Source organism: Vulpes vulpes, chromosome 1 (assembly GCF_048418805.1).
Source record: "Vulpes vulpes isolate BD-2025 chromosome 1, VulVul3, whole genome shotgun sequence".
NCBI lineage: Eukaryota > Metazoa > Chordata > Mammalia > Carnivora > Canidae > Vulpes > Vulpes vulpes.
In genome coordinates this window covers 125897388-126019283 of record NC_132780.1, presented here as the reverse complement: position 1 = coordinate 126019283, position 121896 = coordinate 125897388, and the positions used below count along the sequence as shown (strand labels likewise).

The 121896-nt window shown below is 39.8% G+C and overlaps 2 protein-coding genes and 1 pseudogene across 3 annotated transcripts in view; 2 read left to right on the top strand and 1 right to left on the bottom strand.

Annotated features, from left to right (window-relative positions):
- Positions 1-1911: 1911 nt before the first annotated feature.
- OSBPL11 (oxysterol binding protein like 11) lies at positions 1912-90165 on the top strand. The gene is made up of 13 exons (XM_025990221.2): positions 1912-2506; positions 31651-31719; positions 39806-39981; positions 40825-40904; positions 42843-43019; positions 45760-45961; positions 50013-50158; positions 55011-55151; positions 62527-63025; positions 66132-66318; positions 76474-76656; positions 85543-85696; positions 88474-90165. Exons 1-13 carry the CDS (start codon positions 2328-2330, stop codon positions 88537-88539), a joined length of 2259 nt encoding a protein of 752 aa, XP_025846006.1. The 5' UTR covers positions 1912-2327; the 3' UTR covers positions 88540-90165.
- Positions 90166-101608: 11443 nt separating this feature from the next.
- On the bottom strand, positions 101609-108054 carry LOC112913710 (hydroxymethylglutaryl-CoA synthase, cytoplasmic pseudogene; annotated as a pseudogene).
- Positions 108055-112262: 4208 nt separating this feature from the next.
- SNX4 (sorting nexin 4) overlaps positions 112263-121896 on the top strand; it is a 70196-nt gene continuing 60562 nt past the window's right edge. The window contains exon 1 of one of the 2 annotated variants that reach the window (XM_072728748.1): positions 112263-112391. Coding sequence is in view for 1 of the 2 variants with exons in the window: in XM_072728671.1 (XP_072584772.1) it covers positions 112298-112438 (141 nt within the window). In the remaining variant the exon portion in view is untranslated. Of the gene's footprint in view, positions 112439-121896 lie in introns of both variants that reach the window. The other variant, XM_072728671.1, reaches the window with a different exon arrangement.

The following is a 121896-nucleotide window of genomic DNA, read 5'->3' as shown; positions in this document are numbered from 1 at the left end:
ATTGTGGTTTTGACCTGTGTTTTCTTGATGAATAATGATGTTGAGACTCTCTCAATAGACTTACTGAGTTTTGGTATATCATCTTTGAAGAAAGGTCTATTCAGCTCCATTGCCCATTTTTTTTTAAATTTTTTTTAAATTTTTTATTTATTTATGATAGTCACAGAGAGAGAGAGAGAGGCAGAGACACAGGCGGAGGGAGAAGCAGGCTCCATGCACCGGGAGCCTGATGTGGGATTCGATCCCGGGTCTCCAGGATCGCGCCCTGGGCCAAAGGCAGGCGCCAAACCGCTGCGCCACCCAGGGATCCCTCCAATGCCCATTTTTAAATAGGATTATTTATCTTCTTATTAATGAGGTGTTAAGAATGCTTTACATATTGTAAATATAAGTTCCTTATCAGATATATGGTTTACAAATATTCTTTTCCTATTTTTTGAGTTGTTTCTTTTTTCTCACTTTTTTAGTGGTATTGTTTGCAGCACCAAAAGCTGTAACTTTTATGAACCCTAATCTAGCTACTTTTTTCTTTTGTTTCTTATGGTTTGATGTCATATCTAAGAGACTTTGCTTAACTCTAGGTCATGGAGATTTCCTCCTCTGTTTTTCTTTTAAAAAATTTTTAAATTGGGATCCCTGGGTGGCGCAGCGGTTTGGCGCCTGCCTTTGGCCCAGGGCGCGATCCTGGAGACCCGGGATCGAATCCCACGTCAGGCTCCCGGTACATGGAGCCTGCTTCTCCCTCTGCCTGTGTCTCTGCGCCCCCCTCTCTCTGTGACTATCATAAATAAATAAAAATTAAAAACAAAAGTTGTCTGGGGTCAGAAAGAGTACCCAGCTTTGATTTTTGAGAGTTCTGATTTCCATACTGATTTGCCCCATTCCAATGTCATGTGTTTTGCAGAATTACTACAATGAAGAGGAGTTTTTGGGTAATTTCCTTTGGGGGGGGGGGGGGCTGTAATTTCTTATAGAAATTTATTTATTTATTTATTTATGACATTGTTTTTCTAAGGCTGCTTTCTAAAATGCCTGGAGGGGCCCTCAAATGGTTTTTTTTGGGGGGTTGTAATTTCTTATAGAAATTTATTTTTATTTATTTATTCATTTATTTATTTAATTTAGACATTGTTTTTCTAAGCCTGCTTTCTAAAGTGCCTGGAAGCAGCCCTCAAATGGTTTTTTTGGGGGGTCTGTAATTTCTTATAGAAATTTATTTTTATTTATTTATTTATTCATTTATTTATTTAATTTAGACATTGTTTTTCTAAGCCTGCATTCTAAAGTGCCTGGAAGGGGCCCTCAAATTTTTTTTTTGGGGGGGCTGTAATTTATTATATAATTTTTATTTATTTATTTATTTATTTATTTATTTATTATTATTATTTTTTAAATTTTTATTTATGATAGTCACAGAGAGAGAGAGAGAGAGAGGCAGAGACACAGGCAGAGGGAGAAGCAGGCTCCATGCACCGGGAGCCCGACGTGGGATTCGATCCCGGGTCTCCAGGATCGCGCCCTGGGCCAAAGGCAGGCACCAAACCGCTGCGCCACCCAGGGATCCCTATTTATTTATTATTTTATTTATTTATGACACTATTTTTCTAAGCCTGCTTTCTAAAATGCCTGGAAGGGGCCCTCAAACGCCCAGACAGGGCCCAGCCAGGAAGGCCGGAAGTGTCCCACCGCCTTGCCCTCTCTGCCCTTTCCCTTCTTCCGGGGCAACCGGGCCGGCACCGCCGCCCCGAGGCTCCGCCCCCTTCAGGGCCGCGTGCCCTGTGCCAAGATGGCGCGCGGCGCTTCTGCTCCGGGCGGAAGTGAGCTCACACTGCTCCGGAAGGGAAGGCAGGCGGGCGGGCTGGTGACCCGCCGCGGGGCCGTGGGTGGGGCGGCGGCCGCGGCTGTGGCGCCCACGCTCGGGGCCGGAGAGAGGGTAACGGACTCGCCGGCTCCTGGGAGCCCGGGTCGAGGTGCCGGGGCCGGGGGCGTCGGAGCACGTGGGCCCGAGAGGCGCGCCGCGGGCCGGGGCAGAGCGGCCCTGGGAGCCGGCGTCCCGCCCCCGGCGGCCTCCTTCCCGGGCCCTGCCCCGCGGCCGCCGCTCCGGGAACCGTGGAGCCGGCGGGACGGCCCCGCGGGGGAAGAGGTGAGGCCGCGCCCTCCGCCCGGGCCTCCCGGCTGCCCCCGCCGCCTCCCCCCTGTCCCTTGCTCCCCCTGCTGCTGCCGGGCCCCTCCGCTAACTCAGCCCCTGGACCCCTCCCCCCGGCGCGCAGACCCTAAACCCGCCCGCGTCCGGACGCCGCTCGGCGGGGTCGGCCCCGGGAGCGAAGATGCAGGGCGGCGAGCCCGTGTCGGCGCTCAAAGTCTCGGAGAGCGAGGGGAAGCTGGAGGGCCTGGCGGCGGCCGCGGCGGGAACCCCCAACAAGAACAGCAGCAACAGCAGCTGCGGGGCGGGCGGCAGCAGCAGCAGCAGCAGCCGCGGCGGCAGTGCCAAAGGCTGGCAGTACAGGTACGGCACCTTCTGCAGGGTGATGCTCCCCCCGCACCCCGGGAGGGTGCAGGCCTGCAGGTACCGGCCGGGGAAGCCGCCGCCGACTTCCAGGAGCTCCGCGTCTGCACCTCCCTGGGGCCCGGGATCTCTCCTCTCTCCTTAGCCAGGCTTTAGCTCATTCACTCCTGCGCCCATTCAACAGGTATTTCGTTGAAGGGCCTTTTGGACAACACACGAGCGGATCCTTGAACTTCCTTCCTCTGCATCCCTACAGTCAGTCCCTCCTCCGATTAAGATTTTATTTATTTATTCACGAGGGACACAGGGAGAGAAAGAAGCAAGAGGGAGAAGCAGGCTCCGTGCAAGGAGCCGGACATGGGATTCGATCCTGGGACTCGAGGATCACGCCCTGGGCTGAAGGCGGGCACCAACCCACTGAGCCACCCAGGGATCCCCCCCCCCCCTCCGATTTAATTTCTCCGTTCTCACTTCTGTTTTTTGTTTGTTTGTTTGTTTGTTTTGTTTGGTTTTTTTGCCTCTGTTGTAATTTGTCCCCAGGCCTGCCTGCCTGCCTCCTCCTGCTTGACCGTGAAGGGCGGGAGCTGCTTAACTCGGCTCTCCCCCGAGGCTAGCAAGTGCTAGGTGCGCCCAGCGTTCTTTGTCCAGCGATTGAACGGAGTCCTTCTTGAATAAGAAGAGATTCTTGCCCTCAGTTTCTGACTTAGAAGGGGAGACCAGACATAAATAATTTGAGTACAGGGCAAAGGTACAGATGCCAATGCCCTAATAATACCATACTCTTTTTTTTTTAAAGATTTATTTATTTATTTATTCATGATGGGGGGGCAGAGACACAGGCAGAGGGAGAAGCAGGCTCCACGCAAGGAGCCCGACGCGGGACTCCATCCGGAGACCCCAGGATCGCGCCCTGGGCTGCAGGCGGCGCTAAACCGCTGAGCCACCCAGGGGTCCCCCATAATACCATGCTCTAACCCAGCGATCCCCCATAATAGCATACTCTAACCCAGCCTGGAGATGTTTCAGTTTGAGTTGGTCAGGCCATTTGCAAACTGTGTCTTGAGAAATTATACATTTGTTGATTTGTTGTTGTTGTTAACATGAAAGAGAAGTGTTGGAAGGAATAGGCAAGAGAGTGTGGAGAAATAAAGGTGGTTTTATTTTTGTTTTTGATGCCTAAAGTATAGGGGGATGTAGCCATCCGGAATCTTTTTGAGATCTGTTTGACACGTGACTTAATAGATCCAGGCATACAAATAATGATTGCCTATTTGTATGTGTTTTTGGAAAGATCACAGTAAGTCTAGTGAGCATCCATCTGGCATGTATCATAACAATGTATTTTTTTTTTTTTTTATAAAATGTTGAGTTCCTTCAACATTTTTTTTTTTAAATTTATTTATGATAGTCACAGAGAGAGAGAGAGAGAGGCAGAGACATAGGCAGAGGGAGAAGCAGGCTCCATGCACCGGGAGCCTGATGTGGGATTCGATCCCGGGTCTCCAGGATCGTGCCCTGGGCCAAATGCAAGCGCCAAACCACTGCGCCACCCAGGGATCCCATAACAGTGTATTTTTAAAGGATTTATTTCTTTATTTTAGAGAGAGTGAGCGCACACACACTCACACACATATGCACGTGTAAGTGCACGAGCACCGGTGAGCAGAGGGACAGCAGGAGGGAGAGCAGGAGGGAGAGGGAGAAAAATCTCAGATAGACTTCTCCGCTGAGCTTGGAGTCCTTGGAGCCCATCACGAGGCTCAGTCTCACCACCCTGAGATCAGGACCAGAGCTGAAATCAAGAGTCGGTAACCTAATCAAGTGAGCCACCCAGGCACGCCGATAGTCACAATATTTTTTTTAATGTGATGAGAACTTCCAAGGTTTCTCTCTAAGAAACTTTTAAATATGCAATATAGTATCATTAATTACAGTCATTATGCTGTACATTATATCCTCGGAACTTACTTTGTAACTGGAAGCATGTACCTTTTGATCACCATCACCTAGTTCACCCTTCACCCCTCCACCCCCTCTGGCAACTACCAATCTGTCTATCTGTGGGTTCATTTTATTTATTTTTTTGTTTTCTTAGATTCCACAAATAAGTGAGACCACACAGTATTTGCATGCCTTTGTCTAACTTCATTTAGCATAATGCCCTCAAGGTCCATCCATGCTGTTGTAAACGGCAAGATTTCCTTTTTTGTGGCTGAGTAATATTCCATTTTATATACCACATTTTCTTTATTCGTCTGTCCCTTAATGGACACTTAGGTTACTTCTGTGTCTTAGCTGTCATAAATAATGCTGCACTGAACATGGGGGTGCAGATAATCTTTTCAAGTTAATGTTTTTGTTTTGTTTTGTTTTTGATTTTTTACCAGATAAATTCCTAGAAATAGAGTTGCTAGATCACAGAATCTTAAGAATGAATGAAATCAGTCTGTTTCATGGTTGAACCAAAGGAATGAATTCTTAAATTTTGGTTAACTGTGTACCTAATTCTGGTCCTTTTCAGGCCTGTGCTGTTTGTAGTTGTGAAATTTGCGTGAAATTTGGGATTAAAGCCAAGATTTTGTGAAGGATACACATTTATCATGAATCATATCCATATATGTGAAATATACATGCCTATATTAGCATACAGCAATGAAGCGTAGAAAATTATAACTTTTTGTGGTAATTATAGGGCAAGAGAGTATGTTTAGTTACTGTGAGATGTTGAGGCTCACTTTGGGAATCAGCCTGATCTTCTCTTTTTTTGATGGCTTAAGACTAATCATACAAAATTATCAATTACTTGGTAGGGATATTTTGATATGACTTTAGGAAGCACAATAAAGTAATATTCCAAGTCAAGTCTTCTGAAATCCTCAACTCTTTGAAACCTAGTCTCAATTGAATTGAAAAGTGAAACAGGTCTCTTAGTCCTGGAGAGAGTTGTACAAAGGCGTACTTTACTCCTGTACTTTGATTCAGAACATATCATCCCTTACTTAGGGTATTATTTAATGGTTATGTAATTTTGAAACTAGAATCTGTTGTAAGCACAAGGTTATCTCAGGAAGTGTACCAATGAAAATGGCAACTGGCATTGTAGGACAGTCCAAGAAGATTTGAAAAATTAACATGCAGAGTCAGCGATAGTACTTCCTAGTGCAGTAATCAGTCACAATGACCTAAGTCATTCAGGAGAGCACGTGTGTTTAAGAAGGCAGAGAACTGTATGATACAGTAGTGAACAATTTCAAAGGAAATAGCTGAAAGAAAAGATGCTTAAATATCTGGAAAATGCAGTTATATGAAGCTCTTCCCCATGGGGGCAGATATGTAATGCATTACCACATTTACATACATATTTTTATTTTAATGAGGCTTGTCCAAGGCTAATCCTTCAACCTAGCTCTCAGTCTCATTTGTCCCTTTGTCCTTTAGTACATTGATCAAGCCGTTTTCTCCATTGTCTTGTGTTGCTCTCTCTTTCCTGGCTTCTTCCCCTGAGACTCAGTCTCTAGACTTTAAATACAACAACAGTAATAAAACCTAGCCTAATCCTTTTCTCCTGAAGGACATTTACACTCAACTGCCTCCTTTTCCTCATTTATTGCTCAACTCAAGACAGTTGGCTCTGTCCTCACCAGGGATATGAGTGAAAAATGATGAATTTTTAAAGATATTTATTCCCATTTATTTCTCTGTAAGTGTATTTGTTCTGACTCTTTTCTTGAAATTTTTTTAAAAGATTTTTATTTTTAAGCAATCTCTACACTCAATGTTGGGCTAGAACTCAAAACCTGGAGATCAAGAGTTACATGCTCCACTGACTGAGCCAGCCAGCCGTCCCTCTTTTCTTGACTTTGTTATTCTCTCTTGGTTTCTCCTTAATCCCTCTGTACCTTTCTCAGTATCTTTGGTTGGCTCCTTTCCCTGAAAACCTGGTGTGATATTCCATCATCTTTCCTTAAGATGCATGTTTTCTGTCCGTATCTCATTCTCTTCCATAGCCTCAGCTATTTCTGGAATTTGGGAGTCAATACATCTACCTCTCTACCTATAGTTTGCTACTATCCTATTTTTTATTTATTTTATTTTATTTTATTTATTTATTTATTCATTTATTTATTTATTTATTTATTAATGAATGAATGAATGATAGTCACAGAGAGAGAAAGAGAGAGAGGCAGAGACCTAGGCAGAGGGAGAAGCAGGCTCCATGTACCGGGAGCCCGATGTGGGATTCGATCCTGGGTCTCCAGGATCGCGCCCTGGGCCAAAGGCAGGTGCCAAACTGCTGCGCCACCCAGGGATCCCTATCCTATTTTTTAAAATAGAGATTTTTCATCATGACTTATGGAGTAGTTGAAAGTAAAGACCTTATGATTCAGATCCTGGGCTTTGGCTTTGCAAACTTAGAAGATTAATTAGCATAATGTTTTCAAGGTTTATAAATTCTGTAACATGTATCATTACTTCATTTTTTTATAGCTGAATAATATTCTGTTATGAATATACCACATTTTGCTTATCCATTCATCAGTTGATGGACATTTGGGTTGTTTCTGTTTTGTGGCTTTGAACATTTGTGTTCAGGCTATGTGTGGATATGTTTTTTTTTTTTTTTTTGTGGATATGTTTATTAAGTCTCTTGGTATATATCTAGGATGGAATTGCTGCTATGGTAACTTTATGTTTAATTTCTTGAGGAACTGCTAGACTTGTCTAAAGCACCTGCACCATTTTACATTCTTGCCAGCAGCCTATTAGGGTTTTAATTTCTTCATATCTTTATCAGCACTTGTTGTCTGTCTTTTTTATTTTGACTGTCCTAGTGGTTGAGAAATGGTATCTCATTGTGGCTTTGAATTTTTTTTTTTTAAATTTTTTATTTATTTATGATAGTCACAGAGAGAGAGAGAGAGAGAGGCAGAGACACAGGCGGAGGGAGAAGCAGGCTCCATGCACCGGGAGCCTGATGTGGGATTCGATCCCGGGTCCCCAGGATCGCGCCCTGGGCCAAAGGCAGGCGCCAAACCGCTGCGCCACCCAGGGATCCCTCATTGTGGCTTTGAATTGCATTTTCTTGATGTCTCATAACATTGAGTATCTCTTTATGTACTTATTGGCCATTTGTATATCTTATTTGGAGAAATGTCTATTCAGATCCTTTGTCCATTTTTAAGTTGGATTCTTTGTCCTTTTATTATTGAGTTGTAAGAGCTTTTTTTAATGTATTTTGGATACATTTCCCTTATCAGATACATAATTAGCAAATATTTTCTCCTGTGGAGTATCTTTTCACTTTCTTAATATTGTTTACAGCACAAAAGCTTAATTTTCATGAACCCCATCAATTTTTTAGTTTTTTGCTTATGCTTGGTGTCACATCTAAGAAACCGGTGCCAAGTCCAGGATTGCAAAGATTTATGCAGATGATTTTGTCAAAGAGTTTATATCCTAGCACTTATATTTAGGGCTCTGATCCATTTTGAGGTTTTTTTAAATGATCAGTTATATCCTTTTGTGAATTATCTGCTTATGTGTTTTATTCATTTTTCTATTAGTTTTTTTCTCAGTATTTTTCTTAATATATACTTGAAGTATATTGAATATTACATATCAATGAATATTTTTAGTTTTTACTATCAATATTACTTTAAAGATATTTTGTTGCTTTTTTTTTTTTTTTTTTTTTTTTTTTTGAGCAGGTAAAAGAAATATATACAGTGAAGTGCTTACTTTACATACTTGTCCCACCCACCCAGTTTCCCTTCCTGGAGTCACTATGTATTACTGATTTTTTTCACTGTACTTCCAGAGAAATTTAGATTAGTTCTTTATGTAATAAATATGCACATACATATAACATATTTTAAATTTATGTAGTTAAACTATTTGTTAAACTTGGTACAAAGATTTTCCTGGCTGTGTTTTAATTTATTACATGTTTTCAGGCATATAAAAAACTTTTATAAGTCAGAACTCTTACACGTATTTTTAACTTTCACTTTGGATTATAGAAAGATGTTTATTTTTAAAGATTTTATTTATTTATTCATGAGAGAGACAGAGAGAGGCAGAGACATAGGCAGAAGGAGAAGCAAGCTCTTTGCAGGGAACCCGACATGGGACTTGATCCCAGGACCCCAGGATCATGCCCTGAGCCAAAAGCGGAGCTCAACCGCTGAGCCCCCCAGGTGTCCCTAGAGTGCAGTTCTTTGCCTGTTGGACAAAGACCTCAGTTTTTTATAAAGTGACGGCTGGTGGCTTCTTTTGGTTCCTGGCTGCATGGGCCTCTCCACAGAGCATCTTACTACTTGGCAGCTTGTTTCAGCAGAGTGGGGAAGTGAGAAAGCAAGAGAATGCTATCAGGATGGAAGTCACAGTCCTTTGTAACTTAAACATGGAAGAGAAATCCCGGCACTTTTTAGTATTCATTAGAAGTAAGTGAGGAGGGTCAGCCCAACAAGGTGTGAAAACCAGCAGCTGGGGATCACTGGGAGCCATGCAAGAAGGTGTCTATTACAGAGTTAGTATAAATAGACTCAAGATTGTCATCTTCTAAAAAAAAAAAAAAAAAAAAAAAAAAAGATTGTCATCTTCTGTTGGGATAGATTTGACAAGTAGGCAATTGGAAATTTGTTGTTAAAGCTGAGAGTTTGGGACTGAATCTGTCAGGGAGTAAGAGGAGCTATTAGAAGTTCAGTTGCAATGATCTAGACATGAGATAATACAGGGAACGGGCAGTAGGCTGGAAAAGAAGGAAACTGTTAGAGGAAGATTGACAGAACTTGGTGATTGATTGGATAGAGAGTTGTAGTGAGGGAAGGAAGTAAAAATTGACATCAGTCATCTAGATTTGAAGCTACTAACAGGCAGGTCTCTTCCTTGTTAGCAAATAGTTATGGGTTTCATTAAATGGATAGAAGTCTACAAATGTGTAATACAATTTTTATGATCAGACCTGGTGTTTACTGCTGTGAATACTCTTGTTACAAGGAAAAGTACTTATTTGCAAATGGAGAAAGATCTGCCTACATATAACCTAACATTTACTGTCTTCAGGGTGTGACCACTTCTTTGGAGTTTGATTTCAAGAAATCATGAGTGTTTGATTTTTTTCTCTGTTGGGGTTAAAAGTTGAATATATCTGTATCCTAGTTTTTGTTTTCCTCATCTGAAATTTGCTGTCAGTGCTAGTAAAAATAAGAGAAAGGCTGCTTAGAGGCATGTAACTAAAAACCATAAAATATTGTTCCAAAAATCTAGTGAGAGCTATACCAAATCTTGAGGAAAAAGGTTTGGTTTGTTATGGTATGCTCTGATTTCTTAGTGTTTTATATTTAGCTTTATAGGTCTAAATATACAGTGCATTTGAGTTCATATTTTATTTTTTATTTTATTATTTTTTAAGATTTTATTTATTTATTCATGAGAGACACAGAGAGAGGCAGAGACCTAGGGAGAGGAAGAAGCAAGCTCCATGCAGATGCAGGGAGCCTGATGCAGGACTGGATCCCGGAACTCCAGGATCACACCCTGAGCGGAAGGCAGATGCTTAAGGCAGATGCTCAACTGCTGAGCCACCCAGGAGTCCCTTGAGTTCATATTTTACATAGAAGTTATACTGTATCAAAACTATACAAACAGATTAATGTTAGAACATGCAAATTAGTATTTTTAGTTCTTTTTGAATAAATTCCATAGTGTAGGTTCCAGAAGAAATTGCTTGGCAAATAGATTTGTGGAAATTATGTCTTTTTAGACTCTTGTTTTTGAAAATAGTGGGGAGTATTCTTGATGTAATTGTACTGCTTTGCAGAGGGAACATTTTTGGTTCCCTTGTTTGAGGGAACATCTTCCCTAGCTGAGAATCTTCCCTTGTATTGATTGATTTTGTTTAATAAAATGATTTGTGTTCAGAATTATTCAGGTTAAAGTTAAAACTAAATGACATGATTAAATAGTTACATTACTGTTTTGGCATTACCATTTGAGTTTTAAAACAACTTAGTTTGGTGGTGAAAGAATTTTCTTTTGGGTTTACTAGATATTTTAACAAAGCATGATTTCCCACTCAGTATGTCCCTGTACTTGAGTTCTGGCTGCCTTTGCCATTTACCTCCATTGCTCTTTTTCTTCTTCTAAGATTTTATATATTTATTTGAGAGAGAGAGACAGAGAAAGCACGAGTGGAGGGGGGTTGCAGAGGGAGAGGCAGACTTCTTGCTGAGTGGGGAGCCTGATGCGGAACTTGATCCCAGGACCCTGGAATCATGGTCTGAGCCAAAGGCAGATGCTTAAGTGACTGAGCCACCCAGGCGCCCTCCATTGCTGATCTTGAGATTGGTCGGAAGGGCTCTGGAGGGGAGAAACTGAAGTCTGGATGCATCTGGAAGCTCTAGTCAAAAGGAAGGGAGAGAAAAAGAAAAGCAAGAGGGAAAATAGGGAAAGAAAAAAGGACAGAGCAAAGAGATAGAAACAGGGAGAGAAAGAAAAGGAGAGAGGGAGGGAATGACAATGGTGTAAGTAGTGAGATGAAATGCCCCCTGTAGTTGCTTCTGCAACAGCTTTCTTAACCTTGATAAAGGCCTTTTTATTTTTTTTTATTTTTTTATTTTTATTTTTTATTTTTTAAAATGTTTTATTTATTTATTCATAAGACACACAGAGAGAGAGGTAGAGACACAGGCAGAGGGAGAAGCAGGCTCCCTGCAGGGAGCCTGATGTGGGACTCGATCCTGGACCACGGATCATGTCCTGAGCCAAAGGCAGATGCTCAACCGCTGAGCCACCCAGATGTCCCGATAAAGGCCTTTTTAAAGTGCTGCCTGAGCTTGTAAACCCTCAATGCTACAAAGAAAACTTTATTATCAGTTTTGCAGATGTTTCACATTTTTAACATAAATGAAAAGCATATTTTTAAATGTAATTTTTTGGAATAGGTAATATGTTCACTTTATAAAAAAAAAATAATTAGAAGGTGTCCAATGAAAAATCTCTTCCCATCCTCTACGGGTTCAAGGCTCCTCCTAGGGATCCCTGGGTGGCGCAGCGGTTTGGCGCCTGCCTTTGGCCCAGGGCGCGATCCTGGAGGCCCAGGGCGCGATCCTGGAGACCCAGGATCGAATCCCACGTCGGGCTTCCGGTGCATGGAGCCTGCTTCTCCCTCTGCCTGTGTCTCTGCCTCTCTCTCTCTCTCTCTCTCTCTCTCTGTGACTATCATAAATAATAAATAAAAATTAAAACAAAGAAAATTATTTTAAAAAAAAAGGCTCCTCCTACCTAAAAATGGCTTCTTGTGTGTGCTTCCAGGGATTTTTTTTTTTTTTATGATTTATTTATTTATTTGAGGGAGAAAGGGTGGGGTAGGGGCAGGGGGAGAGAGAGTTTTTTATATATAAAGATTTTATTTGGGATCCCTGGGTGGTTCAGCGGTTTAGCACCTGCCGTCAGCCCAGGGTATGATCCTGGGGTCCTGGGATCGAGTCCTGCATCAAGCTCCCTGCATGGAGCCTGCTTCTCCCTCTGCTGTGTCTCTGCCTCTCTGTCTCTGTGTCTCTCATAAATAAATAATATAATCTTTAAAAAAAAAAAGATTTTGGGCAGCCCAGGTGGCTCAGCAGTTTAGCGCCGCCTTCAGCCTAGAGTGTGATCCTGGAGACCCGGGATTGAGTCCCTACATGGAGCCTGCTTCTCCCTCTGCCTGTGTCTCTGCCTCTCTCTCTCTCTCTCTCTGTTTCTCTCATGAATAAATAAATAAAAATCTTAAAGAAAAGATTTTATGTATTTATTCATGAGAGATACAGATAGAGGAAGGGACACAGCAGGCTACCTCCAGGAACCCAATGTGGGACTCGATCCCAGAACCCCAGGATCACGACCTGAGTGGAAGGCAGACACTCAATCACTGAGCCACCTAGGTAGGTACCCCAGGGAGAGAGTCTTAAACAGACTCCACCCTGGGCTCCATCTCATGACCCTGGGATCACAACTTGAGCTGAAACAAAGAATCAAACTTTTAATTGACTGCACCACCTGGGTGCCCCTCCAGAGATTTTTTTTTTTTAAAGAATTAAGCAAATAAAATATATGTTTTGCCGCACTTTTAGTTTTACCATAGAAGGTATCTTAATATGTGTTAGTTCAGGCTGCTCTAACAAAATACTGTGCACTGGCTGTTTCTGTTACCTTTTCTAAAGGCTGAAGCCTGAGATCAGGGAGCTGCCAGCGCTGTTGGGTTCTGGTGAGGTCTGTCTTCCAGGCCTGGCATATGGCCTCCTCCTTGTTCTGTCCTCACGTGGAGGGGAGGGAGGAAGGAAATGAGAGAAAGGGGCACTAATCCCCTCATAAAGGGCCCCGGGCTTATATGTAAGGTCATATTGCAAGCATATAAATGTATCTGTGAGGAAAATACCCAGTGGTGGTTATTACTGAGTTAGTTTGTGATTCAGATAGTTATTGTCAGATTTCTCCTTATTGGGGTGTACAGTGCCAGTGTCTGAGTGTTTACTTTTTATCAGCCTTACCGGTGTAATGGGTTAATTAGATTGGAGAAAATGTAAAAGTTTGTTAGGTTGAAAAACGGTGTTTCAAGTGTAGTTTTAATTTGCTTCTGTCTTATTATGAGTGAGGTTTTAGCATAAAATTTTGAGTGGGATTTTTTTTTTTTAAGATTTTATTTATTTATTCATAAGAGACAGAGAGAGACAGAGACACACAGGCAGAGGGAGACACAGGCTCCCCACTGAGCCTGATGCGGGACTGGATCGCAGGACCCTGGGATCATGCCCTGAGCCAAAGGCAGACGCTCAACCACGGAGCCCCTGGGCGCTCCTTGAATGGGATTTTATCCTGTTTTGCCATTATGGTAAATAGTGAATCAGGTTTAAAAATAAGCAGTTGTCTTGAACTTTTTGGTTATTGTTAGATTCTTGGTAATTCAGGGATATGCTTTCATCTTAGAGTGTACAATGTGTATTTTAAGGTAATATTTAAAAAATTTTATATAATTTTATAGATATACAAATTATGGAATCATTTGATTATATAGATATTTATAACTAGGAGGGGATCTACTTCCTGGTAATGGGGAGTTTGAAAGTCTGTGTGTGTATGTATTGCTACGAAAAATTAAAACTTATTTTAAAAAATCAAGAGATTTTTCTTTTACTGAAATAAAAGCTTATTTTCTGTATTTTTAAAAAATAATTGATATTTATAGGTACTGTGAGGGGAAAAATACTTGAGTATTTGAATTTGCTGTTACTTGGATCATAAATTTGAAATTTTCAAAGAAGAATGAACTTTTAGTCTGGTAATAAATGTATGAAAGCAAACATTGCTTGTTGTGTCTTGTGTGGTTGTCACCTTTTTTTTTCTTGTTTGTTCAAATATGAAGGAAGAAAAGTCCTTTTCTGCTTTTTCTTTCTACTTTCTATTTATTTATTTATTGATTGATTGATTGATAGTCACAGAGAGAGAGAGAGAGAGGCAGAGACACAGGCAGAGGGAGAAGCAGGCTCCATGCACCGGGAGCCCGATGTGGGATTCGATCCCGGGTCTCCAGGATCGCACCCTGGGCCAAAGGCAGGCGCCAAACCGCTGCGCCACCCAGGGATCCCTTTACTTTCAATTTAGAAAGAATTGGTCTGAAGGAAGAAAAACATTTCTTTATATTCATTTCTTGGATTATGCAGTTGTAGACAAAAATTAAATGTTATTCTAAGTGTATTTGGGAAAAGCCAGAGAGAGAGACATGGGAAAATAGAAGGAGAGAGTAGATGTAAATAGGGAGGAGGGCAGTGAGGCTTCTACGTCCTCTTGGTCTCTGGTGACTTGGTCTTATTGAAATGGCTGCTGTGAAGATCTTTTGAAGGTATCTGAGGGATAAGGAAACACTACTATGTAAATGAAATACTGTACCAGAAAAGCGCTTTTTTTTTTTTAAGATTTTATTTTTTATTCATTCAGAGAGAGAGAGAGAGGCAGAGTCACAGGCAGAAGGAAAAGCAGGCTCCATGCAGGGAGCCCGACGTGGGACTCGATCCCAGGACCCCGGGGTCATGCCCTGGACCGAAGGCAGATGCTAAAACCGCTGAGCCACTCAGGGGTCCCCCCCCCCCCCTTTTTTTTTTTTTAAGGATTTTATTTATTTACTCATGAGACACAGAGAGAGAGAGAGGCAGAGACACAGGCAGAGGGAGAAGCAGGCTCCATGCAGGGAGCCTGACGTGGGACTGGATCCTAGGTCTCCAGGATCACACTCCGGGCTGCAAGCGGCGCTAAACTGCGCCACCGGGGCTGCCCCAGAAAAGCTTTCTTTTCTTTCTTTCTTTCTTTCTTTCTTTCTTTCTTTCTTTCTTTCTTTCTTTCTTTCTTTCTTTCTTTTTTTTTTATTTCAGAAAAGCTTTCTATTTAAAAAGTTTTTAATGATAAATATAATGTGGCCTTTATTTGCAAACTTTTTTTTTTTAAGATTTTATTTATTTATTCATGAGAGACACAGAGAGAGAGAGGCAGAGACACAGGCAGAGGGAGAAGCAGGCTCCCCGCAGGGAGCTGGACATGGGACTCAATCCTGGGACTCCGGGGTCACACCCTGGGCCGAAGGCAGACAGAAGGCAGACAGACGCTCAACCACTGAGCCACCCAGGGATCTTGCAAAACTAACTTTTGAAATACGTTTTAGAAACTTAATTTTGAACATTAAGGGGTACTGAAAAACCTACCAGTAATGTCTGAAAGTCCTGTTGTAGTTAAAGCTACACCTTATTTTTGTTGGCAAGCAATTCTTGCCTTCAGCTGGGGTGAGCAAATAGGTCCTCTTTCTCCATTGAAAGATGGTAGTTCAATTGGTTGTAGCCCCTTTGGAGAGCAAGTTGGTGATATCTATAAAAACTAAAAACAGGGGCTCCTGGGTGGCTCAGCCAGTTAAGTGTCTGACTCTTGATTTCAGCTCAGGTCATCATCTCCGGTTTGTGAGATCAAGCCCTGTGTCAGGCTCTGCACTGGAGCCTGCTTAAGATTCTTTTCTCTCCCTCTGCTCCTCCTGCCTCTCTAACCACCCCCACCCCCCAAAAAACCCTACTAAAAACAAATAAACTTAGCAATTTCACTTTTAGCAAATGTATATAGAGATATGTACAACTGTGTTGCAGCATTATTGGTAATAATAAAAGCCTTGAAAGAAAACTATGTGAGTAGGGGGACTGGTTAACTCTATGATATGCCATAAAATGGATTACCATGCAGATGCTGGGAAGGAGTTAGAGCCATAGGTGTCAGTATGAAACCATCTCTAAGAAAACTGAGAAAAGTAAGGTTCAGAACTCTGTGTATAATTGCAGCCATTTGTTTAAAAAATAAAATGTGTGTGTGTGTGTGTGTGTGTGTGTCTGTGCGCACTTACAGGTGCATAGAATATCTCCGAAGAAGTACACAAGAAATTGAGAGAAGTCCTTATCTCTGAGGAGGGGAACTGGTGGTTGGGAGACAGTGTTGGATAATGTAATACACAGTAATACTTGTTGGGAGACAATTCTCCCTTTGTTCCTTACTCCCCCCCCCCCCCCCCCCAATTTATATAGCGAACAGCCTTGGAAGCTAGAGTATCTCCCTCGTAAACAGAAGTCAAATTTATTTACCATCCAGTATAATAAAGATAAGGTCTCCCTCCTGCAGAGGTCAGGCTGACTTACTGTCCAATAGAAGATCTAGGTTCCCTGTACACGAGGTTCCTCATCTTCCACAACCTCCTGCATGTGCAGGCATCTCTGGTCCTCTTTGTGTTGCCCTATGTGATGGGGGCTATTGCTGTGGCTACTGAAGTCTTTTGTCTCTAACTCAGGAGTCTCACACCTTCTGCCTGCATCCATGAAACTGGGCTAACTTGGTAGCTTGCAAGTAGGGTAACAGCTCAGACCCTTCATTATTCTTCACAAGATACGTACTGGAAAATACAGTAATTGTTTTTACATCCTGTCATTCTGAGTTGATAATGTCAGGTTTAAGAAGATAAGACAGATCTAGAAAACCAATCTAGAAAATGAGCCTAGATCAAAGGAATTTGCCTATGGAGGAATTGACTTCAGCAGTGGGAGAGAACCAGTATTTGTTGAGCATTAACCATATTGAAATACACTTCAGTAATAAAGGAGTTGAAATATATTATCTCTTTCCTCATTATAAATCTGCAAGATAGATGTTCTTATCCCCATTTACAGATGAGGAAACTCAAGACCAGAGGTCTTACCTGTTTAAGGTCACATTGGAGTTCATACCTGTAATGCTTGGTGCTAAGCCATATTTCTTCTGTTATAATAAACACCTTTCTAACTTTCTCAAAGTGTTAGAGGACTTTCTACTTTTCCATTTAGAAATTTTTTCTGTCCCATCTTCATTGAAGCTCTGTTGTCAAATGACCTGTTATCTGCATGAGGGATTTCTTAGTTGTCTATAGCAATCAAATTATGCATAGGATTTTTTTTTTTTTTGGTCTATATAGGCAAATATTTTATAGCTGTGTTTCTCAAACTTTCTTCCTGAGTAATCTTTTTTTGGGGGCGGGTGAGAGAGTGGGTGCACGCACAAGCGAGAGTTGAGATGGGGAGAGGGAGAGAATTTCAAGCAGATTTCTCCATTGAGCATGGAGCCCAAACCCTTGATTTCAACTCAAGTCATGATTTCAGGGTTGTGAGATCCTGAGATCATGACCTGAGTTGAAATCAAGAGTCAGATGCCAGGGTAGCCCAGGTGGCTCAGCGATTTAGCACTGCCTTCAGCCCAAGGCCTGATCCTGGAGACCTGGGATTGAGTCCCACGTCGGGCTCCCTGCATGGAGCCTGCTTCTCCCTCTGCCTGTGTCTCTGCCTCTCTCTCTCTCTTTCTCTCTCTGTGTCTCTCATGAATAAATGAATAAAATCTTTTTTTTTTTTTAAAGTCAGATGCTTAACCTACTCAGCCACCCAGTTGCCTCTAGTCCTGAACTCTCCTTTAACCATAGAAGATAGTGGGTACCTTACATGGATCTAGCATGTGTTTTAAAGCAGTCCTTGTCCGTTATAACTTTCATGAGAGTTTTCTGTATTCAGAATTCATGACGATTTTATATTCTGTATAATGTTGCTTTAAGAGGTCAGTAAATAATATCCCAAGTTCAGGACCACTTGAGAAAGAGGACACAAGAATCAGACAGGACACAATTGTCAGGTTTTTTCTTAAATTGTAATAGATGTAAGAATTACCATCTAAACTGTTTTTTAGGTGTACAGTTAGTATAGTCACATTGTTGTGCCATAGTCACTACTATACTTTAGAATTTTTCATCATCCCAAACTAAAACTCCATATCCGTTAACTAACAACTCCCCGTTCCCCCACCCCAGCCCTTACTTCCTGCCAACCACTATTCCATCTTCTGTTTCTATGATTTTGACTACTCTAGGTACCTCATATAAGTGAAATCATACAATATTTGTCACTTTGTGTGTTTGGCTTAATTCACTTAGCATAATGTCCTCAAGTTTCATCCATGTGGCAGCATGTGTCACAATTTCCTCCCTTTTAAAGACTAAATAACGTATTTGCCACATTTTGTTTATCCATTCGTCTGTTGATGTACTTTTGCGTTTCCATTTTCTGGCTATCATGAGTAATGTTACTGTGAACATTGGTATACAAATATCTGTTTGAGTCTCTGCTTTCATTCTATTGTGTATGTACTCAGAAGTGGAATTGCTGGGTCATATAGTAATTTGACATTTAATTTTTTGAGGAACCACCATTAGTGTTTTCCACAGCAGCAGTACCATTTTACATTCCCACCAGCAATGCAGAAGGGTTCCAATTTCTCCACCTCCTTGCCAACCCTTGTTATCTCTGTCTTTGGTTTGTTTTTGGTTTTGATAATAGACATCCTATGATGTGAAGAAATAGTTTATTACTGGAAAAAGCTCACTGAAGAAAACCCCAGCAGTTAACGTGGTCAAGTACGTGTGCTATTTCCATGCTGGAGTTGGGCACATTTATTTACCTTGTCACAGGCAGTTTGGAATACTCAGGTCTTACCTCTGTCAGAGCAGAGGATAATTTGTCTTTTTTGGGTAGGAGGCAGATCCAAGGAAAGAGCTCAGAAAGAGTGCGCTGTTCATGCCAAGCTGTGGAAGGTGTCAGGGTAAGAATGGGGAGGGGAGGACAGGAGCTCCCTGGAGAAGTTCTCCACATAAAAATATGTCAGGAGGGAGCAAGATTTTTCTTAACATACATGAGAATTTTCTTAAAAATGCTTTAACTTCTTATAGTTCCCTAAATTTGCCCTAGAATGTAGTCTGGTTTTACCCTGTTCTCCCAGGCACCCAGCCCCGTTTTGGGTATGTGTAACTTAATTTGGGAAGTAAGTACTTATAGGAAACACAGTTCTGTATCCCAAAAGAGCAGTGGTCATATGGTCATAGTGGAAAGTTTTAAAAAATGTAGTCTATATCTAATAATAGATGGAAATAGCTCTATGCCTGAACTATGCCACCTATTCAAGAGAATTGAACATTTAAAAATATTTTTATTATAAAAACAACAAGATATCAAAATTGGAAAATATGAAACCGTAAAGCAAGTAAAGTAAAATTATGGTTCTTCCCATCCAGTAATTGCCATAGTTTCTATTTTGTATAGTTTTATTCTGTGCAGATTTTTTATAGGCTATATAAAATTTGGTAGCCTGTAGTTTTAATGATCTTAAAGCACTTTCCCATGTTGTTAGAAACTCATAGACATTTTACTTGCTGAATACTCTTCTAGGATACTTCTTTTTGTTTTTTTAGAGTATTAAATTCCAGTGAGTTAACATATCATGTAATCTATGATACTTAATCATTCTCCTAATGTCATTCATTTAGCTTGTTTTCCTCTCCATTTCCTTTTTTTCTGTCTTTATTATTATTATTTTAATTATTGTAAATAGTGCTACAGTGGACACAGTTGCATATTATCTTTGTCTACATTTCTAATCGTTTTCTTAGACTAGATGGCTGAAAGTAAAATACTGGGCCCAAGAACGTTGACATTTTAAGAAAATTTAATTCCAGTATAATTAACATAAAGTGTTATGAGTTTTGGTGTATCATATAGTGATTCAGCAATTTTCTACATTACGCAGTGCAAAGAGCATTAATGTTTTTAAGGCTCTTAGCAGGAAGGGAGTACCTTTCAACTTGACTTTATACTTTCAGGTATAGACTAAAACACAGTTGGATTTAGAATTTGTTTTATATGAGATTGATTTGAGTATACAGGCTGTGAGTTGATTTTTTTTCCCCAGCTATTCAGAATTGTGTTGTGGTTTTATAGAAATATTCCGCTTCTATCTTCTCATTGCCTAAATCATTAAACAGAGATTTTTTGAACACTTGTTATATCCCAGGCTATACATTAGGTGCTGCAAGGAATATGAGGATGAGTAAGAAGCAGTCACTGCTCTGCAGAATATGTCTTTACAGCAGAAGGAGGTACATGCGTTGCAGTTGCTCCCATCTGTTGTCAGTTACTTTTTCTTTAGCTAAACAGGCTGCTGTCTCCCTTCATCATGCTATTTATGCTATCAAGGGGGTGAACCACAACTAAGCTAATTTTGGAGGACAGTTTTCGCTTAGCAGAAAGTAGGAATTTTGATCTGTGGCTTGACAGGCACCTGCTTTATACTGACTACAGCTTGAATAAATTCCTGCCTGCAGTGAAATGCGTTAAGGTGTCCAAGACTAATTTCTCTCCCTGGGCTCTGGAAGCCACCTCTCTCCCATTTCCCTCTTTCTCCTGAGTCTTAAGTGTTTCTGTCTCCTTCTTTTTGGGAACTTAGAACTACCCACATCCTTTGAATCAGTCATGTTTCTCCCAGTCTCTCTTAATTAATTGCCAGCTGGCTGTGCCTTCATCATTCCATTGATCTGTTGTTTCTTGGTTGTTGAATTTAATAGAAACTTCTCAGTCTTCATCTTATTTCACCCCTCGGTAGCTTTGAACATGCTTGACCACAAACTTATTTAAGTTTGATCCTGGGTTTCTTCCTGCTACTCAGCTACTTCTTATCACTTCTCTGCACTCCTCTAGCCTTTTTTTTTTTTTTTTTAAGATTTTTATTTATTCATGAGAGACACAGAGAGAGGCAGAGACATAGGCAGAGGAAGTAGAAGCAGGCTCCATGCAGGAGCCGGATTCAGGACTCAATCCTGGAACCCCAGGATCAGGTCCTAAGCCAAAGGCAGACCTCAACTGCTGAGCCACCCAGGTGTCCCTCCCTTGGCCTTTAAAACTTTTCCTTAGGATTCTTTCTTAGACTCTGTTCCATCTCTTGTCATTTTATAATCCTTTTTGGGTGATTTTATTTGCTCTAATCTTCAAAATCAGTTACATGCTTATATGCTGGTTACTACCAAATCTATACATCCCACCCTAATCATGCTACCTTATTGGATATTGACCTATGTATGTCCCACAGATCCCTGAAATTCAACATGTAAAACTGGAACAAACCCAAAACTTCCCAGTGAAGGTATTAGTATTTCTACAGTTGTTCCAGCTGGCTCTGTCCCTTCTGTCTTACCCTTATTCTCACTCTCCATTTCTTTCTCACTTCACATCTAGTCAGTCAAATCCGGTCATTTCAGCCTCAGTCACTATTGACTCCTGTGTCTTTGTTTAGTGAATTCTATGTCTTTAATGAAATAACTTTCCAATTTGTATGACAGCTAAAAACAGTCCCAGTGTGTCTCTCCTCCAATAGGAGATCTTGTCATTGTCTTTTTCTTCAAGGAGATATATTTCTCTTAGATTAGATTATGTTTTGGGGATGGAGAGAAATTGTCTTCTTTATTTTCCCATCCTTTTCAGTGGATTTTCAGAATGCATGACATTTAGAAGGTACTGAGTAATTGTGCTGAACTGAAATGAGGATTTCAGAAAGTCGCTTAATTCTAAAAGCTTTTTATGTACGATCAAGAAGGGGGAAGAAATAAGTGTATTATAGTAATGAAGACTTAGGAATTGAAATAATCATTATCGAGTTATTTCAGAGAAGATGGGACTCACATTAAATACAATAATGCCACTTGGCATAGTTCAGTTAATCAGTTTTTTAAAAAAATTTTTATTTATTTATGATAGTCACACAGAGAGAGAGAGAGAGAGGCAGAGACACAGGCAGAGGGAGAAGCAGGCTCCATGCACCGGGAGCCCGACGTGGGATTCGATCCCGGGTCTCCAGGATCGCGCCCTGGGCCAAAGGCAGGCGCCAAACTGCTGCACCACCCAGGGATCCCAATCAGTTGTTTTTATAGACTATCAGCCTCTAGTACTAATTGAAATGGAATGCTGACATGTTTAGAAGATCAGAATATACCCAGTTTGTTCAGTGGTATGGTTCCTGAAGGACTGAAAAAGAAATTAACCTTTTCACAGCTTGTTTTTCAGTGTATTAGTCTTTGGGACCATCATTTCTACTTCAAAGAACACAAAATAGTAATATGATCAGACATATGTGTTCCCACTTGAACTAGTTTTTATTCATGTTAACAGATACATTAAAAATATCTTGTAAAACATCACACATTTTATTTGTTTAAAGATTTAATTTATTTATTTTAGAGCGTGCATGAATGAGGGGTGGGGCAGAGGGGGAGAGAGAGAAAGAGGGAAAGAATCTCAAGCAGACTCCATGCTGAGTGTGAAGCCTCCTGTGGGGCTCAATTTCACAACTGTGAAATCATGACCTGAGCTGAAACTAAGATGCTTAACTGACTGAGCCACCCAGGTGCCCCTTATTCATTCATTCATTCATTCATTCATTCATTCATTCATTCATTCATTTGAGACCGAGCAAGAGAGCACAAGCAGGGGGAACTTTAGAGGGAGAGGGAGAAGCAGGCTCCCTGTGGGGCGTGATTGCAGGACTCTGGGATCATGATCTGAACTGAAGGCAGACAATTAACCAACTGAACCACCCAGGCACCCCCTTTTTTTAATTTAAATTTTACTTAGTTAACATATAGTGCAATATTTATTTCTGGGGTAGAATTGAGTCATTCATCACTTACATACAACACCCAATGCTCATTACAGCATCCATCACCCATCTACCTCCCTCCCTCCATCAGCCCTCAGTTTATTTTCAACCGTTGAAGTGTCTTCTGGTTTGTTTCCCTCTCTCTTTTTTCTCCTTCCCATATGTTTTATCTGTTTTCCTCCTTAAATTCCCCTCATGAGGGGCATCTGGGTTTCATTGGTTAAGCATCTGCCTTTGGCCCAGGGCATGATCCTGGGGTCCCAGGATCGAGAGTCCCACATCAGGCTCCCTGCAGGGAGTCTGCTTCTTCCTCGGCCTGTGTCTCTGCCTCTCTATGTCTCTCATGAATAAATCAATAAAATCTTTAAAAAAAAATTCACAGATGAGTGAGATCATGTGTTATTTGTCTTTCTTTGATGGACTTATTTAACTTAGCATAATATGCTCTAGCTCCATCCACATTTTTGTAAATGGCAAGATAACATTTTTTCTGATGACCAAGTAATATTCCATTGTGTATATATACTAAATCTTTTGTATCCATTTATCAGTGTCAGTTGATGGACATTTGGGCTGTCTCCATATTTTGGCTATTGTTGATAATGTTGCTATAAACATAGGGGTGCAAATCTATTCTTTAATCCTTTGGGTAAATATCTAGTAGTGTAATTGCTGGATCATAAAGTAATTTTATTTTTTTACTTTTTGAGGAACCTCCATACTCTTCTCTAGAGTGTCTGCACCAGTTTGCATTCCCACCAACAGTGCACGAGAGTTCCCCTTTCTCTGCATCCTCACCAAAACCTGTTATTTCTTGTATTGTTCATTGTAGCTATTCTGACAGGTGTGAGGTAGTATCTCATGGTTTTGACTTGTATTTCCCTGATTATAAGTGATGTATCTTTTCATGTGTCTAAGCCATCTCTATGTCTTCTTTAGAAAAGTGTTTATGTCTTTAGCCCGTTTTCTTAACTGGACTATTTGTTTTTTTGGGTGTTGAGTTTGATAAGTTCCTTATAGATTTTGGATACTAACCCTGTATCACATATGTCATTTGCAGGTATCTTCTCCCATTCTGTAGGTTGTCTTTTAGCTTTGTTGATTGTTTTCTGTATCCTGCAGAAATTTTTTTATCTCAAGTCCCAATAGTTAATTTTTGCTTTTGTTTTCCTTAAACCTCCAGCAATGTATCTAGTAAGAAGTTGTTATGGCCAATGTCACAGAGGTTGCTGCCCGTGTTCTCTTCTAGGATTTTGATGGTTTCTTATCTCGTATTTAGATCTTTCATCCATTTTGAAATTGTTTTTGTGTATGAAAGTGGTCCAGTTTCATTCTTCTGTATGTTGCTATTCAGTTTTCCCAACACCATTTGAAGAGACTGTCCTTTTTCCATTGGATATTCTTTCCTGCTTTGTCAAAGATTAGTTGACCATATAGTTTGGGTCCATTTCTAGGTTCTCTTAATCTGTTCCGTTGATCTATGTGTCTGTTTTGTGCTAGTACCATACTGTCTTGGTGACTACAGCTTTGTAATAACAGCTTGAAATCTGGAATCGTGATCCCCCTGGTTTTGTTTTTCTTTTTCAGGATTGCTTTGACTATTTAGGGTCCTTTGTGGTTCTATACAAATTTTAGGATTCTTTGTTCTAGCTCTGTGAAAAATGTTAGTGGTATTTTGATAGGGATTGCATTAAATGTGTGGACTGCTTTGTGTAGTTTAGACATTTTAACAATGTTTGTTCTTCCAATCCATGAGCGTGGAATGCTTTTCCATTTCTTTGTATCCTCTTCAATTTCTTTCATAAGTGTTCTATAGTTTTCAGAGAACAGATCTTTTATCTCTTTAGTTAGGTTTATTCCTAGGTATCTTACTGTTTTTGGTGCAATTGCAAATGGGATTGATTCCTTGATTTTTTTTTTTCTGCTGCTTCATTACTGATGTACAGAAATGCAACAGATTTCTGCGCATTGATTTTATATCCTGCAACTTTGCTGAATTCATGTATTAGTTCTAGCAATTCTTTAAATGTCTGTCAGAATTCCCCTGGGAAGCCATCCAGCCTAGGATGTATGTTTCTTTGGGAGATTTTTGATTGCTAATTTGATTTCTTTGCTGGTTATGAGTATGTTCAAATTTTCTCTTTTTTCCTATTTCAGTTTTGATAGTTGGTAAGTTTCTAGGAATTCAACCATTTTTTCCAGATTGCCCAGTTTGTTGGCGTATAATTTTTCATAATATTCTCTTACAATTGTAGTTCTGTGGTGTTGGTTTTGATCTCTCCTCTTTCATTCATGATTTTATCTGTTTGAGTCCTCTTTTGTTTTTGGTAAGTCTGGGTGGGAATTTGTTAATTTTATTAGTTGTTTCAAAGAACCAGTGATTGGTTTCATTGATCTATTCTACTGTGGGTTTTTTTGTTTCTTTATCGTTGATTTCTGCTCTATTTTTTATTTCTCTTCTTCTGCTGGCTTTAGGCTTTATTTGCTGTTCCATTTCTATTTCCTTTAGATGTAAGGAAAGGCTGTGTATTTGAGACATTTCTTGCTTCTTGAGGTAGACCAGTATTGCAATATAGTTTCCTCTTAGGACTGCCTTTGCTGCATCCGAAAGGTTTTAGACTGTTGTGTTTTCATTTTCATTTGCTTCCATATATTTCTTAAAATTTCTTCTTTGATTTCCTGGTTAACTCAGTCATTCTTTTGTAGCATGTTCTTTAACTTCCATGTATTTGAAGTCTTTCCAACTTTTTTCTTGTGTTTGACTTCATGTTTCTTAGTGTTGTGGTCTGAAAATATGCATGGTATGATCTTGATCTTTTTTATTTGTTGAAGGCTGGTTTGTGACCTGGTATGTGATCTCTTCTGGAGAATGTTCCATATGCACTTGAAAAGAATATGTATCTTCCTGCTTTAGGATGAGATGTTCTGAATATATCTGTTAAGGCCATCTGGTCCAGTATGTCTTTCAAAGCCTTTGCTTCCTTGTTAATTTTATACTTTGATGATCTGTCCGTTCTTGTAACTGGGATGTTGAAGTCCCCTACTATTGTTTTGTTATCAATGAAGTTTTTTTATGTTTAATATTAATTGATTTATACTGTTGGCTGCTTCCACATGGGGGGCATAAATATTTATAATTGCTAGATCTTCTTGAATGATAGACCCCTCATTTTTTCCCACTCACAGAGTCCTCCCTTAATATTTCTTGCAGGGCTGGTTTAGTGGTCACAAACTCCTTTAGTTTTGTTTGCTTGGGAAAGTCTTTGTCCCTGACCTTTCTCTTCTGAATGATAGCCTTGCTGGATGAAGAATTCTTGGCTGCATATTTTTCCCAGTTAGCCCGCTATTTCCTTCCACTCTCTTCTGACCTGTCACATTTCTGTGGACAGACATGCTGCAAACTGATCTGTCTTCTCTTGTAGGTTAAAGACTATTTCCCTTGCTGCTTTCAGGATTCTTTGCTTGTCTGTGTATTTTGTAAATTTGACTATGATATGCCTTGGCAATAAACTTTTGTTGAATTTAATGGGAGTTCTCTGTGCTTCCTGGATTTTGATGTCTGTGTCCTTCCCCAGATTTAGGAAAGTTTTCAATTATAATTTATCCGAATATACCTTCTGCCCCCATTTCTCTCCATCTTCTGGAATTCCTATGATATAAATGTTATTACACTTTAATAAGTCACTGAGTTCCCTAATTTTACCTTTGAAGTCCATTACCTTTCTTTCCCTCTTCTTTTCAGCTTCATTTTTTCCCCATAATTTTATCTTCTATATCACTGATTTGCTCCTCTGCTTCATCCATCCTAATTTTTATAGCCTCCATTTAGGATTGCATCTCAATTACAGCATTTTTAATTTTGGCCCGACTAGATTTTAGTTCTTCTATCTCTACCGTAAGGGATTCTGTAGTGTCTTTTATGTTTTTTTGAAACTCAGCTAGTACCTGTATAATTGTTGTTTTAAATTCTAGTCCAGACATCTTATGTCTACATTGATAAATCTCTGGTTATCATTTCTTCATGTTCTTTTGAGGTGAATTCCTCTGTGTTGTCATTTTGGAGAGAGAAGAAAAAGGAAAATAAAAATAAAAATTGAGTAATAAAGGAACCTAGGTCCTAGATATGTTTTGATCTACTTGTTATGAGAAGCTTGATAGAAAAAAGATGGCAAAAAAAATAAAAAATAAAAATAAAAAAAAAGAAAAAAAGAAAAAAGATGGCTTAGTTGATTGAATGGACAACTCTTGATTTCAGCTCAGGTCATGATCTCAGTCAGGGTCCTGGGATGGAGCCGAGCATCATGCTCCGTGCTCAGCAGAGAATCTATGTGAGGATTCTCTTTCGTTCTCCCTCTGCCCCTCCCTGTTCATGCTCTCTCTCTCTCTCTCTCTCTCTCTCCCTAATAAATAATAAATCTTTTTTTAAAAAGGTAGAAAGAAAAAAAATAAAAAAAATAAAAAAAATAAAAAGGTAGAAAGAGGGATGCCTGGGTGGCTCAGTGGTTGGGCGTCTGTCTTCGGCTCAGGTTGTGATCCCAGGATCCTGGGATCGAGTCCCGCATCCGGCTCCCCACAGGGAGCCTGTTCTCCCTCTGCCTAGGTCTCTGCCTGTCTTGTGTCTCTCGTGAATAAATAAAATATTTTAAAAAAATAAAAAGGTAGAAAGAAAGAAAGAAGAAAGAAAGAAAGAAAGAAAGAAAGAAAGAAAGAAAGAAAACAAAAAGATTAAAAATTTAAAAATATGTGTATAAAATTTAAAAAATGCTATTCCTGTATCTATAAAGCAAAACAAAAACAAGAAACAAAACCCAAAGGATGCTAGATCCTGTTTGCCTTAACACTGAAGCTTTGCAGCACTCTGTGATCAGTAGACTTGGTTTGTGAGGGGTGTTTGTGCTGGTCTTCTGGTGGAGGGGCCTGCTGCTCTGATTCTCAAGTGGAATTGCCGTAGTGGAGATGCTCCTGTAGGACAGAGGGGGCCAGGGTTTGGTGTAGTGGTTCAGTTCTCCACTCGGTGATGCTGTTCAGCTCACTGAGACGGATCAAGCTGGTGGGGGAAGGGGAGGAGGAAAATGACTTTAACCTGTTCTCTCCTCTTTCAGAGCCGGGGAATGCCTGCCACCCCTTCTCTTCAGTATGCCCTCACAGATGCCCAAACAGTGACCCTGACTGTGTTACTGGTTTCCCTCAGATTCCTGCCTTCACCCTGTATACTAGCTGTCTTCCTGCCAAACGGCTCAGCACTCCTGTGTTTTATCTCAGGCGTGGCTGTTTCAAAAACCCACCCTCCAGGGATCCCTGGGTGGCGCAGCGGTTTGGCGCCTGCCTTTGGCCTAGGGCGCGATCCTGGAGACCCGGGATCGAATCCCACATCAGGCTCCCGGTGCATGGAGCCTGCTTCTCCCTCTGCCTGTGTCTCTGCCTCTCTCTCTCTCTCTCTCTCTCTCTCTCTCTCTGTGACTATCAAAAGTAAATAAAAATTAAAAAAAAATTAAAAAAAAAAACAAAAACAAAAACCCACCCTCCAAAACAAAACAAAGCCCCACCCTTCAGAGACCCTCGGGGCACAGACCCACACTGATCCTCTGGGGGAGGATCTCCCTGCATTGTGGCCAGTGTCAGCTTGTTGCAAGAGATAGCTGTACAGTTTCCCAGCAGTTCAGTTTATGGTAGATCGGGACATACAGCTAGTGCCAGGCTCTGCAGCCCTCAGTTTGAGTCTTTGCTCTTGTACTAGTGAGTCAGACACCTTGATGGTGCCTGTAGGGTTCTTTGCCTGTGGAGACACCTTGTCACCTTTACCAAATGTACTCCAGGCAGGATTACCACTTCTTCCCATGTGACCCTGGGGATCCTCAGGCTGCCTGCTGCTGGGGCTCAGCACTGTTTTCCCACTGCAGCGCCACTCAGTTCCTTAGGGGCAAACCGGGCAATGTCTTAGACCCCTGAAACTTTGAAATGTGCATCAGTGTTTATAGAAAGCTGGCAGTATTGTAAACTTCTCCTTTTTCACTATCAGTGGTTTTGGAGAATAGTTTTCTTGTGCAATTCTCAGCACGTGTTTTTACTTTTTTTTTTTTTCTTCCTTTTCCAGGAGGCGCTTTCTTTCTCTTCCTCTTCTCTCACTGCTCCCCACCACTGTCAGGGCTCCCTCCACTAGGCGGTGCCCATGGCTCTTTTCTCTGACAAACTCCCTCCCTTATTTTTCTTGTTTGTAGAAGTGCAGCTTTATTCTTTAAGACTTCTGATCAATTTCTTGGGTGTTCAGAAAGATTTGATATTTATCTAGCTGTGTTGGGGGGAGGAGACAAGCTTGGGGTGACCTTACTCCTGCCATCTTACCTTTCTTAGATTCACATATTTTATTTTTTATTTATTTAAAAAAATTTTTTTTTTAGTTTTTAGATTTTATTTATTTATTCATGATGGACACACAGAGAGAAAGGCAGAGACACAGACAGAGGGAGAAGCAGGCTCCCAGCAAGGAGCCCCTTGCAGGACTCCATCCCATGACTCGGGGATCACACCCTGAGCCAAAGACAGACACTTAGCCACTGAGCCACCCGGGTGTCCCAGATTCACACATTTTAAATGGGAGCAATGCATGAGGGTTAGAGGTAATATATGAGGAATCAGTTATAAGGAGGGAGAGGAGAAACGGAATAGTGAACAAAAGATGTTTGCTCACACAACTCTTTATACTGACCACCAGATGGTACAGTTGTTCCACATCTGCTGGTTGTACTGACTGCGGAAAGGGAAGTATGACAGAAAGCAGGACAGTGCCAACCAGCTGTTTCAAAGAATAAGATGTTCCTTAAGTTGATTCTTTTTAGTCTTAGATGTCTGTTTTATGAAGTAAATGCAGGACAACAGTTTATAATTAATTGCATGTGAATTTCTAGTTCTTTTGGGGCTGCCTTTACTTTATGGTCAAATAAGGCATATCAGTATTGCCCTTGTAATTTCTGTGAGAAAGTTAACTCTTTAGATATAAGCATCAACAAAACATTAACATTTAAAAATTGAACACACAGCATTACTGTACTGAAGCCTGGGAAAGATGTGGGAGCTAGACAAGAAGAATATATTCGTGCTTTTTTAAGTACCAGTAGAACTGAAAGAAATAGCTTTACTGTGACCTGGGGCTGCTCCTAGAGGAACTCTAGCAAAAACCCAAGGGGCTGGGTTTCCAGAGAAGAATTCTTTCCTCTAGAGGTGGGCTTTAGAAAATACTGAAATGAGAACTCAACTGGTACAGTCAGTTTTAACATGACATAATATATAACTATCAGAAGTTGGAGTTGGCATTTTCGAAGTGGGCAGCCGTTGTCTTGAGATTAGTGACTTTAAATGGGACGCCTGGGTGGCCCAGAGGTTTGGTGCCTGCGTTCGTTCCAAGAAGTAATCCTGGAGTCCAGGGATCAAGTCCCACGTCGGCCTCCTGCGTGGAGCCTGATTCTCCCTCTGCCCGTGTCTCTCATGAATAAATAAATAAAATCTTTAGAAAAAAAAAAAGAAAAATATTAGTGGCCTTATGAAACCCAAAGGGCTTGTAGTTTCACTTAATAAACAGTATTGCTTGCTAGTTTTAGAATGAAAGATACAGAAAAAAAAATAACGTAGTTAAGGGATCAATTCTTTTTTTTTTTTTTTAATATGTGATACTTTAATGAAAGTTTATCTTAGGGGTGCCTGGATGGCTCAGTTGGTAGAACATGTGACTTTTAAAAAAAAATATTTTATTTATTTATTCATAGAGACACACATTGAGAGTGAGAGCGAGAGAGAGGCAGACACACAGGCAGAGGGAGAAGCAGGCACCATGCAGAGAGCCCGACGTGGGACTCGATCCCGGGTCCCCAGGATCATGCCCTGGGCTGCAGGCGGCGCTAAACCGCAGCACCACCGGGACTGCCCAAGGATCAATTCTTTATGTTTAGATTTGATCTTTTATTTTCAAGTACTTGGAAGAAATGATACGAGAAAGACACTTGACACAGTTTATTCCTAAGGTATCCCCCTTCCCCTCTCCCTAGTAATAACTGCTAGTCTTATAATCAGGTCATTTCATTTTCCTGACAGAATTGTTACCTTGAGCCCATTTTGTCATTGAGATAATCTGAATCTGTTTTGAACTTTGTTCTATTAGTGGTGTTAGCTCTTCCTTGCTCTTTGCCTTTAACATCCATGTTTTAAAGGTTGCCAGTTATTGTACACTTGGTTTCCTTCATGCTGTTCAGCTGAAATTTTGCCAAGTATGTTCTGTGACTTAGGGATAGCAAAGAAAATTAATGGTAACTATCCACTGCATTTTATAGTGTAAAGTGAAAACTTTAGATGAGTTTTAAAGGAATTCTAAAGTAAATTATAAAATTGAAAAATGAATATATCAACAAGATGTCAGTGTAGGTCTAACTTTAGATCTTTTCATAAGTATAAGGAACCTTAAAATATTGGAAAAGAGATATCAATGAGCCGTTGCATTTTCTATGACCTACTATAGTAGAACCTACGTGTAGTAAGTAAAAAAAGGGGAGTAGGAGGTAAAGAAACTCAACTGTAATAGAGGCAAATGATACAGGCCTCAAAATCTTTCCGGTGGCAAAACTTAAATCTCATCAAAAACAGGACCTTTATTTGGAAGCCCAAGGAATCAGAAACAGAACAGAATGACCTCTTGTGTGTCCCACCAGAGTGAGGAGGCACTATTCAATTTAGAGACCTTTTCTGGCTTTTTAGAACCATAAAACTTTTATTTCTTTAGTATTGAATTATAAAATATTTTTATTTATAATTGTAGTACATTTTATATTTATGTAGTTTTATATTTATATAATGATTTTATATTTGAAATATTGTGTATAACTTACAGGAGTTTATACTTGTTCTGAAGAACTCTGGTAGAATAAAGACCTATGGATAGCAAGTTTGGAGGATTAAATACCTCTTTGTTAACCTATAAATTTTACTTATGAAGAAAGTTTAAGGCATTTTTAGAACACATGTGTCTACAGCTATTTTTAAAACTGTTGAGTTAATTTCCTGATATTTCTAATTTCCATTGACCGGTGCATTCTGATCTTTTTCAGTGATCACATGGAAAATGTATATGGCTACCTAATGAAGTACACCAACCTTGTCACTGGGTGGCAGTACAGGTAAGTGATGATCTATGTCACATTCCTCTCCTAAGAGACCAGAAATACGGCTGATAATTTTATATTCTGGTATTACTTCTGTACAAACATGGATAGGAAGAATGATATACAGTTACTTAGAGTCTGATGAATTCTCCTTTTTAGAGGATGAGAAGAATTGCAGTCTGTTCAGATGGCATCCTCCAAATGCCTCAGAAGTTAATATTTTTTTTAATTAAAGAATAATTGACATACAGTTTTAGGTGTATAACACAGTGATTTGATATTTATGTATGTTATAAAATGGTCACTTCAGTGAGTCCAGTTACCATCTGTCACCATACCAAGTTGTTATAGTATTACTGATTATATTCCCTATGCCATATCCTTTTGTCTTATTTTATAATTGGAAGATTATACCTCTTAGTCCTCTTTATCTATATTGTTTATCCTCCCATCCCTCATTTCCTCTGACAACCATCAATTTTTTCTCTGTATCGATGATGAGTCTGTTTCTCTTTATGTGTTGGTTTTATTTTTTAGATTCTACACATAAATGAAGTCACAGTATTTATTTTTCTGTCTGACTTATTTCAGCTAACATAATACCCTCTAAATTCATCCATGTAGTCACCAATGGCAAGATCTCATTCTTTTTTTATGGCTTAGTAATACCCATTGTGTGTATATGCATTTATCTATATCTATACCACATCTTCTTTATCCGTTCATCAAGAAACGTTTAGCTACCTCTGAAACTAATAGTATAGTATATGTGAATTAAGTCGAATTTAGATAAATTTTTAAAAAGTTATAAATATGTATATTTAGGTTGCTTCCATATCTTGGCTATTGTAAATGCTGCAATGACCCTATATAGGGTACATGCGTCTTTTCAAATTAGTGTTTTAATTTTTTTCAGATAGAAACCTAGAAGTGGAATTTTTGGATCATATGGTAGTTCTATTTTTATTTAATTTTAATTTTAATTTTTTCCAATTTTACCCACCCTTACACCCACCTCTCCTCTGGTAACTATAGTTTGTTCTCTATAGTTAAGAGTCTGTTTCTTGGTTTGTCTCTCTCTTTTTTGTTTTATTTTGTTTGAATGAAGTCATAAGGTATTTTTCTTTTTCTGACCGACTTAGCATTATACTCTCTAGTTCCTTCCATGTTGTTGCTAATGCCAAGATTTCATTCTTTTTGATGGCCAAATAATATTCCAAAGTTGTGTGTGTGTGTGTGTGTGTGTGTGTATGCTGTATCTTTTTTTTTTTAAGATTTTATTTATTCATAGACACACAGAGAGAGAGAGAGAGAGAGAGAGAGGCAGAGACACAGGGAGAGGGAGAAGCAAGCTCCATGCAGGGAGCCCGATGTGGGACTTGATCCTGAGGTCTCCAGGACCTCAGTCTGCAGGTGGCGCCAAACTGCTGCGCCACCAGGGCTGCCCTCTTTTTTTTTTTTAATATTATTATTTGAGAGAAAGAGAGACAGCAGCATGAGTGGGGTGGGAGGGGGGAAGGAGAGAGAGAGAGAGAGAGAGAGAGACTGACTCCCTGCTGTGCAGGGGCTTCTTCCCAGGACTCTGGGATCATGACCTGAGCCAAAGGCAGACCCTTAATCAACTGAGCTACCCAGGTGCCCCTGTATCACATCTTCTTTATCCCTTCATTTGTTGATGGACACTTGGACTGCTGCCATAATTTGGTTATTGTAAAAAATGCTTCAGTAAGCGTATGGAGTGCATGTATCCCTTTGTATTTAGTGTTTTTATTCTGGTAATAACCGAGTAGTCTGATTACTGGATCATAGGGTAATTCTATTTTTAGTTTCCTGGGGAATTTCCATACTGTTCTCCACAGTGACTATAGCAGTTTTGCATTTCCACCAGCAATGCAAGAGAGTGCCTTTTTCTCCACATCCTCACCAACACTTGTTGTATCAGTTCTTTTTTTTTTTTTTTTAAAGATTTATTTATTTATTTATTCATGATAGACACAGAGATTGAGAGAGAGGCAGAGACACAGGAGGAGGGAGAAGCAGGCTCCATGCTGGGAGGCCGACGCGGGATTCGATCCCGGGACTCCAGGATCGCGCCCTGGGCCAAAGGCAGGCGCCAAACCTCTGAGCCACCCAGGGATCCCCTGTATCAGTTCTTTATATATTTTGGACACTAAACTTTCATTAGATATATCATTTGCAGATACCTTCTCCCATTCAGTAGGTTGCTTTTAGTTTTGTTGAAAGTTTACCTGGCTGTGCAGAAGGTTTTTATTTTGATGTGGTCCCAGTGATTTATTTTTGTTTATATTTTCCTTGCTTCAAGAGACATCTAGAAAAATGTTGCTGTGGCCAGTGTCAGAGAAATTACTGCCTATGCTCTTGTACGATGTCTATGGTTTCAAGTCTCATATTTAAATCTTTAATCCATTTTGAATTTATTTTTATAGATGATGTAAGAAAGTGGTCCAATAGCATTCTTTTTTTTTTTTTTTTAAAGATTTTATTTATTCATTCATGAGAGACACACAGAGAGAGAGAGGCAGAGACACCGGCAGAGGGAGAAACAGGCTCCATGCAGGGAGCCTGATGTGGGACTCGATCCTGGGACTCCAGGGTCACGCCCTGGGCAGAAGGCGGGCACTAACCCCCACTGAGCCACCCAGGGATCCCTCTAGTAACATTCTTTTGCATGTAGTTGTCCAGTCTCTCCAACACCATTTGTTGAAGAGACTGTCTTTTTCCCAGTGTGTGTGTGTGTGTGTGTGTGTGTATTATTTATATGTGTGTGTGTATATATAAATATAAATATAGGGCAGCCCCAGTGGCTCAGCGGTTTAGCGCTGCCTTCAGCCAGGGCCTGATCCTGGAGGCCTGGGATCGAGTCCCACATCGGGCTCCCTGCATGGAGCCTGCTTCTCCCTCTGCCTTTGTCTCTGCCTCTCTCTCTCTCTCTCTCTCTCTCTGTCATGAATAAATAAATAAAATCTTTAAAAATAAATAAATAAATAAATAAATATAAATATACATATATAAAATGGGAGGAGGAAAGAATATATATTCTTGGCATATATATTTTCTTTCATATATATTCTATTCATAGATATATATTCATATATATATTCTATTCATATATACTTTGCGCGCACGTGTGTGTGTGTATTCTTTCCTACTCCATTGAAGATTAATTGGCCATAAAATTGTGGGTTGATTTCTGGATTTTCTGTTCTGTTTCATTGATCCTGTGTGTCTGTTTTTGGGCCAGCACTATACTATTTTGGTTACTATAGCTTTGTAGTATAACTTGAAGTCTGGAATTATGATGCCTCCAGTTTTGTTTTCTTATTTTTAACCTTCATACTGTTTTTCATAGTCACTGTACCAATTTGCATTCCCATCAGTAGTGCACAAGTGTTCCCTCTTCTCCACATTTTTGCCAGCATGTGTTATTTCTGGTCTTTGTAATTCTAGTGATTCTGACGGGTGTGAAGTGATACTTCATTGCGGTTTTGATGTGCATTTCTCTGATTAGTGGTACTCTTTTCATGTGCCTGTTGGCCATCTATGTCTTTTTTGAAGAAATTTCATCCATTTTGAGTTTATTTTTGTGTTTTTTGTATATGGTGTAAGAAAGTGGTCTTAGTTTCATTCTTTTGTGTGTGGCTGTCCAGTTTCCCCAACACTTTCTGATGTGTTGACAATAGTCAAAAGTTACTATTAAGATTATAATTACTTGTTCACCTGCCCTGGGCTTTTAAAAATACTTGTAGTTATTAGGCTTTTACAGTTGTTTGGAGGCAGCAAACAAACTTGTGTTTAGGTGCCTATTTTATGCAGGATTCTGAAACTTCTCTGGGACTTTGGAGAGTTTGAATAACAGTCCAAGGTCACACAGGTAGTCAGTAAGGAGCAAAGTCAGGGTAGAATTGGTAGTTGTGAAGTAGGGAGATTCAACTTATTTTTTTTTTATAATGGTAAAATATACACAAAATAAAGTTTCTCATTTTAACCACATATGTGTGTTTGTTTCAGTGGCATTAAACGCATTCATTGTGCAATCATCACCATTATCTGTAGCATTATCTGTTGCACATTTTGCATCTTTTCAAACTGAAATTGTGTCCATTAAATAATAATTCCCTATTTCTCCTCTCCCTTGGCAATCACTATTCTACTTTCTCTGTGCTTTAACTCCTCTAGGTACCTCATATAAGTGAAATCATACAATACTTATTTTGTGCCTGGCTTATTTCACTGAGCATAGCATCTTCAGGGTCCATCCCATGTTGTAGCATGTGTCAGAATTTCCTTCCTTGTTCAGACTGAATAATACTCTCTCTCTTTTTTTTTTTTAAAGATTTTAATATTCTATTGCATGTGTGTACCACATATTCTTTATCTATTCATCTGTTAGTGGATGCTTGGGTTGCTTCACCTTTTGGCTGTTGTGAATAATGCTATGAATACTGCTGTACAATTATTTGTTCAAGTCTTAACTTTCCTGTCTTTTGTGTATATACCCAGAAGTGGAATTAACTGGATCATATGGTAATCCTATGTTTAATTTTGGGGGGAATTTCCGTACTGTTTTCCATAGCAGCTAAATAATTTTGCATTCTTACCAGCAGTATGCAAGTGTTCTAACTTCTCCATATCCTCACCAACTCTTGTTATTTTCTTTTTTTTTTTTTTTTTAAATAATAGCCTAATAGGTACGAAGTGGTATCTCACTGTTGGTTTAAAAAATAATAATACTGGAAATTGAATCTAGCCAGTTCTGACTCCAAAGGCTATATTTTTACATTATCATCATCCTGCTTCTAATTCACATATCATTTGGACATTTCTACTTTTGGCCACAACAAAATAACAGGAGCTGAATTTGCTTTCCTCCCTTAAACAATTTGAAAATGGGACATAATTTATTAAAAAAAGATTTAAAAGAATAGGTGAAGCACTGATAAAAATGTGATCGTTTAACAGAGAAGGCAGTTTGGTTTGTGTTTAGTTGAAAGTACATCAGGTAATCCAAATAAAAGTGATATACAGGAAGTTGGAGATTGTTTGACAGGTCAAAGCTGGGTATGAAAACTTAGAAGGAAATCATCCCTATTGAAGTAAAAAGGGCAGTTCTCCAGGGTTCCCATCTTTTATTAAAAAAAAAAAAAAGAAGTAAAGTCAAGGGAGTCTTTTCATGTTGTTTTTCACTTCAGGTTTTTGAAAGTTTTTGAAGGCTTATACATTCAGATGACATACAGAATATCAATTTTTTTAAAGATTTTATTTATTTATTCATGAGAGAGAGAGAGAGGCAGAAACATAGGCAGAGAGAGAAGCAGGCTCCTCACAGGGAGCCCAATGTGGGACTTGATCCTGGAACCCCAGGGTCACACCATGGGCTGAAGGCAGGTGCTCAACTGCTGAGCCACCCAGGCGTTCCCCAGAATATCAACTTTTAAAAAAGATTTTATATATTTATTTTAGAGAAAGAGTGAGCGGGAGGAGGGACAAAGGGAGAGAGAATCTCCAGCTAAATCCCTGCAGAACCTTTCATGAGGTTTGACCTCACAACCCCGAAATCATGACCCAAGCCAAAATCAAGAGTCCAAGTGCTTAAATGACTGAGCCACTTATCCAGGTGCCCCCAGAATATTAATTTTTAAAATTTTTATGTCACTTTGGGTTTAGCACTATATTTTGTTCTCTTTCTTAAAGGAAGATAGGTTAACTTTCTCCCCCAACACCCAACAACTGTCATTCATCTAAAACTGAATAATACCGAGAAACTCTCAGAAGGGGAACAGAGTAAGAGATTTGATATCTGTATATATTGTGAAGTGGTCACCACAATTTTAGCATCTGTCATCATACATAGTTTTCTATTGATTCAATTTTCTTTGATTACTTTTACAAGAAGAAACCGGTCATTTTCCTTTTCCTTTTTGTAATGTACTTAAAATTTAGAATGGTGGAAAGAGATTTCTTTCTTGCTTTCCTTCTATTTTTGTTTGTTCTTTTTGTTAACAGTTTTACTGAAATATACTGCACATTCCATACAGTTTGCCCACTTGAAGTGTACAACTCAGTGGTTTTCAGTATACTGATGAGATAGCTTTCTTACTAACCCACCCCTTCTGTTTATTTTTCTGTTTATTAGATGAATTTTTTTGTAGTAGACTCATTTCTTATTCCATTAGGGCTGCTATAGCAAAATACTACAGACTAAGTGGCTTATAAACCTTTCTCATAGTTCTGGAGCTTGGAAGTTTAAGATCATGGGGCCGGCATTGTGGGGTCAGGGCCCTCTTCCTGTCATAGACTTCTTACTGCATTCTCACATGGCAGAACAAGGGTCAAGGAAGAGGTCTTGGGTCTCTCTTAGAAGGGCAGTGACATCACTCCTTAGAGTTCTGCCCTCATGACCTGATCACCTCCCAAAGGCTCTGTTCCCTTAGGGGTTAGGATTTCAACATACGAATTTGCAGGGGACACATTTGGACCATAGCAGATTCATATATGTATTTTGTGCTTTATGCTTATGTTTTAGAAATTGACGATGATGTCGGTGACTATCTTGTGTTAATTCAAATAATCTCTTCAAATATTTTGGAAATAAAGATAAGCCTATTAATTAAAAATGTGCCAAATGTGATGAGCTGTTCACTAAATAGAATTATGGATGGTCAATAAACACGTGAAAAAGTATATGGTTCTTTTAGTAATGAATGAAATGGAAGTTTAAAGCTCTCCAAAATGCTGATTTTTTTTTTAAATCTAAATATGGGAACATAATCTTAAAAGTCAGAAGCATACTATAAGATGAACAAGAAAAACTATAGTTCTTTGCTTTCCCATCTGCCTTCTCAGGCAATCACTTTCAACTTTTGCTTGCTTCTTAGCAGTTTTTCTTTCCTTGAAGAGAAGGCTGATTTCATTTTCTCCCAGTTTGATAGGATATGGTTGCCTGTTGCTTAAGACAATATCTTCTAGGACTGTGAACTAGATCAAATGGTCTAGTGTTCTAGAACTCAGTAATATATAGAACGCCAAACTACTCCGAACCCAAACATTAATTTTTTTAACTTTTTAGAGTTTTTTAAAAGAACTATTAAACTACTTCACTTGGAATCTTAATAAAATAGTTAATCTGGAACCAAATCATTACATCAAATTCTTTTCCAAAGTGTATCAGTATTTCATCATTTAGTTTCAAGTTCCTTATGTTTCTCCATCTCCAGTTGCAGCTTTTACATTTTTAAACAGGATAAGTAATCTTTAGTTGTGACCTATTTAATGATACATGCACAAAATCTTTCTACCCTGACATTATTCTCATTGTATATTTCACTGATTCTTACCCAGCATTTAGTTATCCTCAGAGCTCATGTTTTGATTTGTTTCCAGTGAATTTTTTTTTAAGATTTTATTTATTTATTCATGAGAGACACGGGGAGAGAGGCAGAGACCCAGGCAGAGGGAGAAGCAGGCTGTGTGCAGGGAGCCTGATGTGGGACTTGATCCCTGGACTCCAGGATCATGCCCTGGGCCAAAGGCAGACACTCAACCGCTGAGCCACCCGGGCGTCCCTGTTTCCAATGAATTTTAAATAAAAATTCTCACTACAGTTTGTGTTTGGGTAATTTACCTTTCCTGTTAGTGAATTCTGGAGAGAAATCTTCCTCTGAAAGGATACTCTTTGTTTCCTTTTTGCATTATCTGGTATGCCTCTTCTGTATTAAGTGCCTGCCTCATTGAAGGTTTTATGTCATTATTAAATTCGTTCAATTTTTCAATAAGCTTTATTGCAAGGAAATTTGGCCCCGTGTTTCCAATTCTTGAATGCCTTTTGAATTTTATTTATTTGGTTTTTTTTTTTTAAGGGGAGGGGCAAAGGGAGAGAGAGAGGATCTCACCACTCTGAGATTATGACCTGCGCCAAAATCAACAGTCATGCACTTAACCAACTGAGCCACCCAGGCACCTCTTGAATTCAGTTTTTTAGTAGCAAAAACTCCAAAGTGTGATGATGATTGAAATTTAGTTTGCTTTAGTTTGACAAGGGGGAATGTTTAAAAATTATGACTTTCTTTTTGAATCATTACAGGTTTTTTGTTTTAAACAATGAAGCTGGGTTATTGGAGTACTTTGTGAATGAACAATCCAGAAATCAAAAACCCAGAGGTACTTTGCAGCTTGCAGGAGCTGTAATATCACCTAGTGATGAGGACTCCCACACCTTCACTGTAAATGCTGCCAGTGGGGAACAGTATAAACTTAGAGGTATGATCAAGATATGAGAATTAATAGTGTGATTTTATTCTTCCCTTGAGAAGTTGATGTACTTTTCTGCTTTCATTTGAGTTTTGGTAACATACTGTCATTGATGATGTAGATAAGATTCTAAATCGTAGAATTGCTTATGAGTTTATGAAATCTGTTTTAATAAATAAATTTTCTCAAGTGGCACAATAAACAAGTGTATTTACATTTGGCCCCTGCAAAATATTTGTGTAGACAAACCTGATTACTGAAAAATCTAAGAACATAGCTTCTTTAAATTGTGTTTTTTGTGTCTGCCACAGATTTGTATTTTACCTCCTTTCTTGATTTGTTTTGCATGCCCTCTTTTGAGGTTTCTAGTGACTAATTCACATCGTTGGGATTTATTAAAATCTGCATATTCATTTTTAAAATATAACTTCTGTTCAGGTAAATTTAACTTGTGTTTTTCATTTAATTAATGCATATAAAGTATAATGATAATCCTAACTGAGCATGTTGTAAGAGATCTGAAAATATTGAGTATACATCAAATGCTTAATAAAGATGATTTAAGTAACAGCATATTTTTATGAGAAACTTAGGACATGTTAAGTCTCATATCCCTGTCTAGCTATAAATAGAATTTATCCTCCTGAAATATCCATCCGTATCCAGCTACTGTGTTACCTAACAAAGTTGGTGTTTGGGCCTTTTTCCTCCCTCCCTCCCTCCAGGGGGGACATTTGCTCTAGGGAGAGTAGGAACAATCTCTGGTTTTCAATTATCTGTTCTTCATGCTGTATACAATTGTATTTCAAAAATAAATATAAAAGTGAATAACTTTTAGGTTCTTTTTATCAGCCACAGATGCTAAAGAGCGACAACATTGGGTTAGCAGACTTCAGATATGTACACAACATCACACTGAAGCTATCGGAAAGGTATGTGGATTCCTATATGATATTAATGCATAAAAATGAGAGAAAGACTACTTATTATCTTTTTATATTTTTAAATTGCAAGACTATTCACATACCATAAAATTTACCCTTTTAAAGTGTGCGGATCCATTCGCTTTATTTATTTATTTATTTATTTATTTATTTTTTCATTCGTTTTAATATATTTACAAGATTGTGCAACTATTGCAACTATCTAGTTCCAAAACATTTTCATCACCCTCCAGAAAACCCATATCTATGTGCAGTCACTTACTATTCTCCCCTTTCCAAGCCCCTGGCAAACACCAATCCATTTTCTATTTCTTTTTTTTTTTGTTTTTAAGGTTTTTTATTTATTTAATCGAGAGAGAGAGAGAGAGAGAGAGAGGCAGAGACACAGGCAGAGGGAGAAGCAGGCTCCATGCAGGGAGCCTGACGTGGGACTCGATCCCGGGTCTCCAGGATCACGCCCTGGGCTACAGGCGGCGCTAAACCGCTGAGCCCCCCGAGCTGCCCCATTTTCTATTTCTATAGGTTGGTCCACTCTCAGCCTTTTATTTTTTATTAATTTTTTTTTTAAAAAGATTTTATTTATTTATTTATTTATTTATTTATTCATTCATTCATTCATTCACACTCTCAGCCTTTTATATAAATAGAATCATACAAAATGAGGTTTTATTTCTGGCTTCTTAGACTCCACATGATGTTTTTTCAGAGTTAGAAGCAAATTTTATTATATGTCCAATTTTACTCATTCTTTAGTCTTTTATGTACACATAGTATTTTCAGGGTTCATTCATGTCATTGCATGGATCATTTTATTCTTTCTTATGGCTAAATAATATTATATTGTATGAATACACCACATGTTTATTCATTTATCAGTCAGACATTTGAGTTGTTTCCATTTTGTGGCTATTATGAATAACATTTATGTCTAGGTTTTTGTGTGAACACATGATTTCACTGAGGTGTGTATTTAGGAGTGGAATTACTGAGCCATATGGTGGTTCTCTGTTTAACTTTTTGAGGAGCCACCAAACTGTCTTCCAGAGTAGCTGTCCTGTTTCACATTCCTACTTGCAATGTATGAGGGTTCAGTTTTCCCACATCCTCACCAGTACTTGTTACTGCCCTGCCACTTTTTTCTTTTTAACTGTAATAGGCATCCTGTGTATGTGAAATGGAATCTCACTGTTTTTTTTATTTCATTTCCCTAATGGCTAATAATGTTGGACATCTTTCTCTATGCTTACTGATCATTTGTATACCTTTTTTGGAATGTTTTTTCTTTTTTAAAGTGGAAAGGATGGTCTGAGTACTTGAAATCTGAGTTAGAGATAACTAAAAACCATCCGAGAGGTATAGTTCAAGAGTTCCATACCTCTGTGATAGCTTGACTTTAAAAAATGATGTTTTTTCCTAGTTTTTTTTTTCTCCATAAGTAAATTTTAAAAAGTTGTTTGTGATTTATGCCTACTGCCCAGTCTTCAGGAAATTCATAACAAAAGTTTTACTCCTACTGCAGGATTGTAGTCATTGGCAGTGATCAAAAGGTACTAGTTGTTCCAAAGATACTTGCATGTTACATTAGAAAATGTATTATACTGCATATTTTTGCTTCAATTATGGTGTTTAAAAATCTGAAATTAGAAATGTCTTATTCTAGTATTTGTAAAATGTGAAAAAATATTCTCAATGGCACAAACCCATAATCAATTTTCTGAATAAATTACAACTTTACTGTTGGATGCGTCAAATGTTTAAACCTTGAATGTTTTAAATTTTAGCATTTTTTTCAGAAATGTTCTTGTAGTCAATTCTGAGGTGAATTTAATTTTTAAAACTGTTCATGGTGTAGACCTAAAGTATATATGTAATATGTGAGGCTTAGCTTAAATTTTTTGAAAACAAATTATTTTCTTTATCTAATAGAATAATCCTCCTCTGAAATCACGAAGCTTCTCACTTGCATCTAGTGGTAATTCTCCTATATCCCAGAGGAGACCAAGTCAAAATGCCATTTCTTTTTTTAATGTTGGACATTCCAAACTACAATCAGTGAACAAAAGAGCTCACTTACCTCCAGACCATCTTGTGGAAGTCAGAGAAGTGAGTATGAATTAAAGTCAAATTAAAATGCACAAAATTGTCTAACTTGCTTGGTTCTGTCACAGAAGAATTTGAAATCTTATTTGTGTCTTCTAGGGCCCTCAGAGAACTGCATGAAAATGTAATAGTAGCATTTTCTGAAATTAGAAATTAGATGCAGTGTGGAATCTAATATATAATCTGTGAACTTTTTTTTTCATGAACTTTTCATATTCTGTTGCATGGAAATCTATTGATTTGTCTTACACTTAGAAAGTATCTTTAATCTATGCGTCATTTTATGACTTTACACATTAGTCCTTTGGAAAATATCATTTCACAGAGTTATGCAGGTCTTGGAGATATTGATCTGTTTTATCATACTATATCAAAAAGTTCCCATTCATTAATATCTTCACCAATCTCTTTAGAGAAGGCTTTCAGTATTGGGAAGTTGTCCAGCTTATGGTAATAGATAAAGGTTTTCCAAAATTCTTGTTTTTCATTTTATTTTATTTTATTTTATTTTTTTAAAGATTTTATTTATTTATTCATGAGAGACAGAGAGAGAGAGGGGCAGAAGCAGGCTCCATGCAGGGAGCCCGATGTGGGACTCGACCCCGGGACTCCAGGATCACGCCCTGGGCCAAAGGCAGGCGCTAAACCACTGAGCCACCCGGGGATCTGTTATTTTTTATTTTAAAGCTCAGATTTTATAATTGGCAATAAATACTGTTGTCTTTTTTTGTTTGTTTGTTTGTTTGTTTTGAAGTGATAGGTTTGTTTTAATTTTTAGGAAATGCCTACTACTGCCTTCAAGTTTGAGTATCTTTAGTTTCTAACAGTCATTCTATAATGTAAAACACTCCTGTGTTTCTCCTCTGCTTTGCTATAACACTGTACGCTTCTGTATTCTTATTCTGGTCATCAAATGTATGGAGTTTTCCCACCGCAAAGCAATTCTCTAATTCTCTGTGGACAACAGCTGTGCATCCTACAATTTAATTCAATTTGGCACTATCTACATAAGATAGTGTTGGATCCCACAAGACTGCCCCCCTTTTAGACACCAGCTGCAAATTCAGGTTGTCACCTGCACCTTTGACCAACCTGCTATAAATTAACTCAGGAACAGGCCGATGTAAGAGATGCATAGGGCCAGATAAGGGGGAAAGGCATGGAGCTTCCATGTGCTTTCTAGTCTCCTACCCTCGCAGTACCTCCAAATGTTCACCAACCAGAAGCTTCTGAACTTTCTCTCTCTTTTTTTTTTAATGGAGGCTTCATGAGGTAGGCACAATTGACTGAATCATCAGCTATTGGTGATTAATTCATCCTCCAGCCCTTTTCTCCTCCCTAGAGGTTGGCAGATGGGGCTAAACACATATATACATATCTGTTGGTTATATACCTAAGAGTATAATTGTTCAATTGTAGATTATAATTATTTAACCCCGTATATTTAACTCTGCTAAATACTGCCTAACTGTTGGCCAGAGTGGTTTTACTATTCGTAAGTTTGGATTACTGGAAATTAGTCCTAACATTTATATACAAAACATTTTATATACACAAAGCACACATATATATGCATGTATAAATATGTACGTATAGTTATCTTCATATCCACACTTTTCATTTAAACACCTTTACTCTGGTAAGGGTGAACGTTCGATCCATTGCTATGACCTGTATTCAGGGGCTCTTTAATGTATGACACACTTGATTTGTTGGGTAGGATAATTGCATCTTTCTTTCGCTAGCCCTCTGATGATCCGTATTAAAAATTGCCTGGGGATCCCTGGGTGGCGCAGCGGTTTAGCGCCTGCCTTTGGCCCAGGGCGCGATCCTGGAGACCCGGGATCGAATCCCATGTCGGGCTCCCGGTGCATGGAGCCTGCTTCTCCCTCTGCCTGTGTCTCTGCCTCTCTCTCTCTCTCTCTCTCTCTCTGACTATCATAAATAAATAAAAATTTTAAAAAAATTGTCCAGAACAGTGCCTCAGAAAGCTAAAAGTCTCTTCATTATAGAGTTTCTATGTGAATTAAAATAGTGGCTTAAAAGATAGGCAGTCTGACACTGTTCTGCTCACAATTGAGTAAGCATAAGAAATTCAATAAAGTAATTAAGCACAATTCAGTTTTCATTTTAAAATTTTGGGTTGCTTATCAAGCATTGTTATTCTGTTGTCTCTCTTAGGAAAAGTGAACAGAACTCTTGATCAAAGCAGAATGTATTAAACTCTTTTAACCTGAAAAGCTTATATCCAGTACTTGCTACAAAATCAGACTAATGGGACCAGAAAGTTAGATTAGAGAAAAGGAAGCAGGAGAACCATCATGTTCTCAGTGTAGGCTCAAATTGAGCATGACCAGAGGTGCTGAGAAGAAAGAGGTTAAGAACCCATACTGGGAACTAATTTTACTTTGTAATGAAATATTTAATGTTGCTGTTGAAGATGATCTTGGATGTTCTTTAATGACTTGTGCAAATGTATACTGTTAAAAGATTTGTCAAGGCTTTTGAGCTTTGTTGCTTCTAAAGAAAAAGTGCAGCTGCCAAAGACACCATCTTTTGCACAATTGATAAGCACTACTAAATAGTGCTCATTAATTGAGAATAGCCAAACATAAAATAGATTTCTAAGCCTAATATATCCTAAAAATGGCTCAGAAGCTAATAGGGTAATGAGAATGAAAACTATGTATGCATGATACACAGAAATCATGAGTGGGACACATGGAACTGTTGTTTTCCTTAGATGATGTCTCATGCTGAAGGACAACAGAGAGACTTAATTAGGCGAATTGAATGCCTTCCTGCTTCTGGCCATCTTAGTTCCTTGGACCAGGATCTCTTAATGCTCAAAGCTACTTCCATGGCAACTATGAACTGCTTAAACGATTGCTTTCATATTCTCCAGTTGCAGCATGCATCACATCAGAAGGGCTCATTGTCTTCCGGTAAGTTGCAGATTAAAAGCGGGACTTAATATTAAGGGCCAAAGCATGGAAAGGTTGTGTCTGTTGTAATTCTAACTCCTAAAAAATCTTAATAATAATAATAATAATAATAATAATAATAATAATAATAATATAAAAGAAAACCAGTGAGCCTCTTGATTTTTAATTATTACGTAAATGTTAAACTCTTATTTTGTCCTTTTTCGAATCTAAAATGATTTTAGGCCCAATGTTTAATATAATTGAATATCCCTTTGGGGACCTCAACTTCACATGTTGAAAACTCAGCTGAAAACCTGCATCTCCTACATTTCTGCTAAAATTGGTGGCATTGTTATTCATCCAGTCGATCTTAGTAGAAATATTGGAACCAGTTCTTAACTTATGGTTTAGTCCACTGTTCACTATATGCACTTTAAGCTAGAGATACTAAAGTCGATCAGTCACTTTTCAGTTTGAAAAATACGGTGTACATACAGTATTTGAGAGCACTGACTTGTTGAAATTAATCCATCAAGGAAAATAGTGCCATTGTATGGGAGGACAAAAAATGAGTTTTTCTATTTAATGAGATAAGTAAACTCATCACATTTTTCATTTTGAGATATAATTGACATACAACTCTGTAAGTTTAAGATGTATAGCATATTGATTTGATACACATGTTGCAATATGATTACCACCAATATGATGATCACATAATTATCACTTTTTTTGTGGTGAGAACATTTAGGATCTAGTCTTTTAGCAGCTTTGAAGTACTTAACACAGTATTGTTGACTGTAATCACTATGATGTGCATTAGATTCCCAGAATTTATTCATCTTCTAGTTGTAACTTTGCACCCTCTAACATCTCGATTCTCCCATTCCCATCACTTTGTTTTAATAGTAGTAACTTACTGGTTCATACCAATTCATTGTCCTCTTACTCAACTAACCCCGCTTGTGAAGAAAGTTATTTTAGAAAGATACTGAGTGTCTGCCCAGGAAGAAGTTTGCCATAGCCCGATCTATTTTTTTTTTTTTTAAAGATTTTATTTATTTGAGAGAGAGAGAGAGAGCATGTATATGCAAGCTGGAGGAAAAGCAGAAGGGGAGGGAAAAGGATGAGGAAAAAATCCCAAGCAGAGTGTGTGCTGAGTGGGGAGCGCGCAGCATAGGGCTTGATCTCATGTCCCTGAGATCATGACCTGAGCTGAAACTAAGAGTGTGAGTCACCTACACACCCCTACCATAGTCCAGTCTTGATGTGGATATAATATGGCTTCTGTCCTCATGTATGCCTACCTAAATCAATTTTTTTTAAAATCAATATTTCAAGCTAACTATGTTTAATGGCTAGTAGGCCATGCATGTGTCCCATAAGGAACTCATGGTCCACTTGGGAATGAACATATAAACTTAACTGTAATATGGAAAGTACTGTTTACAATGGGAACAAAATACTTTGGGAGAATACTTAACTGTAATATGGAAAGTACTGTTTACAATGGGAACAAAATACTTTGGGAGAATATATGAATGGACCAATACTTCTGACAAAAAAGGTCTGGAAAAAGGCCTAGAAAAGCTCCAAAAGCCAGTGGAGAGAGAGGAGAGGGTGCTTGGAAGAGATAGACTGGCATAAGTTGTGAGTTGTGAACATGGACCAGGGCCTTGGAGGAATTCTAGGTAGTGTATATATATATATACTATTGTAGGTAGTATATAAATTTTCTCCTACACACTTGAGATGCCTGGGTGACTCAGTCAGATAAGCATCCAAATCTTGATCTCAGCTCAGGTTTTGATCTCAGGGTTGTGAGTTCAAACTCTGTGTAAAAAAAAAAATAAAGCAACATACACTCATTATAAAAAACTGAGGACCTATTATACAGTTGAACAAAAAAAGAAATCATGCATTATCCTACTAACCAGAAACTGCCACTGTTAATATTAGTACCTTCCCCACCAGATTTTCTTTCCTTCCTAGTTTTTGTGTTAACCCCATTATTATTAGAAAATATGTTTTTATCTTCTACTTTTCATGTAATTTTTCCAACTTCTGTTATGCTTTTGGTAAACACAGAGTTTATTGGCTACATTATATTCCGTTGAAGGGATAGGTCTTTGGTTTACTTGACTGTTCTCCTGTTGAACATTGGATGAGTTACCTTGAGCTTTGAGATTTGGGTTAATTCTGGTGTTTGTAATAATAATGTTGTCAGGTAAATGAAAGTTTGATTTTAGTTAATGCTACTTAATTTTTACAAAGCACATCAAGTAGCACAGTGTTAAATACTACATACTTAATACTTGGTTAATTAAATATATATAATTCTTCTAATTCTTAAAATTTCATTTGTGGAGTTAGAATACACAGTTGTATCTTTAAATGATTGTATTTTTAAATGATTGGCTGCATGCTTAGTGAAGCATGTACAATATAAATTTGCATTTTTTTAAATTAAAAAATGGTACAGACTATAAACTTTACAGACGTGTTTAAAGTAAAAGCTGTTTTTCCTCATTACTATGTTTTGGGGCATAGATTTATGGGTATTTGGTGGAATTGATTAGCTAGTATTGGTATTTCTTACTATAAATAGTCATTTTCCAAATTAGGTCTGTAGAAATGTATTCTTCAGTCATTTGAGAATAAAAATATAACTAGAAAAAGAAACAATTACCTTTCACTCAAATTTTGAAGTGACACGGGAAATGAAATCTAAATTTAAATTAGTTTTTAGTCCTATGAAGTCTTTTAATGTATGTTATCCAAAGGATCATTGATTTAGAGGGATTATGAGACCAGATGATTGGTTTGATAAAGAGTATTTTACTTTTAGAAATAAAGATATCTGGGGGCACCTGGTTAAGCATCTGTCTTCAGCTCAGGACGTGATCCCATGGTCCCCGGAGCCCCGAGTCCGGCTCCCACTCCACTCCTTCTCTCTCTGCTCTCTTCCTTTCTCAAGTAAATAAATAAAATCTTTTTTAAAAAATAGAAGTAAAGACATCTAGATTTTGATATTAAGAATGAACATTTTAAGGTAGGAGCAAAATGTTTTCATTTGTATGGAATTTTGAAACTGGCCTCTTGAACTTACTCAGGGCATTCCGTGAGAAGTTGGCCTGAGTGGCGAGGCAGGATGCTCTGGTAGTCTGGTGGGTACTTAGTAATTTATCACTATACTGAAGTCTGGCATTTCATTATAGATTGAGTGAATGACCTACTCTTTGTAATTTCTGCTGTAATAGTCTGAGCATCCCTTATTGTAGCACTCTAATAACCAGGCTTCTGTGAAACCTAGATCAGCCTCTGAAATCAAATGGAACATTTTCCATTATTGATTAGGCATAGAATCCACTTTGTTAAACTAGTTGAGGGTAATAAGAGACATTTGAGTCATTAACTGAGAAGATGACAGGTCTCTAAATGTGACCACTGTCTTTCACTAGGTCACCTATAATTTATTCAGTAGAAAAAAGCCTTTCAGTTTAAAAGTATCTGCACCTCTTTACATGATTAAAAAACAAGAAGAATGGACATGTATTCCTAATGTAAAGTACTTATATTAGGCCAAAATGGCTATTTTGAATGGTTAGAAAATTGCTACTGAAAATAAGGTTCAATTCCAAAAATGAAGAAATTTTTACTGTTTCAAAATCCCAGGCTCCTCCTGTAATTGTGGCTCCCTAAAGCCTAATTGCATACTTTTTGATCATTAGGAAGAAGGACCACGTTTTTACAGAAGAGGTAGCAAATCAACGATTAGGGTGGGAATACATTATCATTTACAGATTTCCCAAGAAGAAGGTCATTTCCATTTAGGGTTGATTCTTTCAAAAGGTATCTGATTTCAAGTCGCAATTTGCTCTGTTGTAACATACCCAATCATGATGCTCATGCTAATGAGATACAAGTGGCTGTTTTGCAGAGTCTCTTAACAGGTTGAATTGCTTTTAGTCTTGTGGGCTCAAAACAAAATTGTTTAATAAAATCCACATCTGCTGAACTTTCCAGATTATGAGCAAGTTTCAGCGAAAGTTTTCTCTTACTTCATCAGGAACGACAATCGAGTGGTTAGAACCAAAGATACCTTTATCAAACCACTATAAAAATGGAGCTGACCAGCCTTTTGCAACTGAGCAAAGTAAACCAGTGGCGGTCCCAGAAGAGCAGTGTGTTGAAGAATCGGGACCATTAGCAAGGGTAAGGTAATGTGAAAATACAGTTTTGATGTAAAAACTAGGAATCACTGAGGAGGTTCAGTTCTCTTTTCATTGTCAGGGCATGCAAGTCGTTCTAACACCGGAGCAACATTCTTGCAGACTCTAGACATTGTTTTTCTAATTTAAGTAGCAGTGGCTTTAGAAGAGGTCTGTTGTATGATACTTGCATGTTTTGTGTTTTTCAGGTTAAATTATGTGCCTTTTGTAGTTTGGGCTCACTTTTGCTCGATAAAACTATTGAAAAGTTGCATTTTGCATAATTTTATTTTTCTAGAGAATAACTTAATAAGATTTGCAATATAAGATTTGTAATTATTTGCAGGATAAGAAATATATTTATCTTAAATCTTAATGTAACATTATTTATTTGATGTTTACTATTAAATTTGCAAGTTTAAAAATTTACTATTAAGTCTTTTTTGTTGTAAGCACTTTACCAAGCCAGTTTAAGTGTTACTCTACTTAAAATAGCATAGTCTCAGGTTTTTATGTTTTTATAAGTATTATTTATTCCACATTTCTCAGATGCTAAAGCATTTTTTATTCTAGTCATAGTTCCACCACTGTAAAAAAATCATATTGGTCTTTTGCCTATTGTGTTATCTTTATGGTTATCATAATCACGTAGTTTTATTTTAAGCTCTTTTTATTTGAAACTTCTCATAAACATTTTTTCTGGCCTATATAATTAAAATTTTACAGGTTGAAATAAGCTATTAAATATCTAGGATCTTTGTTATTTTTTGTTATTATAAGTAACACTGTATCATCTTGTCTACTTTTTTTTTCCCTCCTCTTTATTTGGGGGGGGGAATATAAAGGTTGAGGTTTATAGTCCCAAGTAGAATTACTGAGTCAAGAATAACACACAGTTTATGATTATTTATATATTTGCAAATTACTTCTTCAAAGAAGTACATGGGGCCACGTGGGTGGCTTATTAGGTTAAACATCCCAACTCTTGATTTAATCTCAGGTCATGATCTCAGGGTCCTGGGAGCAAGCCTTGCACTGGGCTCTGTGCTCCGCAGGGAGTTGGCTTGAGATTCTCTCTTCCTCTGCCCCTCCCCCCTCATATAAATAAAGAAATCTTGAAAGAAAGAAAGAAAGAAAGAAAGAAAGAAAGAAAGAAAGAAAGAAAGAAAGAAAAGAGAAAGGGAAAGGGAAAGGGAAAGGGAAAGGGAAAGGGAAGGAAAATACACGATACAGAGACTTCCAAAATTGGCCAAGACCTTGGTTTAATGAGGCAGGCAATGGCAGCAGTGTAGATGGGAGAGAAGAAAAAAAACAGTAGGAAATGCTTTTTTTCCCCTTCTGTAACTTTTTGACCAGCTCATTTCTAGTCAAGCAGCTAGTATTTATTAAGCTATTTAGTGTATGACAGACAAGTCCAATGTTAGGTATTAGAGGAGACATAAAAAATCAAAGACATAGTTCTTTCACTGAAGAGACTTATAATCTGCTTGGAGTCACAATAATATATATAAACCAAAACAATGAGAGGATAAACATGAAGCAGCATTTTGCTTTCCATCTTAATTGCTATGGCTTAGGGTGTTAGGATATGGGCATTCTGAGAAAGAAAGAGAGGTGTATTCAGTAGAGTGGATAAGGAATGCTTTGGAGAGGAAATGGAATTGGAATCAGGCTTTGAAAGAAGACAGGATTTGAAGAGAAAAGAGGAGTAGTAGGATACTCTCAGGATGGATGAATACCGGAGCAGGGATACTAAAGCATATATGCTTATTGTGGTGAAAGCTTGCTTGGTGGTGTTTTTTTTTTTTTTTTTTTTTTTTTTTAAGATTTTACTTATTTATTCATGAAAGACGCACAGAGAGAGGCGGAGACACAGGCAGAAGGAGAAGCAGGCTCCATGCAGGGAGCCCGATGTGGGACTTGATCCCCGCACCCAGGATCACGCCCTAGGCCAAAGACAGGTGCGCTCAACCACTGAGCCACCCAGGCATCCCATTGCTTGATGGTTTTATTTTATTTTATTTTTTTAATTTTTATTTATTTATGATAGTCACACAGAGAGAGAGAGAGAGAGAGAGAGAGAGAGGCAGAGACACAGGCAGAGGGAGAAGCAGGCTCCATGCACCGGGAGCCTGACGTGGGACTCGATCCCGGGTCTCCAGGATCGCGCCCTGGGCCAAAGGCAGGCGCCAAACCGCTGCGCCACCCAGGGATCCCCTGCTTGTTGGTTTTAAACCAGATCCTGTCATTTACTGACATGTGGACCAATAATTAACCATTTAGCTTCAATTTTCTCATTTGTAAAGTGGAGATAGTAATATCTTATAAAGATTGTTATGAACATAAAATGAATTTAGCAGAGCACCTGGTTTATGGAAAGTGATCACAGGATGGTTGGATTTTACAAATCCAGATAACCATTCGTGCTGCATTCTCTGGGGATTGATAATCCCTGGAGCCATTGCTCCATAAAATATAGTGTAAACTGTGTCTCGAAGGAACATAAAAATGATACAGAAAAATTTAGTATTAATGTAATAGATGATAAAATCATGAGCATGGGATATGTTTAAGATTGATATATATGATATGACCTAGAATTAAAGTGTTGATAGAAGGCTGTGGAGGTAGAAATGAAGACAGATGAATAGGAAATATGCATTTCAAATGAAAATCAGTTGGACTTGTGATTGACTACATGTTGGGTTAGATGAAAGCTTAAACAACTATAGGTAGAATTGGAGTGCTATTCACAAAGTTAGGAAAATTAGGAAGACAGAGTCTTTTTTTTTTTTTTTAAGATTTTATTTATTCATGAGAGAGAGAGAGAGGCAGAGACCCAGAGAGAGAAGCAGGCTCCGTGCAGCACCCTGAGCCAAAGGCAGATGCTCAACCACTGAACTACCTGAGTGTCCCAAAAGAGTCTTTTCAGAGAAAAGGTTTGGTATGGTTTATGAACTTGTTGAATTTTTAAAGATTGTATTTTTAAGTAATCTCTCCACCCGGTGTGGGGCTCGAACTCACAACCCCAAGATTAAGAGTCTCCTGCTGTACCAACTGAGTCAGCCAGGCACCCCTGACCATGTTGAATTTTATGTGAGAGGAGGATATATAATTGTAAACGTATATTACGTTTACAATTAGAAATAATGAAACCAGAGCTTTGGAGTGAGATTAAGACTAGAGACATAATTTCCAAGTGAAAATCGCAAACTGTAAGTCATATACTCTAACATCTTCACTCTACTCAATGAGAATACAAAGCATATTGGGGGTTAGAGAGGCATTAAGTTAAAGGTAGGACATAGAGATGCAGAGGAGAACATTGTGATTTATTTCCAAATCTTTTGAAGTAGTGAATAGACCAGATATTTCACCTAGTGTAAGTAGAAAGAAATAAGCATATAGATACTATTTTTAATTACAAAAGACACTAGACTCTACTCAAGTATATCAGAATAGACCTGAATTTTCTAAAAATTTCATGCCTGCCTACTTGAAATATGAGTGTTAATGCAAGCTAGAGACAGACATATAGTAGTGGAGATTTTGCTGCCAAGTGATGGAAAAGTAAATCCTAATAAGGCTACAATGAAGCCCACACAGTTCCTTTGTGCCATGTCAGAAATCAGAAGGACAGAGGTGGAATTTGGTGAAATACTGGTGTTTTCTCTTTGCCTTGCAGTCTCCAAATATGAATTCCTAGAAACTCAAGAGTTCTTGCCACTGTCTGCTAACCATTCTGGGTTTGTAGGGATATTATATATTCAAGCACATTCATTTGAATTTTGGTAATGCTTTTATCTTAAGCTTTTCTTTAAGAAAGGTGATGACCTCTAAGAAGAGACATTTCAAAAAGAAAGAAGAGCCACCTGGGTGACTCATTTGTTTGAATGTCTGGCTTCAGCTCAGGTCATGATCCTGGGGTCTTGGGATCAAGCCTTGCATTGAACATCCTGCTCAGTGGGGAGTATGCTTCTCCCTCTCTGCCCCCCTCCCACCCCCCCACCCCCGCCTTGCTTGTGTACATACACACTTGTGTGCGTTCTAAAATAAACTAAAATCTTTTAAAAAGAAAAAGGAGAGCTTCCAACTTCTTACATTCACACCAAGATTTAGAGTCAGTAAATAATTAATAGCATTCCTTTTTTTCTATTACAATAAATAATGACGACTTTTGTAAAAACAAAAACTGTAATCTTTTAAATGATTTTTCTACCACATTATGTTATATTTCTTTAATTTAATATTACTTTCATTAGAGGAAGTTCCAAACTACAAAGTAAACTTTGTATAATATACTAATGTTAAGGTTATATTTGCATTACTAATCTGTGTCCTAGGTTCTGACTCCAAATATAATGGTACCTCTTCAGAGGTATATTCATATTTTTTAAAAATAATAATAATAAAAAAAATAAATGTCTTCAAGTATGTTGTTTATACTTTTCTTTTTTTAAGGTAACTGTGAATTCTGTCCTTTAATTAGCATTCTTGTCTTGTTTCCAGAGCTTGCTATTTAACATGATTCCTATATTGAAAAGAAAGAAAATACAAGAGTCTTTTTGCACAAAGAAACAGTGACAGAAAAGAGACTTTTATTCTTTTTTTTTTTTTTAAGATTTTATTTATTTATTCAGGAGAGACACACAGAGAGAAGCAGAGACACAGGCAGAGGGAGAAGCAGCCTCCATAGGGAGCCTGATGTGGGACTCCATCCCGGGACCACAGGATCATGCCCCAGGCCAAAGGCAGACGCTCAACCGCTGAGCCACCCAGGCGCCCCGAGACTTTTATTTTTAATGGATATTAATAAGCACTTCTAACACTAGGCTTTTGCTTTGTTTTACTTCAAGGAACCTGAAGAAATAAATGCAGATGATGAGGTAGAGGATACATGTGACAATAAGGAAGATGACCTGGGAGCTGTGGAAGAGCAACGTAGTGTTATCCTACATCTCTTGTCACAGCTTAAGCTGGGCATGGATTTAACAAGAGTAAGTAATGAGATAAACTAGCTTTGGAGATCACTAGGTCAGGACTACCTGTAATTGTTGTCAGGGCTTTTTATTCTTTATGAATTGGTTTCTTAATCTCTCTCTTTTTTTAGGATTTTATTTTTCAAGTAATCTGTCTACCCTGCATTGGGGGCTCGAATTTACAGCCCCAAGATCCACAGACTGAGCCAACCAGGTGCCCCTAGTTTCTTAGTCTCTTAATCAACATGTCTTATTTCATAAAAAAAAGGTGACAATTATCTTGCGTAGCAGGAAGTCACATGACAAGTAAACACCTATAATCTTGTTTCAGTACAAATTAAAGAGGTTCATTGGTATACTGAACTGGAGAATCTAAAGGAAAGGATAAAATCCCAGAAAACCATGAAAAACTTGATACTTCTACTTTACTCTTCGCATGTTGCATAATGCAGCTTGGGTGTTATTATATAACAGAGGTCAGCAAACATTTTCTGTAAAGGGCCAGGTAATAGATTTTTTGGGGTATGTGGATGCAGGTTTCTGATGGAACTATTCAGTTTTGCCTTTATAGTATGAAAGCAGCCATAGATGATATGTTGGACTGGGCATGGCTGTGTTCCAACAGAGTATTATTTATAACAACAGAGGCCAGATTTTCCCCAAAGGCCATAATTTGCAGTCCCTGGTCTGTAGCCTTGCTTACTTTAAAAGCGTGGTCTGAATTAACTAGATGTGGGAATTCTTTTACAATGAACACATAGATCACCACAATATACACTTTAAATATCTTACAATATTATTTGTCAATTATATGTTAGTAAAACTGGAAAACAAAATATTGTCTGAAGACCAGTAACATCACCATTGCCGGAGAACTTGTTAGAAGTACAGAATCTCAGCCCCTAACCCCAAATTTAGAGGATCAGATCTATGTGTTTTTTTTTTTTTTAAGATTTTATTTATTTATTTGTTTATTTATTTATTTATTTTAAATTTTTTATTTTATTTATTTATTCATGAGAGACATAGAGAGAGAGGCAGAGACACAGGCAGAGGGAGAAGCAGGCTCCATGCAGGGAGCCTGATGTGGGACTCGATCCCGGGGCTCCAGGATCACGCTCAGGGCTGAAGGCAGGCACTAAACCGCTGAGCCACCCAGGGATCCCCCCTCAGATCTACATTTTAATAAGATGCCTATTGTTCGTATATAAAGTTTGAGAAATACTAACGGTAGTTTTTAATTTTAGGCCAGTCTTTTCCATTTCCAGTTTATCTAATTAGCGTGTCTTAATTTATTTTAGCAATCAATCTATGATGTTAATTTGAAAAGGAAATTAGGTTTCAAAACCTATGTATGGGGGATCCCTGGTGGCTCAGCGATTTGGCGCCTGCCTTTGGCCCATGGTGTGATCCTGGAGACCCAGGATCGAATCCCACGTCGGGCTCCCTGCATGAAGCCTGCTTTTCCCCCTGCCTGTGTCTCTGCCTCTCTCTCTGTGTTTCTCATGAATAAATAAATAAAATCTTTAAGAAAAAAAAAAAAAAACTATGTATGTCAGATATTACTACTGTGGGATTATGTACTTTGAATTACTACTGACACTACTTTGCATTAGTATGGAATTTCAGAATTGACAGCAGGACGTATATTTCAAATTAAGGATTTTGTTGTCATTGAAGATAGTGAAAATGTAGATTAAAAGTGACTTAAACTGTAACTTTTATTTTTATTTTTTTTAAATGTAACTTTTAAATAAAAAGCATTTTGCCTTTAGCATTTACTTTGAAGCATCTCAAAATCAAAACATATTTTTTTGTTTACTTAGACTTACAGTGATTACAAGGGAGTTTAAAAGGAAATGAATTGTCCCTGGGTGGCGCAGCGGTTTGGCGCCTGCCTTTGGCCCAGGGCGCGATCCTGGAGACCCGGGATCGAATCCCACATCAGGCTCCCGGTGCATGGAGCCTGCTTCTCCCTCCGCCTGTGTTTCTGCCTCTCTCTCTCTCTCTGTGACTATCATAAATAAATAAAAAAAATTAAAAAAAATTTTTTTTAAAAATAAAAAAAAATAAAATAAAAGGAAATGAATTGAATTAAAAGCCTGCTAAGAAACAGACATTTTAGGAATTATTAAAAAAAACCATTAACCTTTCCTCTTTCATCTAACCATAATATTTCAACTGGGTATCATTTCTATTCCTTTTTTTTTTTTTTTTGTATCATTTCTACTCTAGAAGTATTTTCATATTAGTGGTTCAGAAAAGTCTAGTAGTTGTAAAGTCAGCTAAAATGAATAATGACATGAAAGATTGGTTTGGTTATTCTGGTGTTTGCTGTTCCTTAGTAGATTTAGGTTTATAAGACATAAAAACAGAGGTTTGTGAGGAATAAGACCATTTGAAAAGAATGTGCTGTGATAATAATCCAGATGGTAAAGCTTTCTCTAAGCATGGTAACCATATAGAATATAGCTTCTCCACATTTGTTCCTTGTTAATTAAATACATAAATACGTATGTAGTATTTATATATAAAATCATTAACAATGACCAACCATGCATTATGAGCATTCACAAAATGTTGAAAATAATGGTATTTTTTGAGCAACATTTAAAAATCTGGTGACTAAACTGCCATCACATCTACCTTCTTTTATAACAATAACACTGGTGGAACAGAATTTTTTTTTATTAAGATTTTATTCATTAGAGACAGAGTCAGAGACACAGGCAGAGGGAGAAGCAAGCTCCACGCAAGGAACCTGATGAGGGACTTGATCCTGGGACCCCAGGATCACACCCTGAGCCAAAGGCAGACACTCAACCACTGAGCCACCCAGGCATCCCAGAACAAATATTTTTTGAGCCCCTCTTATATTCCAGACAGTGTGCTAGGTGCTGGGACTATATCCTCAAAGAAGGTAACTGTGGTCCTAGCCTGTGTGTTGTGAATAAGTAATAACTTTTCACTTTGTTCCTTTTTAAATAATATTATGAATTTAGTAGAATTATACAGTTTACAGAAAGTTTTGGAAAATAAAAGAAAAAAATCTATGATTTCATTACCCTCACAACACAACACTGAGTTTTGAGAATTCCTTTCAATCTTTGTTCATATAATATAGTTTATTTCCAATTTTGTTACATTTCCTTTTTTTCAATTAGTATTCATTCTTTGCGAAACATTATACACACAGTCTTCCATGTATATAAACAGTTTAAAGAACCACAGTAAAGACAGTTAAACAACAGTGAAACATGTACCAACATACCAGGTCGTGAAACATTTCCAGACCTTGGGAGCTCACTGTGGGCCCTTCCTGGCTATAGTCCCCTACTGCTTACTGTTTTCTTTCTTTTTCTTTTTAAACTAATGATTGTTTCAGTTTTATCGATCTATCTATCTATTTATTTTTTAAATATTTTATTTATTCGTGAGAGACACACAGAGAGAGGCAGAGACACAGGCAGAGGGAGAAGCAGGCTCCATGCAGGGAGCCCATGTAGGACTCGATCCCGGGTCTCCAGGATCACGCCTGGGCTGCAGGCGGCGCTACACCGCTGTGCCACTGGGGCTGCCCTGCTTACTGTTTTCTAGATGTAACCACTTACTTGACATTCATGTCAGTCATCTCCCTACCTGGTTTATATATATATATAGTTTTACCACCTGTATATGTTACTTTATTTTAGGAAAAAGTGAATAGCTCGCACAAGTTTAGCTGTATAAAGAAAGGGTTCTGTTACCATTCATAGAAGAAGGCTCCCAGGAGAAGATAAGCTCAACAGAGTCCCTGGCTTCAGTTTTGTGTAGATTATTGAGAAAGTTGAGAAGAGCCCTTTCTGAAGAAATAAGAAAGCATAATTCTGAGTGAGTCTTGTGAAATATATGACTCACAAAGTTAGAGCATTTGGTGTGAGCCAGATACTGGCCATTTAGCAGGATTGTGGGCAGAGGGAAGAATCTGCTCAGTGTTTTCCACCACGAAGCAAACCGTGACCCACATCCAAGTCTCAGCAGTAGATTAAAGCCAGAACATGTCCTTAGGTGAAATGAAGATCTTTAGCCAGCCCGGACAGCACAGCATGGAAAGGAGAGTTGGCACTTCAGCAGATGCCTACCAGAGCCAAAAACAGATGCAGATGGGACCTGTTTCCCCGGAGGCTTCTGCCCTGAGGTTTCAAAAGATGGTAACAGAGGCATAATGGAGCGCATGGATGACAGTCTTCCATGTCTGTCTCTCGAATCACGTCACTCTGATCTGGACCAGTTTCCCTGTGTCTGATGTACAGCTTTCTTCCTGGGATGTCCTTTCATGGTCATCCTATGCTAGATCTGTCTCCTGTATTCATTCCTTTCTTCTTTTCTGGTGAATGAGAGGCATTTCTGTGGAGCACATCTTCCTTTAACCCCTGAGAAAGATCTGTGGGAGGCAAAATGTGGAAATGTGTGTTTATTTTGTCCTCATGTTTGATTGCTAGTTTAGATAGAATTTCTAACTTGCAGTTATTTTCCTCTAGAATATTGCCTCCTTGCTACAGCATTCTGATGAAAAGACTGATGTCATTCCAGTTCATCATCTTCTGCTTGTGACTTGTTCTGTTTCTTTTTTCTCTGAAATTTAGAATCTGTCCTTTGTCCCCAGAAGTCTGAAATTGTCTCAGGGCACTTGGTGGGCCTTTACAGTATGACAACTCATATTCTTCAGTTGTCTGAAATTCCCTTGAATTTTTTCATTGATGATGACTTTGTCTCCAACATTTTTTCCTGTTCTTTGAAATCTTCATTTCATGGTCATTGGACTTTCTTGTCTGGTCCTCTTACCTTCTTTTCTCTGTCTCCTATGTGTTGTGAGATCTCTCTATTTTATCTTCTGATTCTTCTCTTGATCTTTAATTTTTGTTACCGTGTTTTAAAGTCTTCTAAATTTTTGCTTTTCAAAAAACATACTTGTTTCATGTATCTAATGTCTTCTCAAGTCTCTGAAGATATTTTTATTTTTAGGATTTTTTTCCCTCCCCTTTAGTGAGATTTCTGTTACTTCCAAGTCTGTTTTTTTTTTTTTTTTTTTAATTTTGGTCTTTGTATTCCTAATTAGAGATTTTTTCAGCAATCCCACATTTCTTGGATTTCTGCACATAAGTGTGGGGAAACTAAACACTTGATTTTAACTTTTGAACATATGGGTGGAGCCTGTGCTTTAGCTGAGCAGGGTGCCCAATACAGGGCTCAATCTCAGGTCCCTGAGAGCATAACCTGAGCCAAAGGCAACTGCTTAATCAACTAAGCCACCCAGGTACCCCAAAAGCATAGGTTTTAATTTTATTTTCTCATTTCTTTTTCTTTATTCATATTCTTTCCTAAGGCCTTATTTCTGCAAGAATGAATACTAGGCTAAATGGATATGAACATCTTTGAGCTCTAGAAAAATATTGTGCACTGCTTTTTCAATTTGTTGAACCAGTTTGCAGGGCCTCTAATTCTGCTGTAAAGAAAACTAATCCACAGGGCGTCACAGGGCGCCTACTAATCCTCAGTAGGTTTAGGATCAGTCTCTTGATTTCGGTTCAAACCAGTCACAATCTCAGCGTTATGGGATCTGGCTCCTGTGCTCAGTGCAGAGTCTGCTGTAGATTCTGTCTTTCCCTCTCCCTCTCCCTTTGCCTTTCCTCTCCCATGCGTGTGTATGTTCTTGCTCTAAATAAAATCTTAAAAAAAAAAAAAAGCGAATCTTCCTTACACTTACCTGACTTTAGTGTCAAAAGTACCCTTCTTTTGTTTTTTCGGTGAAAAAATTTAGATTTAACCATCTGGATTTCGTTTAGATGATCCCAATTTTGTCAGCAACATCCAAAGCATCAGGAGCCAGTTAAACTTATGCTTTCCTGTCTCCACTAGGCCTGATTAGGGTGGTGACCTTGGCCACCTCAAGGTCATAGAGCTTCCTCAGCCTGTTCCAATCTGGTGCTTTTTGGCCTTGACATCCACAGTGAATACAAGCATGATACTATTTTCTATTTACTCATGGCTACTTGTTTTCTATCTACTCATGGCTATCTCGGTAGTCAGGGGGAACTTGATGATGGCATAGAGGTGAAGCTTGTTTCTCCTGGGGGCACCTTTTCAAGGATATTTGGGCTACCTTCAAAGATGCAGTGTCTTGATTCATTGGAAGGTCGGTGACATGCACATTTTCTTCTTTTGGGCCTGTGACTGTGGCACCTTTCAGCATGACTTTCTTGTCCTTCGTAGCCTTTGCTTTGATGGCCGGGGGACGGGGTGGGAGGGAACGGGATTCTTTTTGCCTTTGGCACCATCTTCGTGAAAAGCAAGTTTCCTTCTTGAGGGGCACCTGGCTGGCTCAGTGAGTAGAACATGGGACTCTTGATCTCAGGGTTGTGAGTTCAAGTCCCTTGTTGGGTGTGGAGCCTACTTACAAAAATTCTGTTCTTGAAAACAGGTTTCTTGTGCTTAAAATTAAGTGTAGGTTAAAATTTTTGCTTTGGTCAGTGATCTCTTCAGTCTATTTCCAGGAACTGCGGATATGTCATATTTTGATCAGGCATCTGTTGTTTATTTTTAAAGTAGGAAAGGAAAAGGCATGACTAGCATTTGAGTTTTACCACCATTTCCCTGATGATACTCTTATCCAGTCTAGGTGAATTTTTTCTTTTAAGATTGAGATTTTTTTTTTTTTTTTTAAAGAATGTCTTCTACCGGGACGCCTGGGTGGCTCAGTCTTTGAGCATCTGCCTTTGGCTCAGGGTGTGATCCCCAGGTCCTGGAATTGAGTCCCACATCATGTTCCCCTTGGGGAGCCTGCTTCTCCCTCCCTCTGTGTGTGTGTCTCATCTCTCATGAATAAATAGATAAAATTTTCTTTGAAGATTTATTTGTTTGTTTGTTTGTTTATTTATTTATTTATGAGAGAGAGAGAGTGAGCGAAAGAGGCAGAGACACAGGCAGAGGGAGAAGCAGGCTCCATGCTGGGAGCCCGAGGCGGGACTCGATCCCGGGACCCCAGGATCGCACCCAGGCGCCAAACCGCTGAGCCACCCAAGATCCCCAAATAGATAAAATCTTAAAAAAAAGAATGTCTTCTACCTGGCCCTCTTGAAATACTGAATTGGTATTTAATCTTAACCACTTGATTTTCTTTTTTCTTTTTTTTTTTAAGCCCCCCCCCCCCCAACCACTTGATTTTCATTTCCTTTTAAGCATGCTTATTTTTTAAAGAAACCAGATACTTTTGTTACTTTGTTTTTAACACTCATCAAGAATGAAATGTTTTTGGAAAGGTAAGAATAGTTTTTTACAGATATACATGGATTAAAATTTCCCTCTTTGATTGATTTTGTTTTTGTTTGTTTGTTTGTTTGTTTGTTTGTTTTAGGTGGTGCTTCCTACATTTATCCTAGAGAAGCGTTCCTTGCTGGAAATGTATGCAGACTTTATGTCCCACCCAGACCTATTTATAGCCATCACTAACGGAGCCACAGCTGAGGACAGAATGATTCGCTTCGTTGAGTACTACCTTACCTCATTTCATGAAGGCCGTAAGGGAGCCATTGCTAAGAAACCGTACAATCCTATCATTGGAGAAACATTTCACTGTTCCTGGAGGATACCAAAAAGCGAGGTGTCATCCAGTGTTACCAGCAGCTCTTCCACCCAGGCAGTCACAAATCATGCTCCTCTGTTGGAGGATACTTTGAGCCAGGTGGGATCAGACTGTTATACAGTCAGATTTGTTGCTGAGCAGGTTTCCCATCATCCTCCAGTCTCAGGATTTTATGCAGAATGTGCGGAGAAGAAGATGTGTGTAAATGCACATGTTTGGACTAAAAGCAAATTTTTAGGCATGTCGATAGGCGTGACAATGGTTGGAGAAGGTAAGTAGAAAAACTGTTCTTTAATTTTTAATACCAAATGATAATCTTAAATTTGGGGAAACTAGATATTATAAATTTGTGTTTTTTTGATATTATAAATTTGAAATGTATGTGCTACTTTTTTGTTTCTTTTTTTTTTTAAGGTTTTTTATTTATCCTTTTTTTTTTTTTTTTTTTTTTTTGGTTTTTTATTTATCTAATAGAGGGAGAGCACAAGCAGAGGGAGCTGTAGGCAGAGGGAGAGGAAGAAACAGGCTCCCTGCTAAACAGGGAGCCTGATGTGGGGCTCAGTCCCAATGTCCTAGGATCATGACCTGTGCCAAAGGCAAATGCTTAACTGACTGAGCCACCCAGGTATCCCTCTTCCATTTTTTAGGATGTTCCAGAATGATGGGAAAGGCGGCTCATATTTATGGACAAATACAAATTATGTTTTTAAATTTTTTTCCTGATTTAAAAAAAAGTTTTTTTATTATAGAATATTTGGAAAACTTAGAAAAGTATCAAGGGGAAAATAAACCATCTCTAATACCTCCATCTAGAGAAGGCTAAAGTTAGAATTTTATATTTTTTCTATTGTGTATATGTTCATACTTTTATTTTTGTTTTGTAAAATTGGGATTAGTTCTCTCTATATAGTTTTGTTTCCTTTTTTTTTGTTTGCAAAAAATATTCATTTTCCCCTTCTCATTCATAGTACTTTAAGAGATGTTTTGGTAAGTGTATAATATCCTATGAAATGAGATAATTACCATCTTTTATTTAACTGTTTACTCTCTTTAGATATTGAAGTTTTTATATTTTCATTATTATATAAAAAGTACTAAAGAGGGGATCCCTGGGTGGCGCAGCGGTTTAGCGCCTGCCTTTGGCCCAGGGCGTGATCCTGGAGACCCGGAATCGAGTCCCACGTCAGGCTCCCGGTGCATGGAGCCTGCTTCTCCCTCTGCCTGTTCTCTGCCTCTCTCTCTGTGACTATCATAAACAAATAAAAAAAAAATTAAAAAAAAAAAAGTACTAAAGAGATATATTATGTAGAAACATCTTCTAGCTTAATCATTTATATTTCCCGAGTAGGTTAATATTTTAAAGAAATCATTGCAGAGTTAATGAAAATATAATGGCAGAAAAAACCATACCATTTAAATGTTAGAGGAAAACTCTTATGCACAGAATAATTTGTTCAAACTGTAAAATTACAATGTTAATTTGGCATAATTAAGCCTATGATACTAACATTTTGAGTGTTACTGTATGTAGTGTGATGAAAATACTTTACCCCCCTTTTCAGTTTTCCTCATTATTAAGATATGTTGTGATATGAGTCTTACTGATTTCCAAATGTTTTCAGTTAATCAAAACTTTTATAACATTAGAAAGTACTCATGTTTTAATAGTTAAAAAGAAAAAAGTTTGATGAAATCAATGGGAGACAAATCATAAGAGACTCTTAATCATAGGAAACAAACTGAGGGTCGATGGAGAGGAGGAGGGCAAGGGATGGAGTAATTGGGTGATGGACATTGAGAGCATGTGATGTAATGAGCACTGGGTGTTTTTTAGACTGATGAACCACTGACTTCTACCTCTGAAACAAATAATACATTATATGTTAATTAATTGAATTGAAATAAAATTTTTAAAAATTTAAAAATGCAACAATGTGACTAAAAATAGTTTGCCATCTTCAGTTATAAGCTTCATAACATTAGCTTTAAGATCATCATAAAGCAATTTATTTTATATATGAAAAAAAGTCTAGAGGTAATGAGACTTGTTCAAGGTCACAAAAGTTAAGGTATAGCCAGATTTAGAATTTCCTCCTTTAACATACTTTCCCTGAGGACCCTTAGCTCTTACTGAAAATCTGGTAATAGTATTCTCTTCAGAAAGGAAGTACGTTGGGAAGTAAGGATAAGCATTCATATCTTAACCTTGCATTAATCATGAAGGAGGTATAAAATAGGTAATTTTTAGTATTTATGTGCTAATTTTATATTTTTGGATTGCCTTTTAGAAATCAAATTTTTATAGTCACCTCAATAGAAAATAAATAGAATCAGGCAATGAGACTTAGAACAATTCATTTTGTTCTGTAGCCATGTTTTGTTTTTATTTTTTGGGGAAAAATTCCATTTAATGATGAAATAAGTGAGGTTTTAGAATTCTTTGTCTTTGTTGTCCTAACTAGTCTACCTCATATACATTCAAAACTGACTGATTTTTAAATTCTTCAGACTTTAAATTATATTGTATATAATGCTTATGTTAAATATATTCTTAGAGATCAGAGATCAGAAACCTAGGTTGTAAGATGACATATTTTTAGAAAAGTAATCAAAACATATCTTTTCTAACTTAAAATGAATCAGCAATTACTATTAAACCCTTAAAATATACCCTTGCTCAGTGGGAAGTCTGCTTCTCCCTCTGCCCCCCTCTCTTCCTCTACCCCTCTCTCCACTTGTTCTTTTTCTCAAATAAAATCTTAAAAAAAAAAAAAATTTAAACTAGGGCAGCCCTGGTGGCCCAGTGGTTTAGTGCCACCTTCAGCCCAGGCCTGATCCTGGAGACCCAGGATCGAATCCTGCGTCAGGCTCCTTGCATGAAGCCTGCTTCTCCCTCTGCCTGTGTCTCTGCCTCTCTCTCTCTCTCTCTCTCTCTCATGAATAAATAAAATAAGATCTTAAAAAAAAAACTAAGTTCTGTGACTGTATAGCATTAGACATTTATTCCCAAACTGAAAAAATTATTAGTATTAATGATCAGGCCATAACATGATGCAGTATAACATGTTCTTAAGATGTGACTTAATGTTTTATTTTTTTAAGAGTCTATTAGAGGGAAATCTTGATCTATTTCCACTGTAATATTTTCTCGTCCCATAAACCCCAGAGGGATAGCAAAGTCATAATGAAAGTAACCTAGATTCATTATTACCAGGAATGTTAGCAAATACAATTGTAAGTGAAATTAGTTTAATCCAAAGTTAAATGAAAACACAGCAAAATAATGTTTATTTACTAGACTTGAGAAAAAATATGGATGTTTTAATACTGTCTTTTTTTTAAAAAGATGTTAACCACCTTCGTGTTTTCACATTCAGGTATCCTCAGTCTTTTGGAGCATGGAGAAGAGTATACATTTTCCCTACCTTGTGCATATGCCCGGTCAATTTTAACTGTTCCTTGGGTAGAACTGGGTGGTAAAGTCAGTGTCAACTGTGCAAAAACTGGATATTCAGCCAGCATCACTTTTCATACTAAGCCATTTTATGGTGGCAAACTACACCGGTAAGAACATTTTAATGATACCTGGTTCTTATTCTATCAGTTTGGTCTTGTATTATAACTCCTTATTTTTTTGCTTTATGTGGGTGGAGTTGGAGTTTTATTTATGTTTATTTTTTCAAGGCATTCTGGACATCCTGCTTCAGGCTTATTTTATTTTAGTTTTTTAAAGATTTTTTAAAATTTTTATTTATTCATGAGACACAGAGAGAGAGAGGCAGAGACACAGGCAGAGGGAGAAGCAGGATCCACAAAGGGAGCCCGATGTGGGACTCAATCCAGGGACTCCGGGGTCACAACGTGGGCCAAAGATGCTCAACCACTGAGTCACTCTGGGGAACCAGTTTTTTAAAAGATTTTATCTATTTATTCTAGAGATCAAGAATGAGAGTGAGAGTGGTGGGGGAGGAGCAAAGGGAGAGTGACAAGCAGACTCAATGCCAGGCTCCATCCTACAACCTGAAATCCTGACCTGAGGGGAAACAGAGTCAGACACCACCCAGGTGTCCCCCCATCCTGATCTAGTTTTTAAAAGTGACAGATCCCTAACAAGATATAGAGTAGAATTCCTAACAAGTGAACATTTGGTCGGTGGCCCAATTTCTGTCTTTAAAGAGGTTCAGACTAGATCCAGGCCTCAGTGAAGGCAGCTGTTGGTAGAAGTTAGTGTGAAAATATATCTAATCATATGAAGTAGTTCAGGCAGCACAAAGATGGAAGCCACTGTGTTTAGGTACTAATACTGTGAATAGTGGCTTTGTTCTCATCTCGTCTAGGAAATGGCCAGTCAGTCTCTTCAGCACTGGTCCAGATCATCCAAACTGCATGGAGACAAGTTGTCTAATAGAATCCTCAAAAGGATACTGACTCTTTTCCTTAAGCCCTTCATATCTATTCTGACTGTCCCTAAGTTGGGATCATTATCTCTGTCTATAATTCCTTATTGAAAAATACATCTCTTGTTGATGTTTTTCACAAAGTAAAAATTTGATTGCTTTGATCTAGACATGGAACATTACCAGCTTCCTGGAGACCCTTCTCATGCCCTGTTACAATCACATACACACACACAAACATACACACTTCCTTCCCTTTTAGGGTAGCCACTATCCTGCTAACACTATTGATTAGCTTTGCTTGTTTTTGAACTATATATTATAATGAAATCATATATTGTGTGTTCTTTCATCTTTGACTTTTGCTAAATACTATGTTTTTGAGATTCATCCATGTGTTGCATGGTTCATTCTCCTTACTGAAGACTATTACATTGTGTGATTATGTCACAATTCATTTATTCATTCTAATGTTGATGGGCATTTGGGTACTTTCCAATTTGGGACCATTACAAATGGTGCTGCTAGAATATTGTTTGGTGAGTGTATATATGAATTTTTGTTGGATAAATACATAGAAATGGAATTATTGTGTCATAGGAGATGGCAATTGGACTTGAGTAAGTACTGAGAAACAGTTTTACGTGGTTATTACCAAAGTACACTCCCTCCAGCCATGTATGAGACTTTTAACTGCATATAGCTGTTTTACTTTTTCATTCTTAGATGACTGGTACTTAAGTTTAGGAGTAGAGAGATTGATTGGTTCCCAGACATTGAATGGGCCTTTAAAAATACAGACTTCAAAACTCTAAAGCAGAGAATTAAAACATACACACATATTATCAAAACAGAACCACTAGATGTTGTCAGAATAGTCCCCTTTGGGCAGCCTCAGTGGCGCAGCGGTTTAGCGCCGCCTGCAGCCCGGGGTGTGATCCTGGAGTCCTGGGATCGAGTCCCACATCAGGCTCCCTGCATGGGGCCTGCTTCTCCCTCTCCCTAAGTCTCTGCCTCTCTCTCTCACTCTGTGTCTCTCATGAATAAATTAAAAATAAAATCTTAAAAAAAAAAAAAAAAGGATAGTCCCCTTTTACCATTAGGAGAAGGTGTTATGGTTAACACTTTGCTCTATGTGCTTCTGCTTACTCTCATTATAGCAATCACAGGATTCGAACCTTACAACTAGCAAGGGCTTTGGACGTCACTAGACCAACATTTACTAGGTGTATATATCCCTTTACAACATGCCTGATAATGGATCTGTTCAGTATGTGTTCAAATATTATTTTTGCACAAAACTCACAGTAAATGTGGGACAAGCAGTCCATTTAGACTCCTCTTATTTATATAAAGTTAGAGCCAAAATCTGTAACATTCTTTCCTTGGTGAAAGAATTCCTCAGTCTGTTGGTATGCCTGAGTAGAGTGCTTAGGGGAAACACCTACAGTGATAAATCTTCCAGTGCCAGCACTGTCTTATTGTCATTGACACTGAGGTATTTCTTAGTGGCACATTATTTATTTTTATCTCATAAGTATTATTTTCTGGATAAAGAGACATGGAGTGATTTTAGTTGTCTTCTTTGCAAACTATTTCTGGTCCCTGAAACTCCATTCTGAGAGTGTAGGTGTATCTGCATATGTGTATGCATGTGCATGTACATATGTATGGGTATTATTTGAAATCCTACAGGACTCAATTACCTGTAAAAACATTTTTATTTTTTAAAAGATTTATTTATTCATGAGAGACAGAGCGAGGGAGAGATTGAGAGGCAGAGAGGCAGAGACACAGGCGGAGGGAGAAGCAGGTTCCATGCAGGGAGCCCGACGTGGGATTCGATCTAGGGTAAAACATTTTTTTTTTAAGTTTTTTTTTTTTTTTTTAAACTCGATCCAGCCCCATAAAAACGTTGTTTTAAAAAAAATGCCATTTATGGGCAGCTCGAGGGCCTCAGTGGTTTAGTGCCGCCTTCAGCCCAGGGCCTGATCCTGGGGACCCAGGATTGAGTCCCACATTGGGCTCCCTACATGGAGGGACTGTGTCTCTGTGTCTCTCATGAATAAATAAATGAAATCTTTTTTAAAAATAAAATAAATAAATAAAATGTTATTTATACACGAACTTATTCTCTTGATGGATTTGTCTTATTTCCCCCACATGGCTGTAAGCTTTCTGATAAAACTGTACTATTTTAGGCCTTCTGTTGCATCAGTACAGTGCTATGGACATGGTAAGTGATCTGTAAATATTTGTATATTTTTCTTTGGAAATATGATTAGGTGTTAGTTTCTCTCAAAGATAGAATCTAATCTATCCTATGAAATTTTACCTATTCCTTTAATATATTACTTGTTAATCTCTTAAATATGAACTCTTAGGTCTGATTTTTTAGAGTTTCACTCAGTTGATATCCCCTCTCCTCTTCTAGCATAGCCATGCAGAGGTTTGAAATCAGCTGTTGCAGGCTCTCTTCATTTTTCTCTTTTTGCAATTTAACATCTTTTCTTTGACAATCATTCTTAATGAAATGAAGGACTAAGAAGGTAGTTTTTGTTATCAATGCCAGATAGTAACTGAAATGAAAACACTAAAGCAATAGGCAAGAGTAAACCAGTGAGTTTTATTTTTGTTTTTAAGATTTTATCTATTTATTCATGAGAGACACAAAAAGAGAAAGAGGCAGAGACACAGGCAGAGGGAGAAGCCGGCTCCATGCAGGGAGCCTGATGTGGGACTCGATCCCGGGACTCCAGGATCATGCCCTGGGCCGAAGGCAGGCGTTAAAACGCTGAGCCACCCAGGGATCCCCTAAATCAGTGGATATTAACAACATGGGTACCAGCTGCTAGGGCAGTGGGGAGGTCGGCCTGTCAGGAGACACTGATGCTTGCAAACACTGACATATGCAGAAAGTTGTGTTGGAATGTTTAGTTAGAACTAAAATGTAAAAATCCAACCCAACTCATGGTACCTTTTTTTTACTTTCAAATTAGATATGTTTATCTGTATTTCTGTTCAATCCTTGCCATTTGCATGTATCTTTTAACTCTGATAGAGGAATACAATATACTATTGTGCTGACAAATTTGATTTTTATTCTGAAGGCAGTGGGAAGCCAATTAAAATTTTAAGCATAGAAATGATATATATTATTTAATTACTTTTATCTTTTATTTTGAAATCATTTCAAACCTACAGAAGAGTTGTGCAAACTCTCATATACCCTTTGCCTAATTAGCATTTTGCTTCATTAGCTTTATCAAAATCTCTTTTTCTCTCTCCCTATACATATCATTATTATTCCTGAAACATTTGAGAGTTAAAGATCTCCTGACACTTTAAAATATGTTAGTCTGGGGTGCCTGGGTGGCTCAGTCGGTTAAGCGACTGGCTGTTGATTTTGACTCAGGTCTTGATTTCAGGGTCTTGCAATTGAGCTCGTGTTAAGGCTCCTTGCTCAGCAGTGAGTGTGCTTGAGGATTCTTTCTCTCCCTCAGCTCCTTCCTCCACTCACGTGTAAGCGCACTCTCTACCTCTCCATCTCTCTCTAAAATAAATACATCTTTAAAAAAAAAATTTTAGCCTGAATTTCCTAAGAACAAGAAAATCTCTCATACCATCATAGAATGGTTGTCAAATTTGAGAAATTTAACATAATAGGATACTATTATCTAATGTACAGTTCGTATTACATTTTGTCAGTTTTCCTAATAATTGGCAATAATACTTTTTCTCCTACCCCGAATCATACATTTCATGTCATTGTTATGTCCCATTAGTCTTCTGAAATATTTCTATTACCTTTCTTTGCCTCTTATGATAATGACAGGTCAAATATATAGAATGCTTCTCAGTTTGGGTTTGTGTTTATTTTTTTTTTTTTTAAGGTTCAAGTTATGCATGTTTTACAAGAAAACCTTAAGCAATTTTGCATCTGGAAATGATATATTTTAAGTATATTTAGTGATAGGTGAAGAATGGACTGGGGGGAGGGGGCAAGGGGAATGAATAGAAATTAGAAGAAGGAAGACTGGTTAGGCATTCAGAGTTGACCCTTCAAGGACTAACAGGATGTAGAGGAGTTAGAGGGCATCTAAGATAGCTTTGGATGACCTCCCAGTTATTTACCGCTAGAAATAAACTTCTCTAAACTTAAGTGTTTGAAACAATTCATTATCTTCACAGTTCTGTGGACTGATTAGGCTCAGTTGGGTGATTTGCACATGGGGTCTTGCATACTGGTTGAGGCTTCAGCCACCTGAGGGCCTGACCCACCTGGATGTCTGAGTTTAGGTCATTCTTGTGGGAGGAGGCAGTAGATGTGGCTGTTGACCAGGTGCCCAGCTGGGGCTGTTAGTCAAAGGGCCCACACATGGCCTCTCTGCGTGACTGGGGCTCCTTCTGCCTTGGCAGCTAGATTCCTAGAGGAAGCATCTACCAGTATTCTAAAGCCTTTTTGGCTTTTGATACCTGATTTTCATATATTGACATTTTGAAGACCTCTAATAATTTTAGTTTTTTAAAAGATTTTATTTAAGAGAGAGGACGGGGAGAGAGAACAAGTAGAGGGGAGGTGCAGAGGGAGAGGGAAAGAGACAAGCAGACCCCCTACTGAGCAAGGATCCTGACCTGAGACTCCATTCCAGAAGCCTGAGATCATGACCTGAGGCGAAAGCAGATGCTTCACTGACTCAGCCCCCGAGGCACCCATTGAAGACTTCTAATAATTTATAATTGACATCCTCATTTTTGTTAGTGGTCAGTCATCATATTTGCTCTCTTGTTTTTTTCAATTTCTTACTTAAATTGACTTCTTTTCCCCCTTCATACTCTTAACCTGTTCACAAGGCCACACTCATTTGATTTTTGTCACTTGAAAGCCCTGCCCTTTTCTCTAACATAGTCTCTCTCCTTTGCATTCACATGTACACTCTTTTCATAGCTCTTGAACAGATACTTTTAGCTGACTCTAGCATATCCTCTTTTTTTCCAGTCTAATCTCTCCCAAGACCGGTGGTTTTACCTAATTTGTCATTTAAAAGATTACTATTAGATAGAAACTTTTCTAATTTTGATATCTTTTCTCTTGAGGTTTTACAGAATATTATAATGAAGGCTTTTTTCTTTCACATCTTTATTAATGGCCATGCCTCTCTCCTCAGACAGCCTAGTTTTTTACTGCTATCTGCAATCAGAGCAGACACATTATCTGCTGTCTGCATTTGATATGAATATATTACCTTCCACTTGTCTTCCCTTACTCCCTCATTTTCCACAACTCTCTCCAATGCAGCCAAGTGAGCCTACTTAACTATTCCTCATGCTCCTGTCTGTGTCCTAAGCCCGTTTTCCACATTTACTTTAGGATGCTAATGATTTTATAGAATACCCTAAAGTGAGGTCAGAATTATCAGTATATGTAAATAGATACAGCACTCTGTCTATCTAGTGGTATGGTATTAAGATGTGAATTGTCTGCTAAGTGACACACTTTCCTGCATACTGGAGGTACAGAGTAGAAAGAAAGACTACTTCTGCCTCCAAGAAGCTTTCAATATAGTATTAGAATCCAGCACCCTATTTTGGAAATGTTTGTAAGGCTTTTAGGAAAAATATTATATATAATAAAAGTCTATTATTATAATAATCATAGCAATAGAGAAAGGATTAGGTGATTATTATACCTGAAAATAAAAATTAATTCTGACTTTTTTTTTTTTTTTAAGATTTTATTTATCTATTGATGAGAGACACAGAGAGAGGCAGAGACGCAGAGACACAAGCAGAGGGAGAAGCAGGCTCCACGCAGGGCGCCCGATGCAGGACTTGATCCTGGGTCTCGAGGATCACGCCCTGGGCTGAAGGCGGCACTAAACCACTGAGCCACTAGGGCTGCCCCTGACTCGTGTTAAAGTAAAAAAAAGAAACCTGATGCTCAACATACTTCTCATTGTCTGATAAAAGGAAGCCTGTCACTTTTTCAAGAGAGACAAACTATTTTCTTGCTATTAAATTTTAAAGGGATTTGTTGCAGGTATCCTTATATAGTGGCTTTTTTTTTTTTTTTTTTTTTAGATTTTATTTATTTATTCATGAGAGAGAGAGGCAAAGACATAGGCAAAGGGAGAAGCAGGCTCCATGCAGGGAGCCCGATGTGGGACTCGATCCTGGGATCATTCCCTGGGCTGAAGGCAGGCAATTAACCACTGAGCCACTCAGGCATCCCAAAACTTTATATATTTATTTAGGTTGTTTTTTTTTTTTTTAACTTTTCGGTAACCTCTACACCCAATGTGGGGCTCAAACTCAACAGTCCTGAGATCAGAGTTGCATGCTCCACCATCTGAGCCAGCCAGGTTCCCCAATCAATGAAAACTTTCTGTTGAAGCCAAGTTAATATATCCAGTGATTTTTCTGGTATTCAAATTGCTGTAGACAGTCTAGACTATTTAAAAGGCTTACTTGATATCATTTGTTTAGGAAGTGAGAGAATGCTCACTTACCAGATGAGTAGGATGATAACTTAGGATTTAGGCCTTTACTTCGTATCTTAAGGGGCATATATCCTATGTTATTGGTTGATACAAAATCTACATCTATATGCCCCCTCCTTTTTTTTTTTTTTTAAGTAGGCTCCATGCCTAGCATGGGACCCAACATGGGGCTTGAACTCATGACCCTGAGGTCAAGACCTGAGCTGAGATCGAGAGTCAAATGCTTAACTGACTGAGCCATTGAGTTGCCTCTAGATCTCCATGCTTGTCCTATATTTAGATATTCGTTTACTTATTGGCTATACTTGCTTTCGTGCCGCGGTGACAGTTAAGTAGTTATGACAGTCTGGCCTGCAAATCCTGCTGTTTACTTCCCAGTCCTTTACAGAAGATGTTTGCCAACCCTGCATTAGGCTATTAGGAAGAATTATTATGGGCAGCCCTGGTGACTCAGACGTTTAGCGCCGCCTCCAGCCCAGGGCGTGATCCTGGAGATCCGGGATCGAGTTCCACGTCAGGCTCCCTGCATGGAGCCTGCTTCTCCCTCTGCCTGTGTCTCTGCCCGCCCCGCCTTTCTCTCATTCTTTCTCCGTGTCTGTCATGAATAAATAAATAAAATATTTTTTTTAAAAAAAGGAAGAATTATTATAAACAGAATGAGGTGAGCCCCTTCCTCTTCCTTGTGTTGCTTTTCATATTCCTTCGCATACCTCTGGTATGTGTGATTCTTGTTCCCTGCTCCAGTTTTTGTGTTGCTCTTGCTCTATAGCTGCACTAAGCAACAACATGCATAGCCCAGCATGCATGAACAGGGGCCTGGGTTTGCTCTTTTCCAGTGGAAAGGCATGTGAGGAAGATGATAACTTGAGAGATTGTGCTGTGAGTAAAAGATCAAGTGAGGAACATGGTCCCTAAATCTTAGAATTTGGTTCTGGGTATGTGTGGATGGAGAAGGGAAGAGATAAGTATTTAGTGTCATCTCCTCATATCCTGTTTGGTTAGAAACAAATTTTCAAAAAAGGGAACAATGTTGTCAAGTGGGGTCAGAGAGGAAACATGGACATCACAAGAAACATTCAGTAAGGCAAGAAACTCTTCATAGTAGAATTATTTTAATAAATTCATATGCTTTGAAGTATATAATTGAGTTTCCACCTGTATTGTAATCAAGCAGACTGGTAGTCTTGGTATTCCTTGTGTCCAGTGAACTATCGTTACATATAACTTTTGATTTTGGATGTTTGGTTTGCTCTTAGATTCCAAACCCCTCTTACCTCGATCTGCAAAATCTGACTCAGATCATTTTGCTTATTGGCACCTACATCTCTGCCTTGAGTTCTAACTTTGCAGACCTTTTGTTAACTTCTGCTGACTAAAAATGATAGATGGGCTTCCTAAATTTCACTTGTCCCTCTGGTTCCTAGGCCCTGGGCTTATACCTGACAAACACTACTTAGGCTTCCTGTAGCCCAAATCATTAGGCTCTGGTCCCGTGGATTGCCTCTTGAATCCAGATAAACCATAGTCAGTGGCACACTGATTAGACACTAACATTTACCTGCCATTCTCGAAGTCCTGAACCTCTCTTTTACCTGACCCTGTTGTTATTTTTGTCCCACAGTGAACACAAAATGCTTCATTAAAAATAATTAGACCTTCGGTGGGGAAAAAAATAATAATAATAATAATAATTAGACCTGGGCAGCCCCCGTGGCGCAGCGGTTTAGCGCCGCCTGCAGCCTGGGTGTGATCCTGGAGACCTGGGATCCAGTCCCACGTCGGGCTCCCTGCATGGAGCCTGCTTCTCCCTCTGCCTGTGTCTCTGCCTCTCTCTCTCTCTCTCTCTCTCTCTCTCTCTGTCTGTCTCTGTCTCTATGAATAAATAAATAAAATCTTAAAATATTTAGACCTCTTATTCTGATCTTCATTTGAGCTGCATCCTGTCTGTTGATAAACTAGCCAGACGACTTATTCTTAATTAAAATGTCAACAACAGGGGATCCCTGGGTGGCGCAGCGGTTTAGCGCCTGCCTTTGGCCCAGGGCGTGATCCTGGAGACCCGGGATCGAATCCCACGTCGGGCTCCCGGTGCATGGAGTCTGTTTCTCCCTCTGCCTGTGTCTCTGCCCCTCTCTCTCTCTGTGTGACTATCATAAATAAATAAATAAAAATTTAAAAAAAAATGTCAACAATAGTAGTGTTTAAGTTCTCTCTGAGTTCTCTGTTGATGATGATAATTTTTATATACCGGTACTCCTAATTTTTCTATTTTGGCAAGAGAATATTAATACTTTTTTTTCAATTTTTCTACCTCTTACTGGTTTAGCTGTTTCTATATTTAAAATTAGGCTAATGTGGTTTTTATACAGAATCAGTATATCCAGAACTTCAAATATAGGGACTCCAGACTTTTAAGTAAATAGGACTAGTTCTTTTTAAAAAGTTAAATTGTAATATTATAACATTTAAAAACTGTAATAAAAAAATGTTAATATTTTTCATATTTCTATTTAGTTTTAATATTGCAGTTTTGTTTGTAGCAAGCATTTAAAAATTACTTTGTGATCATTTATGGTAATTTAGTCTCTAGTTTTACTCCCCGTATTCTTTCTAAAAGATTAAAGTTGACATTATTTGAAAAAAATTATCTAGTATGCTGTCATGGGACTTACAGAGTCTGACTTTGGCACTGACAAGCTGAAGTAAGCTGGATAACCCATTTAAAGAGGATTCAGAAGGTGAATTTTTAGGTTTCAGAAGGCTAAGAAAAAAAGCCTAATTTCACTAATTAGAGCCTATCTTTATTTTTTACCTGCTTCTAGGGTTACAGGTGAAGTAAAGCACAACATCACCAATACTGTGGTATGCAGAGTGCAAGGCGAATGGAATAGTGTTCTTGAGTTCACTTATAGCAATGGAGAGACAAAGTATGTGGACTTGACTAAATTGGCAGTAACGAAGAAAAGAGTAAGACCTCTGGAGAAGCAAGATCCATTTGAATCCAGGTATGTCATCTTCACATCTATCCAGGAAAGAGTCAGAAACTCTGGACCTTAATCTAAGCCTTTTCATTAATTTGCAACCTTATTAGCAAGTCACTTCCCCAGTTTGTAGTCAAAATATTACTATCCTTATCATAAAAACTTACAGATTATTAACAAAAAGACGTCCCAATAGAAAAATGGGCAAAGAACATAAAGAGGAAATTCAAAAGTAGGGAAAAAACTACCCACTAAGAATGAAAAATTATTCAGTGTAATTAGAATTTAAAGAAATATAAACTGAACAGTAAGACAAATTATTCTTTTTTTTTTTTTAAAGAGATTTATGTATTCATGAGAGATACAGAAAGGCAGAAACATAGGCAAAGGGAGAAGCGGGCTCCCTGCAGGGAGCGTGAAGCAGGACTCGATCCCAGAACCCTGGGATCATGACCTGAGCCAAAGGCAGATGCTCAACTCCTGAGCCACCCAAGCATATCAATTAAAAAAGGGGGGGGAGGGATAAAAACGAAGCATTGAACATAAGATAATACAACTAGAAGTAACCATTTATAATTATATGTGTAAAGGGATTAAATATACATTAACCAAAGACTCAGATCATCAAGAAATAAAACAGTAAGGATTACGGAAAATTCTTCTTATAGGGATTTATCTTAAAGGAGACGTTCTTTTTATTTTATTTTAATTCCAGTATAGTTAACATAGAATGCAAAATGAGTATTAGGTACCGTACAGTGAATCAAAAGGAGAGGTTCTTAAGGTTTGGTCTGTGGACCCTCAGCTGTCCTTGAGATTTTCAGGAGGCTTACAAGTTCAATTTTATTTTCATAATAATGCTAAGATGTTATTTGCTCTTTCACTCTGTTGGCACTTGCATTGGTGTTGCATTAGCAGTGGTGGGAAAAGAAAAAAGAAAAAAAAAGCAGTGGTGAGTAGCACTGCTGAGCTTAGCAGTAATCAGGCAGTAGCTTACAACTGTACAGGTAGTCATTGTATTCTTCACTGTCCATGTACGTGTATTTGTATAAGATGCTAAGTTTTGTTTTGTTTTTAAATATTCATTCATTCATTCATGAGAGACACACAGAGAGAGTGGCAGAGACACACAGGCAGAGGGAGAAGCAGGCTCCCTGCAGGGAGCTTGATGCAGGACTCACTCCCAGATCATGCCCTGAGCCGAAGGCAGACGCTCAAGTGCTAAGCCACCCAGGCACCCCTTAAGATGCTAAGTTTTTTCTTAAAATGTCCTTAAAACAGTACAGGAGTCCCTGGGTAGCACCGTGAGTTGAGCCTCCGACTCTTGGTTTCAGCTCAGGTCATGATCTCAGGCTTGTGAGATTGAGCCTGGTGTTGGGGCTCTGCACTTGGTGTGGAGTCTGCTTGAGATCCCTTCTCCCTCTGCCCCACACACTCGTGCTCTCACTCTTTCTCAAATAAAGGAAATAAATCTTTAAAAAAGTATATATTGTTAATTTTATTAAATCTGCACTATTGAGTACTCATCTTTTTAATATTCTACGTGACAAATTGGTAGTATGTATGTATAAAGCATTGGTGGGAGATCCCAAGAAGTACGGTGGTTATCTGGAGGTAAAGCACTTGTGTAGTTGTTTGAATTACAAGCTGAACTAATTGCTCTTTTCATGAGACACCATTTCTGCTTAAAAGAATGATTGGCAAAGCATAACTTTTAATTTCTATATATGGCAGACATTTTTCTTATAAACGAAACACATGAACATGGCACTTCAAGAAAACAATTGATGGTATTTTTTGCTAACAATAAAATTCAAATGGAAATGATGTATGGATTAAAGACCTAAATGTGAAACCTGAAACCATAAAATCCTAAAAGGGAGCACAGATAGAAATTTCTTTGACATCAGCTGTAGCAACATTTTTCTAGATATGTCTCCGGAGGCAAGGGAAATAAAAGCAAAAATAAGCTATGGGGACTACATCAAAATAAAAAAAGTTTCACACAGCAAAACTAAAAGGCAATCTACAGAATGGGAGAAGATATTTGCAAACATTTCTCATAAATGGTTAGGATCCAAAATATATAAAGAACTGATACAACAGCAAGGGTTGGTGAGTATGTGGAGAAAAAGATATCTTCTTACATTGTTGGTGTGAATGCAAACTGCTGCAGCCACTATGGAAAACAGTAAGGAGGTTCCTCAAAAAATTAAAAGTAGAACTACTCTATGATCCAGTAATTGCACTACTGATTATTTATCCCAAAATACAAAAATGCTAATTCAGAGGGATAAATGCCTCTCCTATGTTTACAGCACCATTATTTACAATAGCCACTATGAAGGCAACCCAAGTATCCATCAGGAGGTGAATAGATAAAGAAGATGTGGTGTGTGTGTGTGTGCACCACACACTCAGAGACACAAAATGGAATGGAATATTATTCAGCCTAAAAGAGAGGGAAATGTTGCCATTTGCAATGACATGGATAGAACTGGAGAGTATAATGCTAAGCAAAGTAAGTCAGAGAAAAGAAATACCATATGGTATCATTTATATGTGGAATTTAAGAAGCAAAACAGGAATGCCTGGGTGGTTCAGTGGTTGAGCATCTGGCTTCAGCTCAGGGCATGTACCTGGAGTCCCAGGATGGTACCCTGCATCAAGCTCCCCTCAAGGGGCCTGCTTCTCCCTTTGCTTATGTCTCTGCCTTTCTCTCTGTGTCTCTCATGAATAAATAAATCTTTAAAAAAATGAGCAGAGAGAAATAGAGAATGGGGATTAAAGAGCAAACTTACCATGATGAGTAAATAAAGTTTAAAAAAAAATTTTTTTTTTAAAGATTTTATTTATTCATGAGAGACACAGAGGCAGAGACATAGGCAGAGGGAGAAGCAGACTCCATGCAGGAGCCTGATGTGGGACTTGATCCTGGGACTCCAGGACCACGTCCTGGGCCAAAGGCAGGCACCAAACCGCTGAGCCATCCAGGGATCCCCAAGTTTAAAATATTTTAAAAAGTAAAGGAAGAAGAGGGGAGAAAGTGGAAAATAAATAAATAAATGGATGGGTGGGTGGATGGCTGGATGGATTGATGGAAACAGCTTAAGTGTCTGTCAACAGATGAATGGATAGGAAGATGTAGTATGTAGGGATGCCTGGCTAGCTGAGTTGGAAGAGCATGTGACTCTTAATCTTAGGATTGTAAGATGAACCCCATGTTGGGTATAGAGACTACTAAAAAAATTTTTTTATACTTAAAAAAAAGTTGTAGAATATATACACAATGGAATTTTATTCAACCCTTAAAAATAAGGAAATCTTGCCATTTGTGACAACATGGATGGACCTTGAGGATATTCTGCTAGTCAGAGAAAGACAAATACTGTATGATCTCACTTATGTGTAAATCTAGGCAAAATAAAAACCTCATGGAAAAGAGATCAGATTTGAGGTTACCAGAGATAGGGGATGGAGACTGGAAGAATTGGATGAGGATGATCAAAAGGTATAAGCTTCCAGTTATAAGATAAACAAGTACTGAAGGATATAGTGTACAATATGTCTACGGCTAGCATTGCGGTGTGGTATATTTGAAAGTTGTTAGAAGAGTAGATCCTAAGAACTCTAATCACAAGGGGGGGAAGCTTTTTTCTTTTGTATTTGTATGTAATGATGGATGTTAACTAAACTCACTGTGGTAGCTATTTCACAGTATATGTAAGTTAACTTATTATGCGGTACATCTTGAACTTATGTAACAGTGCTATCGGTCAATTATATCTCAATTAAACTGGAAAAACTATTTAAGCTTCAAGGCAAAAATCAGATTTTTGGAGAACTTGTATCTGCCACATGAGTATGAAAGCTTCCCAAGTAAAGTTTTCTGGTGAGATTGGTGATGATAGTAATGAATGTGATTTTTTTTTATATATTACATAATAAAATGTCAACATCTGAGGGATTATTTTTCTTTTTTCTTTTTAAGATTTTATTTATCCATGAGAGACAGAGAGAGAGAGAGAGAGGTAGAGACACAAGCAGAGGCAGAAGCAGGCTCCATGCAGGGACCCTGACATGGGACTCTCGATCCTAGGACTCCAGGATCCTGCCCTGGGCCAAAGGCAGGCGCTAAACCACTGAGCCATGCAGGGATCTCCTAAGAGATTATTTTTCTTTTTTTCTTTCTTTCTTTCTTTCTTTCTTTCTTTCTTTCTTTCTTTCTTTTTGAGAGATTATTTTTCAAGTGAATAATGATGTTACAGAATCATTCAAGATCCATTCAAAAATCTAGTCAAGATGAATGGATAAAGATGTGATATAGATATCCAGCTATCTAAGTAGATACCTATAATGGAACATTACTCAGGTATCATAAATAATGAAATCTTGCCATTTGCAATGATGTGGATGGAGTTAGAGTGTATTATGCTAAGTGAAATAAATCAGAGAAAGATGCCATATGCTCTAACTCATGTGGAATTTAAGAAAGAAAACAGATGAACTTACAGGAAGGGGGAAAAGAAAAGGAGAAAGGGAAACATGCCATAAGAGACAGAACGATAACAAGAGCAAACAGAGTTGGTGGAAGGAGGTTGGTGGAGTGTGGGCTAGATGAATGATGGGTATTAAGGAGGGTGCTTGTTATGATGAGCACTGGGTGTTGTTAATTAAGTGATGAATCACTGAATTCTACCCCAGTACTGCATTGTGTGTTAATTACCTAAAATTTAAATTTAAAAAAAATATCCAGTCAGGATGCCAATTAGTCCAGCGAATTTCCATGTAGCACAATATAAAAAATTAATTGATACCTTTCAGTTTCCACATTGCAGGCAACCTTTAAAAAACTACCTCCTGAGGCACCTGGGTGTCAGTTCAGTTAAGCATTGGACTCTTGGATTTCTGCTCAGGTCACTATCTCAGGGTTGTGGTATTGATCCCTGCATAGGGCTCCACCCGGCACAGAGTAGTCTGCTTAAGATATTCTCTCTCTCTATCTCTCTCTCAATACATACATACATACACACCACCTGCTAAATCTGATATAATACCAAAGAATGAAATTACTTGAAAAATAGGTTAAAATATCCTCTTCTCCAACTGTGTATTTGGTGTGAGGCCAGATTTTCTTTTCTTTATTTAAAGATTTTATTTATTTATGCATGAGAGACATAGGCAGAGGGAGAAGCAGGCTTCATGCAAGGAGCCCGATGTGGGACACGATCCAGAGACTGGGATCACACCCTGAGCTGAAGGCAGATGCACAACCACTGAGCCACCCAGGCGTCCTGAGGCCAGATTTTAAGATTTCTTTTTACTGGGGCACTTAACCCACTGCCACCCAGGTGCCCCTAGATTTTCTTTATATACTTTAACTAAAATAATAGAACAAATTAAATGTAGAAACAGTTGTAAGAATCCAGCTATTATTAAAGCAGACAAAAAAGAGAATGCTGGATTTTTTATTAAGGATTTATATTTACATTCCTGGGGGATATTGGCCTGTTTCCTTTGAGGGGATTTTTAACTACAATTCATTATCTTGATAGGGATACTGAGATTGTCTTTCTTTTTGAGTAAAAGGTGGTAGTGTGTCTTTAAGGAATTGATTCATTTCATCTAATTTATCAAATTTATTGGCATTTGGTTTATCATAGTCTCTTAGTTTTCTTTTAACATGTGTAGGATCTTAGTGATGTCCCTAATTTCATTCTTTATGTTGGTAATATTTTTTTCCTGATTAATGTGATTAAAGGTTGTGATTAAGGATTATTTATTAAAGGATTAAATAATTAATTTTATTCAAAGAACCAGTTTTTGGTTTCATTGGGCTTTTTCTGTATTTCTATATTCTTACTCATTGATTTGTTCTTTTTTATTTCCTCTTTATTTGCTTTTTCTTTTTCTAATTTCTTAAAAGGGAAGCTTGGGTCAGGGATCAGCAAACTTTAATAGGCTAGAGAGCAAATATTTTGGGCCTATTGGACCAGATAGCCTCTACCACAGCTACTCAGCTCTGCTACTGAAGATGAAAGCAGGGCAGCCCGGGTGGCTCAGCGGTTTAGCGCCGCCTTCAGCCCAGGGTGTGATCCTGGAGACCCAGGATCGAGTCCCACATCAGGCTCCCTGCATGGAGCCTGCTTCTCCCTCTGCCTGTGTCTCTCATGAATAAATAAATTTAAAAAAAAAAAAAGTGAAGATGAAAGCAGCCACAGACAGTGGAAGGATAGATGGATACAACTAACATATGTTACAATAAAAATTTTTTTCACAAAAATGAGTAGCCAGCCATAGTTTGACTCCTGATGAGGCCTTCGGTTTTTCTTCTTTCCTAATATAAATATTTAATATATTTCTCTCTAAGTCTGCTTTATATCTCACAACTTTTGAACTTTTGATATGTGTTTTCTGATTTTCCTTGTGATTTTTTTTTTTTTGGACTCATGAAGTTATTTAGTAATGTATTATTTAATTTCCAAATATTTGGAAATTTTCCAGATATCTTCCCGTTATTAATTTTTAATTTAATTTAATTTTGTTCAAAGGATATACTTGGTGTCGTTTAATCCTTCATATTATTGGGATTTGTTTTATGACTGAATTCATTCTCTCTGTCTTGGTAAATGTTTCAAGTGCACTTGACAAGAATGTTGTTCTGTTGATGTTAGGTGACAGTATTGTGTAAACATCAGTTAGCTCAAGTGGGTTGATAGTATTTTTCTAGAAATTTTCTCTGTGTCATTACTAATTTTCTGTGTACTTGTTCTATCAGTTGAGATGAGTTATTGAAATTACCAATTATAATTGAATATTTCTCTTTGTAGTTATATAAGTCTTCATGTTATTTGAAACCTGTATTAGGAGCATGTACATTTGGGATTGTATGTCCTCTTGATGCACAGACACATGGCATTATGAAATGACCTTCATTATCCCTGGTTATAGTTCTTGCTTTGAATTCTACTTTAATACTAAAATTGCCACTTGAAAGCTTTATCAAGAGGTATTTTCATATTATAAAATTTACCTGTTTCAAGCGTGTAATTCAGTGATTTCTAGCAACTTTTCTGAGCAGTGCAGTCATCACCTTAAATCAGTTTTTCACAATCTTCATCCTGCCATAAGATCCCTCATTCCTATTTACAGTTAATGTCCCTTCTACTCCTCTTCCCCCCAGTCTCAGGGAACCTACTCTCTGTCTCTATAAATTTGCCTTTTCTGGACACTTCAGATAAATGGAATCATATAATATGTGATATCTTGTGCCTGGCTTCTTTCACTTAGCATAATGGTTTTGAGGTTCATCTATGATATGATATGTATAAGTAGTTCTTTTTTTTTTATATTGCTGAAAAGTATTCCATTGACTAGAACCACATTCTCTCTATCCATTCACCAATTGATGGACATTGCCAGTTTCGGACATAATGATTAATACCACTATGAACATTCTCATGCAAATCTTTAGGTGGATATGTCTTCATTTTCTGGGTAAATATGTGAAAGTGCAATTGCTGGATTGTCAGAAGTTTTACATTCAACTTTTCAGGAAATTGCCAAACTGTTTTCCAAAATGGCTATACCATTTTATATTCCTGCCAGCAATGTGTAAGTGTCCCAGTTCTCCACATCCTTATCAACATTTGCTGTTGCCTGCCTTATACCCATTATACCCATTCTAGTTGGTGTGAAAGTCTTATTATGGTTTTAATTCACATATTCCAAATGACTAATTATATCAAATATATTTTCACATGCTAATTAATTACCCATTTTTGTATCTTCTTTGGTGAAATGTGTGATTGTCTTGTGTTGGAGTTCTTCTTGAATTCTGGATACAAATCCCTTATTGGATATGTGTTTTGCAAATATTTCCTCCTTGCCTGTGCTCACTTTAAAACTTTTTTAGTGTTTTATTTCAGTATAAGGTTTTTATTTTTTTGTGATATGAAATAGTCATGGTTTTCTTTTATGGATTGTGGTTTTGATGTTATACCTAAGAAATCTTTGCCTAATCCATACTCAAAGATTTTCTCCTATATCTTCTTGTAAAAGTTTTATTATGAGGTAAGGGTCTAAGTTCCTCTTTTTGCTTGTAGATATCCATTTGTCCCAGCATTTGTTGAGCAGACTATTCTTTCTCCTAAATAGTTGTCTTAGTTTTCTTTTGCTTGGGGTTAGTTGAGCTTTCCTCCCTCTTCTGTGCCTATAAACTCTGGCCAGTGAGTTGGAACACCCATAGAACTCCCCTCATTTATTTCCCTACTCAAGGAATCACTGTCCTGTGCTGCCTTTTGCTCACTGTCTGTAGCTTCTGTCATTTCAATATATTTTGTCTGGTTTTCTAGCTGATTAAAGGCAGGAGGGTAAGTGTGGTCCCTATTATCTCATCATGTCCAAAAGTAGAAGTTGTCTCTTTTACCTTTCAGCCTTTAAAAAATGTATTATCTTTTTGCTTATTACTTCCTAAGTTTCTTAAAAATAAAAATCTTTCTATAACTTGGAAAAACACAAGTTATTTTTTTTTTAAGATTTTATTTATTCATGAGAAACAGAGGCAGAGGCACAGGCAGTGGGAGAAGCAGACTCCATGCAGGGAGCCCGATGTGGGACTCGATTCCCGAACTCCAGGATCATGCCCTGGGCTGAAGGCAGTGCTAAACTGCTAAGCCACCCAGGCTGCCCTATTTTTAATTTGTAAAGAAAAAGCAGAGGCAGCAGCATCTTGGACATTAGTATTAGCACCATAGTATCAGTGTTCTTATAACTCATAAATATGAAATTATATATCTGATTCAGGAAACATAATTTTAAAAAATTATTGTTAATTTCAAGGGTATCAGTTCTATTTAATTATCTTTTTTAAAAGAATGCTTCTAAGATGTGTGGTATTTCTAATTATAGGCGATTGTGGAAAAATGTAACAGACTCTCTGAGGGAATCTGAGATTGATAAAGCCACAGAGCATAAACGTACCCTGGAAGAGCGCCAGAGGACCGAAGAAAGGCATCGGACTGAAACAGGCACACCCTGGAAAACCAAATATTTTATTAAAGAGGTTTGTTCTACAGGTCTTCAGACTAAAACTCAGTATCTATTTAGGGAAAACTTTAGCTTACTTGTTATTGCCTGCCTTATACCCATTATACCCATTCTAGGTGGTGTGAAAGTCTTAATTTGGCTTTTTTGAATTGTTATCACTTGTACATATTTATTTCTAAAATAAGTCCAGCTTAACCAGGTGCTATTTCATGAGCTTTTCACAATTTGCCAAAGTAAAATCGTTTACCAGCAGTTCAGATGAAGTAGATTTCGGGATTAAATTGGCCACAAAGAAAAATGCTAAACTAACATAGTCTCCAATCACAGTAATAGAATGTACAATTTGTAATTTATTGTCTTTTGAACCACACTGAAACTCTGTGTTCACTTCCAGAGAACACATTTTAAAGGGAGACAAGAAACTTAATTAGCTACACAAAGAGTAGTAAAGTGGCTAGACTCCTTGCAACATTTAAAGAAAAAAAAAAAAGAATAAAATGGATGTTTAGCCTAGGAAACAAAAAATTACGGCCATTTGTTGTGACCTTTGGATATGGGTGCTGTATCATGTAGAAATTTTTTTATCCGATTGTAGCAGTCCTGAGGTAGGTCCAACCTACCTACCTCCCGAGGTAGGTCCAACTCCTACGGGACTGGAGTTTTGAGCTTAGCATAAGAAGAAATTGTACAACAGTCAAAAATACCCAATAATAATAAGGGAGTACATTTTATGGTAATACATTGTTAGTCCTGTTTGAGACCATGATTTATGTCGAAGGCGTTGATGCACTGATTTTGCAGCTGGACTAAATAATTTCTGGAATATTATCTAAATGTAAAGATAATTGTTTTGGTTATTACTTTCTGGTAGAATTCAGAGTAAGGTGAATAGCATACCAGAGCTGATGTCAAGAAAAGTTTTCTTGTCAGAGGCATCTGGCTGGCTCGGTCAGCCAGAGAGCATGCAACTCTCAATCTCGGGTTTGTGAGTTCAAGCCCCACATTGGGTATAGAGATTACTTAAAGAGGATAAAAAGGTTTTCTTGTCAATAGCCAAGTCTAAAAGAGCCCACTGAGTTTTAATAGTGGTCTGTTAGGAAGGAATTTGCAAAAAGTATTTTGATCTTGATTTTTGCATAGTTATTAACCTTAAAAATCCGTAGTTTATTATAGTAGCTCCATTACCTTCATTTTTCTAATCATTGGGTATTACAGATACTGGCCATTACATATCTATTCTTTCATATGAAAAAATAAAACTTCTTAATGATTTTTCAAAGTTATAGTCTGATAACTTTGGAGTTTTTCATTTTGAAGAAAGCAGATGTACCAGGAGCAGATTCTAGGAGAAGAATTTCTAAGCGAGGACCTCTGTAAATCATTAGAAGAGAATTCTGAGGTCCAAGAGCAGGGTGCTATAATGGCTGAAAGATAGGAGGGTGCCTGGCTAGCTCAGTTTGGTGCAGCCCCACGTTGGGTACAGAAATTCCTTAAGGATAAAATCTTTAAAAAAAGAAAAAGATACAATTTATGAAATTTTATAAGATAGGTACCCCAATTCTTGCTAATAGCATGACATTTAAAGTTGCTACTTCTCATTTATTCTTGGACAGATAGAACATTACCAGTCTAGCATTCTGTGATGTGATTAGGTGACATTTTTTTCAAAGATGAGTACTATAGGAGTTGAGAATTATCCGCCAGGTGATTTAATATAAACCTTATGGTTGCTATTATTAAAGAAAAATTATCTTGATACTTCTTAGAAACATCAAGGAAATCTTCATTTAGGACTATTGTAATAGATAAGAGGGATAGAAAGCTCTGGGTAGAGGGACAAATGGAAATGCGAGAGAGTGGGTGAAAAAGAATCTTGGTTAGATGTCAAGGATGGGGGTGGGGAGAGAGGAACTTACTAAATATCAAGGGTGGGAGAAGAGGAGTTTTGAAATTGAGGATTTGGGGTAGAGGAGATTCTTGGTAAACTGGCTTAGGATTCTTTGCTAAAATTGGGCTCAGTAGGCCATGTATGAGTCCTAGTCAAGAATAAATAAAATCATATATATAATATATATGATATATATTTTTTAATGTAAATATATGTGTGTGTGTGTATATATATTTTTTAATGTAAATAAATTGAAGGAGCTACAGGCTAAGGAGAGGCTCAGATCTGACTTTGTTCACCTAGTCCAGTGAAGACTGAACTCCAGTCTGTATCAAGTCCTGCAGCCCAAGATCTGGCTTCATGCGTTTCTTTTCCTCACTTGGTCTTCTCCTGGTTGTAGTTCATTCTCTGACTCTAACTTTAATTCCTTGCAGTATCTTTCTATTCACAGGAGCCAGGGAAAACTGAGGGGAGTAAAGTCGGGAACGAACTAGAAAACAATATTCAGATACTAGAGATGCCAGATGAGGTGGAGGGAACAACTCGTACCTTGATGACCGTTTCTTTGTGCTCCACTTGCCTTCTGCTGGTCACTCTGTGAGTGAGGCTCAGACTGCATTGTCTTGGCAAAATTGGCAGAACTGCTATAAATGACTAATGCAAAAAAAAAGTGATCATGGGGCATCGACTAAGGTGCCCCCAGACCAGAACTTCTCCCCTTATCCTAGCTAAACCAACGGCATTATTTAATGTCCTAAGCACAGAGATTTTTTTTTCCCTGTCACAAAAAACTTAAGTGTGAGAGTAGAATTCCACGCCAGTGAAGGTGTTGCTTCTAGTTTGGGTTACCGATTGTGAAGGTATTAAACGGCTAGCTCTTTAATTTACTTTTCTACTTGTTTCAGGGTGATGGCTGGGTTTATCATAAACCCCTGTGGAAAATAATTCCAACAACACAACCAGCAGAGTGACACCCACTGTCTAAGACTCGACCAAATGAACTTCCTCTCTGTTTACCCTAAACCCTCTGAGAACGGAGTCATTGCACTGAGTGACCTGCTTCCTGATTGCACAGACTCAATCTAGCTAAACACGAATGTACCTACTAAGGCACCGTAGAACTGCAGCAAGACCAAAGTGTTGAAGAAGCACGATGGGCCTCACCAATCTGTTCATGTGATACGAGCAATATCATCTGAAAACCTTTCACGTGAATTCTTAGGTGATTAATCTTTTATCCAGTCCCTGCTCCTAAAGTTAAGTTTGAACCCCCCATTTTCACATGGGGGTGGCAGATACACACAACAGCGAGAACTCAGTGATTTTTTTATTTCTTTATAGTGAAAAGTGAAGTCTCTTTCAGAGTTTGTGCTTTGCTTTCTGTCAGTAACTGAAGTATTCACTACTCTTACAAACAAACCAAGAGGAGGAGGAGGACGATGACCCAGAAGTGGATTCAGCCATTGTGCCTGAAATCAGTGTTAAAAGAGTCAACCAGGTTGTAGTAACAAGGCATTCTATTCCTTCAGAGAGACTGTGTGCCTGTGTCTGAGGAGCTTATCCATTATCCACCTCTGTTGGAACTCTCTTTTAAAAAGTATATTTATAAATTGATTAGAATTATAACCATGGAGAATTTTTTCTTCTGAGCATTTTAATATACTTGAAAACAACATTGACTTGAAAAATTTCAGAACATTTTTCAATACCTAGTTTTATTAAATACTACACTTGAGAGACAATTTTTTTAAATGTGTTCATGTCAATATGATGAGATTTTGGCCTTTCTCAAAAACTGAGGCATTAAAGAACATGCAGACATTAAAAAATAAAACTGTTACTTTTTTTCATTACCTTTTTTTCCACTTGTAGGTTAATATCCAGTATTATGTGCTATCCCTCTGGATAAGTATGCTTCATCTTACCTCTGTTCACTCAAATTTAAAACAACTATTCATATTTGTCAGTAATTCAGAAGTTACATATATGGCTGAGTGCATGTGTGGTATGGTTCTCTTTTCTTTTCAAGGAAACTCAAATGCTGAAGACAGAATATGAAATAAAATATCAGGAAGTTGTATTCAGGTACATTTTTTTTTTTCCAGTAAGTATTTTATTGAAGTTGAAGAATTGCTGGCAATTAAAAGGATAGTGCTAATTATGGCTTTCATCATTCATTCAAGTATTTATTGAGCACCTACTTATGGTGCTCAACACTTGTTACTGCAAGCTACCTTAATTTTCCAAGAGTGGTGCCTTACTCTGTTTCTTCTGATGTGGTCTTCCAATCATTGTGTGTAACATACCTGTTATTCATCAGCCACGTAGGTGGCTGTATCTCTTTCATCATCATAAGAAGTTTAAGCGTTGTGCTCTGATAAATTGTGTTTTATTGAAGAGGTTAATAGGATGAAAACAGCAAAACAATAACTTTTTTCAACAAATTGTAAATTATAAGAAAATAACTGGTTTATGTACAACCATTTTAATGATTCCCTTGTTCATTTTTGCCGTGAAATGCACTGAAAAGAATCTCAAAATGAGTTATAGTACATGTGTTGGGAAGATTGAAAAATAATAAAACTAGAGAACAATAATGCCTTTGTCTGTTTTATGAATGGAGAGAAATAGAAAGTTTATATTTAGTGGAATTAGCACCCTGTTCATTTGAGAGGGATGTTGATTTTTGTCCTTTTTTTAAAAAAAGATTTTATTTATTTATTCATGAGAGAGAAAGAGAGAGACAGGCAGAAACATAGGCAGAGGGAAGAGCAGGCTCCACGCAGGGGGCCTGTTACAGGGTCCTGGGATCACGACCTGAGCTGAAGGCAGATGCTCAACCCCTCAGGCACCCAGGCATCCCTCTCTTTACATTCTTACTTTCAGGAATCTCCTAGAGAGAAAAAGGAAGTAAATTTAATAAGAGTTCTTAACAAATGAAAATGTTTAAATATACAGGAAATAGAGCAAGAGTGTAAAACTAGAGATTTTTGTTCTTTGAACCATTTTAATACCCATTTATTTCTTTGAATTATCGACCATTCTAAGAATTATTGAAATTATTGGGTGGATTCTTTGACAAGAGTGCACTAATACTACTTTGGGTAATTACTTTACCTTGTCTTTTCTTCACTTCCTGCTGCAGCTTATCTTTTTTTTTTTTTTTAGATTTTTTATTTATTTATTTATGATAGTCACAGAGAGAGAGAGAGGCAGCAACACAGGCAGAGGGAGAAGCAGGCTCCATGCACCGGGAGCCCGATGTGGGATTCGATCCCGGGTCTCCAGGATCGCGCCCTGGGCCAAAGGCAGGCGCCAAACCGCTGCGCCACCCAGGGATCCCTGCTGCAGCTTATCTATCAGATAGAGAAAGAGGCCTTTTCTGTTTCATTTTTTTATTCACTCTTGTTAATAATTGGCCAGTCTTTGTAGCAATTGCTACTTATTTGTATCTTTTTCTTTTAGGTCAACGTTTTCAAAGTGCACTTTTTTTCTGGCTATTAAGAATTATGTGGTAAGAAGTCCAAGAGCAGAAGTGACGGAAAGACAATGTTCTGGCCATGTTTTTGGACTTTTTCTTTTTTTTTTTTCTTCCCATGGTGACAACACCACCTTATACCTTTTGTCAAATATTTTCATTTAAGGTTCATAATCACTCCAATCAGTTGCATTTTAAGTAGACAGTTTATAAGCCCTAAAAACTAATTTTTAGATTATGAATTGGGTAAGATATGGCATCTGTTTATCAATTTATCGTACTCCATTGTGACCAACATCACCTCTAATGCCTACTTGCACTCTAAGAGAAGATGAAGAAAAGTATTGAATTTCTCACTCCATAATCCTAGTACAAATACTTTCTTTACTCTCGATAATAAATATCTGATACTTGATGAACCAGCTTTTATAGATGAATTCTTAAAGGATTTATTAATGAATTAAATATGCATGAAATTTTATTTAAAATATTGCCTTAAGATGAAGACTAACTTCTGTTCAGTGTGCTCCCCCAGAGAAAGATAAATCAGTGTGATCACTCTGGAATCCATACTTGGGAGGGATTCCTTAGAGCTACTACAGTGACTGGAAGCTGAGTGGTGATTCACCAGATATGGTGGAAGAGGAAAGAGAAAATGATTCTCCCAGATGGGGATATAAAAGACAAGTTCTATACAAGAAAATGAAAATTCTAGGGGATCCCTGGGTGGCTCAGCGGTTTGGCTTCTGCCTTCCGCCCAGGGCCTGATCCTGGAGACCCGGGATCGAGTCCCACATCAGGCTCCCTGCACGGAGCCTGCTTCTCCCTCTGCCTGTGTGTCTGCCTCTTTCTCTGTGTGTGTGTCTCTCATGAATAAATAAAATCTTAAAAAAAAAATGAAATGAAAACTCTAATAAAATATATATTGTAGTGGCATAAAATCCCTTGTTGGTCCAAAAACCAAGCTACATTGTATTTTTTTTTTTTTACATTATTACTAAGCCTTTTCATATGTTTTCTCTATTTGATATTCACTGTAACACTGTGAAATTACAGTCAGGGATGACTGTGCCAACTTTGCAGATGAAGAGATTATTGCTTGGAAAGTTGTGCTCACTTCAATTCACTTAGCTAGACCTTCAGCAGACATCTGTTAAGTGTTCCTTTGGGGCCAGATAGTGCATTGGACTCTGATGTGGCAAATACTACCCCTACCCTTACAGACTTAGGTGAAGGAAGAAACCAAAACCTAAGTTCCTGAGAATGTATTGTTAACATGGGCAGGGCTACCTGGTCTTTCCAAATCCCAGGAAGGCACCATGGTACCTAGAGACTTTGGAAGGCAGTTGATCACTGAAGTGAAAATGAGAGGTTGTGGGGAGGGGCGGTACATCTGGCTGGCTCAGTCAGTAGAATATACGACTCTCGATCTTGGAGGTCATGAGTTCAAGCCCCACATTAGGTGTAGAGCTTACTTTGAAAAATAATTTAAAAAAAAGGGGGGGGGGGGTTAGCTCAAAGTCTACTAAGAAGCCCCAAACAGTGCAACTAGGTGACTAACCCTTGTTCTACCCTATAAGACTAGAGAGAGTGAATCAGGGAGATTTCCAATTCAGGAATGTAAGTTGATAAAATGAGGAACAAGTTAAAGTCTACATGCTAAAGGATGAGACCTCACAGACCCTTCCCCTGTCCTATTCCCAAAATATTGGCAGTCAGGCTTTATACCTTTAGGCGAGAGATTAAAATACCCTTTTGGGGAGCACAACTCCAGATAAAAGTCCTGCAGATATATTTGGAGGGTCCACTAACAAAAAAAAATTCTCAGCTGACAACCCTGTTAATTAAAGCCAAGTCAGCAACTCCTAAGATACAATCCTCTACCCTTTCACCAAGAAACTACATATCCATCTTCCCACCAAAAGACTATATATATAGACAATTAGACATCTCATTTTAACTGCTAATAATCAGCAGACATTTGAGGAAAGATTCCAATATGAATAAAAATGGTTATACAGGAAAAAATTTTGAAGAAACATAATTTGGAAAGTGGTAGGAAATACAGAAAAAATTAAATCTGACATGAGCGATGATCTTACTTCTATGAAACATGAGTAAAATGTTATCTTCTTAAATATTTTATGTAGGCTCCACATTAAGTGTGGAGCCCAATGTCGAGCTTTAATTCACAATTATGAGATTGACACCTGAGCTGAGATCAAGAGTTGGACACAACCAACTGAGCCACCTAGCCACCTCTCAAAATGCTATCATTAAAGGGGACTGTTCAGGGGCAACCCTCGGGTCCCCTCCCTCATCGGGAGCTTTGTACTCTTAATAAACTTTGCTGACTATCACTCCAGAAACTTTGCTGCCCACCAAAAATAATTTTTCAAAAGTAAATAAAATGGACTGAGAGAATAAGAACAGGTCTTGAAAATTAAAAATATGATAGCTCAAATTAGTCACAACAGAAGTTCTAGAAGATAAGAAAAAGCTCTTGGCAAATAGAACAAAAGGACAAAAGATGGACATAGGCGAAAAATATGAAAATTAGAAGAGCAATCCAGGAAATCTAACCTACAGCTAGTAACTGAGATTCAAGGAATTAACTAATGGAAGGAAAAATACTGAAAAATCATACATATATATGTAGAAGGCAGGGAAACTTCCCAGAGCTGGGTAACATGAATCCAAATGAAAATGCCATGAATATCCTACACAGTAAGGGAAAAATATCTGATTGGCTTAGTTGGTAGAGTTTGTGACTTGATCTCAAGGTCATGAGTTCAAGGCCCATGTTGGGCATGAAGCCTACTAGGAAAAAAAAAAAAAAAGCCCAAACCAAAGCACATCATAATGAAATTTCCTAATGCTAAAAAAGAACCCTTCTCAACATTACTGAAAGCTAAAAGGCAAAAGGAAAATCCCTCTAATTTTGCCTAGAATTTTATCCCCAGCCAAAAGACAAAACTGACATGCAACATTTTTAAACTATTTTGTCCTAGCAATTGCCCTAGACAATTTTGTCCTTCCTTTTCTGGAAGCTATTAAAAGGACATTCACGAGCAACACATCAGAGGAAAAAAGCAACTTAATTAAATAACTTCAAAACCAAGATATTGTATTAGTATGAGGGACATCTGAAACTAATAGGATATTGTATATCAATTATATTTGAAGAAAAAAAAGACTATCCTTTATCCTTTATCCTTACACCTTCATCTAAATCTAAAATCAACTGATTATAAATGTGTGGGTCTACTATAGACCCTGTTTTGTTACATCAAATTGGTTTGTCTCTCTTTATACCAATATTGCACTATCTCAATGACTATAACTTCATAATCTTTTTATTTTTTAAGATTTTATTTATTCATGAGACAGAGAGAGAGGCAGAGACACAGGCAGAGGGAGAAGCAGGCTCCATGCAGGGAGCCCGACATGGGACTCAATCCCAGGTCTCCAGGTTCAGGCCCTAGGCCGAAGGCGGCTGTAAACCACTGAGCCACCTGGGCTGCCCCTAGCTTCATAATCTTAAAGTCAGATAGTATCAAGTCCTCCGGTTTTGTTTTGTTTTTTTTTCAAAGTTGTTTTGGCTATTCTAGTTTGCATTTCCATATAAATCTTAGGATAAGCTTGTCAATTTCTTTTCTTTTTTTTTTTTTTAGCTTGTCAATTTCTATTAAAAAAAGCCTGCTGGGATTTTGTTGCTATTTGAGTCTATAGGTCAATTAAGAGAGAATGACATCTTACCAACATTGAGTCTTCTGAACTGTGAATACAGTGTAGTTCCCCATTTATTTCAGTCTTCTTTAATTTCTCTCGCAATATTTTGTGGTTATTATACAGGTTTACATTTCTTGGAGTTATCTCTAAGTGTTTTATATTTTTTAATTTTATAAATGACATTTTAAAACATTTTCAGGGCAGCGTGGGTGGCTCAGCTGTTAAGCACCGCCTTCAGCCCGGGGCGTGATCCTGGAGACGCAGGATTGAGTCCCATGTCGGGCTCCCTGCATGGAGCCTGCTTCTCCCTCTGTCTGTGTCTCTGCCTCTCTCTCCATGTATCTCATGAATAAATAAAATCTTTAAAAATAAAATAACATTTTCAGTTTTTGTTTGTTGCTAATATATACAAGAAGTACAATTTATTTTTGTATATTGAGCTTGTATCCTACAGCCTTGCTTATTAACTCATTATCCCTCATAGCTTTTCTGTAGATTCCTTATAATTTTCTACATAGAAGTTCTTGTCATCTTTGAATAAAGACAGTTTTTTTCTTCTTTTCCAATCTGAATGCCTTATTTGCTTTTCTTGCTTTATTGCATTGGTTAGAACCTCCAGTACAAAATGAAATAGAAGTAGAGAGAGCAAACATCTTGCCTTGTTCCTGATCTTAGAGCAAAGCAGTCTTTAATAAGTATGACATTAGCTGTAGAGTTTTCATAGAAACTATCAGTTTGAGGAAATTCAGTTCCTACTTTGCTGAGAGGTTTTTTTTTTTTTTTAAGATTTTATTTATTCATGAGAGACACAGAGAGAGAGAGAGAGAGAGAGAGGCTGGGACACAGGCAGAGGGAGAAGCAGGCTCCATGCAGGGAGCCTGACATGGGACTCGATCCCCCAGTCTCCAGGATCAGGCCCTGGGCTGCAGGTGGCGGCGCTAAACCGCTGAGCCACCCAGGCTGCCCTGCTGAGAGTTTTTAATCAGGAATTGTTGGATGGGGATCCCTGGGTGGCGCAGTGGTTTGGCGCCTGCCTTTGGCCCAGGACGTAATCCTGGAGACCCAGGATCAAGTCCCACGTCAGGCTCCCGGTGCATGGAGCCTGCTTCTCCCTCTGCCTGTGTCTCTGCCTCTCTCTCTCTCTTACTGTGTGCCTATCATAATAAATAAATAAATAAATAAATAAATAAATAAATAAATAAATAAATGGTGTGCATCTTAAAAAAAATAGTATAATAAATTAAAAACCTCATGGTCTTAATCCTCCTTATGGCTAAATCACAAAGCATTATTGAAGAGTAGCCTTAGTAGAATTTGAAGCTTAAAGCCCTCCCTTGTTTTTTTAAGATTTTATTTAATTATTCATGAGAGACACAGGGGGAGGCAGAGACCTAGGCAGAGGGAGAAGCAGGCTCCCTGCAGGCAGCCCGATGCGGACTTGAGCCAAAGGCCGATGCTCAACCACTGAGCCACCTGGGTGCCCCCTAAAGTCCCCTTCTTAATTTTTTGTTCTGCTATTTTCCATTTATGAGACATTAGTCATCTAACCTACCTCTAAGAGTTTCCTTATATTTAAATTGGTAACAAGATTATGTTAACATCCAAGAAGGATTGGTACGTGCCTGAACCTGAGAGATACCTTCTTAAATTTTGCACCCTGAGTACCTTGCTTGCCTTATCCTAATCTGGCCATGCATTATGATACTGAATTCACTGTGTTCCTGGAAGTCACAGTATTGTCATTCTGAATCTAGTTCTTACTCTGAGAGACCTAGATTTTTCTGCAGTGAAATAGTGGAAAAAATTCTACATATCTAATTTCAAATTCCTTGAACCTGACTTGACATTTCAGCTCTGTCTTTTAATAGTTGGGTGGGGGTGCGGGGGAGGACACAAGGGACGATTATGAATTTAAAAAAATAACAGCTGTGGGATCTTTTTTATTTAACTTTCACAAACTGTAAAATGAAGAATAACAAAACTTATTTTACCTGCCTTATATAAGGTGTTTTGAAGCTCAGCATGGTGATGGATGAATAAATGCTTTAACTGCAAATCATCTCTCAAATATACAAAGTATTAGCATGCCAACTGTGAGAGCAGATCACTGCTAAAAGCTTGATGAATTCCTGCAAAGCCCAGACGTACTGAAGAAATGACACAAAGATGTTCCAGGTCTCCAAATTCATTGAGCCCTTCCTTCCTTTGGTGAATGATGAATCACTGGTGAACCAATCACATACGTATTCAAAGAACTAAAGTAGATGAATGGTTGGCTCTGTATTAGGCCAAAAGTTGCATCTCAGAGTAAGCAACTTTCACTTGGTTTTCAAATGAATTTCATTCAAGTTCTCTTTAATCAAGGTTTAATGTATTATTAATAAAGTGTATGTACCTTAAGTGTACAATTCAGTGAGTTTTGACAATTGTATGTACTCATGTAATACCCACATCAAGTCAAGATATAGAATTCTTCTCCTCGCCCGCTTCTCCCTCTGCCTATGTCTCTGCCTTTCTCTCTGTGTCACTCATGAATAAATAAAAAATCTTTTAAAAATAAAAAAAATAAAAATAGGGGCAGCCCCGGTGGCTCAGCGGTTTAGCGCCTCCTACAGCTCAGGGCGTGATCCTGGAGACCCAGGATCGAGTCCCACATCAGGCTCCCTGCATGGAGCCTGCTTCTCCCTCTGCCTGTGTCTCTGCCTCTCTCTCTCTCCTCTCACTTTTTTTTTTTTTTAATTAATTTTTATTGGTGTTCAATTAACTCTCTCCTCTCTGTGTGTTCTCATGAATAAATAAATAAAATCTTTAAAAAAATAAAAATAGAAATAAAAAAACTTTTCCCTTAACTCCGAAAGTTCCCTCAGGCCCCCCTCTAGTCAAATCCTCCACCCTGCCAGAGGTAACTGTTCTCATTTCTATCACAGAATATGAGTTTTGCTTATTTTGGACTTCATACAATGTAATCATACAGAATGTACTCTCTGAAAAACTTTATTTTTGTTATAGTAAGATTCTAGTTAAACAGGGCTCAGAGCTAGAGTATCCATGTTCCCTTGGCTATTTAAAAGCAGTGGTAACTTGAGATTTATATTTCCATTCACAGTTGTTATAATGTTTTTTTTATTTTTTTATATTTTCCTCTTTTATTTTTAAGATTCATTTATTTATTTTAGAGAGAGAGAGCTCACGAGCTGGGGTAGGGACAGAGAGAAAGGGAGAGAAGCAGATTCCCCACCAAGTGGAGCCCCAGGAATTGAAATTGTAACCCTGAGCTCATGACCTCAGCCAAAAACGCTTCACCAACTAAGCTGCCCGGGGACCCCACGGTTACTTTCCAATTGTCCTGGTTTTTCAGAACTACCCTCAAGTGCAATAAGGGAGGGAGTACTTAAGCAGGGAGTCAGAAATCTTAGGTTTCAGTATTTACTCTATTACTTTGGGCAAGCTCTTCGCTGTAAGGTCTGGCCCATCAGAACTTTTGACTTTTTATAATTTTAATCAAGTTTACTGTTAAAAATAGGCATTTCTCTTAAACATTTGAAACTGAATTTTCCATTTACGTGAGCTTTGGGGAAAATTTATACTTACTCCCTTTAGACCTGTTCTGCTGAGGAGACCTTTAGGTAGCCTGCGCTGTATGTAGCTTCTTCCAAATTGGGATGATATTGTGCAGCCCAGATACCAGGCTGAGATATTTCTAAAAACAAGTAATTCCAATTCTGGAAAACTCCTATCATGGTTAGCTCAAGGTAGTAGGAAAGCTAGGGACTGGAGTTGAGAAGCTGAAGCCATTTTTGTTTTGTTTTAAAGGACTACCTTTTTTTGTTTTTTAAGACTTTATTTATTTGAGAGAGAGATGGAGATAACGAGACAGGGATGCCTTGCTGGCTCAGTGGTTGAGTGTCTGTCTTTAGCTCAGCTCACGAATCTGCAGTCCCAGGATCGAATCCCCATCAGGCTCCCTGCACGGAGCCTGCTTCTCCCTCTGCCTGTGTCTCTGCCTCTCTCTCTCTCTCTCTCTTTCTGTCTCTGTCTCTCATGAGTAAATAAGTAAAACCTTAAAAAAAAATAGTGGAGGTGAATTGAAGTGTGCAGGTGAGTATGAATTCTGAGGCCAAAAGGAAAGACTTGTCCTATATAATTCAGTTAATATTATTTGCTAAATATTTGATAACCAGCGAGCCTGGACCATGCCTAATGGTTGTGCTTAAATGGATCATTTCCTGCCATCTCTTTTATTTCCTGCCATCTCTCCATCATTTCCCGGTATGACTCGTCCTCGTACTCTGGGACATGATAATATTATGTTTGCCCAAAATATATCTGTTTCATGCCTTAGTGCTTCTCCCACGGTACTTCCATGACCCTTAACACCCCACTCACTCCACCTCCTGACCTACGTAAATTCTTCCCTCTTCCTTCTCTTGCTACCATTCCTGTTTGGATGAGGGCTCCCCTGTGTTCCTATGCTTATTACATAATATCATCATTGCTTTTTTTCTTTTTTTTTTATTTCTCTAAAACTTTATCCAAAGCTATTCACCTCACTTTTTTTTTTTTTTTAGATTTTATTTATTTATTCATGAGAGGCAGAGAGAGAGAGGGGCAGAGACACAGGCAGAGGGAGAAGCAGGCTCCATGCAGGGCGCCTGATGTGGGACTTGATCCTGGGTCTCCAGGATCACGCCCTGGGCCGAAGGCAGGCGCTCAACCTCTGAGCCACCCAGGGATCCCCCTTACCTCAGTGTTAATAAGGTGTACAGTTAATGCTCTGTGCCAATATTACGAGGCTTGCCCATTGCCGGGAATGGACTTTGAGGAAAACCCATTTCCTGACACCCAAAAGTTAAATTACTCTTTTTGAAACATACCAAACTCGCAATACTTGTGAAAGTATTACATGCACCATTTTCCCATTGATCTTTATTTTTTAATTTTTTTAAAGATTTTATTTTTAAAAAATTTTATTTTTTTCATGAGAGAGACACACACACACACACACAGAGAGAGAGACAGAGAGAGAGGCAGAGACACAGGCAGAGGAAGGAGCAGGCTCCATACAGGGAGCCCGACGCGGGACTCGATCCCAGGTCTCCAAGATCACACCTTGGGCCAAAGACAGGCACTAAACCTCTGAGCCACCCAGGGATCCCTCCCATTAATCTTAAATGTGAACTTTTTTTTTTTAAGATTTTATTTATTTATTCATGAGAGACACAGAGAGAGGCAGAGACACAGGCAGAGGGAGAAGCAGGCTCCATGCAGAGAGCCTGATGCGGGACTCGATCCCGGGACCCCAGGATCACGCCCTGAGCCAAAGGCAGGCATCCAACCACTGAGCCACCCAGGGATCCCCCTTAAATGTGAACTTATATTATTAATCTACATCAGTGGATGTTAAAATGAAGTTATCTTAAGAAATTATGACTGTACAAATCAAAATACCACTAGTTAATATTAGACAAGAGTATTTTACAAACTACATATCACCTTGCACTTGGAAACATTACAGTTCATGTTTGTGTATGTTTATTTTAGATAACTGAAACTTCGCAGAATTTAACAGCAAATAAAGTTCAAAAAATTTAGTTCTGTGCATTAGTTCCAGGTATCTCTATTTTACAGTCTATAAGGCTCATGTCGTAGTTCAGCACCAAAAACATCTACAAAACTGTCTAACCAGTCTTCTTATTCATTTCATGTGATGGTTTTTGTTGTCTTTTTTTTTTTTTTTTTTTTTTTTTAAGGTGAAAGTCTGAAAAAATGCTTTATAAATCCTATTCCCAGATCCTGAAATGGAATACTTTTTTTGGCTGGTCATACTATATAAAATTCGGGTTGTCCTTCTATTTCTTTTTTTTATTTTTTTTTAATTTTTATTTATTTATGATAGTCACACAGAGAGAGAGGCAGAGACACAGGCAGAGGGAGAAGCAGGCTCCATGCACCAGGAGCCCAACGTGGGATTCGATCCCGGATCTCCAGGATCGCGCCCTGGGCCAAAGGCAGGCGCTAAACCGCTGCGCCACCCAGGGATACCTCTTTTTTTTTTTTTTAATATTTTATTTATTTGTTCATGAGAGACACGGAGAAAGAGAGGCAGAGACACAGGCAGAGGGAGAAGCAGGCCCCGACGTGGGACTCGATCCTGGGTCTCCAGGATCAGGCCCTGGGCTGAAGGAGGCGCTGAACTGCTGAGCCACCCGGGCTGCCCCTTCTATTTCTTTTCATTGAAAAGATACCAGAAAAGAGGAAAAGAAAGGAGAACACTGACACCGTGGATGTATGTCAGTCTGTAAGTTGAATTTATAGCACTGAAGCATCACAGGTAACCTAATATTGTCCTGCACCCCATCCTTCTATTTTGTTTAAAAATTTTAAAAAACAGCCAGAAAAAAATGTTTTATTTATTCTTTATGGCGCGAGGAAGGATTGCAACAGCTTCCCTGCACCGCTGCGCTGCCGCCTGCACCTCGGGCCGGCAAGCCCGAACCGCACCCAGAGCTCCGGCCCTAGTCCGTGTGCCACGCGGCGTGTGCGGGTCATCTGCTGGGCCGGGCCGGGCCGGGCCGGCGGCCTCTCCGTGTCAGAGGTCATGACCGTCGGTGGACGCCGCCGGCCTGCATGTGAAGCAGCACTCCAGTTCCTCCAGTTCCAGAACCAGTGTTCCCGTCCCAGCTCTTCTCCCTCTTGAGGATTTGTGACTTATAGGAACACAAGAGTGTGCTTGTCTTGCCATCTTCAAAGAGGGTTTGTGCACAGCACATTTTAAGGCTACATCCCCTAAATTAGAAACTTTTTTTTTTCTCCCAAATCCCCAGGTACCTTCAGTAAGCTTGCTGGTTCAAAGTGCCACCGTCTGACGCTCTCTTCGCCTGAAGCACACGGTCGCGCCACCACATGTGGAAGCTGAGCTGCACCACCCGAGCGGCCGAGAGGCGAGGCGCGGGCCCTTCAGCATCACTCCCGAGCGTGTGGCCCGGCCGCACCACAGTAGGACGCGGGTGAGCAAGCTGGGCAGAGGCTCTGCCAAGAACACGATAGTGCGCCAGGCTTCATGTCAGTCACATAAAAGCTACACGACACGGAGTCCCTCACGGTTGTCCCCAGACGTGCCGCTCCCAGAACTGTTCCCACACAGGCCCCGACCCCGACCCCAACCGGCGCTGAGGTGGAAGCAGGCCTCGCTGGGGACGGCGGCTCCGGGCTGTGCTGCCGGGCAGGGAGGCCTGGCACCTCGGCAGGACGTGGATGTGCTCAGGGGCTGCGCTGCAGCGTCCGGGCCCTGCTCCTTCACGCAGAGTATCGCCACTGGGCGACGGTCGCCGGGCACAGGTGCCCCGTCCACTCCGACGAGGTACCAGGTGGCTTCGAAGAGGGAGTCTACGGACCCCTGAGGGATGTAGCTGACCAGGTGACGAGTGTCCTCCCTGAGCTTCGTGTTCTCAGCAAACACATCTGCTGCCCCACAAGTTCTTGAGCCAAGCTCGATCTGAGGTCACCTCAACTGGCTGTTGTTTTATCAAGAGCAGCCCCTGGTGTGGCGTCTTGCGCGACCGACGGAGCACAGGGAAGCAGCCAAGCCAGACCGTGAGAGAACACACCAGTCCTCCTGCCTGCCAGCTGCTGAGGGGAGGACTGAGCTAGAACAGAACCGATGGAGCCGGACGCGCGATGTGTGCGGATTTCCATTTTGCTTCGACACGAGCAAAGATGCTTGGTTTTCTGACTGACGGGCTCAGCTCTAGGCTCCAGGGAGGCCTTTGCCACATCTCCGTCGGGGCAGGCATCTGCTGATTTCACATCCCCGAAGGCTTCCAGGCCACTGGCTTCACGACTTTTATCTCTGTTCTGGTCGTTAAGGAAGTCATTCAGCAACATCCGAGAGAGAGGCTTCCGGGCCGCCTACAGCAGGGTGAGGGGAAGATCATGAAACCAAAATCATCCAAGGTAGAACCTTTATCATTTCCCTCCTGCCCCTGGATCTTTCGGCGGTAGACACAGCAGCAGGGGGCCGCGCTGGGGTAGCGCTGGATGGAGTTTCCCATCCACTACAGGCTAATCCGAAAGCAGGTCAGGCCTGTGGAAGTCTTAGGCATGTTGTGTGGGTCCCACCAAGTCCTCAGTCGAAGATTAAAGGCCCATTTGGCCCGATTAGCTGAGCAACAGCTCCCACTCCACCTGTGGGTCGAGCACGTCCTGGGGCACATGCAGCAACATCTCCCGCAACCAGCTGGGCCTACGGGCCATCAGGAGCTGCACCCACTCCAGTTACCCGCACGCTTTACATTCCTTCTGTACCTGTGCTCCCCAACTCCTCTAAGAGCTGCCTCAGGGGAGCCTGCACGGGTTTTGATCTGTCGATGATGCTCACTGTTCCGACTTCTCAGCGCCCAGTGCAGTCCTACGACAGGCTGCGGGTCTCCGTAGGACTGAACCACAGTCCGGCAAAGAGAGCCGATAGCTTCTTTGTGTGCAGAAGCCCAGGTTGGCCTGGCCCAAGCCGAGGGTAGACTTTCCAGCATCTACACCATCATACTTTTCCAACTCTGCTTGATCAACATATTGAGAAGGAAAATAGATCCCAAGGCAACAGTTCCCACAGCTCTTGGCCAGCAGGCTTCTGCATTCAAAGGGAGCGCCCAGCGTGGTGAGAGAGCTGTGGGACCACTAAGCACTGCGCTCTCCACGTCTGCCCCTCTGTTTCCTCCTCCAGGCACCCAACGTGATCCTGACCGTGACCACAGAAAGGGAGCAAAGGAGCGAGCCACGAAAGGGCAGTACGCGGGCCTCCCCTCCGCCACCAGCTTTATAGCTGCCCGCTTTTTTTCTTTTAAATGCCTTGCTTTTTAATGGAAAAACCAACTGATGCTCATTGTAACATTTCAAATGTTAGAGATGAGTATATAGAGATAAAGAACTTTCCTCCCGACGACTCCCATTCCCACTTGGAAGGATACCAAAGGATGACTTTCCATACTTGAGAAAAAATTATTTAGGGGCACCTGGGTGGCTCAGCAGTTGAGCATCTGCCTTGGGCTCAGATCAGATCCCGTGGTGTTGGGATTGAGTCCCACATCGGGCTCCCTGCATGGAGCCGGCTTCTCCCTCTGCCTGTGTCTGGGCCTCTCTCTCTGTGTCTCTCATGAATAAATAAATAAGATCTTTAAAAAAATTAATAGAATATAAGGGGTGCCTGGCTGTCTCAGTCAGTAGAGAATGAGACTCTTGATCTCATGAGTTTAAGCCCCACATTGGACATAGAGATTGCTTTAAAAAATTTTTTTTGTGGAATATAGCTAAAGTAGTTCTCGAAGGAAACCTCGTTTCAATGCTTATATTAAAAAAGAAGAAGAGTTTGGGGTGCCTGGCTGGCTCAGTCAGTACAGCAGGTGATTCTTGATCTAGGGGCTGTGAATTCAAGACCCAGTTGGGTGTAGAACCTACTAAAAAAAGAAGAAGAAACGTTTATCATCAATGACCTAAGGTTCTACCTCAAGAAACTAAAGCAAAAGTAAACCCAAGACAAGAAAAATAAATTAATTAATAACAATAATAATAATAAAGAACAGAAATGAATATAGAGAAACCAGAGAGAAAAGGATCAAAGCCAAACGTTGGTTCTTTGAAAAACCAGCAACGAAGTTGTGAAGCCCTAACCTCATGGACCAAGAAAAAAAAAAAAAGAGAGAATATAAGTTACAGAATACAAATATCAGAACTAAAAAGGAGTTATGTATAGATCCTGCAGACATTAAAAGGATAAGAAAATATAATAAATTTATACAGATAAATTTGAAAGTTTGGATGAAACAAATTCCTTGAAAAGTAGAATTTTACCCAAACTGACACAAAATGAGACAAAATCTGAACAGCCATATATCTATTATGGAAGAATTTTAATTAATTATCAACACTTTCCCCACAAAGAAAGCTCCACGCACCTACTGTTTCAGTGATGATCTACGAGAAATTTGAGGAGGAGGTAACACTAACCTTACACAAACTTTATTGAAAAATAGAGAACATAACACTCTGAACTCATTTTGTGTAGCCAATAGTACCTGGATATCAAGACTTGACAAAGAAATTACAAAAAAAAAGATAATTCTAGACCAATATCCTTTATGAATATAAATGCAGGCTACATAAATAGATCTGTCAAAATATGAGCTAACAGTAGTTGAAGTTTTTCTGGAGACAGCTCAAGATGCACAATATATACAACCATTCAGAAGATACTTGGGCAATGTCTGTTAAAAGTGGGGATTTATGCACCCTCTGTTCTTAGATCCAGCTTCCTATATGGGCAAAGGGCAAGACCAAATGAGTGTAGGTGTGCACAGTATTGAGGGTAAAAAACCAGGTTTCAAAAAAAATAAAATAAAATAAAATAAAAAAATAAAAAACCAGGTTTCATACAAAACATTGTGCAAGACTTTTTATTGTTTTATTTTTTTTAAAGATTTATTTATTTATTTATTTATTTATTTATTTACTTATTTATTCATTTATTCATTTATTTATTTATGAGAGCATGAGCAGGGAGAGAGGCAGAGGGAGGAGCTGACTCCCCACTGAGCAGGGAGCCCCATGCGGGGCTTGACCCCAGGACTCCAGGATCACGACTGGAGCTGAAGGCAGATGCTTAACTGACTGAGCCACCCAGATGCCCCAAAACATTGTACAAGACCTATTCTTATTTTTATGGATTATATTTGTGTACATGTCCATGGTGGGGAAAGACTGTTCAAAAAATAGAGATAGTGATTGTTTCTGGATTTTGATATTATGATTTATTTATTTTTGTGAGAGAGAGAGAGAATGCACACACATGCCCACGTAGGGGGAGAGGGACAGGAGGGGACTCCCTGCTGAATGTGGACGAGGAGTGGATCTCAGGACCCTGAGATCATGACTTGAGCCGCAATCAAGAGTTGGGTGCTCAACTGACTGAGACCCTGAATTTTAAAAATGATGGTTTATGTTGTTTCTGAAGCAAGAGTAAAATTAATGATCAAAAGAAATAGTGCAATTCTTGTCCATGGTGGTGTTTACAAACCCTAGTCTGGATAGCCCTATGGTGGCAGGACCCTTCCTGTTGGCAGGAAGTTTATCATCAGCGAGCAAGGTGGACTTGATTTCTTCTGAACTTCCTTCTAATCTAATTGGGATTTTACGTTTTTGTAGACCGATAAGTTACTACGTATGTGACCCTATGACTCTGTAAATGTTAGTGCAAGTCTGTGTGTCTGTGAATGTATTGTGTCTTTGTGTGTCCGTGAAAATAGTGTCTTTTTTATTCTGTATTTTTAGTGCTTTAACATCGTGGGGACCTTGCTGATCCTTGAGAGATTGCTCCTCCCCGGGCTAGCCGATTTCTAGCTTACCCTTCAAGGCAAACCAACCAAACCAGAGCCCGTACCGCAAACATCTCCTTTATGGGCTCCTATACCCCAGGCCACGGTTCTCCTACCTAACCACCCCAAGGCCAGCTGCCAGACAACTAGGGAAACCCCTATAGCCCCGGAACCCTCTGAATTTATTGAAGCTAGCCAATCCTAAACCTTTTTATACTCCGCGGCAGCATTTCTTCCCACAGATACCACAATAAAGGCTCCTAGGTGTGTCCCCCCTAACTCTGCCTCTCTCTGGTCCCTATTCCTGGGATTGCTGTGCCTCCTGTTTTTAGGGATCTGTGGCATTAAAAAACTTCTTTGATGGCACTCGTTTCTGTGTCTGCATGTCTCACCATATAAAACAGTTCCTGCTGTTACAACAGTGGCTACATATGTATGTACCTAGATCTCTCCTCCTACTAAATTTGTTCAGAATAAACAAACATAGTTGGATGAGATTTTGTTCTGGCGGCAAAGCTGCAACCTCTAGGCTAGTTTCCCCTGCATGGGATCTATTTTATTCTTCTCAGAGCAGAGTCTCTACACATTTACTTGGGATGGTGGGGAGAGGAATAATTACGACCTCTGTCTAAGAAGTCATAAAGAAGTCATAAAAAATCTCCAAAAACAAAACACCCAAATCGATTGATGTATGATTTTGAAAAAGAAAGTACAAAACCCAAAACACACACACACACACACACACACACACACACACACACACACTCAGAATCAGGTGATAAATCCTTAGCAACTTTTAGGCAGCCCTAGATTTCAAATAAAGATCGGGTGGTCTGATAGCTTATGAATATAACCCCTCCCCCTCCATTTCCAGAGTCCTTCGCCAGGCTCTTCTGAGCTTGCAAAATATCCTATTTACCCTGTAGATAGGCTGTTACCCATATTAGCTGATGGGCATCATTAGATTCACTTACGCCAAAACACCTTGGCCGATGACCTGCCACAGAGCTCCCTCTCAACCTATCTGGTTTCAGTTTCCTGCTTGTAAACAACTATTTGCTTCAGAAGACCTGTATTAAAGTGTATTTAAATTATCTGAGAGGGGGGATGCCTGGGTGGCTCAGTGGTTTAGATCCTGCCCTCGGCCCAGGGCCTAATCCTGGAGGCCCAGGATCAAGTCCCGAGCTAGGCTCCCTACATGGAGCCTGCTTCTCCCTCTGCCTGTGTCTCTGCCTTTCTCTGTGTGTCTCTCATGAATAAATAAACAAAATCTTTATAAAAAAAAATAATCTGAGGGGGGGGAGAAGTATTTTTTCCCCAATATTTTATTTTTAAGTAACTCTACATCCAATATGGGACTTGAAGTTACAACCTTGAGATCAATAGTCTCATGCTCTGCTAACTAAAGCCAACCAGATGCCCTGGGGAGAAATATTTTTATCCCATGGCAACTTTCATGATTTTTAGCTGCTGAAAATTCTAGTGCCTGGCTTGCTGTAGAATTTTCAGGGAGTTTTTCAAGCCATAGGGGTTTAGGGTATGGTTCTGTAGGTTTTGCATGTATTTTCCAATCTTCTCCACAGGCATACAGCCATGAATCAGTTTAGATGATCTCTTTGGCAGACAATGAGATTGCCTGGGCAGGTGTCTAATAAATATTTATTGCGTGCTTAGTTGAATAGATAGGAGCTTCACTCTGTCAGTCGTGGCTCTATGCTGCATAAAACAGAAACCAAATACTAGTCACATCAAACAGAGAAAATCCTGGAAAGGATCAGGAACTCACAGAATTAAGGCAGGTGATCTGGGGGTAGAAAATTTTAGAATCAGGTAGCTCTGGAGACTTGGCACGGAACCTACAGGAAATTCATGGCTTGAGAACAATTTGACCCTTGCACCATGACTGGCCCCATGGTGACTCTAATCTCCAGGATCCCTTTTGACCCAAGATTCAAAGTTCCGGGACTTTCAGAATCCGAATGGCTGAGTTGAAGTAATTTGCCCACAGGTAGCAAAAGAAGAGTCGGAGCTCTTCAACTGCAGTGAGAGCCTGGAAGGAACATACTCAGACTTGGTTCCCAAAGGATGCTTCACACAATGGGGAGTTTGCTAGGAAGGAAGGGGGTAATATTAATGGGAAAGGGCGAATTAGATATTACCCTGTGAGCAAGGATGAATGTCATCCACACTGACACTAAAGTGAGAGATGAGGTGGGGCTGGGGCTGGTTGCTGGTCAGGGTTGAAGGAGAAGTTGTTTGTAGTTTGGGAGGAAGAAGAACATGAGCTTCAGAAACCCTGGGTGGCCAGCAAGACAGCAGGGGAATCTCGGGGAGTGGGTAACCGAACCTGGATGGTGAGGAGCAGAGAATAGGTGTTCCATGGTGTTCTTTGGCTAACACAGGAGCTCAATACATACTTGTTAAATTCGTAACAAAGTGGAAATGTAGATCACGCCATTCAGATAGAAGGAGACTGAAGTTCCTCTGGCTGGATGACGTGGGGAATGTGTCCCCACAGAGGTTGACACATCCTTAGGGCCAGCCTGGCGAGTCATCCCTCCTTTCCCATTCACCTGGAGGGAATAACCTCAAGCCCTCCCTCAGTAAGGGGTGTGTGTGGGGGTGGCGATGCTTACTCTGTCGATCTGAAGAATAGGGAGCATCTGTATCCAAAATGTCTATAGAGTTAGCATTGGACTTTCCCAGTCTTCAGCCAGACTAGAGTGACTTTTCCTTTATCTTCCAAAGAAATATACTTCTACCTCTAGGTTATGTGGTAAGAAATCAAACCTCAATTTCTGCCAATTATTTTCCTCCTTTCCCAGAAGCGTCTCTCTTTCCTCTCCTCCATGCAGAGCAGCATGGCCCAAATGCTTGGATACTGATGTCCTATAAGTCTGGGTTTGAATCTCAGGTCTTCCCCTTATTTGATCGCTGTGTGTCAAACATTACCCAAGCCTGCTTCTTTTCCTGTGAAATGGGGGAAATAATGTTTCTCTTGCAAGGAGCATCATGAAAATGTATGTTAAAACGCCATATAGATTAAAAAAAAAAAAAAAAAAGCTTCAGGCCAGGGCTGCCTAGCTGGCTCAGGCAGTAGAACATGTGACTCCTGATTTCAGGGTCACGAGTTCAAGCCCCACGTTCGGCATGGAGCTTTATTTTAAAATAAAATAAGATAAAAAATTTTAAAAAATGTTTGAATTTAAAAAACCCATAAAACCCGCATGGCAGGTTGTGCAAAAGATGGTGAAGAAGTTGCAGACACCACCTCTTCTCCTATCCTAGGCTTTTTAAAGATTTTACTTATTTATTCATGAGAGACACAGAGACACAGGCAGAGGGAGAAGCAGGCTCCTCACAGGAAGCCCAATGCGGGGACTCGATCCCCGGGACCCCAGGAACACACCCTGGGCGAAAGGCAGATGCTCAACCTCTGAGCCACCCAGGCGTCCCTACCCTAGGCTTTTTTTTTTTTTTTTTAACCCTAGGCTTTTTAAACACTAGTTATTGTCTCTATCAAAAAGAGTATTAGCTTATAGGCAGCCCCAAAGGCGAGACATATTATCTAGTGGATAGAAATAATAATTTTTGAGGAATATCATGTTTTATAATAGAGCAGAAATAATTCCTCATGCACTATCAAAGCTTAAATACAATTTCTCTTAAAATCTCCCAATTCCTGTTTAGCTTAAGGAACAGTTTAGGTACACAAAGATGTTATATAGAGGGATGGTCATGGCAGTGTTGTTTATAAAGGTAAAGCTTGAAATCAAATTGGTAAGTATAGAGGGATGTGTGACTGGCTCAGTCAGTGGAGCATGCAACTCTTGATATCGGGGTTTTGAGTCCAATGTTGGGTGTAGAAATTATTAAAAGTAGAAATTATTAAAAATAAAATCTTGGGGCACGTGGGTGGCTCAGTTGGTTAAGTATCTGCCTGCAGCTCAGGTCGTGATCCCAGGGTCCTGGCATCAAGCTCCACATCAGGCTCCCTGCTGAGTGGGGTGTCTGCTTCTCCCTCTCCCTCTCCCTCTGTCCCCCTTCCTCTACCTGTGTTCTCTTCCTCTTTGTCTCAAATAAATAAATAAATAAAATCTTTAAAATTTATAACTATAGAGAATAATAATGTTTTTTTAAATTTTTATTTATTTATGATAGTCACAGAGAGAGAGAGGCAGAGACACAGGCAGAGGGAGAAGCAGGCTCCATGCACCGGGAGCCTGACGTGGGATTCGATCCCAGGTCTCCAGGATCGCACCCTGGGCCAAAGGCAGGCGCCAAACCGCTGCGCCACCCAGGGATCCCGAGAATAATAATGTTAAATTTTAGTAATTTTGGGGACGCCTGTGTCTCTGACTCTCTGTCTCTCTCTATGTCTATCATAAATAAATAAAAATAGAATCTTAAAAAAAAATGTTTCGTGGGGTGCCTTGGGTGGCTCACCTGGTCGAGCATCTGCCTTTGGCTCAGATAGCGATCCCAGAGTTCTGAGTGGGGTGCCTGTGTCTGCCTCTCCCTCTGCTGCTCCCCACTCTTGTGCGCCCTTTCTCTCTCCTTCTCACAAAGAAAATCTTTTATTTTTATTTATTTATTATTATTATTTTTTAAAGATTCTATTTATTTACTCATGAGACACAGAGAGAGAGAGAGGCAGAGACGGGCAGAGGCAGAAGCAGGCTCCATGCCGGGAGCCTGACATGGGACTCAATCTTGGGACCCCAGGATCATGCCCTGGGCCAAAGGCAGGTGCCAAACTGCTAAGCCACCCAGGGATCCTCATAAAATCTTAAAAAAAAAAGTTTCCTGAGAATTTGCCTAGCATGAGTAATCCTTGATAAACTGACAAAATGCCATTTGAAAGATGAGTAAATGGCCAGAGAGGGGGAAAAAAAAGACAGGTCCCTTGCCTTAAAAAAAGTCCAAACTCCAGTTGGGGCAGATAGACATGTAAATAAATCGTAAAATAATACGAGAAAGGTCTTTACCCATTTATTAACAAAGTGATATTAGCATTTGGACTTTATGACTTGAGGTTTTAGGAATGAATGGGAAACTCGCCGGGTGGAGGGACGGGGCAGAGAAAACAATCCAGGAAGAGCAAATGGAACGTCACAGCTTGAAACAGCTAAGGATTTGGGCAGAAAGATCACTTTCTGTCCTTGAAAAATTGACGACCAGACTTGGTATGGAAGGAACCCGAGCTACCACACAGCCTGGTGCACCCAGTGAGCATTTCCCCTTAGGTAACCATGGTGAGTGCTTGTCAAGGAAGTGGGTTCTGAAAATTCGGTAAGAGATGGTTATAGAAGATGCTCAGGGGGGATCCCCGGGGGCTCAGCGGTTTGGCGCCTGCTTTCGACCCAGGGCGTGACCCCAGGGTCCTGGGATCGAGTCCCGCATCGGGCTCCCTGCTTGGGGCCTGCTTCTCCCTTTGCCTGGGTCTCTGCCTCTCTCTCTGTGTCTCTTATTAATGAATAAATAAAATCTTTAAAAAATAATAATAAGGGCCGCCCGGCTGGCTCAGCGGTTTAGCACCACCTTCGGCCCAGGGCGTGACCCCGGGGTCCCGGGTTCGAGTCCCGCATCGGGCTCCCTGCATGGAGCCTGCTGCTCCCTCTGCCTGGGTCTCTCTCTCTCTCCCTCTCTGTGTCTCTCATGAATAAATAAATAAAATCTTAAAAACAAAAAAAAGAAAATGACCAGAGATCTCCAGGGCTTCATGAAGCTCAACAGATTTCAAGCGCCGCTGGTGCCAAGCGCCCCACTTGCTCCCTTGTCTCCAGCACTCGCAGGTGCTGCCTTTTGCTGAATGTGTTGCTCCACCTGCTAAAAGTTTTCCGTTGGAACCGGCCAGGCGGGAGACCCAGAGGCGAGGGCGGGGAGGTGAGACCGCGGCCTCCGATCTCTGTGGAGACCCCGGGTCTCGTCGCGGCCGGCCAGCCGGGATGTTCCCCCTCCCCTCCCCCCCACCCCCCTCCCGCCCCCCACTCAGCAGCCGCGCAGCTCCTGCCCCGGGAGCCTCTCCGCCCGCCGGCGGTCAGCGGCGGGGCCGGGGGCGGGGCCAGGGAGGGGCGGGGCCGGGGCCAGGGGGGCGGGGCCGGGGCGCGCGGCCCGCGGCGCAGGCGCAGTGGGGCGCCGCGCCGACCTGCAGCCATGGAGCAGGCACCTCCCGACGCCCCGCGGCAGTTGCAGCCGGCGCCCCTAGAGCCGCTGGGGCTCCCCGACGCGGGGCTGCAGGCCGCGGCCGGTGAGGGAGACGAGGGGGCCCGAGAGGAGGGCCCCGGGGACGGCACGGTGAGGAGGACGGGCGGCCGGCGGCGCGGGGCCTGGTGTCGGGGCCTAGCGGGTCCCCCCGTGGGCTCGGCCGGGGAGGCCGCGGTGGCCGGGCGGGGCCGGGCGCTCGGGGACGGGGCTGCGTGGGGAGGGGGGCTCCGTGTGCAGCAGGGCCTCGGGGACGGGGCTGCGTGGGGAGGGGGCTGCGTGGGGGGCAGGGGGGCCTCGGAGAGGGGGCTCCGTGGGGGCAGGGCCTCGGGGACGGGGCTGCGTGGGGAGGGGGCTGCGTGGGGGGCAGGGGGGCCTCGGGGAGGGGGCTCCGTGGGGAGGGGGGCTCCGTGGGCAGCAGGGCCTCGGGGACGGGGCTGCGTGGGGAGGGGGCTGCGTGGGGAGGGGGGCTCCGTGGGCAGCAGGGCCTCGGGGACGGGGCTGCGTGGGGAGGGGGCTGCGTGGGGGGCAGGGGGGCCTCGGGGAGGGGGCTCCGTGGGGGCAGGGCCTCGGGGACGGGGCTGCGTGGGGAGGGGGCTGCGTGGGGGGCAGGGGGGCCTCGGGGAGGGGGCTCCGTGGGGGGCAGGGCCTCGGGGACGGGGCTGCGTGGGGAGGGGGCTGCGTGGGGGGCAGGGGGGCCTCGGAGAGGGGGCTCCGTGGGGGGCAGGGCCTCGGGGACGGGGCTGCGTGGGGAGGGGGCTGCGTGGTGGGCAGGGGGGCCTCGGGGAGGGGGCCCCGTGGGGGCAGGGCCTCGGGGACGGGGCTGCGTGGGGAGGGGGCTGCGTGGGGGGCAGGGGGCCTTGGGGAGGGGGCTGCGTGGGGGGCAGGGGGGCCTCGGGGAGGGGGCTCCGTGAGGAGGGGGGCCTCGGGGGAGGGGGCTCCGTGGGGGGCAGGGGGGCCTCGGGGAGGGGGGCTGCGTGGGGAGCAGGGGGGCCTCGGGGAGGGGGGCTGCGTGGGGAGCAGGGGGGCCTCGGGGAGGGGGCTCCGTGGGGAGCAGGGGGCCTCGGGCAGGGGGGCTGCGTGGGGAGCAGGGGGGCCTCGGGGAGGGGGCTCCGTGGGGGGCAGGGGGGCCTCGGGCAGGGGGGCTGCGTGGGGAGCAGGGGGGCCTCGGGGAGGGGGGCTGCGTGGGGAGCAGGGGGGCCTCGGGGAGGGGGCTCCGTGGGGAGGGGGGCCTCGGGGAGGAGGGCTGCGTGGGGAGCAGGGGCGCCTCGGGGAGGGGGCTCCGTGGGGGGCAGGGGGGCCTCGGGCAGGGGGGCTGCGTGGGGAGCAGGGGGGCCTCGGGGAGGGGGCTCCGTGGGGAGCAGGGGGCCTCGGGCAGGGGGGCTGCGTGGGGAGCAGGGGGGCCTCGGGGAGGGGGCTCCGTGGGGAGGGGGGGCCTCGGGGAGCGCCGCGGGAAGGAGGGAGGGTCGGCGGCGTGGAGGCCCCGGGGCGGCCGGGCTGCAGCAGGTGCGGCGGCGGAGCGCGGGCCTGGGGGATGCTCTGGCCGTGCAGAGGCGGCGGAGGGGAAGGGAAGGGGCCCGGGGACCACGTGGGGGCCTGAAAAGGCTGGTGGGCTCGGTGCCGCCGCCAGGGAATTAAGCGACTGTCGGATTCCAGAAGAGGCACGAGTTAAACAAACTCCGCGTTTGCCCGCAGTTTCCTCGCTGGAGGCCGGGCCGCCTTTCCCGGTGCTTCCCGGGGGAGGCCGGTCGTCCGTGCCCCTGCCCCTGCCCCTGCCCCTGCCCTGGGAAGGCCCTGGCAGCTACGTGTTCCTTGCGTGAGGAGACGAGAAAACGCAGCATTTTGTGTCTGTGGTTGCTTGGGTTGCGGAGGTGTTTGCACGCAGACCGCAGGCTAGGTGGGCCGGGGTGGGGGGGGTGCTGACGGCCGAGCAGGTGTTAGAGCTGTGACGAGGCCGCCCGTTCTTATGGTGGATGGATAAGGGGACTTGCACTTGTTTGCTGAATGTAACTAGAAAGACTATTTTTTTTAAAAAAATTATTTATTTATTCATGAGAGACACAGAGAGGCAGAGACACAGGCAGAGGGAGAAGCAGGCTCCATGCAGGGAGCCCGACGCGGGACTCGATCCCGGGACCCCAGGGTCACGCCCTGGGCTGAAGGCAGGTGCTAAGCCGCTGAGCCACCCGGGCTGCCCTAGAAAGACTCTTTTAAAAAGTTTATAGAGACCAGATAACCAGGAACTTCATACATAGTAGTTAGAAGATTTGGCCTTCTTGGGGAAATGTGGGTGCATATAGGTCACCATGAAAACTTTTTTGGGTGAATTTTAAGTTTTTCATTTAATTTTTTTCCCCCCAAAATGTAGAATTATTTGTGGAAAAGTCAGGATTGCATATTAAATGTGAGAGAAGTATGTGTATTCCATAGTTCATAAATTCGGCTCCTACATGATTTGCCTTTTTTTTTTTTTTTAAAGCTTTTATTTATTTATTCATGAGAGACACAGAGAATGAAGCAGAGACACAGGCAGAGGGAGAAGCAGGATCCATGCAGGGAGCCCGACGTGGAACTCAATCTCGGGACTCCAGGATCAGGCCCTGGGCTGAAGGCAGCGCTAAACTGCTGAGCCACCCGGGCGTCCCCATGATTTGCTCTTTATGCATTTCCATCTGTGACTTAGTTTTTGTGTTTCCCCGTAAAAAAACAAAACAAAACCAAACAAAGAACTTTTATTGCGAAGTACATCATCCTTGCAGAGAAGGTATGTCACAAAATAATAAGTAATTATCCCACAAAATAACTGAAGCCCTCCTGTGTTCTCCCAGGTTACAGCTTACTCCCTCCACCACAGAGGTAACCTGTAATCTGCATTTTGTATTAACTGGTTTTTGCTTTTCTTTTTTTTTTTTTTTTTTTAATTTTTTTTTTTTATTTATTTATGATAGGCACACAGTGAGAGAGAGAGAAGCAGAGACATAGGCAGAGGGAGAAGCAGGCTCCATGCACCAGGAGCCCGACGTGGGATTCGATCCTGCGTCTCCAGGATCGCGCCCCGGGCCAAAGGCAGGCGCCAAACCGCTGCGCCACCCAGGGATCCCTGGTTTTTGCTTTTCTTATATATGTTACCATATGTATCCCTAAACAATGTATTTTTATTTCTTTTGCTTTTCTTATATATGTTACCATATGTATCCCTAAACAACGTATTTTTATTTTTTTAAGATTTTATTTATTCATGAGAGACACAGAGAGGCAGAGACACAGGCAGAGGGAGAAGCAGGCTCCATGCAGGGAGCCCAATGCGGGACTCCATCCCAGGACCCCAGGGTCACAACCTGAGCCAAAGGCAGACACTCAACCACTCAGCCCCGCCCCCCCCCCCCCCCCCCAGGCATCCCTAAACAACATATTATTTAGTTTTACTTGGTTTTGAAATTTACATAAGTGATATAATTTTTTTGTTATTTCCTCTTAGCTCTACATGTTTTTGGGATTCATCCAAAATGTGGCTTAATTCATTTATATTCACAATTCTGTCATCTGCCATTTTATAGATATTCTGCGGTTGATTTCTTCTTGTGTTTACAGACATTATTACAAGATCCTTGCTATTTCTAAAAATTACTATCGTTAACTTCTTCCATATCTTTTGGGTGCAAATGTTTAATATAGATTTAGTTGTGGGGTTGCTGGATTGTGGGTTAGTAGCACATTCGACTCTAGTAGGTGATACCAAATCCCTTACCAGTTTATTTTCCCATCAGCAGTGCCTGACGCTTTCTGTCTTTATCAACACTTAATATTTTCAGACCTTAAAATGTTTGCCAATCTCTTGGGTATATGGAAAAGCAATTTTAGATTGTTTCAAAAGGCAAGAATCACATCTTTCGTTGACAACATCATGAGTTTAATTTTGATTTGATTATGATGATAAAAATTTTGTTGGAGCACCTGGCTGGCTCAGTTGGTAGAGCATGTGACTCTTGATCTCATGATTCTTTTTTTTTTTTTTTTTTGATCTCATGATTCTAAGTTCGAGCCTCGCGTTGGATGTAGAGATTACTTAAAATTTTTTTTAAGATTTTTTTTTTTTTTTGGTAATTTTTTTAGTGAAAGCCTTTAGGTAATTAACATGAAGTCACAACTGTAGTATAAACTCCGTTTATCTTAATTTAAAAGTGATTATAAATACCTCATTAAAAAACTTATGTATATTCACTTTAAGATATTTGAAAACCCAAAGATGCTATCCTACAGTAAAAATTGTATTACCTGACATTTTAGGAAAATGTTTGTAAATGTACCATTCATCAGTGACCAGACTTCTGGGGCTTTTCTTTTATTTTCTTTTCTTTTTTAAGATTTTATTTATTTGTTCATGAGAGATACAGAGAGAGAGGCAGAGACATAGACAGAGGGAGAAGCAGGCTCTGGTCTGACCCTGGGATCACCACCTGAGCTGAAGGCAGATGCTCAACCACTGAGCCACCCATGCGCCTCAACCTATGGGGTTTCTTTTCTTTTCTTTCTTTTTTTTTTTTTTTAAGATTTTATTTATTTATTCATGAGAGACACAGAGAGAGAGACACACAGGCAGAGGGAGAAACAGGCTTCATGCAGGGGGTCCGACATGGGACTCAATCCCAGGGCTCCAGGATCACACCCTGGGCCAAAGGTGGTGCTAAACTGCCGAGCCACCCATATGGGGTTTCTTAAAGCAGTTCCCTATAGTGATTTTTTTTTTTTTAAGATTTTTATTTTATTTATTCATAGAGACACACAGAGAGAGAGAGAGGCGCAGACACACACAGGCAGAGGGAGAAGCAGGCTCCATGCAGAGATCCCGGGTCTCCAGGATCATGCCCTGGGCGGCAGGCAGTGCTAAACTGCTGCACCACTGGGGCTGCCCTAATTTAGTGATTCTAAATGGATTTGTCCAGTCCATTTGGACGAATATTTTCAGAATCAATTATTTCAGAATCAGGAGTTTAAACACATACATTCACTTATACTGTATGTTTTGTCTCCTTCCTGTCAAAACCCCCAAGTCCATCCCTAGAGGGTCATCTACTCCCTTTCAATCTTTTTTTTTTAATATTTTAAAATTTATTTTAAGATTTTATTTTTAAGTAATCTCCATACCCAATATGAGGCTTGAACTCATGACTCTGATATCAAGAGCCATGGTATGCTGTACCAACTGAGACAGCCAGGCGCCCCTACTCTTTCCTCTTCTATCTCCTCTTCTCCAGTCGAGAAGTATTGCAATAACCTTTACCATGTTATTGCTGTTATTGATAGGACTGTGGTCTGAGCAGAAAGGTAAGTTAGATTTGTTGTTTGTGTGTGCAATGGACAGTAAGCTCTACTTTTCATTTAATTCTGTGATTTGGGGATCCCTGGGTGGCTCAGTGGTCTAAACCTGAGCTCAGGTCATGATCCTGGAGTCCCGGGATCAAGTGTCGCGTTGGGCTCCCTGCATGGAGCCTGCTTCTCCCTCTGCCTGTGTCTCTACCTCTCTCTCTCTGTCTCTCATGAATAGATAAATAAAATCTTTTTAAAAAAAATCTGTAAATTACCCCAAAAGACAGATAAAGATGGGGAAGCAGAGGTTCAGAGAGAAGTAATTTTGCCAAGGTCACAAGTGAGTCAGTGGTATGGCTGGGATTTGAGCCCAGGTTGTCCTGGCTTTGGAATCAGTGCTCTTTCCAGTAAACCATGCTGCTTCATTCCAAGGAAAAAAAGTTAAAAATAGACTTGTTAATTGCTTCAATACTGGATTTAAGTGTTTTAGTTTAAGTTGCAACTTTAAGGAGAAAAAGGGTGAAAGATGTGTGGATTTATCAAGCAGTTTTGTACCACAAAAATATCTGTGCAGATGGTGTGTAGAGATGCAGAAAGCTTGCCTCATCGTGCTTATTTTTGACTACAGACTTGGGCAGTAATTATACCAGTTGCCCCTAGGGGTAACTTTGAAAACCCAAAGATGTAATAGAAACAATCACTGCCTGAATCTCAAATCTACTTTGGTTTTAAATCAAGACTTTTAAAATTCTGCTGTCAGCTCTTCTGTAGTCTTATTTTTCTTTCTGTGAGTCCTTCAGTCCTTTTCCTTTCCATTGTTGGATGAGAAGTCTCTTTTTTTTTCCTTTCATACTTTCTCCCCTGTAGGGAAGAGTGCATTTCTTTTAAAGTATTGTCAGTTCTATTTAAAATAATTTAGAAAATGGAAAAATGAGAGAGGAATCCAACCTTCCGGAAAGTAGCAATTAGTCCTGGCAGAAGAGGGATGAAACAGCAAGGGAATGGAAGCAAGAGAACTTTTTTTCAGGCCAGAAGATTCCATTGCATTGATAGTTAAGTGTTTGTCCAGAGAAAATTCATTGCCTGAGGGAGTCATGAGTGATTTTTCAGGGAGTGCACTCTAGGCCTGGGAGTACCCATGGGGGCAAAGAGTTCTTGTGCAACTGGTGCTACAACATCTTCACCATTGGCGGCAGAGAGTTCTCTGAGTGTGAGCAAGGTTTGAAGCTTGTGCAGGTGAGAATAGCATGAAAAAAAAAAGGAAATATACAGGCGTAGTTACAGAATATACCTGTTCAGTAGCAGGTGATTAAATCACATTCGATAACTTTTTTTTCTCAGGCAGCCCGGGTGGCTCAGTGGTTTAGCACCACCTTCAGCCCAGGGTGTGATCCTGGGGTCCTGGGATCCAGTCCGGCGTCGGGCTCCCTGCACGGAGCCTGCTTCTCCCTCTGCCTGTATCTCTGCCCCCCCCCCCATCTCTCATGAATAAATACATAAAATCTTAAAAAAAAGAAAAGAAAAAAGTTTTTCCTCCTTTTTTACCCTCAGTAGCTCTCAGATTTTTTTCAAAGGTGACTCAGTACAAAATACAATTTCTTTTTTTTTAATTTATTTATTTTTAATTTTTTTTTCAAAATAAAATTTCTACATCCTAATCACATATATATCCTTCTATACGTAAGTGTTGTTCCAGGAGGCAATACTTAATCATTACTTCATGTAGTACTGACCTTCTTCTATTTATTATTATTATTATTTTTTAAAAATTTTTTATTTATTTATGATAGTCACAGAGAGAGAGAGAGAGAGGCAGAGACATAGGCAGAGGGAGAAGCAGGCTCCGTGTGTGTGTATTACACAGCTGTGTATTACACAGCTAATAAAGATCCCGGGTCTCCAGGATCACGCCCTGGGCCAAAGGCAAGCGCTAAACCGCTGCGCCACCCAGGGATCCCTTCTTCTATTTATTATTAAAAAGAAATAATGATCACAAACCACAAATTGATAATCATGAACCATGAATGTATTGTGACTCAGTTTGGAAAATTGTTCAGCCTTATGTATTTTATTCTTTTTTAAAAAGATTTTATTTATTTATTTGGCAGAGAGGGTGCAGGGCACAAGGGGGAGCAGGAGGCTCCCCGCTGAGCAGAGAGCCTGATACTGGGCTCCATCCCAGGACCCTGGGGTCATGATCTGAGCCGAAGACAAATGCTTAACTGACTGAGCTACCCATGTGCCCTTTATATATTTTATTTTAAATAAAAATTAATGTTTTATAAATCATCGTTATTTTTTAAAGATTTATTTATTTATTCATTCATGAGAGACAGAGAGAGAGAGAGAGAGGCAGAGACACAGGCAGAGGGAGAAGCAGCTCCCTGCAGGGAGCCCGATGCGGGACTTGATCCTGGGTCTCCAGGATCAGGCCCTGGGCCAACCACTGAGCCACCCAGGCATCCCCATTGTCGTTTTTAAAATACATATTTTTATAGATAAAAAAAGCACAAGAAAACAGGTCATGTATTTTAACTGTATTTTTCTTAGTATCTATAACTGATAAGCTTTACTCTTAGGCTAAGTAAAGACATTATTTTTAACATATTACCTGCTACATTTGACCATTGTAGATGGATACCCTAACCAAGGAAAGTAAATTCTTTGGGTAGCTGTTAAACTTAAGATCTTTGCTTTATTTCAGTAACACAGAAGCATCAAATCTAGAAAAAAAGATTGTAAGGAAGTACACCAACAATAGTATATTAACTGGTTACTGCTGGGTTGTGGGATATAAGTGATTAATATTTACTTAACTTTTCCTTTATTTTTCAATTTTTATACATTAAGAGTATATTATTTTCATAATTAAAAAAACTTAAACCCAGGCAACTTTTAGAACTCTGTACCTCCATTAACTCATTAAATGTTCCTAATGTTATGAGGTAAGTACTCTTATCCCCATTTTACAGATGAGGAAACTGAGGCAGAGAGATTAAAAAATTAGCCCAGAGTTACACAGCTAATCTGTGGCTGAGATGGGATTCAAATTCTGGCAAACTGGCCCTTAATCTGAGGGTGAATTGATTCTTGGCTCTTCTAATCATCAACTTTTATTTTTTTCTGATTTCCAGTTATTTTGATTACTTACTTGGTCTGATGCTACACTGATTTCTTTTGATTTCAGTTTACTTGTGTTTGCCCATGTTGTAATTTTTATGCCTTGTGTTATATTTTAGATCTTTCTTTTACCATAGGGAATTTAAAACATTTGCATTATCCTAACTGGCTTTATTTTTAGTTGATTTTCTTCTCTGAGGTTTTATACTTTCTTATTTTGGTTTCTATTTTTGCGTTTTTTCTTTGTGGGCGATAATTTCTTTGGTTTTATCCTCTGTAATGATTTGGAAGGCATGTATCTTTGTTTTTTTCTCCCCCCAAACATAATTGAAATAAAAATTACGTGCATAAAATGATTATTTTAAAACTTTTGAAATTAACTTACAGAAGTGTCACCAAATTTATAAGCAAGGGCAGTATGAAGATCCTTTTTCCCATGAGCTATTTGATAGTGAACCAGTATCATATTCCCTCATCTCATTCCAAAACTTTCAGTATGAGGGGTGTCTGGCTGGCTCAGTCAGTAGAGCCTGCTACTCTTGATCTTGGGGTTGTGAGATTGAGCCCCACGTTGGGTATAGAGATTACTAAAAACCTTTCTGTATTTAGGGGCAAACAAGGACATTGTCCTGTGTAGCCGCAATACTGCCATCAAAAATCAGGAAAATAACATTGATAAATGACTACTATCTCATCCTCAAACTTTGTTTAAATTTTGCCAGTTGCTCCAGTAGTTTTCTTCACAGCAAAATAATCCAGTCCAGACCCATGTATTGCATTTAATTGTATTGTCTCTTTAGTCCCCTTCAGTCTGGCAGAGTTTCTCAGTCTTTGCTTTGGTGACTTTGACTCTTTTGAAGATTAGAAACCAGTTATTTTGTAGAATGCCTCTCAATTTGGGTTTGCTTGATGTTTTCTTATAATTAAATTCAGGTTATGCTGCTTTTGCAGAAATTGCCATGAAAGTGATGCTGTGTTCTGGTTGCATCTTAAGAGTTTCACACATGATTTGTATTTGCCCAATACTTGGTAATCACTTTTATTTCCAGTCATCTTCAATATCAAGTTTCTCTTGACCCTTTTGTAATTAATATTTTGTAGGACATACATTGGAACTGAAAATA

Bases quoted from the DNA above. Each gene is read 5' to 3' on its own strand.
- OSBPL11 (XM_025990221.2), top strand. From the start codon at position 2,328: ATGCAGGGCGGCGAGCCCGTGTCGGCGCTCAAAGTCTCGGAGAGCGAG. The intron at 76,657-85,542 runs GTATGTCATCTT...TTCTAATTATAG, and splicing joins CAAGATCCATTTGAATCCAG to GCGATTGTGGAAAAATGTAA. The intron at 85,697-88,473 runs GTTTGTTCTACA...TACTTGTTTCAG, and splicing joins CCAAATATTTTATTAAAGAG to GGTGATGGCTGGGTTTATCA.